Source organism: Mesoplodon mirus (genome assembly GCF_964341445.2).
Source record: "Mesoplodon mirus genome assembly, chromosome: 3".
Classification (NCBI taxonomy): Eukaryota; Metazoa; Chordata; class Mammalia; order Artiodactyla; family Ziphiidae; genus Mesoplodon; species Mesoplodon mirus.
Genome location: NC_138978.1, coordinates 35,519,515 through 35,662,003, shown reverse-complemented (window position 1 = coordinate 35,662,003; position 142,489 = coordinate 35,519,515). Strand labels below are relative to the sequence as shown.

The 142,489-nt window shown below is 46.1% G+C and overlaps 3 protein-coding genes and 1 pseudogene across 11 annotated transcripts in view; 3 read left to right on the top strand and 1 right to left on the bottom strand.

Moving 5' to 3' along the window:
* Positions 1-3,015, top strand: part of LOC309799115 (signal recognition particle receptor subunit alpha-like) — an 8,210-nt pseudogene extending 5,195 nt beyond the window's left edge. The window contains exon 2 of the transcript in view: positions 1,103-3,015. The product of the transcript in view is annotated as a signal recognition particle receptor subunit alpha-like (transcript). The remainder of the gene's footprint in view (positions 1-1,102) is intronic.
* A 16,639-nt stretch (positions 3,016-19,654) lies between these two features.
* On the bottom strand, positions 19,655-31,188 carry MFSD2A (MFSD2 lysolipid transporter A, lysophospholipid). Of its 7 annotated transcripts, none has more exons than XR_014293342.1 (14): positions 30,952-31,188; positions 29,386-29,517; positions 28,093-28,217; positions 24,430-24,553; positions 24,241-24,319; positions 23,719-23,876; positions 23,152-23,242; positions 22,912-23,033; positions 22,605-22,688; positions 21,978-22,061; positions 21,772-21,884; positions 21,175-21,318; positions 20,908-20,983; positions 19,655-20,123 (listed from the first exon to the last, which is right to left on the bottom strand). XR_014293342.1 is itself a non-coding variant. In XM_082613324.1 (14 exons), exons 1-14 carry the CDS (start codon positions 31,042-31,044, stop codon positions 20,060-20,062), a joined length of 1,590 nt encoding a protein of 529 aa, XP_082469450.1. In that variant the 5' UTR covers positions 31,045-31,188; the 3' UTR covers positions 19,655-20,059. The 7 variants fall into 7 exon arrangements, 5 of the variants coding, with proteins under 5 accessions (XP_082469450.1, XP_082469451.1, XP_082469452.1 ...); XM_082613324.1 differs by having other exon boundaries at positions 20,908-21,084; XM_082613325.1 differs by having other exon boundaries at positions 20,908-21,084; positions 29,386-29,514.
* A 30,637-nt stretch (positions 31,189-61,825) lies between these two features.
* Positions 61,826-68,315, top strand: MYCL (MYCL proto-oncogene, bHLH transcription factor). The gene is made up of 3 exons (XM_082616148.1): positions 61,826-61,953; positions 62,312-62,816; positions 65,773-68,315. The coding sequence occupies exons 1-3, from the start codon at positions 61,873-61,875 to the stop codon at positions 66,369-66,371; spliced, it is 1,185 nt and encodes a 394-aa protein (XP_082472274.1). The 5' UTR covers positions 61,826-61,872; the 3' UTR covers positions 66,372-68,315.
* Positions 68,316-78,801: 10,486 nt separating this feature from the next.
* On the top strand, positions 78,802-120,848 carry TRIT1 (tRNA isopentenyltransferase 1; the record flags this gene model as incomplete). 2 transcript variants are annotated; one of them, XM_082614033.1, is made up of 11 exons in its annotated part: positions 78,802-78,975; positions 103,403-103,545; positions 107,815-107,911; positions 108,587-108,732; positions 111,411-111,553; positions 113,385-113,496; positions 113,855-113,967; positions 114,221-114,298; positions 116,875-116,984; positions 117,299-117,416; positions 120,037-120,848. In XM_082614033.1, the coding sequence occupies 11 exons, from the start codon at positions 78,802-78,804 to the stop codon at positions 120,204-120,206; spliced, it is 1,404 nt and encodes a 467-aa protein (XP_082470159.1). In that variant the 3' UTR covers positions 120,207-120,848. The 2 variants fall into 2 exon arrangements, with proteins under 2 accessions (XP_082470159.1, XP_082470160.1); XM_082614034.1 differs by lacking the exons at positions 103,403-103,545; positions 107,815-107,911.
* Between the last annotated feature and the right edge of the window lie 21,641 nt (positions 120,849-142,489).

The following is a 142,489-nucleotide window of genomic DNA, read 5'->3' as shown; positions in this document are numbered from 1 at the left end:
GCTTCTCTTGTTGCGGAGCATGGGCTCTAGGCGCGTGGGTTTCAGTAGTTGAGGCTCGCAGGCTACTGAGCACAGGCTCAGTAGTTGTGGCACATGGACTTAGTCACTCCGCCGCATGTGAGATCTTCCTGGACCAGGGATCAAACCTATGTCCCCTGCATTGGCAGGCAGATTCTTATCCACTGCGCCACCAGGGAAGCCCTGATTTGGTTTTTAAGACAGGAGATAACATGGCCTGTTTGTAAGCTGCTGAGAATGAATCATTAGAGAGGGAGTAATGGAAGATGTGTGAGAGAGAGAGATAAAACTATTGTAGGAGGAATGTGCTCGAATAAAGGAGTGCAGATACTGGTGGGTAGGTTGATGTGGTGGTCGTAGAATGTAGATGTTCTCTTTTGATTGCTTTTCTAATGCAATAAGAGGCAAGATCACCATTTGAGAGTGAGGGTGGAGAGGAGGCTTTGGAGGTTTGAGAAGACAGAGGGTGTGAGATAGTCAGTTAAGAGTGGAAGAACAAATGGACTGGGGAAATGAGTAGCATCACAGGCCCATTTATAGTGAAACTAGCCAATATCGTTGTGTCTTTTTCTCAACCATGTTGAACCTGGGATTTGGATTTAAACAGGAATGTATCCAAGCAAGATCTATATAGAGGAAAAGGGGCAAGAAAGTAATGTTAATGATGAGACCATGGACCCCAAGAGGTAAGTAGGCAAGGTGAAGGGCAATAAAAAGGTGGTAGGGTCAATGGGCTGGAGGTCCTGAAGAGGTTAGAAAGTTAATGCATTCAGGATATTTAAGAGAGTGAGCCAGAAAGATAAGCAGTGATGGTCAATAAATGGGATGCTTTAAAATAATGAAAATACCAGCTGGAACTTTAAGATCAATGAAGATGTTTTTTAAATTAAATATGTGGAAGTTTCATAGAATTAATAAGTGAATTTAGAAAGGCTACTGGATACAAGGTCAATATACAAAACAAATGTATTTCTGTCGAGACGTACTAGCAAGAAACAATTGGAAAATGAAACTTACAAAACAATACCATTGGAGCCGGTGTCCGGGGCCACTGGTGGGACGTGTCCAGCGCTTGGCGCAGCAGGAAGCAGCAATGATCTCGGCCTGAGTTCCCGGCGCCAGCCTGGCTCCTTTCCCGCTGCGGTGAGCGACTCAAGCACCCGGCTCATTAACGCGTTGATTCTTCAGTACTGCATCAGGAAAGGGGAGGTAACAGCTCCTTCAGCCATGAGGCACTCCCGCTCAGGTATAAACTGGACAGCCAGTTTGAGCTGGTGTTTGTGGTAGGATTTCAGAAGATCCCCTGACGTGCGCAGGCAAGTTGATAGACGCTGTGCACCGGCTGTTTTGTGACAAGTACCGCACTGAGATCCAGCAGCAAAGTGCCTTAAGTCTATTGAATGGCACTTTCAATTGCCAGAATGACTTTCTGCGGCTCCTTCGTGAAGCAGAGGAGAGCAGTAAGATCCGTGCTCCCACAACCATGAAGAAATTTGAAGATTCTGAAAAGCCCAAGAAACCTGCGAGGTGCATGATTGAGACACAGGGTGAAAAGCCTAAGGAAAAAGCCAAGAACAGCAAAAAAAACAAAAACAAAAAACAAGGGGACCAAGAAGGAAGGTTCTGATGGCCCTCTGGCTACCAGCAAAGCAGTCCCTGCAGAAAAGTCAGGTCTCCCAGTGGGGCCTGAGAATGGGATAGAACTTTCCATAGAGGAATTGATCCGCAGGAAGTGAAAAAAGTTCATTCAGAAGCATGGGAGGGGTATGGAGAAGTCCGGCAAGTCCAGTAAGTCAGATGCTCCCAAGGAAAAGGGCAAAAAAGTGCCCGGGGTGTGGGCACTGGGTGGCTCTGCTAACAGAGAAGTCCTGGACTATTGCAATCCCACCACCAATGGAGCCCCCAAGGTGGCCCCGGCCGAGGGCATCAACTTGATTCAAGGGACTGGGTCTGGGAGGCAGCTTCAGGATCTGGACTGCAGCAGCTCAGATAACTTAGGGGCTGCTCAAAACTCCATCAAACCTAGTGCTACCAAGGGGAACCTGGGTGGCATGTTTGGGATGCTGAAGGGCCTTGAGGGTTCCAAGAGCTTGAGTTGTGAAGACATGGAATCTGTGCTGGACAAGATGCATGACCATCTCATCGCTAAGAACGTGGCAGCAGACATTGCAGTGCAACTCTGTGAACCTGTAGCCAACAAGCTGGAAGGGAAGGTGATGGGGATGTTCAGAACGGTGACTTCCACCGTAAAGCAAGCTCTCCAAGAGCCCCTGGTGCAGATTCTGCAGCCACTGCGCTGTGTAGACATGCTCCAGGATATCATGTGTCCCCAGCACCGTCAGCACCCTTACGTGGTCACTTTCTGTGGTGTGAACGACGTGGGGAAGTCTATTAATCTTGCCAAGATTTCCTTCTGGCTGTTAGAGAATGGCTTCAGTGTCCTCAATGCTGCCTGCCATACATTTCGTGCCGGGGCTGTGGAGCAGCTGCGGACACACACCCGGCGTTTGAGTGCCCTATACCCCCCCAAGAATCACGGCAGCCACACCACGGTGCAGTTGTTTGAGAAGGGCTATGGCAAGGATGCTGCTGGCATTATCATGCAAGCCGTTGCCTTTGCACATAACCAAGGTTTTGATGTGGTTCTGGTGGACACAGCTGGCCGCATGCAAGACAATGCCCCTCTGATGACTGCCCTGGCCAAGCTCATTACTGTCAACGCACACGACTTGGTGCTGTTTGTGGGGGAGGCCTTAGTAGGCAATGAGGCCGTGGACCAACTGGTCAAGTTCAACAGAGCCTTGGCCGACCATTCTATGGCCCAGACACCTCGGTGTCCTTACCAAATTTGATACCATCGATGACAAGGTGGGAGCTGCTATTTCTATGACCTACATCACAAGCAAACCCATTGTCTTTGTGGGCACTGGCCAGATCTACTGTGACCTATGCAGTCTCAATGCCAAGGCTGTGGTTGTTGCCCTCATAAAGGCTTAATGTGGCCAATACCAAATCACCACTTCCCCCCAAAGCCCCCATCCCTGTATCAAGAACGTGCTCTAGAGCATGTGAGCAACTTGTCTTCAGTGTCGTTCAAAGGCAGAGTGAGAGGAGCTCCGGGCGGGGGCTTGCAGCCCCTCCTAACACCACTCCCGGTTCAGCCCAGCCTCCATCTGCAAGGAGGACCTAATCATGTTGCAATCACTGCTCATTACCCGCCCCCATCCCCATGCTCCTCCCCCTTCCTACTCAGGCATCCCTTTACTCTGTCTACAGACTGGGTCTCATTACAGCTTTCACCAACGGTTAGAAGATCCAACACCAGAGCTTTGCTAGCTAAGTGTGGTCATGGGGACATCCAAGCATCATCCCCAGCTCCATTAGATAAAGGGACTTCCAGAGCCATCTCTGGGTCTTGAGTGGCACCTCTCCCTAGGATACACAGCTTTCAGGTCCCTGGGGCCAGGGACCCCCAGGGACTGTGAGACACTGTGGCAGTATATGGCCTGTTCTTTTTTTTTTTTTTTTTTTTTTTTGCTGTACGCGGGCCTCTCACTGCTGTGGCCTCTCCCGTTGCGGAGCACAGGCTCCGGACACACAGGCTCCGCGGCCATGGCTCGCGGGCCCAGCCGCTCCGCGGCACGTGGGATCTTCCGGGATCGGGGCACGAACCCGTGTCCCCTGCATCGGCAGGCGGACTCTCAACCACTGCGCCACCAGGGAAGCCCGGCCTGTTCTTAATTGCTGCTAATTTGAGGATGACCCCTGTCCCTGTTTCCCCAAAGCATCAACTAGGCCAGAGTGATGTGTTACAGATGAGTGAAAGAGGAGTCCCTGCTTCCCTCAGAGATAAAGGGAGCTGAGCTGCAGTGCTGCATTGGGCTTCTCAGCCTCCAAGATCTCCTCCCCCTTCCAGTATCTAGACATAACTTTGCATGTTCCCCTTCCCAGGAGAAAACCAACTGTCAGAGTGGAGACACATTGCCCCCTCCCCATTCTTCACCTGAGATGGATCCCGGCTTTTCCTCATCCTCCTCTACAGTGCCCGGTAGACAAGTGCTACGTTGAATACAGACCTCGTTAAGGCGTGTCCGGTAGCTCGGTATTACAGATGTGCTATTAATGCAATAAGGTGAAGGCTGTCTGCCCAGAGAAATACATAATTTAGATAAGAAAATAAATTTCATAAATAAAAAAACAATACTATTTGTAACTGCATGAGAAATGTTAAATACCTAGGAATAAATCTATTGAAAGGTGTGCAAGACCTTGACACTGAAAACTATAAAATATATCTGGAGAAAAGTTAAAGATTACCTCAGTAAATGGACAGATATTCCATGTTCATAAATTGGAAGACTCAATATTGTTATTGATTTTTTCTAAATTGGTCTATAGGTTCAATGCAATCCAATTAAAATTCCCACAAGCCACGTGTGTAGTATGTGTGTGTGTGATTGTGTGTAAATTGACAAGGTGATAGCAAAATTTATGTGATAATTAAAGGACCTAGAATATCCAAGAACTCTTTTTTGGGTTTTTTTTGGCTGCATTGGGTCTTCGTCACTGTGTGCAGGCTTTCTCTAGTTGTATCCTCTAGTTGTGGAGAGCCGGAGCTGCTCTTTGTTGCGACTCACGGGCTCCTCATTGCGGTGGCTTTTCTTGTTGCGGAGCACAGGCTCTAGGCGTGCAGTCTTCAGTAGTTGCAGCACGAAGCCTCGGTAGTTGTGGCTCGCGGGCTCTAGAGCGCAGGCTCAGTAGTTGTGGAGCACGGGCTTAGTTCATCCGCGGCATGTGGGATCTTCCCAGACAAGGGCTCGAACCCGTGTCTCCTGCATTGACAGGTGGATTCTTAACCACTGCACCACCAGGGAAGCCCAGAATATCCAAGAACTCTTGAAAAAAGTTGGAAGACTTACGTCACCAGATTTCAAGATTTACTATAAAGCTATAGTAATTAATAGCAGGGACATTTTGGAGCAAAAATAGACAAATACGATCACTGGAACAGAATAAAGAGTCTAGAATGGACCCACACGTGTATGCTCTCTTGATTTTCATCAAAGGTGTCATTGTAATTAAGTAGAGGAAGGATGGCCTTTTAATAAATTATATTGGAACAATTAGATGTATGTGGAGAAAAAAGAACCCTGACCCTTAAACTATACACAAAAAATAATTCTAAGGTGGATCATAGACCTAAATGTAAAAACTTCAACACTCAAACTTCTAAATAAATACATAAAGTTTTTTTTATATTGGGGTAGGTAAAGATTTCTTAATCAGATCACAAAATGCACTTAGCTATTAAAAAATTGAGAAGTTGGACTTAAAAACATCTAATCATCAACAGATACCATTAAGAAAACAAATCATCAAAGTACAGACTGATAAATCATATCCAGAATATAGAAAGAACCCTTATAAATTGTTAAGAAAAATACAAACATTAAATTCAAAATGAGTAAAAGACTTGGAACAAGCATTTCACAAAGGACAAATGGCCAGTAATGTATGAAACTGCTTAAAATAATATCTCATCAAAGAATGCAAGTCAAAGCAACAATGAGATACTTGATACATTCAGAAGAATGGCTTTAACAAAAAACCTGTCATCTAGGGTTGCTGAGGATGTGGACTAACTTGAATTCTCATATGTTATTATTTGGCAGTTTCTTAAAAAGCCAGACACACATCTACACTATGACGCAACAATTCCACACGCAGACATACACCCAAGAAAGATTAGTTCATATGTCTGTCAGAAGTCTGGTACAAGAACATTCATAGCAACTTTAGTCAACAGCCAAAATTGGACAAAATCCGAACATCCGTCAACAGGAGAATAAAACACTTTGTGATGTATTCACAAAATGAAATATTACCAGCAATAATCAAAATGAAAAAAAAATACTAGTACACGGAACAACACAGATAAATCTCAAAAACATTGTGCTAAGACAAAGAAACCAGACACAGAAGAATACATACTATATGGTTCCATTCATAAGAAGTTCAAGAATAAGCAAAACTAACCTATGGTGACAGAAATCAGAATAGTCGTTACCTCTAGTAGATTGGGTATTGATTGAAAAAGGCACAAGGAAACTTCCAGGGAGATAGAAATGTTCTATATCTTGAACTGGGTGGAGGTTATGTGGGTGTATACATAGGGAAAAATTGAGCTGTACAGTTAAGATTTGTGCATTTTCCTATATGAAATTTACCATAATAAAAAAATTTTAAACAAGGAGCTTCCTTTATAATTACAAAAGCAAATAAATGCATGCTCTTTACAGGAAATTAAAGCAACTAAAGGAGTAAAACCAAACCTTGAACCCATTTCTGGGGACATGGGTCTATCTTCAACTCTCTCCAGGTTTGAGGTGAGATTGAGGGAGGTTGTGTTTTGTGCAGACTCCAAAGGCAGATCCAGGGTATGTGGGGGGCAAACCACAAGCACCCAGTTTCCATTTAGGATGAGGAATATCTTTTTTACACCTTTCTTTAGAAACAAAAAGACTGACTTGAACAATAATGAACTGTCTGCCAAAGGCATGTGTGAGCAAAATGCAGCCAGCCAGCCACAGGCAGGAATGTCGTTGTGGCGTCCAAGCATCAGGTGGCAGTTGGATTAGACAACCTAGTCTCTTCCCTTGTGGCCTCTGTGCGTGGGTCCCTTTAAGAAATAGCAGGGAGTGGATCTGCGTCTCGCCTGGGTGTTAACAGAAAAGACCAAACTCATCTGCTATGAAACTAGCTCTGGAGTCTGGGCCCTGGTGGAAGTAAAGGGGAAGGGACTGACACAGGACAAGAGTCTTGGTCCTTCAGAAACTGACAATTCTGCTCAGAACTATAAACAATAAATTCTGGGGAACAAGACTTTAACAAGGAAAAACAAACAGGAAGCTATTGAAAAGATGAAAATCTGAACCAAGAAAACTGCAGTGGGGATGAAGGGGATGGAGATCAGTTCCTCGGCCCTGAGACACGACTGTTACTTATTCATCCCTATGCCCATCCATGCCCCTCCCTCAGCAAGCTCTCCTCTAAATTGTTCTTGTATTCTACGAATTTACCATTTACCCCCTTTAAAAATTATGATGTATTTCAGACATACAGAGGCTATAAGGACTAATGTAATAAACACCTGTGAAACCACTACCCTGTTTAGGAAATAAAGGATTAATACTGAAAAAAAAAAGAAAAAGAAAGAAAGAAACTGACAATTTGGAGGGAAAACAAAAATAACTCTGAGTGTGGGAGTGAGAACTAGATTCCATTCTGCTTCTGTCTCTGGTTGGCTGTGTGACCTTGTGTGACTCCATTGCCCTCTCTGAACCTGTGGGCTGCCCTGGGTGGTTCCCCTACCTTCCCCATTACAGATGTCCTTTGAGGCTGCATGGGGGTCCTAAGGGAAAGGTACTGGGCTGAGTGACTGTGGTGACTGCCATGGGAGACAGAGAGACTTCAGGCCTCATCTCTCATCTCTGATGAACCACTATAAGGGCAGACAGTCCTGCCCCCTCCTTGCTTCTCTGACCTAGGTCACCCCAAGATATCCCAGACTCCCTCCAAGCTATCCAGGCCATATTGGATCACCTTGCAGTGATGACCCAGTCCACCCAGCCCAGGTCATTTTCAACAGGATCTCTGCCAGACAGAAGGTAATTTCCTGGATGGGTGAGCAATCAGAACTTACTCAAGCCTGGGTCACTTTAGGGCTTAGGCCTCACCCCGGAAAATGGAAAGCACTTTAGGCCATAGCAATCGGGCACTTCCTTGATTGCCCTGGAGATGTGAGCCCCACCCTGCCTCTCACAGATGCCCTGGAGAAAAAGAGGGAGGCCCTAGGAAGCCACAGGAGCAGAAACAAGGGAAGCCAGAGGCCAGGGACGCTGGTATAAATTGTTGGACTGCTTGCCTACTGTCTAGAACTTGTCTAAGTGGATCTGGAACATCAGTGGCCATTCTGATCGCCTTGACCACCTTTGAGAGAACCCCCTTGCTCGTATCAAAACGGTCCCTTTTGGTCCTTTGCCCTGGACCTTTGACATTCTGGACTAGTTCCGTTCTCACTTGTGACTGAATGTAACATGTGTACAATAAATCATCTCCTTTGCTGTCTTAGCTGAAGAAAAAAAAAAAAGAAGGAGGAGGCTCTGGATCTCATCCAAAACACCCAGTCCTAAACCTTCCCTGGTTCTCTACCGCCTCTGTCATTGCTGCTGCTTTCTTCTCCCCTCTCCTGCCCCCCTTCTTGGGATTACAAATGAATTTTAGCAAGTAGGAAAATTTGCAAACACGGAATCTGCAAATAATGAGAATCAACTGTATGTTGCACTCGGGGGTACTGGAGTAACCTCTGAGTCAGCCTGGAAGAGTCAGGGAAGATTCCCAAAGAGATGAGACTTTGGCTGTGACCTGAAATACAGAGAGGTCTAGACAGGGGGTCTGTGACCAAATAAGTCATGTGGTTTAACAGAGAGCTATTTTTTTTCCTATTCCTAGGTAATTTGTTGCTCTCATAAGTGTGGTCTTCTCTTTCCCCTTATCTTCTAACTTAGCACTGGACAATAGAACTTTGTGCAATTATGGATATATTCTATCATTACATGAATACAATAGCCACTAAGCACATGTGGCTATTGAGAACTTAAAATGTAACCAGTAGGATTGAGAAACCGAATTTTGTTCATTTAATTTTAATTATTTTGCTTTTAAATTCAAATAGCCACACATGGTAGTGGTTATCATGTCAAAGGATGCAGTTGTGGGGTTTTTTTTTACATTTTTATTGGAGTATAATTGCTTTACAATGGTGTGTTAGTTCCTGCTTTATAACAAAGTGAATCAGTTATACATATATATATATCCCCATATCTCCTCCCCCTTTTGTCTCCCTCCCACCCACTCTATCCCATCCTTCTAGCTGGTCACAAAGCACCGAGCTGATCTCCCTGTGCTATGCGACTGCTTCCTACTAGCTATCTATTTTACATTTGTTAGTGTATATATGTCCATATATACACTACCACTCTCTCAGTTTGTCCCAGCTTACCCTTCCCCCTCCCCGTGTCCTCAAGTCCATTCTCTAGTAGGTCTGCGTCTTTATTCCCATCTTGCCTCTAGGTTCTTCATGACCTTCTTTTTTTTTTTTTTTTTTTTAGATTCCATATATATTTGTTAGCATACGGTATTTGTTTTTCTCTTTCTGACTTACTTCACTCTGTATGAGAGACTCTAGGTCCATCCACCTCACTACAAATAACTCAATTTTGTTTCTTTTTATGGCTAAGTAATATTCCGTTGTATATATGTGCCACATCTTCTTTACCCATTCATCTATCGATGGACACTTAAGGTTGCTTCCATGTCCTGGCTGTTGTAAATAGAGCTGCAATGAACATTCTGGTACATGACCCTTTTTTTTTTTTAATAAATTTATTTATTTATTTTTGGCTGTGTGGCTGTTCGTTGCTGCGTGCAGGCTTTCTCTAGTTGTGGAGAGCGGGGGCTACTCTTCATTGCAGTGCACGGGCTTCTCATTGCAGTGGCTTCTCTCGTTGTGGAGCACGGGCTGTAGGCGCATGGGCTTCCACAGTTGCGGCACATGGGCTCAGTAGTTGTGGCTCACAGGCTCTAGAGCACAGGATCAGTAGTCGTGGCACATGGGCTTCATTGCTCCGTGGCATGTGGGATCTTCCCAGACCAGGGATCGAACCCATGTCCCCTGCATTGACAGGTGGATTCTCAACCACTGCACCACCAGGGAAGCCCACATGACCCTTTTTGAATTGTGGTTTTCTCAGGGTATATGCCCAGTAGTTCGACTTCTGGGTCGTTTGGTAGTTCTATTTCTGGCTGTATCAATTTACATTCCCACCAACAGTGCAAGAGGGTTCCCTTTTCTCCACACCCTCTCCAGCATTTATTGTTTGTAGATTTTTTGATGATGGCCATTCTGACTGGTGTGAGATGATATCGCATCGTAGTTTTGATTTGCATTTCTCTAATGATTAATGATGTTGAGCATTATTTCACGTGTTTGTTGGCAATCTGTATATCTTCTTTGGAGAAATGTCTGTTTAGGTCTTCTGCCCATTTTTGGATTGGGTTGTTTGTTTTTTTGGTCTTGAGCTGCCTGTGCTGTTTATATATTTTGGAGATTAATCCTTTGTCTGTTGATTCCTTTGCAAATATTTTCTCCCATCCTGAGGGTTGCCTTTTCATCTTGTTTGCAGTTTCCTTTGCTTTGCAAAAGCTTTTAAGTTTCATTAGGTCCCATTTGTTTATTTTTGTTTTTATTTCCCTTACTCTAGGAGGTGGATCAAAAAAGCTCTTGCTGTGATTTATGTCAAAGAGTGTTCTTCTTATGTTTTCCTCTAAGAGCTTTATAGTGTTCGGTCTTACATTAAGTCTCTAATCCATTTTGAGTTTATTTTTGTGTATGGTGTTAGGGAGTGTTCTAATTTCATTCTTCTACATGTAGCTGCCCAGTTTTCTGAGCAACACTTATTGAAGAGACTGTCTTTTCTCCACTGTATATCCTTGCCTCCTTTGTCATAGATTAGTTGACCACAGGTGCATGGGTTTATCTCTGGGCTTTCTATCCTGTTCTACTGATCTATATTTCTGTTTTTGTGCCAGTACCATATTGTCTTGATTACTGTAGCTTTCTAGTATAGTCTGAAGTCAGGGAGTCTGATTCCTCCAGCTCCACTTTTTGCCCTCAAGGCTGCTTTGGCTATTTGGGGTCTTTTGTGTCTCCATACAAATTTTAAGATGTTTTGTTCTAGTTCTGTCAAAAAAGGCCACTGGTAATTTGATAGGGATTACATTGAACCTGTAGATTGCTTTGGGTAGTACAGTCATTTTCACAATATTGATTCTTCCAATCCAAGAACATGGTATATCTCTCCATCTGTTTCTGCCATCTTTGATTTCTTTCATCAGTGTCTTATAGTTTTCTGAGTACAGGTCTTTTACCTCCTTAGGTAGGTTTATTCCTAGGTATTTTATTCTTTTTGTTGCAATGGTGAATGGGATTGTTTCCTTAATTTCTCTTTCTGATCTTTTGTTGTTAGTGTATAGGAATGCAAGAGATTTCTGTGCATTAATTTTATATCCTGCAACTTTACCAAATTCATTGATTAGCTCTAGTAGTTTTCTGGTGGCATCCTTAGGATTCTCTATGTATAGTATCATGTCACCTGCAAACAGTGACAGTTTTACTTCTTTTCCAATTTGGATTCCTTTTATTTCTTTTTTTTCTCTGATTGCTGTGGCTAGGACTTCCAAAACTATGTTGAATAATAGTGCTAAGAGTGGACATCCTTGTCTTCTTCCTGATCTTAGAGGAAATGCTTTCAGTTTATCACCAATGAGAATGATGTTTGCTGTGGGTTTGTCATATATGGCCTTTATTATGTTGAGATAGGTTCCCTCTATGTCCACTTTCTGGAGAGTTTTTATCATAAATGGGTGTTGAATTTTATCAAAAGCTTTTTCTGCAACTACTGAGATGATCATATGGTTTTTATTCTTCAGTTTGTTAACATGGTATATCACACTGATTTGCATATATTGAAGAATCCTAGCATCCCTGGGATAAATCCCACTTGATCATGGTGTATGATCTTTTTAATGTGTTGTTGGATTCTGTTTGCTAGTATTTTGTTGAGGATTTTTGCTTCTTTATTCATCCGTGATACTGGTCTGTAATTTTCTTTTTTTGTAGTATCTTCGTCTGGTTTTGGTATCAGGGTGATGGTGGCCTCATAGAATGAGTTTGGGAGTGTTCCTTCCTCTGAGATTTTTTGGAAGAGTTTGAGAAGGATGGGTGTTAGCTCTTCTCTAAATGTTTGATAGAATTCACCTGTGAAGCCATCTGGTCCTGGACTTTTGTTTGTTGGAAGATTTTTAATCACAGTTTCAATTTCAGTGCTTGTCATTGGTCTATTCATATTTTCTATTGCTTCCTGGTTCAGTCTTGGTAGGTTATACATTTCTAAGAATTTGTCCATTTCTTCCAGGTTGTCCATTTTATTGGCATAGAGTTGCTTGTAGTAGTCTCTTATGATGCTTTGTATTTCTGTGGTGTCTGCTGTAACTTCTCCGTTTTCATTTCTAATTTTATTGATTTGAGTCCTCTCCCTCTTTTTCTTGATGAGTCTGGCTAAGTTTTATCAATTTTGTTTACCTTCTCAAAGAACCAGCTTTTAGTTTTATTGATCTTTGCTATTGTTTTCTTTGTTTCTATTTCATTTATTTCTGCTCTGATCGTTATGATTTCTTTCCTTCTACAAACTTTGGGTTTTGTTTTTTCTTCTTTCTCTAACCTTCCTTTAAGGTTAGATTGTTTATTTGAGATTTTTCTTGTTTCTTGAGGTAGGCTTGTATTGCTATAAACTTCCCTCTTAGAACTGCTTTTGCTGCATCCCGTAGGGTTTGGATCGTCGTGTTTTCGTTGTAATTTGTCTCTAGGCATTTCTGATTTCCTCTTTGATTTCTTCAGTGATCTCTTGATTATTTGGTCACTTATTGTTTAGCCTCCATGTGTTTATGTTTTTTACGTTTTTTTCCCTGTAATTGATTTCTAATCTTGTAGCATTGTGGTCAGAAAAGATGCTTGATATGATTTCAATTTTCTTAAATTTACCGAGGCTTGATTTGCTACCCAAGATGTGATCTATCTTGGAGGATGTTCTGTGTGCACTTGAGAAGAAAGTGTAATCTGCTGTTTTTGGATGGAATGTCCTATAAATATCAGTTAAATCTATCTGGTCTATTGTGTCATTTAAAGCTTGTGATTCCTTATTAATTTTCTGTCTGGGTGATCTGTCCATTGGTGTAAGTGAGGTGTTGAAGTCTGCCACTATTATTGTGTTACTGTCGATTTCCCCTTTTATAGCTGTTAGCTGTTGCCTTATGTATTGAGGTGTTCCTATGCTGGGTGCATATATATTTATAATTGTTATATCTTCTTCTTGGATTGATCCCTTAATCATTATCTAGTGTCCTTCCTTGTCTCTTATAACATTCTTTATTTATTTATTTATTTATTTTTGCGATACGCGGGCCTCTCACCGCTGTGGCCTCCCCGCATTGCGGAGCACAGGCTCTGGATGCACAGGCCCAGCAGCCATAGCTCACGGGCCCAGCTGCTCCGCAGCATGTGGGATCTTCCTGGACCGGGGCATGAACCCACGTCCCTGTATCGGCAGGCGGACTCTCAACCACTGCGCCACCAGGGAAGCCCATATTCTTTATTTTAAAGTCTATTTTATCTGATATGAGTATTGCTGCTCCAGCTTTTTTTTTTTTTTTTTTTTTGCCGTTCGCAGGCCTCTCACTGTTGTGGCCTCTCCCGTTGCGGAGCACAGGCTCTGGACACGCAGGCCCAGCAGCCGTGGCTCACGAGTCCAGCCGCCCCGCAGCATGTGGGATTTTCCCAGACCGGGGCACAAACGCATGTCCCCTGTATCGGTAGGCGGACTCTCAAACACTGCACCACCAGGGAAGCCCCTCCAGCTTTCTTTTGATTTCCATTTGCATGGAATATCTTTTTCCATCCCCCCACTTTCAGGCTGTATGTGTCCCCAGGTCTGAAGTGGGTCTCTTGTAGACAGCGTGTATATGGGTCCTGCTTTTGTATCCATTCAGCGAGCCTGTGTCTTTTGGTTGGAGCATTTAATCCATTCATGTTTAAGGTAATTATCGATATGTATGTTCCTATTACCATTTTCTTAATTTTTATGGGTTTGTTTGTGTACGTCCTTTTCTTCTCTTGTGTTTCCCACTTAGAGAAGTTCCTTTAGCATTTGCTGTAGAGCTGGTTTGGTGGTGCTGAATTCTCTTAACTTTTGTTTGTTTGTAAAGCTTTTGATTTCTCCGTTGAATCTGAATGAGATCCTTGCCAGGTAGAGTAATCTTGGTTGTAGGGTCTTCCCTTTCATCACTTTAAGTATATTGTGCCACTCCCTTCTGGCTTGTAGAGTTTCTGCTGAGAAATCAGCTGTTAACCTTATGGGAGCTCCTTTGTATGTTATTTGTCATTTTTCCCTTGTTGCTTTCAATAATTTTTCTTTGTCTTTAATTTTTGTTAGTTTGATTACTATGTGTCTCTGCGTGTTTCTCCTTGGTTTTATCCTGCCTGGGACTCTCTGCACTTCCTGCACTTGGGTGGCTATTTCCTTTCCCATGTTTCGGAAGTTTTGGATAATAATCCCTTCAAATGTTCCCTCGGGTCCTTTCTCTCTCTCTTCTCCTTCTGGGATCCCTATAATGCAAATGTTGTTGTGTTTAATGCTGTCCCAGAGGTCTCTTAGGCTGTCTTCATTTCTTTTCATTCTTTTTTCTTTATTCTGTTCCGTGGCAGTGAATTCCACCATTCCCCCAGTGTCTTCTGGGTCACTTATCCGTTCTTCTGCCTCAGTTATTCTGCTATTGCTTCCTTCTAGTGTATTTTTCATTTCAGTTATTGTATTGTTCATCTCTGGTTGTTTGTTCTCTAATTCTTCTAGGTGTTTGTTCTTTAATTCTTCCAGGTCTTTGTTAAACATTTCTTGCATCTTCTCGATCTTTGCCTCCATTCTTCTTCCAAGGTCCTGGATCATCTTCACTATCATTATTCTGAATTCTTTTTCTGGAAGGTTGCCTATCTCCACTTCATTTAGTTGTTTTTCTTGGGTTTTATCTTGTTCCTTCATCTGGTACAAAGTCCTCTGCCTTTTCATTTTGTCTCTCTTTCTGTGAATGTCATTTTCCTTCCACAGGCTGCAGAATTGGAATTCTTCTTGATTCTGCCGTCTTCCCTCTCTGTATTGATTTTTGTATGTTAATTTTATATCCCATATCCTTATGGACTTTTCTTGTTTAGAGCAGTTTTTCAGTTGATTCACTTAGGTTCTCTTGGAATACAATCATTGACAAATAAATATAATTTTACCTACTTTCCAATTTTATTTCTTTTTTTATCTAATTGCATTAGCTAATATCTCCAATGAAAGGTTACATAGTAATAGTGCTCATAGTGCATATTTTTGTTTCTGATTTAGTCGAATTTCTAAGTGTGATTTCTTCCTTTTTTTATATGAAAATGATACAAACAGGTGACAAATGAATTGTTTTGTCCCCCAAGCTTGGCCCTCCTCCAGTGCTCCCTCTATTACAGAGGGAGCTCCTCTATTGCTCCCTCTCTGTTCCCTAAGTTAGAAATCTATGCATTGAACTTCCCTGGTGGCGCAGTGGTTAAGAATCTGGCTGCCAGTGCAGGGGACATGGGTTCGAGCCCTGGTCCAGGAAGATCCCACATGCCATGGAGCAGCTAAGCCTGTGCACCACAACTACTGAATCTGCGTGCCACAACTAGTGAAGCCCACACGCCTAGAGTCCATGCTCTGCAACAAGAGAAGCCACCACAATGAGAAGCCCTCTCATCACAACGAAGAGTAGCACCCCTCGCCTCAGCTAGAGACATCCCACGCACAGCAACGAAGACCCAATGCAGCCAAAAATAAATAAATAAATTTATTAAGAAAAAAAGAAATCTAGACATCACCTTCATTTCTCTTTCCCTCTCCCTCTCTCACCCTTTCTCTGTCAATTATACAGGCCAAACAGCTGCCAAATCCATCTTCTTTCTATTTCCACTGCCACCACCTGTCTGGTACTCTTCATTACCCAGGAACATTTCAAGAGCAGCCTCTTCATTAGTCATCCTGCTTCCACTTTCACTTCCTTCAGTCCTTTCTCCACAAAGCAGATGATACAGTCTTTCTAAACTCTTAATCATCATATGGTTCCCCTACTTAAAACTTGTCAATGGCTTCTGTCTGCTCTTAGGATAAAGACAAAAATCCTTTTGGTTCACAAAGCCCTGTGCCATCTGCCTCTGCCTACACTTTTTTAGAAATGTAAATCAATTTTGTAGAAATGTAAATCAATTTTTAAACCTCTTCAATGGCTTTGGCTGCTCTCAAAATAGAACTGAAACTCTCACTGCGGGCTGCAAGGCCCTGGGCGAGCTGGTTCCCACATAGCTCTCAAAATCCACCTCACACCATCTACCCTCTCCTTCACGACTCTCTGGCTGCACAGTGTTCTTTCAGTACTTCAGATACACTAGGGTCTTTCCTACGTCTGGGTTTTTATGCTAGCTGTCGCTTCTACCTGCAATACTTTCCCCCAAGCTCTTCAAATGTCTGGCTAATTCTCCTTTGTGATTTGATTCAAACATCACTTTCTCAGAACATTCTTTCCTGAGCACCTGATTTAAAATTACCTCCAGATAAAATAAATAAAATAACCTCCATACCAGTTCCCTCTATTAGTGCACCCTGCATATTTCTTTCATGGTGCTTATTGCAATCCAAAATTATCTTATTTGCATGTCCATTTATTTGTCATTGGTCCCCAGTAAGAATGTAAGCTCTGTTTTATTCACCACTCTGTCCTCAGAGCCTAATCGATGCATGACACATAGTAGGCCCATTATAAATATTTGTTGCGTAAATGGATAACCAAGGTCCTAGAGCCAGTCAAGGACAGATCTGGAAATCCTCCTTTGCAGTGTTAAAAGGTGTTTCCCCTTTCTTCCAGCAGGTGGAGTCAAAGCCACATCTGGTCCTCAGCAGGGGTGGAGTGGGGGGTATGTGCTTTGCCTGGCTGAGGGCAGCAGGACAGTGAAGAGGGAGAGGCAGGGTTTGTTGTAGTGTTGCTGGATCCAAGCGTAGAGGAAGTCAAGGTGGCAGCGTCTCCCAAAGGACAGGAAGGTATGAGCTGTCCAGAAGGCACCTGGAGCAGCCAATGATCCAAGGAGTCCCTGGGATCCCAGATCGCTTTCCCACTCCCCCACCTATCCAGCCTCCTAAATCACACCCCCAAGAGTCAGCAAAGGGTCTTTGAGGAGAACCACTTTCTGTGAACATGAAACTGGAGAAGCAAGGGTTTTCAATTCCAAATCCCCATGGTACAGTGGAGGGAAACTGAGACTGGGGAAGCCTCCTAGTGGGTCAGTGGGAGTTGGGTCTGGCTGACTAAGCCCTCTCTAGTCTTAGCTCATTCATTCAGCTGCACACGCCCCACCCTTCCCCTCCATGCCTGGCCCTGGGCGCCGTGTGGGCGACCATGACGAGGGCATGGATTCCCAGAGCTGCCCCAAAGATGCAAGGGACAGGTGTAGCTTTCGAGAGGCATGCTGGAGCCAAGGCACACTGGACCAGTGTCTGCCAAGGGGACCAAGCGCCAGAGGTGTGTTCCAGGGCCAGGCAGGTGACCTGCAAAAAGGGCTGCATCTAAATCTAGAGCTGGGGAAGTCGGCAGGGGTCTTGGATTTCCTCCTGAAGACAATGGGGACTCAAAGGAGTTTCTAAACAGGAAATCTACTAGGTTATCTTGGATAGCTTGCGGAAGGAATCAAATCTGATTTGAGATCAAATCAGTCAGTCAGCCAGTGAGGACGCTGGTATAATCATCCAAGGTGAGAGAAGGTAAGACCTGAGAAGTAATTGCAGGGATGGGAAAGAAGTAAGCTTGGGTGGTTTAGGAAATTTCTGTTTTAAAGATGGGATTTGGTGGTTATTGATCAGAGTGGAGGGAGAAGGGAGGTGTGAGTGGACCTCTGCAAATGTCATCTTGGAGTCCTTGAACGCTGCAGCTATGGAGGTCAGACCAGAGCAGCCTCTGACCCTGAGGGCAGCTCCAAAGGCAGCAGCAGGACCTGGCTTGGTGGTGGCAAAACTATTGAATGGAAATGTACCTACCTCACTCAGAGGGAAGTTATGAGGACTAATTAAATTAATATTTATTAAGCATGTGTAACAGTGCCTGTTATTAACTCTTTATAAATTTTAAAAAGTGGTTGAGGGCTTCCCTGGTGGCGCAGTGGTTAAGAATCTGCCTGCCAATGCAGGGGACATGGGTTTGAGCCCTGGTCCGGGAAGATCCCACATGCCGCAGAGCAACAAAGCCCGTGCTCCGCAACTACTGAGCCTGCGCGCCACAGCTACTGAGCCCGCGTGCTGCAACTACTGAAGTCCATGCACCTTAGAGCCTACGCTCCATGACAAAAGCCACCGCAATGAGAAGGCCACACACTGCAAGGAAGAGTAGCCCCCGCTCGCCACAACTAGAGAAAGCCTGCACGCAGCAAGGAAGACCCAACGCAGCCAAAAATAAATAAATAAAATAAATAAATAAATAAAGTGGCTGAGTAGAACTTCATCCAAAAAATGGAGCTCCAACTCAAAAACAAAGCCCCAAACCCAAAGTAAAAACCAAGCCTAAATAGTCTAAGCATGCCTCTTCTCTGGGCCTCATTTATCCATCTATATAAAAGAAAGAGGTTGGATTGGTAGCCTCTTGATCTTGCCAGTGTTGCTTTCCTCATTTTTTGGAGTTTCATCTAAGTGTGTAAAACCCAATGACTTGGGGCTTCCCTGGTGTTGCAGTGGTTGAGAGTCCGCCTGCCGATGCAGGGGACACGGGTTCGTTTCCCAGTCTGGGAGGATCCTACATGCTGCGGAGAAGCTAGACCCAGGAGACAGGTAGTGCTGGGCCCACAGCTAGGGAGGATCCTCTGCAAATTTATAAAGTCCTCCCCCATAACCCATGGCTTCAAAATTCATAGGCAATGGGCTTCCCTGGTGGCTCAGTGGTTGAGAGTCTGCCTGCCGATGCAGGGGACACGGGTTCGTGCCCCAGTCTGGGAAGATCCCACGTGCTGTGGAGCGGCTGGGCCCGTGAGCCATGGCCACTGAGCCTGCGCGTCCGGAGCCTGTGCTCCGCAACGGGAGAGGCCACAACAGTGAGAGGCCCGCGTACCGCAAAAAAAAAAACAATGACTTGCTGAGGCAAGTTCCTACCAGCTTGTGAGGGCAAATTATTAAATTTTCAGGAATTTTGCAGGAGAGCACAACTGCCGGTAACTTGAAATTGGCTATAGTGAGAATATTTACAGCCTGGAAATAGGCAAATGCTACAAAGTAGGCCTTCCCCACCATCCTCCTCCCGGCCACCAGTGGTGAGACCCCCTCTCCTCAACCAACACATACACCCAGCTGGGTACATTCCCACCTTCCGACACTGTCATTATCAGTTGTGGGGGAAGAATCACAGGTCTCTGGGGACCCCACAGGGGCCCAGTCACAGAGTGTGCCCCAGCACAGCCGGCACCACATGCTCAGGCAAGCCTAGGGTGGGAAGCAGAGCCTGCGGGCCTGAGCGGAGCAAACTGGCTGTTCTCAGACACAGGGGAGCAGTGGGTAGTGGTTAAGGTACTAGCGTCTCGAAGACCTGGATGTTACTCCAGGTCGGTCTCTCTTGGCTGTGTGAGTTTAGCCAAGTCCTTCTCAACACTGGGGCTCAGTTTCATCATCTTTAAAATGGGGACAGTCCTGACCTAGCAGGATGGTTCCCAGGATTAAGTGAGAACATCAGCAAAGTGAGAGGAAAGCTTCCACACCTGGGCCTGGTACAGACGGACAGGTGTTTAGTAAATGTTAGCTGATGCTGTTATCACACCTCCACACACATTCTCGCCCCCCGGGGCACCTGCGGCTGAGCGCTCCCTCTCACTCTCTGCACCTTGGCACAGAATGGCTCAGTGTCAGGACAAAGACAGAAAACAGGCAGCTCCGTTTCCCAGCTTTTATGAAAATTAATAACATTAATAGCTCACAGACATATACATACAAACACACTGCTATGTACATGGTCATTAAGTTATTAATTAGTCTCTGTATAAAACGTTTCTACATTAGTGTCCCGGGCTAGGCCCGATCAGTCCTTGTGGCATATTCACAGTAGCAGCCCCTGGGCTTGGCCCCTGGGGTGGGCAGAGGGAGGCTGGTGGCTGTATGAACAGCCCGCCTCACGATGGGCACAGGAGGCGTCCTGAGTTGCTCACTCTTGAGTCTTTGGCTCCCTTCCTGGCATCTGGAGACCAGCTGTTCAGTGAGCAGCCTAGCAGGCCCAGATTCCTCATCTGGCCTGGTGACCCAGGCCCTGTGCATGGTGGCTTCGGGCCACCCAGCAGGCCCTAGAGGATTCTGGCTAGTTCTGTAGAGTCTGTGTCAGAGCAGCCCGAGCTGCTGGCCTCTTCCCTGCAAAAGCCAAAGGAGACGGGCTGGAGGAAGCATCCTTACCCACCTGCTTGTTCCCCGCAGGATCTTGGCTCTGAGGTCTTAGCTCACTGCCAGGCTGGTCTAAATCACAGGACATAGTTTGCTCACTCCCACTCTCAGCCCAGAAACTGCTGGTAGGTTTGTTCACTGTTCTTGCAGCCCACAAGGCACCCGAAGCCCCAGTACCATGCCCTGGCCTGGGCGAGCTGATGAGCTGGCATAACTCACTCCACCCTGCCCTCTGGTCTCCGCACCTGAGGTCCTGCACACCAGGAGAGCCGTGAAGAGTGTGGGCTCTGGAGTCAGAACACCAGGGCTCAAACCCAGCTCTGCCCCTTATCACTTGTCACTCTTCCTGGTTAAGCCTCAGTGTCTTCATCTGCAGAGTGGGAATCATAGGAATCTCTGACACCCAAGGTTGTTGGACGGACCATAGGAGATCATGAGTACATTCTCTAAAATGTAAACTCCTTGAGTGCAGGGATTTATCTGTTTCATTCACTAGAGCAATGCCTGGCACATAGGCGTCCCATAAGTACTTGTTGAATGAATAAATGTAAAACCACTCAGCACAGGCAGGCAGCCTGTGTTCAAGAAATGTTAACTGCTACGGTGATGAATCAGCTGGGGGAAAGGGCAGAGGAGGAGCTGTCCAGGGAAGATGTGCGGAAGGCAAATCTGGCTTCGGCCCCAGGAGGCACTAGCCAAGGGGTTAGACTGGATGATGTCCCCTCGTCCACCTCCCTGTCCCTTCCCCACTCACCTCAGAGCCTGCAGGGCCTTCTTGTTCTGCCGCCGCTTCTCCTCGTCAATGGGGTACAGCTTAAAGAGCAGCAGGCCTATGAGGATGAGGACTATGGGAGCCATGGTCACCAGCATCTTCAGTGTGAGCTTGACACGTGCTGGCTGGGAGCAGCCACGGGTCTGGTACCCAGTAAAGCTGTGGGACCCAGTGGTTAGGGGAGTGGTGAGGATGGGGCACCTGGGACCTACCCCTGCCCAGCACTGCCCACACCCCCACCCCACTCACTCCAGACTGAGGGTGGAGATGCCCAGGGAGACTCCGGAGGCAAACTTGGTGAAGAAGACGTAGAAGGAGAAGAAGATGGGCTCGGTCCCGTGGATATGGGGCTGCTTCAAGTGGAAGTCATCAATGACGTCAGGCAGCATGGACCTGTACACGGTGGTGGCAGCCGTGAGCACCCTGCCACCTAGCGACCCCACACCCCCACTAGCCCATGTGGTCCGTGTCAATAAGAGTGGTCCTCTGAGAGTTTGCAGTCCCACAGCTCACACACAGTTCAGTGAGGAGTGGGCAACTTCATGTGAATAAAAAAAGAAGGCCCCTTCCTCCAAGACGAAATAGCCCCAGATCTAGTTGCTCAGCTAGGCAAGTATAGAGTGCAGGCTAGAGCTGAGCCCCCATTTCCCACCCTGACTAGATGTGGTTGTGCAGTTCACAACCTGTACAACTGTACTGGGAAGACTTGCCCCACCCCCAACCTGGACCCACAGAATGGCCTGCAGGGAGAGAAGCCCCACAGGATTCTCCCTAAGGAGCTTCAGAACTGGGGGTGGGGGGGTGGGAGGGTGGGAAACATACCCAGCTGGGCCTATATATACTTACCAGGGTAGTAAGAAGGCAGCTGCTACACTGATGCCAGCTGCCACAGCTACCACATATGTGACAATCAGGTTACTCTCCATGAGGGCCACCAAGATGAGAAATGGCACTGCTGACTAGGGGAGCGGGCACAGGAATATGAGTCAGCTGGGAGGCTCCCATCAGTAGCCCCCAAGTCAGCCCAGGCCCTGTCCTTCAGCCCCACTCACTGAGATACCGATGTACACAGCCATCTTCTTGCCAAACCGGGTTAGGAACCACTGCCAGATGGGGATGGTGACTGTGGCCGAGAACTGTGGATGGGCAAAGGGGGAGGAGAGGGAAGTGGGTTAGAGCCATGGAATCCCCCCTGCTCTTCCCGGGACTCTAACGGTGCTCCCAGCCCTGCTCAAGAGACAGATGACACCATCTGGACAGTTGAGGACAGGCACCCGATGGCTCTTCAGGGGAGCTGAGAGCGAGTCCCAATCTCATCTCCTGCTTTCTCTGAGCACAGAGCTCCGGAAGTTCTGGCTTCCACACCTTTGCTTTTGCTATGCTCTCTACTTGAACATCTAACCCCAAACCCTTTCTTTTTTTTCCCCCAGTGTAATTGAGATATAATTGACATATAACATTGTACTAGTTCAAGATGTACAACATAAAGATTTGATGTATGTACCCAAACTCTTTCTTTCATTGTCCTACCTAAGCAGTGGTAGATCAGATCCAAATGTTCTGAGAAGCCTCCCTCATCCCTCATGACCTTGGGCCAGTCTGGGAAACGTCCTCTGGCTATCCAAAGAACCATCTCGCAGCCTAAGCCACTTCGGCCACCCTCGGGGCCCCACACGCACCATGATGGCCAGGAGCAGATTCTGGAATTCGTTGCGAAAACCCAAGGTGTAGGTGCAAAACAGAGCGAAGTTCCCCTCCACCAGCTGAGGGACAGGAGAGCGTGGTGGGAAGGAAAGGTAAGGAAACAGGTGATGTAGTCGGGGCTGAGCCTCCATGACATTCCCCATGCTCCAGGGACCCCTGCTCACTCCGCCTCCATTCCACCTGTCCCTCGGGCTTTGTCCCATCCTGAGTCCGAGGCCTACCCCGCCCCTTGTTCCACATACCCCCTCCTGCCCAGGCTGAGCATATCAGGGCCCGACTCACCATGAAAGCCAAGGAGGTGAAGAGGAAGCCGGCAATAAGCTTGATATACGGGCCATGGCTCATGACTAGCCGGAGGCCCCGAAAGAAGGGCATTGGCTTGGCCTGCTGAGTCTCATAGGGTTCTGGGGGCCAGAGGGGACAGTGAGGCAAGAGCACAGGCCCCTCCCCAAGCCTGAGGCCCAGGCAAAGGGACAAAACCACCCCACACTGGGGCCTGCACCCCTCCCCAGGACCCCTCACCTCTCTGCTCCCGCACGCCCAGGGTCAGGATGACAGCGCAGATGACATAGATGGAGGCAATGACCCCTGCCGCCAGCAGGTATGCGTTTTGCTGTAAAGAGGGTAAAGGTGACATAGAGAAACAGTCAGTCTGATTTCATCCCAGCTCCCAGCAGCTCTACTCAATGACCTTGGATCAGTCCCTTCTCTGGGGGCCTCACTGTCTCTATCCGTGAAATGGGAAAATCAGCCTGGGCCTGCTGCTGCTTCCCAAGGCCAAGTCCAGATGAACAAAAGGTTAAGAAGTCCAGGCTGTGGAGTCTGAGAGCCCACAGTTCAAACCTCCCCAAATCTAGCTTCTGCAACTCACTAGCTCGATTACCCTGGACAAATTATTTAGCCTCCCTGTGCTTCAGTTTCCTTATCTGCAAAGTGGGCATGTTAACACTTTGTATAACAGATGCCCAACATGTACAACATACAACATATACATATACAAACACTAGTCATTATTAATATTTTGACGATAACGGCAAAATCACCCCATCATTCCTCATCTCCCCCACCCCTGCCCTGCCAGGGCCTTACCGTTTCTCTGAGCGAGGTGGCGCTCTGCGTGCGATTGACACCTTCCAAGGCTACTGTAGAAGCATTGGCGTCCTGGACACAAGGCGTATGCGCTTGGCCCACAATCTGCCCCTGGATTGCTGTGCCCAGCACTGTACCCAATACCTCCACGGTCATCCCTGAGCAGGAAAAAGCAAGTCCTTTTGAGGGGCCGCACGGCTTGTGGGCCCCCAGGGAGGAAGGTCAGATGGATATAAGCCCAGCTCTAGCCACAGGTGATAGTAGCAGCTCCAGATAGGATGGTTACTGGATACTGGGGTAGATGGCACCTTGGCCTAAACTCATGGCCTCGCTATGTGACCTCTCCCTGGTCCTTCCACCTCCCTGGTCTCACCAGAGCAATAAGTTCTTTTTAAGATGGTTTCACACCCACTCCCAAGAGCAGGGAGCTGGGCCCACAAGGGAAGAAACATGGTAGGAGGGTCAGGGAGTGGGGGACCCTGGGTCCCTGGTGGGTGGGATCAGTGGGCTGGGGAGACTTACGATACGCAGTGGCAGAATCCCGCTCACTCTGCTCTGTGCTGATGAACATGGTGAGAGCTGAGTAGGGAACGTGGAAACACTGGCATGGAAGAGAGGCCCTCGGACAGTCAGACGATGGACAGACAGATGTGGCTTCGGGCACCAACCCCGGAGGCCCCAGGGACTTCCCGCACCCCTGCCCATACTCACCGTGACCAGCGTCTCGAAGAGGCAGTAGAAAAGCAAGTACCACAGGGTCTGGCCCTGTTGGAAGTCAGGCACAAACCAGATGAGGAAGTAGGCGATGATGGCCAGGGGCGTGGAGAAGATGATCCTGAGGAAGGGGAGGGTTTGAGTGGAGGCAGGATCAGGGCCCAGGCTGGACTGCTCTGCAGCCTCACAGGCTGCCCGGCAGGAAGGAAATTCCTCCCCCTGGATGCACCCGCCCCAGGGTCTCTGGGAAGGGACTGATGGGCCAGCCCAGAAGGGCACACTGAGGCAGGGCCCCCAGCCTACAATCCTGAGCACGGGGTATGAGGTCAGACCCTCCTGAGTCTTGCCTGCCTCTCCCCAGGTGTGAAGGCTCCAAAGACAGGGGCTTTCTATGGGCTGAGGGGCTGAGAATGCAGGCCAAGACCTCAGAGGGTGGGGCAGGGAGGCAGCAGGGGAGGAGAAGTCCCAGTGGGATCCCACCCATGTGTGCATACACAGGAGTCGGGGAGGCCAACTCCAGGTGAAGGTGTTCCTTCTGGAGCAGCCAGAGGGGAGGACTGGGCCCAGTGCCTCCCCCCATGTGAGTCCCACACCATCCTAGTTAGATCTCAGGATGGTCCAACTTCACGGCACCAGTATAGAAAGGCAGCAGAGAACCATGGTGAAAAGGCCTTTGGAGCCACACTTCTAGGATCCAGTTCTGGCTCTACCAGTAACTATAAATAACTTGGTCTTGGGCAAGTTATTTAACTTTTGAGGTTCATTTTCACATCTGTAAAATGATAATAGTAATAGCACCTACCTTACCTTCAACACTTCCTCAAGAAATATTCAAGTGCCAACTCTGTGCTGAGCACTATTCTAATGACTTGGGACGTATCAGTAAGCAAAACAGACAAGTCATTGCCCTTGTGGAATTTACATTCTAGTTGGCAAACAAAAAATAAACATAAGATATATACTATCCAGCCTTAAAAAGGAATGAAATTCTGATACTTGCTACAACATAAAACTTGAAGACCTTATGCTAAGCGAAATAAGCCTGACACAGAAAGACAAATCTGGCGTGATCCCACTTAGATGTGTCAAATTCACAGACAGAAAGTAGTTGGTTGCCAGGGGCTGGAGGGGAGCAAGGAATGGGATGTTTGTTAGTGTTTAACGGGTACAGAGTTTCAGCTTGGAACAAGTTCTGGAGGTGGTCGCACAACAATGTGACTATACTTAATGCCACTGAATTGTACACTTGAAAATGGCTAAAATGGTAAATTAAAAAATTTTTAAATAGTGTATTCTACCACACACCAGAAAAGCTACATAACATAGTAGACGGTGATTAAGTGCTGTAGAAAAAAGAAGGAAAGCAGGCTAAAGGGGATTAGGAGTATGTGGGTACAATTCACAACCAGGTGGCCAAGGTAGCCCTCACTGAGAAGGTGACCTCTGTGCCACGCCTCGAATGAGAGGAGGGAGTTGGCCTGGCAGAGCTCGCAGGGCAACAGTGCTCAGGTGGGAAATGTGCCCCAGCAGGCCTGGGGAGTAGGAAGGAGGCCACGGGGCCAGAGAGAGTGGCGTGAACATGGGAGATGGAATTAGGAAATGAGGTTGGACAGGAAATGGGATGCCAGGTCATGTAGGACCCAATAGGCCACTGTAAGGACTTCGGCTCTATTTCACAGGGTTGAAGTAGTTTTGAGACTTAAGTTGATATTAAAACGTAGAACAGTTCTTGGGACACAGCAAGTGTTGGCTGTGATTATCCCACCAGGAGAGCTCAGCGGGAAACTTCAGGGAGCTGCCGAGAGCACTGGGCTGGGAATCAGACCTCAGATCCATCCCTGCTGCATCTCCCATGTGACCCTGCTGACACTCTGCCTCTCAATGGGTGGCCAGGAACTCCAGGAAAGTGTTGTCAGAGTCTTCCTCGTCTGAAACGGAGGATTTAAATGCTGGCTGAGGGCAGGGGCTGCTCTGAGGCCTGGGAGGAGAGGGGGCCCCAGGGCTCAGGAGCCCTAGAAGGCCCAGCCTCTTTCTACACTGAAAGGAGAAGGGGTGCCAGGTCCCAGGTCCTGACGGGGGTGGATGAAGAGGAGGGTCATGTACATTACACAGCAGCGCTCAGCATGTGCTCAGACAGGGGTGGGGGTACCTCTCAGAGCTATCGCCAGGAGTTCCCACCCCGACAGCTGAGGCCACGTGCTGAATCACAAACCAGCCTGAAGGGCCCTCAGCTACTTCATCAAGCTGGTTGCCGCACGTGCCTGCGTGGGCGAGACGTCCTCAGATCTCACCTCCCAAGGGGAGGGTTTCCTCTGCTCTCCACCCCCTTGCTCTACCCCACCCCTCCCAAATCCTCAGGGAACCAGGGCTCCTCTGGCAGCCTTCACCAAACACTCCATCCAAGCAGCCGGGGCTGTGGAACCAAATGTGACTGGGAGTAAGCCGGGCTGCTGCTGCTGCTTCAGGCTGGCCGGGGCAGCTGCCTGCCATTGGCTGTGTCTCATGAGGAGATGTGGCAGCACAGCCCCGCCCCTGAGCGGCTGCCAGGGAGGCGGGTACAAGGCCCAGTCTCAGGGGCTGGCTCACCGGGAGCCCCAGCAGCCTGTGCAGGTAAGACAGACTCTCCTGCCCACTGGCCCTGAAGCTTGGATCAAAGGCCCCAAGCTGGGCCTTTGCCAGGGGCTGGCGGGATTTCAGTGGGAGGGGGACCTCGTGGGAAAGGAAGCTGTGCTGGGGGGCAGGGACTGTGGGAAGAGCTTTGAAGGCCTTGAAGGCCGGAGACCAGGTATGGGCGCCCCTGGGGCAGGAAGGCGTCCACTCGAGACTGGATGGGCTAGAGATGAAAGGGGCATGTCCCGCCCCTGCCCCCCAACCACCAAGCAGGATGTCCTGGAGAGAACCAGAGCTCTGGCCTGTCAGCCTGTCCCTTGCGCCTGCCTTTGCCATCTGATCTGTAGCACCACCACCCCCAGCCTTGCCTCAAAGCCTGAGGCTGAGGCGTGTAGGCTCTGTGTCAAAGGAAAAGGTAGTTCTCACGGTCCAAGGAGCCAGAGATTATGCTGTCCCTTCTGGGTTTTACCTTCCACGCTTACCCCTCCACCAGGAGCCACTCTGCAGGGGTGCCAAATTATACGTTACTTAATAAGTGCCAGAAATGGTTCTAAACACGTTACGTATTAAAAATTTTAATTCTCACCACAACCCTGTGAGACAGGCATAATCATTATCCCCACTTTGCAGATGAAGAAACTTGAGGCTGAGATGTTAAATGTCTTGCCCAAGGTCGTACAGCTCTAAGTGGTGAAGTTGGTATTCAAACTGAGGCAGGCTGGCTGCAGAGTGTAACCTTTCAATGATTATGGGAAGTGATGGAGCGGGAGAAGTTAGAATTCCAGCTTCATGGAAGGGAAAAGGACCTTGGGGAGGAATGGGGCCTGGGCCAGGGGAAGCTGCTCAGTCTAGCAATTCGACCAGCCTGGGTATGAACTGGCAGGAGTTCCAGTGCCCATGCCTGGGGCAGCTGAGGCCTTGCTGGGGTTTTTGCATCATTCCTTCTCCTCACCCCCCAGCCTGTGACAAACCATGTGGAAGGACCATGGGGTAGCAGACATGTCAGAAGCCCCGCTTTCTACCACCTCAGAAGGAGCATTTTCTACTCACCAGGGCATGAGGCGGCCCAGGCGGGTCCAGGGGGATTTGCTAATGCAGAAGCCCACCAGGGGGTCTGTGATGGCATCCCAAGCTCGGCCCACAAACAGGATGATGGAAGCAGAGAAAGGATCCACCTGGGATGGAGAACAGGCAAAAGATGACTTCCTCATCCTTCAACTGATGGGCAACATCCACCCTCACCGATGGGCAAAAGCAGGGCTCCCTCCCCACTTCAGCCTGGCCATTAGGACCCTGTACTGCTCCCACCCAGGCCTTAAGCATCATCACTTGCCTTGTTGATAATGACAACAAGTTTCCCAATAGAAGTAGCACTGTGTGTCTCCTTGGAAACTTTCCCAGATATTTCCCCCTATGTCCTCCCCTCCACTGCCCTTGAAAACACTCCCATCAATTAGAATGAATCCAGAATTCAGTTCCTTGCCTCCCTCTCACAAGCCCCAACCACCTGATATCAGAAATAGCATTTGCTGGGTCACCGCAGTGGCCCTCAATTTCCCCATCTGTATAATGGGGTTATGATCCCTGTCTTACAGGGTCAAGCTCTATCTTGGATGTGGAAAAAGGAAACAATAGAAAAAATAGACTGTTGCTATCACTACCCATTCAAGCTATCCCCCTCCCCACAAAGCTTCTAGGGCCTAAATAGACAGTTTCTCTGGACTCTTCCTCATCCATCAAGGTTCTACTATTACTATCACTCCAGGAAGCTGGAGAGGCCTCTCCCACACCGCAGTTTCCCCAGTCTGACTTTTCTAACTTTTTACATTTTGACAGCAGGTTCCCTGTATTTGCACCCCATTTAGGGCCTGGTCCGTGGGAGTTGCTCAAAAACTAGCTGCTGAAATGAAGTCATTTGTCCTTTCTGGGGCTTAGGGTTCCCCATCTATTAAGTGAATACAAGATGCCTTGCTTGCAAAGTCACCAACCCCTGAGCCAAGCCAGCTACTGCTGTCCAGCTGGGGGCATTGTGTGCCAGTCTCTTCTAAGAATGTCACAGCAGGCTCCATTCTATCACACCACCACCTACCCCTCCAGGCTCTGTTGCTCTTGCCAGGCAAGGAGGAAGGAGCTGACCTTGCCAGCTAAGACTCCTGGGGCAGAGACTCCCCTTCTGATACTCTCCACAGCCTTCTTATTTCTCATCCGCTGTGACTCTGAGAGGCAGGAGAGTAGGGATTCCCAGTCCCATTTCACAGATGGGGAAACTGACCCTACCCTGGAGTCCGTAGTCTCTCCCACCTTGGGGTGATGGAGGAGCCCTAGCGGGCTCAGCTCACTCACCTGAGCTACATCCAACAGGTAGATCTGCAGGAAGAACCCCAGGGCACAACCCGTCACCTGGTAGGGGGCCCCCCCAACTGCATAGCAAAGTTTGTTGCAAATGGACAACTGGTTTTTCTTCTTCGACTCCTTCTGGGAAGAAGAGGAAAGAATGAAAAGAGATCCACGATCCTGGCCTTCATCCTAGAAGTTTCCAGAGACAGGAAACTCTGGAACTCTGCCAGGAGGAACAAGTCTGCCTTGCCCTATTCCCACCCAGGGAGAGCTCACTTCCCACAAGAAATGAAAGGTATTCTCTGTTCTTAAAAATCTGGAAAAGGGGAATCCATACTGAGGAAGTAGCCCCTAAGCCACCCCACCCCAAACCCAGATCCTTATCAGCTCGTCTTCACTTAGTGACTCCCCCCAAGGCCTCAGTTCTGTTTCTTTCCAAGTTGGAGGGGGAGCACGTTCCAGCAATGGACCTGTCCCCACCTGGCACCAGCTGCCACAACCTGAAAATCCTCTTGCCGCCAAGAGCTGCCTAAGCCCAGCCCTGGCTTCTGCCCTGGTTCAGAGGCTAGTGAACCTGCCTACTGGGTAAGGGCTCTAGAGATCCCTAAGGGCCCAGCCCAGCTGGCTCTAGGCCCAGCTGTTCCTTCCATCTGTCCCAGAGCCTCCCTGGCCCCTGGAGGCAGCCAGACCTTCAGGCAAACCCAGGAACTGTCCTACCCTCCCTCTCTCCCTGTCCCCCTCCCCCAGTTCCCAGGGGATCTTGGAGAGGGGAGGAAAGGCCTCTAGGTGCAGGGCTGGACCCTCTCTGGGTGGGGCACTAGGGAGGTTAAGGTTGCCCAGGGAAAGTAGGTTACTCATACATGGGAGCAGCATAATTGCTTACCCAGGCTTCTTCCAAGGATCGGTTAATAAAATTAAAACGAAAAGGCAGTCACCTCCTAGGCGGATATCTTTTGCCTGGGATCCCTCCCTGGGGCCGCCTGATGTCATTGGGTCCTTCATTATGTCTAGAGAGCTGGGAATGGGGCCGAAGGTCAAGACGCGCAAAGCGCCGCGCGCGGGCCGACACCTACACTCACACAAACGCCTGCGGAATGCGGATCCTTTAAGAGCAGAGCCCTTGCTCTTATGAATGAACTTGAGCGGCCCTCACAGCGGAGTTGAGAAGCAGGCGTAGCATGTGGGGGTGGAGAGCAGGGGGATGAGAGATTTGGGACCAAGGTGGGTTTCCCAGATTTCTGGGGTCTCTCTGGCGTCTAGGGCAGCAAAATTAAGCGGCTGGTCACAGAGGAACGGAAACCGACTAGGCAGAGCGGAGCCGGGCACCAAGTGGAGCCGCCGGTGGGGCCGCTCCCCAAAGACACCCAGAGTGGGGAGTGGGCAAAAGGGGGCCGGCGCCTACAAACCTCCATCACTCCCTGCCTCCAGGGCACCCCAGGGCCCTCTCCTGCCTCTGGGTCCTCCTGTTCCCGGCTTAGCCCAAGGTGTCCCAGAACCAGGTTTATCCCGTGACGCCCCCACCTCAGCCTGCCGCCCACCCTTGACCCTCCACCCGGGGTGCCCGGCCCTCACCTTCACCTGGACCGGGCGTTCACCGGCTTGGAGGATGCCCGTGGGCAGCAGCCCCGCGGCGGAGCCGCTCTCGGCGCCCTCTCCTTTGGCCATGAGCCGCGGGCCACGCCGCCCCGGACCGGGAGGCCGGGTTGTTCCTCTGCTCCGCGATGTTCCTCTGCTCCGCGGGCCTCCGCTCCGCCCGAGCTCGCGTTGTAGTTGTAGCCGCCGCCGCCGCTACGAACGCCGCTGACTCGCTCACTGCACTCCCCACGCGCCTCTTAAAAGGTTGGGCCCTGCCCTCTCTAACTGGCCAATCCTGGAGCTCTGCTACACCGCCGCCAGCCAATCCTGGAGCCCGTCGGTCCTCCCGCCGGCCCAAACCCCTCTGCAGCTTGTGCCACCAAGCCACGTTCTCCAGCCTGGAACCCGCATCCGCATCCGGCTGCGCGTATCCGCGCAACCCCGGGGTTAAAGCCGGAGACCCACTTGACAAGCACGAGGAACTGAGGTCCAAGGCTAAAAGTGACCTGCCCGAGGTCCCCCAGAGTGAGTTCTACCTGAGTGAGATCTACACCCCAAGACTTCCGACCCCCAGGCCTAGGAAAGGCAGGGGCTTGGAAACCTACTGCCCCCTTTAACGTCTGGAGTCAGTTCGAGTCTCCCTCTGCTCCAAACCTGGAGCATATAGCGCTGACACTTTCCTAACCGACGCCCCTCTCCCCTCCCCCAAGACGGACCATTTCTTCTTCCCGACATTGGCATCTGTGGGGCCCTCGCGATGGGGGAGAAAGACGAGGCAACGCAGTCGCAGTCGCAGTCGCTGCCGGCAAGAAGCTCCTAAGTTGTGGAGAGGAGTGGGGACCACAGCCATTAGCACACAATGATGATAACAGCGGCATTTTACAGAGAGTAACCACCGTGGGAGGGTGGTGCTATTATTATCCCCATTTTACAGCTGAGGGAAGGAAAACAAAGAGAAATGAAACAGCTCTCATGTGGCAGAGCCAGGCCTATAAGGTTTTGCCCCATTTCACATCCTTCCCTTTCCACAGCCCTGCGCTATCCCTCTCAGCAAAAATTATGAGAAGGCTAAACCTGTCTCCCCAAGAAGAAGGCCTGGGATAGGAAATTCCCCGGCGGTCCAGTGATTGGGATTCCGTGCCTTCACTGCCGAGGACCAGAATTCAATCCCTGGATCCCTGGTCAGGGAACTGGGATCCCACAAGCTGCGTGGCACGGCCAAAAAGAAGCCCTGGGAGATACAAAGCTCCGGGTTGAAACAATCAAGGAAAGGTTTGAAAGAGTGCTGAATAATCTGGTCCTTGAAAGAAGATGGGGGACTTCCCTGGTGGCACAGTGGTTAAGAATCCGCCTGCCAATGCAGGGGACACAGGTTCGATCCCTGCTCGGGGAAGATGCCACATGCCGCGGAGCAACTAAGCCTGTGCACCACAACTGCTGAGTCTGCGCTCTAGAGCCCTCGAGCCACCACTACTGAGCCCGCGTGCCACAACTACTGAAGCCCGTGTGCCTAGAGCCCATGCACTGAAACTAAGAGTGGCCCCCACTCGCCACAACTAGAGAAAGCCCGCATACGGCAACAAAGACCCAACGCAGCCAAAAATAAATTTATAAAAAAGAAAGAAGATGGGAGACCAGACCCAGATGCCAGAAAACAGTCTTCTACCACCTCTGGGTCCCTTATGTCACCATCAGCCCTGGCTTCCCAGGCACTCAAGAGGCTGGGAGGGGCCTAGTTTGCACTGACTAGTGAAGTGGTTGCTGGGATGCTCAAAGGCTATTCACTCCTGTGCCTGTGGTTGCTCAGTGTCAGTTTCCTTTTTTCTTTCATAAAATCTGATTGCCAGCAGGAGAGATGAGGTCTGGCTGCCCCAGGATGGCCACACCAAGCTTCCTCATCTGCCCTAGCAGATCCCCATCTTGGCACACAGATCTTGGCCACTGCTGAGCCTAAGAGAGCCAAGATGAGGCAGCTGAATACTGTGAAAAGGGCCTGAACTGGCCCCCCCAGTCCTGCCATGAGCTGTGTGACACTGTTCTGTCTCTTCCCCTCTCTGGGCTTGAGTTGGCTGAGGTGACTGTACGATCCCTTCCAGCCCTAACATCCTCAGTCCGATGGGATCACACTACCACACAAGTGATTTAGACCCCTGCCAAACCGTGAGCTCTGGGAAGGTAGGAACCACATCTTTTTCACGGCCATATCCCCATTGACTAGCGGGGGCCTGACTCAGATAATGCCTGTTCAGTGATGCCTGCTCAGCCTCCCTCAGGTACAAGCACAAGGGTAGCCCATTCAGAAAAGCCCCAGGCTCCTCCATTTACTAGCTGTGTGGTTGATCCTGGGCAACTCAGTTAACTTCCCTGTGTATAAGGTGGAGATATTAAGTGACTACCTAATAGAGCTGTTTTGGATATGAAACAAGAAAATGCAGGGGAAGTACTTAGCACAAGTGCCTGGGAGCCGAGGCTGGGCTGGTCCCCCCTCCTGGCCCGATTCCAGTCTGCCAGCATAGCAGTATAAGATTCCAGATATGGCCTGACCAAGCCAGCACAATAGGCCTATTATTTTCCGCAGTCTGGACACCACACATTGTTAATGCAGCCTAAGACTGCTGGGCTTTGGAGCCTTTCTCTCCCATGATTAGTTCCCATCAGGTTGTGGTCAACTAAATCATTCAGATCCTTTTCACTGGAGCTGGGGTCAAGTCAGGTCTCTCCCTCATCCTCTGCTTTGTGTAGTGTCTCCCCCTTCTTGAAGCTCACAGAACAACAGTGTCATCTTGCTTATTCCAGCCTGTCGAAATTGTTTTGAATGCTGGTTCTATTGCCCCCTGTTTTCTCTCCCTCTCTAAGTTTAGATCCAGGCTGCTCCTTGCGACTTCAACTATACCATCCAGCCTGCTGGTCAAGACAGAGCCCCATAACACATCACTAGAGACGCTCATTCACCACTGACCGAATCAGGGCCCTGCTAATACAACAGCTCCCAATTATTGCTGGGCAAGCACTGTGCTAAGTGCTTTAGGTATATACCATCTCATTTACGCACAGCATAACTGGGGAGGGTGGTTTTTATTACCCCCACTTTATCGATGATGAACCTGAGGCTAAGAGAGGGAAAGCAGCGACCAGTTTTATATACCCAGAGTCAGGCCTCTTTTTCAGACCATGAGCTTGGCTGTAAACTCGTCACTTAGAGGTGTTGTCCTCTGGCTACACACAGTCTTGACCACGTGTCTCCATGGCCCTCTTGGCTACTCTCGTTCCTACCCCCTTTCCCCCACACCACCAGGCCTGGGGCCCAAGAGGCTTTGCTGAGGCTCCGATCCAAGATGGGCAGAGGGCAACCTTATCAGCTCCATTAGCCTCAGGAGCCTGGAGCAGAGACCTGGGCCCATTCTTCAGAGCAACGTTCTTTTCATCTAGGATAGCAGTGAGGACAAGGGCTTCTCCCTTAGGAGCAGAAAGGCAGCCCCCCACTCTGAGGGGTACTATCCTTGCGGCCAACCTTGACCTTTTCTGGATCTAGCCCAGCCTCACAGTCGAGGACAAATACATTTCAGAGATCCCCTTGTTGCTCTCCACCTATCTGTGCCCTCACAGGGCACCATGCCCAGCCTGGTGGGCTTCATCATACCCTAGCGTACTCCCCTGAAGGCCTTTGGGGAAGGCCACCGGGTCCCCTGATCTTCTTGGGAGACAGAGCAGCAGAATTAAGTGCAAAGATTCCAAGGACAGGTCACCTGGCTTCATAGCCTATCTCTACCATACAGTTTACTCTTGGGCAAATTACAAAAATCTCCTGAGCCTCACTTTCCTCATCTGTCAAATGGGGATAATAATTCTGTGTATCTCACAGTGTTATCATGAGGATTAAGTAGGGTCCTTAGAACAGTGCTTGGCCTATAGTAAGCATTTAAAAAGTTATATCGTCATCATTAACATCATCACCACCATCATCATCATTAGTAGTATCCTGGGTGAAGCCACACAAAGTAAGGCCACTTAAGTCAGAGGGGAGAAAATTTGATGTAAATGACTAGGGGCTAGATTTATATCTGGTGATTCAAGGTGGTATTTCTAGCCCTGTGGGATCCTTCCAGGGCAGGATTACCAGGTAGAGCTGTTGGGGTGTTGGTGCTAGGAGATTGTTGCTAAGTGAAGGTGTTGTCAGATGCCAGTGTTGCCAAGTGGGATAGTTTGCTTACAGCCTGTTATCCAATGGTAAGACCTCTTTAGTCCCTAACTGGCAGATCTACCACCCTGACTTCTGGAGAAAAGGAGCCCAGCCCATGCCTGAAAACATACTTATCTCAAGAGCCACTAGTAAGTTTAGACCCTAGGTGGTGGTGGTCTGAGGCCTGAGGCCAGGGAATGGCCAGCTTGAAGAGCTTACAAGAGCTGGACAAGCTCTTGCCTGAGGCTATTCCCCCACCTAGCCCTTTCGTTTGCCCTGGGGGGAGATGGAAGGGCAGAAAGTAAGAAGGAGGGACTCTTGAGGGTCCCAAGAGAGGCTCTTTGGGAAGGAAGTGGCTGAGGGCCCTTGAAGTCACCTGAGGCTACCAGTTCCTGCCTGGATGTTGGTTGGGCAATTGAGAGATCACTCCACAGGGAAGCCTCCTATCCGGGCTTCAGGACTGAGCTGGGTGATGGGTCTAACTTCTGAGCCTCAGTTGGGGCTGAGGGACATGGAGAGTGCCCAGAGACTCCTTGGGATACTTGGTGCCCCCTTCCCTACCTAGTGCCTCTGCATCTTCTCATCCTCGACTCCCCCAGGTTCAAGGTCCTCTCCAGAAGAGAGAGACAGCCCTACTTCCCAGGAAGACTCTGACTGCTGAGGTGACATGAGAATGATAGAGTGGAAGAAGCTGGGTAGGTCAGCCTTGGCTCAGAAAGCCATGCCGTGGCACAGCTCTGAGGGAGCCCCAGTGGCTGGACCAACCTACCTGGTAGGCTCCAGGGTACAAGATCAGGTGAGGTGCTCTCTGGGCAGAAGCCCAAACAAAGCCTGGCCTCAGAAGAAGGGGTGGGGACTGAAGCCTGAGTGATACTGCTCGCTTACAGGCTGGCCAGGCCTCTGCCCTCCTTCTCTTTATGCTCATTCCATATTCCTGTGTAGCAGCTGTGCCTTGGTCTGCTGGCCTTGACCCTCTGAGAGCCGGAAGACTCTTTCAGAGTAGGTGACTTGTTGGACTCAGACCAACGTGGCAGAAGCAGAACCTGCCTGAGGTCCCGCCTCCCATCTGGGCCTCCTTTTACCTATCTATACAAAAAGCACTCTGGACAGCCCAACACCGTGCAGTGGCTGCTTCCACTTCCACTGGCATGCAGAGACCTCCAGCTTTTGGTGGCTACCTTCAGACACATAACCCTGTGATCTCATGGTGATTAGGTGCAAGAGATAAGCATAGCTGGGGCCCTTAGAGAGTGTGGCCTGGAGTCAGGCTCATCAGGATTTGAATCTAGTTCTGTCTCTAGCCAGCTCTGTGACTTTGGGCAGGTCAGTTAAGTTTTCTAAGTCTCATTTATCTGATCTGTAATTTATCAGATCATCGGTGTTATAAGATCAGGTGAGACAATGTATGTGTACAAAACAAACCTTACAGTTGGCGCTCAACAAATGTTAATTTTGGGACTTCCCTGGTGGCGCAGTGGTTAAGAATCCCCCTGCCGTTAAGACAGGAATAAAGACACAGACCTACTAGAGAATGGACTTGAGGATATGGGGAGGGGGAAGGGTAAGCTGTGACAAAGTGAAAGAGCGGCATGGACATATATACACTACCAAACGTAAGGTAGATAGATAGTGGGAAGCAGCCGCATAGCACAGGGAGATCAGCTCGGTGCTTTGTGACCGCCTGGAGGGGTGGGATAGGGAGGGCGGGAGGGAGACGCAAAAGGGAGGGGATATGGGAACATATGTATATGTATAACTGATTAAATTTGTTATAAAGCAAAAAAATAAATAAAAATAAAAATAAAAATTTAAAAACTAAAAAAAAAGAATCCCCCTGCCAATGCAGGGGAAACAGGTTCGAGCCCTGGTCCAGGAAGATCCCACATGCCGCAGAGCAACTAAGCCCATGCGCCACAACTACTGAGCCTACGCTCTAGAGCCCGCAAGCCACAACTACTGAAGCCCGCATGCCTAGAGCCCGTGCTCCGTAACAAGAGAAGCCACCTCAACAAAAAGCCCGCGTGCCACAATGCAGCCAAAAATAAATAAATAAAATAAATAAATAAATTTTTTTATGTTAATTTCTTTCCTCTGATCCCTCTGATTGGCAGGATGTCTTTGATTAATAGACAGTGGAAAAGCACTTTCTGATCTGGGTTTAAAACTTAAAGGTTGAGGGTCTTACATTTAAAAAAAAAGGATACTTGGGGGAGCTGTAAAGGTGGCCTTGTCAGTACATTCACTGAGACTATTCGGTGTCCACCCAGCAGCACAGAGGTGAATAAAGCATGGATAATCTTATCCTCTGAGAAAGTAACATCTAATCATAGAGACAAGTGTAAACAGAATAAGTTATGGAATGATGTGACAAAGGCCTTATAGAGATCTGTCTGAGTACACATTTGAAAACATCAGCTTCTGTCTGGGGGGTAGAAGTCTTCAAAAGCTTCACAGGAGGTGGTGATGCAACCAAACCCTGAAGAATGATTAAGAGTTCCTGAGACAGGGAAGGGCATGCCACCCACAGGGAACACCACAGACATGGAAGTGTGTTGGAGGATGGTGGGTGCAGGAACACTGAGCAGCTTGGACTGGCTGGGCATTTGCTGGCTGGGGATCTGGTAATCCCTGAGGCTGAGAATATGGAGAGAGGCCTTGTATCCTCATCCTGAAGACACTGGGGAGTCATTAAAAGGATTAAATACAGAGGAGTAAAATGACCACATCTGTACTTTATAAAGATGACACTGTCACTAGCCATCCTCAGACCCTCATCTCATCTCTCCTGGACTGTTGCAGCAATGCCCTAACTGGTCCGCTCTGAGCCAATCTCCAACAACAGATGAATCTTTTTTTTTTTTTAATTTGGCCTCACCACGTGGCTTGCAGGGTCCTAGTTCCCCGACCAGGGATCAAACCCGGGCCCTCAGCCCCTCAGCAGTAGAAGCACGGAGCCCTAACTACTGGACTGCCAGGGAATCCCCCAACAGATGAATTTTCAAAAAACAAATATGACCTTTTCATCCCCCTATTTATTGATTGATTGATTTTACATTTATTTATTTATTTTTGGCTTCATTGGGTCTTCATTGCTGCACGCGGGCTTTCTCTAGTTACGGCGCATGAAGACTACTCTTCCTTGTGGTGTGCAGGCTTCTCATTGCGGTGGCTTCTCTTGTTGTGGAGCACGGGCTCTAGGTGCGCGGGCTTCAGTGGTTGTGGCACGTGGTCTCAGTAGTTGTGGCTCGTGGGCTCTTGAGCGTAGGCTCAGTAGCTGTGGCGCATGGGCTTAGCTGCTCCGCGGCATGTGGGATTTTCCCGGACCAGGGCTCGAACCTGTGTCCCCTGCATTGGCAGGCGGATTCTTTTATTTTTTTGCTGTACATGGACCTCTCACTGTTGTGGCCTCTCCCGTTGCAGAGCACAGGCTCCGGACGCACAGGCTCAGCGGCCATGGCTCACGGGCCCAGCCGCTCCGCAGCACGTGGGATCCTCCCGAACCGGGGCACGAACCCGTGTCCCCTGCATCGGCAGGCAGGCTTTCAACCACTGCGCTACCAGGGAAGCCCAGCAGGTGGATTCTTAACCACTGTGCCACCAGGGAAGTCCTCAATAAATGTTTGATGAGTGAAAGACTAAATGAGTGAAGGGGCTGTAATAGCCACTTCCTCCATGTTTCTGGGCCTATGGGTCTACATAAAGCGCTTCCTAATTTCCTTTCTGGTAGAAGTGAGACCAGAGAAAGGAAGGAACTTGCTCAAGGTCACAAAGCAAGTCAGCAGCGGTGGGACTCTGTTTCCCATCCATTGGGATTCTGAGGGCCAGCCCTTGCAGAGAAATCCCCAGGCCATGTTTTGCCTGGTATCTGAGTCCCCAAGATGGACCCTCCAGACCAGGACTGGGAGGACCACAGAACACTCCCCCTGCCACACACACAAACATCAGCTCCTTGTTCCCTCCTGCCAGGAGTAGGGTTGAGATCTGGAATTCTTCCACCTCAGCTTGCAGTCTTGATCTCTGCCTTTGGGGCTGCCTCTAGGCGGAGCGTCAAAGATCTGCTAGGCTCTGGGCTGAGTGTTGGGGTCTAGGCCACCCTAACTAGTAGGTTAGACTCTGAGTTCTGGAACTAAGATGAGTCTGTGTTGGGTTCTAGACTTTGGGGCAGGTTCTGAGCTGGACTCTAGGCTGCTCTGGGCTCTAGATTTTGGGCTTTGTTTTGACCTGAATTCTGGACTCTGACCTTTGGGTCCTCTGGCTCTGGGTTCTAGGCTGTGACCTGGGTTACAGGCTGAGGGTCCAGCTCTAAGTTCTGAGCTCTGATCTTGGGCTCTGGCTGGCCTTTGGGCCAGGTTATGCTCTGGGCTCTGTGGTCTGGGTTCTGGGCTGGACTTTGGACCAGGGCTGGGCTTGTTTGGGCTCTGGGTTCAAGGCTCTGAGCTGTACTTTGGGGCTGGGGTGGGCTGAGTACTAAACCTTAGGTGGTAAGCTGTGATCTCTGTCCTCTGAACTCCAGGCTCTGGGCTTACACTGGGTGGGAGGAGGGGGTTACAGAAGGGAGAGTAGCACATTCTTGAGCTTCTCCCTTTGCCCCACTTCTCTTCCTGGAGATTTTTAGCTTTAATTCCTCCTCCCAGAGGAGAAGACCGAAGTGAAGGTGGTGGTAGCCTTCCTTGAGATGCCGAAGACTTCCCTGGTCACGGGGAAGAATGAGAAGTGAAGGGTAGGGCAGGTGGCATGTGGAGGTGTCCTCAGGTGGGCAGGATCTATTCTGGTTGTTATCAAGGACCTTCCCACAGAGCAGAGTGTAGTGAGGAAGCACAGGTGAAGCTCATAGCAACCATGGGGTGAGAGCAAAGGGTTCCTACCCCCACCTTTCCTTTCCTTTCCCCGAGATGTCACCCCACCCTCTGTTCCAGCCAGGAGTTGGGTTTGAAGCTCTTGGACCCCAGAAGAGGTAATTTCCAGGGCTCACCGAAGCCTTTGCTCAAGTCCATCCCCTTACCCTGACTGCTTTCTCCCTTACAATGGACCTCTCCACATTTTATTCCCCTTCCTCCCCCATCTGCTCTGGAGCCTTTTGCCCAGCAGGACTCCTCCCCAGCCCCACTGCTGGACATGCTCACTCCACGACACTGCCATGAATGCAAGGCCCATGTGCTGGTGACAGAATTCACTGAAGGAGCAGGAATTCCTGTAGGGAAATACAACTGGGAAAAATCATTTAAAATTGTACATGACACATGACTGCCCGAGGGGAAAAACAACCAAAACCTGTTAACAGGATGTCCCCTCATGAGTACACTCAGTTCCTAACTTTATTCTCCTGTCCCAGATCTTCCTTCCCTCACACCCACAGAAAGAGACCACCTTTTCAGTTCTCCATTGGGCAAAGTCTCCATTAGGCTCTGTGCAGGAAACCTCACCCCCTAAGCCACATGGGATCAAATCAACAGGATAAGAAACACTCAGCAGAATACTCGCCAAAGTCTGAATTATTCAGTCTAGACGAATTTCACAGCAAGAGCATGCAAAAGTATAGGAAATAGACCACCAAACAGCCTAGGGTGGGCTTGGCAATTTTGATTCTCAGTGTCCTGTCCCTTTAAAGTCTTTCCACCAATGAGAAGTAACAAGCTGTGCCTCCTCCTCATTGTTCAGATTTGGCCTTTTGGGTGAGTGGGGATGGCGGGGTGGGGATAGAGTGGTTAAATGCAGATCAACTACACACATACGCCTATAAAATACAAGTGTTTATTCTCAGCAACAGCATAGTCTAAATCCATATTGAGGAAGAAAAACACTTTCCTAAGAGCCCTATAACTGGGTTCCTGCCCATAGTGGGGATAACTTGAATTATCTTTTACAGCAATGGCAGATCCTCTGAGCACATCCTTTTGTTTCAGGCTATGCCCCAGCCTACCATGTATAAAAACAAGCCTGCAAAGAGCATTAACCTATGATAGTTCCTCTTGGGTATCTAATGTCTTTGTAAGAGCTTTTTTTAAAATAAATTTATTTATTTATTTATTTTTGGCTGCGTTGGGTCTTTGTTGCTGTGCTTGGGCTTTCTCTAGTTGTGGCGAGTGGGGGTTACTCTTGGTTGCAGTGTGTGGGCTTCTCATTGCGGTGGTTTCTCTTGTTGCGGAGCACAGGCTCTAGGCACACAGGCTTCAGTAGTTGCAGCGTGTAGGCTCAGTAGTTGTGGCTCGTGGGCTCTAGAGCGTAGGCTCTGTAGTTGTGGCGCACAGGCTTAGTTGCTCTGCGGCATGTGGGATCTTCCTGGACCAGGGCTCAAACCCATGCCCCTGCATTGGCAGGCGGATTCTTAACCACTGCACCACCAGGGAAGTCCCATTAAGAGCTTTGAAATGATTACTTCCTTCACTTTGGACCAGATGAAAATCATAGGGAATGGAGGGCTTGAATTCTTCCTGTCCCAGAGCGAAACATTCCAGAAATGTGGGGCATTGGGTTTTCCAAGTACACACTCATTCTGTACATCTCAGCTCCAGTCCCCCACTGTGACCACTGCATCCTCCCTTACAGCTCTGTTTGTCTTTAAAAAGCCTTGACCTAAAACACACAGGGCTGTGAACCTCCTGGGCATGCTCAGTTCTTAACATGTTTCATGTTTGTTCATTTTGTCTTCCCAGTCTTCAGGAGCCCCAGGATGCAAGGATGAGACCAAGATCCCTTCATTCAGATGAGCATTCACTGAGCCCTGACTCTGTGTCAGGCAGAGTCCTCAAGGAGTTCAGAGTCTAGAGGGAGAAACCAACAGGTAAATAAATCATTACAGTAAGGATGTGATAAAAAAAAAATTATGATAGGGGCTTCCCTGGTGGCGCAGTGGTTGAGAGTCCGCCTGCCGATGCAGCAGATGCGGGTTCGTGCCCCGGTCCGGGAAGATCCCACATGCCGCGGAGCGGCTGGGCCCGTGAGCCATGGCCGCTAAGCCTGCGCGTCCAGAGCCTGTGCTCTGCAACGGGAGAGGCCACAACAGTGAGAGGCCCGTGTACTGCCAAAAAAAAAAAAAAAAAAAATTTATGATAGAAAGAAACAGAGGAGAGATATGGGCAGGGCTGCCATGTTGCACACGTCTGGGGGTCTGTATGATGGGTCCCTCCAGAGTTGTGCAACGAGACTGCCCTGGTCATGTGCGAGCCCAGAGGAGGCATCTGATCCAGTCTGTAAAGTCCCTTGAGGATATCAGGCATTAGCTGGGGCTCGAAGGGCAAGCTTGCCAGGCAGACGAGGAGTGAAGGACCATCCAGACAAAGCAAACAGCATGTATGAAGCCACAGAGGGGTGAGGCAAGATACTAAGTGCTAAGAACTGTCAGGAAATCCATTTTGGCTGAAGCACAGAGCACATGTGGGGGCATGCCAAGAGCTTTTTGTTAAATGAGTTAATGAATGCAAGAAGGACTATAATAACAAAAATCATAATAACCAGCATTTGTTAACCACTCACTCTACGCCAGGCACTGTACTAAGTGGTTTCAGTGAATTTCTCATTTTCACCACATCCCCGTGAAGTAAGTTCTTTAATATCCTCTCCTCTGCAGATAAGCACAGAGAAGTTAGTTTACTTGCTCAAGGTCACAGAGCTAGTGGCAGAGCCAGGATGGAAACTCAGATGTCCTGGACTCTGGAACCCTGAGCCATTGACCACTGCTTCTCTTAACACTAGGGTCCTTAGCTTTGGGCAAGGGTGGCCTCAGTGCAGAGCCAGGTGGGCACCAGCAGTCACATCAGCCCCCCTTTGGGCTTCGCCAGCAGCAGTGCTTTCACTGGCCATCGGCATTGACAAGAGTCAATGGTTCCACTGAGATCCTAAGCAGAAGGGGAAAAAGAGGAGGGAGCCTCATGAGTGAATTCTCCGGGCATTTGTGAGAAGCCCCTGGGTTGCCCAGAGCTCCCAGGAGGACTTTGAGGGAGGCTGGGTCCTGCAGAACCAGAAAAAAACACACACACACAATTTGGTGACCGTGTTTTTACCCTAGGCATGGTTACACCCTGAAAAAATGTCAAATTCTCTTCAGGTCTCTCATGTTTGCATGTCCATGCCACCTATTTTTCAACCCCATCAGGACCTCCCATCCCTTGACACACCCTCATCCTCTCCCAACCTAGCATCCCTTCCTAGTTTTACTTTGTCTTTCCTCCACAGGGCTGGCATTTCTTTTGCAGACATATTCCCCTGTCCTCATCCTGGGTCAAACCCAACTGGTTGCTTTCTCTGCTTCTATGCCAGCCTTCTGCAAGCTGCTGGAGGAAACTCTGGAGTCACATGTGGTCTCCGAGCTCACCTGCTCCAGAGCCCTTTGCTTGATCCCTGCCAGCTCTCAGGCTTTTTTCTCAGCCTCATTCTAGGGCATTTCCCTCTCAGCATGACCTTAAAGGACCTCTTCCTTTAACCCTCTTTTCTATTTACCCCATCCTCTCCCACCACTTCAGTGACCATATTTATACTAATAGACTTTATTATATTCTATACTAATATACTAATAACTCCTCAATCACAGCTCCACACAAATCTGGATGCCTCAATGTGTATTTCACACGGTTGTTAATAAAAACTAACTTTTTTTGATTTGTTAGACACTGTGCTTGGTAGATGACATGGACCCTGCCCTCGTGAGCTCACAATCCGCTGAGCAAATAGAACTAGGCAATTAGAATGGAGGGTGTTGGCAGACAGAGCTGAGGGGACAAGCGAGATAGCCGATCCAAGGAAAGTGTATCAGTTAGGCTTGGATTTGGCTGTAGGTGACAGAAAACCCCAAATCACAGTCATTACAACCAGTTAGAAGTCTGGAAATAACTAGTCCAGAGCTAGTATGGTGGATCCATGGCCATCAGAAACCCAGTGCTTTCTGTTTTATTGCGCTACCATCTTCTGCCATCCTTAACACAATGCTTCTATCTCGTTGTCCAGGATGACTGCTCAAGCTCTGGTCATCACGGTTGCATTCCAGTCAGTCCCAAGGAGGAAGGTGTGGAAGCAGCATGCTCTCCCTTTAGAAACAGTTCCTGGAGATTGCACAAAATCCTTCTGCTCACAAGCTGACTAGCACTTAGTCACAGAGCCACACCTAGCTGCAAGGAATTCTGGGAAATAGAGCTTTTACTCCAGGCAAACTTTGTGCCCAGCTAAAGAGCAGTGTTCTATGACTAAGGACAAGCAGGGTAATGGATATTAGGGGACAACTAGTAGCTTCAACTTCAGAAAGCATCCTGATGAGCTGATGCTTAACCTGAATTGTGAGGGATGAGTCAGAGTCAGCCAGGCAGAGTAGGGTGTTTTGGGCAGTGGGCTGCAGAGTGCATTGTTGGAAATGCAAGTGATTCAGGGTGTCTCCAGCGTGGAGTGAGGGAAGACACAAGATCACATTATCTAAGGAATGATTCTGAGAGGGGAGGCATGGCCCGTTCTGAGGAAAGAGGCACACCTAGAGCAAGGGCAGGGAGGAACCAGCCCGAGTTAAAATTAGGTTCCTCCAGAGATCAGCTGCCTGAATATGCCTTGGACTTACAAGTCCCTAAACTTTCCTTCTCCGGCCTGGAGTTCCAAGAGATGCCGATTTGCACTTGGGCTAACTCGGCTTAGCAGGGAGGCTCTGGAAGCTCTGGAGCTGGGCTGCAGTTCGAGATAATCATCTAGGGCCTGTTAGTGGCAGCAAGGCCACTGGCCTCAGCAGCCTCGACCGCTGGTCAAAGGCAGGGCAGTGTTCACATGAGCTACCAGCTGTAGCATCCTCCCCAGACACATCATCAGGCCTTCCAAAGGTTATATTTATTTCCCCAGGCTGTTTGGAGACATCAGGGCAGGGCAGTCAGCTGGGCATGGAGCGTCTGGCTCTCTAGAGAATAGACTCAACCCCCTTGACTCGGCACATACTGCCCTCCTCTGCTCTTTCAGCAAGTGGACAATGACCTTGGCCCGGGTCACCTCAGAGAATTCAGCGGGGTATTCCAGATATGCCAACACCTCCCCACTGCCCACTGCCTAACAGAGCTCTCCAGCTTACACTCTCACCCTGTCCCACATCACATACAGACATGCCACATACACACATTGCTTGGACCACATACTCAGGTCCACATACCTATCTCCACATATACAGTTATCCATACACAAAAGTCGCATACACATCACACACATGCTACATATAGGCACAACCCTCCAACTACCCCCTATCATTTATAGACACACATATTACCTACAGACATATACACACTACACATGATATTCTAACATGCCTATACCCACCACACACCATGCCACGTATACATCAATACCTACACATGCACACACCTGCACATCACACCAAGACCCCCACTGATGGTGGTTCCTGGGTCTGGGGAACAGGATCCCCAAGTTCCCTCATCCATAGGAACCCTTGCCTTTTGAGCTTTGATGGGACAGAGACTCAGTGAGGCAATCAGAGGGGAGAAGGAGGCAGCCTACCTCCCCAACTGAAATATATATACTCAGCCCCCAACAAAGAAGGAAGACTGGCCTTTCCCCTATTACTCTATGGACTCATGTTTGCACCTGACGTCAGGGACATGTAGTTCTGGGCAGGGACTCCAGTATTCCAGTAGGGTGACTTGGCTCTGTCCCCTAGAAACAAGGCTGTGCCAGGCCTACCAATGTCATAGTGGCAAGAAAACCCTTATGCAATGGGCACTGGAATGTGAAGGACACCTGCAGGAACTGACCCAATGGACCTGGGGAAAGGTGAAGAGGAAAGGCCTTCATGGTTATTGACATCTACTCTCCTCTAGGTGCCATGCCTGTGGGGACTCCACAGCCTTGTCTCCTGCCATTCTCACATCCACTGTTGTCCCATTTTATAGGCAAGAGAATTGGGGCCCCAGGGATCACAGCCAGTAAATGACAGGCTCGTGCTTTGAACCTGGGACTGTTTGCCCCCATAGCACTTGTCAGGGCCCTGACGTTGAGCTGGGATACAGCAGCAATGTGGCTTGAGGGCAGGGGTAACCCCAGAAGTGAGCAGGCTGTATGGGGCTCTGTTTAGTCTCTTCCCATGCTCTTTCCCTCCTTCTAACTGGGGAGTACTGAGGCAGGAAACCTCAGTCCAGGAAAGTGGAGCTGGAGATTGGGAGGGTAGGAAACAGTTGGCTGGATTGTGAGTCTGGACCCAATGCTATAGGCTAAGCCTATACTTGTCCTGGATATAGAGCCAAAGCTGGTGCTAGGCCAGGAGGTTGAGCTACAGCTTGAAGCAGGTCAGAGCTAGAATCAGTGTTGGGACTGAGCCAGGAGCTGGACCTGGAGCTGCTGTTGCTGAAGTGAATCCAGGCCAGATCAAGGACTGAACCTGCAGCCAGAGCCAGGATAGTGGGATTGGGGGATGGAGGCTAAGGGAGTCCCAGCTCATGCTTACAGAACCTCCCCTGTACGTCAGGTACTGTGCTAGGTGCAAAGGGAGAGACACGCTGGAAGGAGCTCATGCTACCCAGTAGTGGAGAGAGAGTCAGGAACACCAAGAACTTTAATTCAAGGTAACTTGGTTCTTGCAAAGGGGCCCTCCATGAAGCTGGGCCTTTGACGATGGCCAGAACTTCAGTCGGCAGAGATGGAAGAAGGAGATTGTGGTAGGCCAAGTAGGCAGTGGGTGCAAAGGTCCAGAGTCAAGAAAGCCCAGCCCAGGGTCTGTTCAGAGGAGGGTGAAGTAGATCCTGTTTGGCTGGAGCAGGCCGGGGGAGCAGTGAGCATGAGAGCCCAGAGGGCCTGGTTACCTGCTATGGAATTTGCACTTTATCCAGAGGGCAACGGGATATCGTTGGCAGGTGTCAAGGACAATGACGTGGCCAGACTTGGGTTTTAGGAGAGACTGCCGGCTGCTCATGTGGAGGAGGGGCTGGGGTGGAGGTGGGAGAACTGGAAGTCAAGGAGACCAAGGAAGAGGCTGATGGAAAGGCCAATGCAAGAGATCACAAGGCCCAAACTGGAGCAGTGACTCAAGGACTGGAGGGAAGCGGACAGATACAAGGTCTGTAGAGGGGTAGGATTGACAGGATTTAGTAATTATTTTTTGATTGAGTGTGAGGGCGAGGATGAAGCCTAGGAGGATACCCAAGGTAGAGCCCAAGTGTCAGGGAGACTGAGAAGCCATCACAGAAGTGGGGCCACCCCAGGAGAAACCGTAGGGATGGAGCCTGAGCTCCATCCAGCCTTGTCCTCCCAACTCTGCCTCTCACCAGCTGAATGTCCTTGGCATGTTATTTATGTTCTCTGCACTTCAATTTCTTCTTCTGTAGAATGAAGAAGATTGCATTTCCTCCATAGAGTTTTTATGACGATCAGATAAAATATGCATGATGGTGCCTGACACATAGTAAGAGTCAACGCATGTTTCAAAGCTCAGCCCTGACCCAGCCCGGGTCTCTGGCTTCCAAGTAAGATCACTGGCCTCTACCAATAACAGTCGCAATACCTTTTGGTCACAAGGGTTGGGGTTCCCTCACCTGACCTGTTATCCTACCATGTGGCAGCTCCAGGTACCTCTGGACTCCCAACTTCCTCACAGCTGAGAATGTTCTGGGTGCCCTGTTTGCTCACTCTGCAGCCAGAGGGGCCCAGCTGGGCTCTTCCTCTGAGCTCCCCTTCCCAATAGTGTTCCAGAGGCCCACCAAGTGACCCTGGGGGGCAAGAAGGAGCTTCTGAAGGGCACTTAGGTGTTCTGAACTTGACTGGGGTCTTGCCCCCATCTTACCATTCAGGCTACATCAGGCTCTGGTCAGAATCCCTCCTCCTTAACTATTCTTTTATTTATTTGTTTGTTTGCTTGTTTGTTTGTTTGTTTATGGCTGTGTTGGGTCTTCGTTTCTGTGCGAGGGCTTTCTCTAGTCGCGGCGAGCGGGGGCCACTCTTCATCACAGTGCACGGGCCTCTCACTATTGTGGCCTCTCTTGTTGGGGAGCATAGGCTCCAGATGTGCAGGCTCAGTAGTTGTGGCACACGGGCCTAGCTGCTCCACGGCTTGTGGGATCTTCCCAGACCAGGGCTCGAACCCGTGTCCCCTGCATTGGCAGGCAGATTCTCAACCACTGCGCCACCAGGGAAGCCCCTTAACTATTCTTTAGTCCACCTCTGCGGTGAGATACTGGGGAGAGGTCCAGTGCTGCAGATGGAGGATAAGTCCCCCTGGCAAGGCAGGGGATGTAAAAGGAAGAGATTCTGGACCCTGCAAAGTCTTGCAGGCTCCTCTCCTCCTCCTTTTACATCTTCCAGTTCCTTCAGTGCCTTCATCTCTTAATGTAAACAGGTCCTCAGGATCCTTCCTGGGCCTTCTGTTCTTCCCACACATCCCTGGGGTGCTTTTTTTTTTTTTTTTTGGCTGCGTTGGGTCTGTTTGGCTGCTGCGTGCAGGCTTTCTCTAGTTGTGGTGAGTGGGGGCTACTCTTCGTTGCGGTGCACGGGCTTCTCATTGCAGTGGCTTCTCTTGTTGCAGAGCACAGGCTCTAGGCTCGTAGGCTTTAGTAGTTGCAGCACGCAGGCTCAGTAGTTGTGGTGCATGGGCTTAGTTGCTCTACGGCAAATGGGATCTTCCCAGACCAGGGATCGAACCCGTGTCCCCTGCATTGGCAGGTGGATTCTTAACCACTGCGCTATCAGGGAAGTCCCCCCTAGGGTGATTTAACCAGGCCTCCTGTCTCACCAACGGTGTGTCTTAGTGCTGGCTCTCTCTTTTGAGCACCAGATCTGAGATACCTCACTGATCTCATGACTGACGCAGACTCTCAGACCCCACATGGCTAAAAACAAACTCATTCCCCTCCTCTGGACCCTCACGTCAGTGAATGGGTCTACCTTCCACCCATTCCCTCAGGCCAGAAACCCAAGAGTCAACCTGTCTCCTCTTTCTCTCCCATTCCCCACATGCTGTCAATTCTACTTTCGAAGTTCCTGACACCTGTCTGCTCTTTCGCTCCATCTCCACTTCACTTCCTGGTAAGGTCTCGACACCTTCCACCTAATCACTAACTTCTGGCCTCTAGCCCAGCTGTGAAAACGCAAAGGACTTCAGATCTTTTTTTGGTTCAGGGGACGCAAATGACATGAACTGCCCCATTCTGACACGTTTAAGAAATCTTTTTTTTTAAGGAGATGTCCCAGAAGGCAACATTTTAAAACCAAGGCAATCAATAACCACAACTTAAATATAATATCTGGCTTTCAAAATAAATTTGCCTTGCAGACGCTTGCAACAGGGGAATTGCCCAAGCGTTTTTTTTTCTAGTAAAACGATTAACAGCATTTTGCAAAAGATATAGGAAAACACACTATAAATAAAGAGACTGCCTCTAGCACAATAGCCAATAGCAGGTTATGAAACACAAGCTTCCCAGACCATCAATCTTTTAAAAAGAAGCCCAAATCTGAGTTTTAGATGAAGTTTCACAATTTTCAAAGGTTGGCAATCAGTTTTCAAAATCTTTAAAACCACTGTTCAGGCCTCCAGTGTGCAACTTTTGGCCCCTCTAGTGCATCCTCCACGCCACTCTTGAAATGGTCTTTTGCAATAATAAAAACTATTTTTTTGAAAAGATCCTACACTTAATGCTGACTGATTGCAGCCATGATTCCAAGTGCTTCACACGGAATTCATTTAATCCAACACTCCATGAAGTAGTGGAGCCACGTCCGCTCATTTAATCCAACATTCCACCCGCTGAGGTCCAGAGAGGTTAAGTCATTTGCCCAAGTTACACAGCTACTGGGTGGCGGAGCCAAGATTCCAACCCAGCCATCTGACCACAGAGCCACCAACTGCGAAGGTCCTTGGCATCATGGACCGGTGCCTGCCGCACCTTGATAACTGATGGGTATATGAATGAGTGAAGGCATGAAGGCATGAGGGCAGATCGAGTCTTCCCTGCCCAGTAACCACCTGCCTGAACGCCGCGGGCCCCGCCCCACCAGCGAACGCCAAGAACGCGCGCCAGGGGGTCCGCGGCGACTCAGCGGGAGCGAGCCTTGCACAATGCAGGTGCCGGCTGCTCCCTCCCTTCCGCCGCTTTGAGGCTCCGGGACAGCCCCGGCCACCGCTTCCTGCGCACAGCCGCCGGGCCTGAGACGTCCGGCTGCCGCCCTCCGCCCCCCAAGCCCCAGCCCTGGAGTCGGGGTGGGTTCACTTCCTGGCTGTGTGCTTGGGGCAGGTCAGCCAGCGGTGCCACGACGGATTTGTTGCCTCCTGGTCCTTCCCGTCTCACGCCCCTTCCTTGACACACCGAGTGTCAGGGTGGCCCAGGACTCAGAGCCAATTTAAATTCAGCACCCACCCCACCCCTCCACAAATATGTTAATGATAATAGCTTCTACGTCATGAGAACACCTTCCTAGGTGATGGGAAGGCCCAGCCGAGAGCTCTGTACGGATGATCTCGTTTAATTTTCACAATGGTCATGCATGATGAGTATTCCTACCCCTATTTGACAAGTTAGGAGACTGAAGACCAGATGGGTTAAGTGCCTTTCTCAGATCAGGCAGTGAGGGGATGGTGGAGCCCTGATCTGTCTGACACCAGTGTCTTGCTTGTTCTTGCACAGTGTTCTGTGTAGCTGATCCAACATTTGGGGCCAGGGACTGGAGCCAGGCCTGGGAAGACAGGCCCAGGTGGGTGCTTCCTGAGGGAATCACCCTTCTTTTTTTTTTTTTTTTTTTTTTTTGCGATATGCGGGCCTCTCACTGCTGTGGCCTCTCCCGTTGCGGAGCATAGGCTCCGGACGCGCAGGCTCAGCGGCCATGGCTCACGGGACCAGCCGCTCTGAGGCATGTGGGATCTTCCCGGAGCGGGGCACGAACCCGTGTCCCCTGCATCGGCAGGCGGACTCTCAACCACTGCGCCACCAGGGAAGCCCGGAAGCACCCTTCTGATGGGGGAAAACTTTCTAGTTGGGAGTTGGACAGTAGCACACCATGCTATAATACTTCCACCATAACAGATATAGTAGATAATAGTAAAATACAGTAAAACAACTGGGGAGTGATGAGTTTGGAGTCTCTACTATCTTTGTTTTTCATATTTATTTAAATGTACATTTATATAATTTAATTTTTAATGACCACATGTAACAACCAGTTCCCACGATTCCTGAAGAGGCAACAACTCCAGCATAGCACTGGGCCTAGGTCCCTCAGGCCCCAAGGGTGGCAGCTCCTTCTCCTGCCTCAGGGCTCCTACACACAGGAGTCACCGGCTCTCTAGCCTGGGTTTCCCTCTAGTGGACAGAAGGGTGATTCCAGGTGATTCCCTGGCTCCACCTGTGCCCAGAGGTCAGAACCCAGAGCAGCGTGTGGATGAGGTTTTGTCATCCCTCACGGACAAAGTTTCTTAAGGAGAGTTCATATGGTTTCACAATTATCCTCAGGCACGAGGCACGTGATATTCCATCTCTATGAGGGGCAGTCGTGGAGGGCCCCTGGACAACAGCCATGATCATGATCTCCAGAGCTTCTCAAAAATTCCATCTCCGGGGCTTCCCTGGTGGCTCAGTGGTTGAGAGTCTGCCTGCCGATGCAGGGGACACGGGTTCGTGCCCCAGTCTGGGAAGATCCCACGTGCTGTGGAGCGGCTGGGCCCGTGAGCCATGGCCACTGAGCCTGCGCGTCCGGAGCCTGTGCTCCGCAATGGGAGAGGCCACAACAGTGAGAGGCCCGCGTACCAAAAAAAAAAAAAAAAAAATTCCATCTCATCCCCCATGTGATAGCTCAGGCTGGCTACATCAGCTCCCCCGACTCCCATCAGGCCTACCTCTAAAAAAGGCAAACTTGTGAGTGCCTTGTTTGTATTAGGGCTTAAGTTTTCACATAATTCATAGTCCACTTGTAAAACACTGATGAGGACCATTCATATGTGTCGGGCACACATGAGAAAAAGGAGTCAATTAGATGCAGAGCTGGGGCTCCCTCTCCTGCATTATGCTTAGACTCTCTTCTTCCAGAAGTGATCTTTCCAAAGCACAGATATACCTGTGTCATTCCTCCACTCACAAACCTCCAATAATTCTCCATTGCTTTCAGCTTCAGTTCAAGCCCCTTCACCATACAGTCAAGGCCTTGATTGAGACCCCACATATATTGTTTACCTTGAATCTCCAAAGAAAGAAAGAAAAGAAGACTGACATTTTTGAAATTCTCTTCTGGGCCAGGCACTGTGCTAAGTGCTTTGCCAACAGTATTATTTAATTCTCCAATAATGCTACTAGATAAGGATAACCACTTTACAGATGAGAAAACTGAGAGGCAGTACAAGCTGACTCGGTGTGACACAGCTTGCAAACAGAGAAGTTTTATATTTAGCCTACCCATCTCCGTTCTTGAAAGCTGTCCCTGTCCCTCTAGACCTGGCCCCTTCCCCAGGTTGGCTGCAGAGTGAGGTGCAAAGACCCCAGAACTCCTTTCTCACTGCACTCAAGGCAAGGCCACATTTCTTAGGGTTCTAAGGAAAGGATTGCTTTTCAGTGAAACTCAAGCAGAGCCACAGACTTGGGATAAGAAACCAGATTTTAATCTGATTAAATTTTTCTGGTGTTGACGCCAGAGTCCTTTGTCTCCCCTCCTTCTCCCTTTCTCTTCCCTAACTCTCCCTTCTCATCTTCTCCCACCTTCATCTCCTTAACTTCCACTGGAATCCTAAACATTTTTAAGGCTCAGATGAAATTTCCCTCTTCCAGTAAGCCCTCTCAGACCACCTGGCTCAGGAATCTGCCTAATGAAAGTGAGAATTGTTGAAGTTTGAAAGGGAGAACAGATTTCTGGCTGAACATGAGCATTGATCACATGGGTTTATCTCCACTGATTCCTGAAATTCCACTAAAATGACAGTAAATGGATTAGGAAAAAAGTATAAACTCACAAGGGAAGGGAATGACTGCTTAATGGGTGTGGCGTTTCTTTTGGGGGTGATGAAAATGTTCTGGAAATTGTGGTGATGGTTGCATGAAGGAAAGAAGGAAAGAAAGAAAGAAAGAAGAGAAAGAAAGAAAGAGAGAGAGAAAGAGAGAGAAGGAAGGAAGGAAGAAAGAAAGAAAGAAAGAAAGAAGGAAGGAAGGAAGGAAGGAAAGAAAAAAAGGAAAGAAAGGAATGGGAGAAGTTGGACCCATACCTCCCACCATATACAAAATCTAACTCCAGTGAATCAAAGACCTAAATATAAAAGCTAAAACTACAAAACTCTAGGAAGAAAATATAGGGGTAAATCTGCATGATTTGGTAATGAATTCTTAGATATGATGCTCCAAACCACAAGCAACAAAAGAGAAAGTAGATTCATTGGATTTCATTGGGATTAAAAACTTTTGTGAATTAAAGGACACTATGAAAAAAGTGAAGAGGTAATCCACAGAATGGAAATAAATATTTGCAAATCATGTATCTGATAAGGGTCTAGTATCCAGACAATGACAAAAAGACAAACAATTCAATTAAAATATGGGCAAAGGATTTGAAGAGACAGTCTCCAAAGAAGATATACTAATGGCCAATAAACATGAAAAGATGCTCAATATTATTAGTTGTTAGAGAAATGTGAATCAAAACCACGAGGGGAATTCCCTGGCAGTCCAACGGTTAGGACTTGGCACTTTCCCTGCCATGGCCTGGGTTTGATCCCTGGTCGGGGAGCTAAGATCCTGCAAGCCTCGAGGTGCGCCCCCGCCAAAAGAACCACAGTGAGATACCACCTTACATCCACTAAGATGGCAATAAAAATAACAGTAATAAAAACTGAAAATAAGTGTTGGCAAGAATGTGGAAAAATCAGAACCCTTATACATTACTGGTGGGAATATAAAATAGTGCAGCCACAGTGGAAAACAGTTTGGCAGTTCCTCAAAAAGTTTGGCAGTTCCTCAAAAAGTTCAACATAAGGGACTTCCCTGGTGGTCTAGTTGTTAAGACTCCGTGTTTCCATTGCAGGGGGCGTGGGTTTGATTCTTGGTCGGGGAACTAAGATCCCATGTGTGCAGCCAAATAAGTAAATAAATAAATATAAATAAATAAATAAATATCAGGTTATTTTTTTTAAAAAGTTAAACATAGAGTTGCCACCTGACACAGCAATTCTACTACTAAGTATATACCCAAAAGAATCAAAGTCATATATTCAAACGAAAACATGTACATGAATGTTGATAGCAACATTATTCATAATGGCCAAAAAGTGGAAACAACCCAAATGTCCATCAACAGATGAATGAACAAAATGTGACATATCTATACAATGAAATATTATTCAGCCATGAAAAATAGTGAAATCCTGATATACGCTGCAACATGGATGAACCTTGAAAACACAGTGCTTAGCAAAAGAAGCCAGATGCAAACAGTCACATATTGTATAATTCCATTTATATGAAATGTTCAGAAAAGGCAAATCCACAGAGACAGAAAGTAGATTAAAGGTTGCCAGGGTGTAGGAGGGCAGGGAATGACTGTTTAATGGATACGGGTTTTGGGGGAGGAGAGATGAAAATGTTCTGGAATTAGATGTGACAGTTGTACCACCTTGTGAAACCACTGAATTGTACACTTTAAATGGTTAAAATGGTGAATTTGATGTTATGTAAATTTTACTTTAATTTTTTATTTACTTCTTTATTCATTTGTTTTGGCCACGCTGCACAACATGTGGGATCTTAGTTCCCTGACCAGGGATCGAACCCATGCCCCCTGCAGTGGAAGCGCAGAGTCCTAACCACACGACCACCAGGGAATTCCCTACTTTAATTTTAAAAAAGAAAGAAAGAGTAGGGAAGACAACAGCAATTGAGAGATGTGAAGCTGGAAACCAGATGGATAAGGGCTGGCTGCCTTAGCAAAAGGCCAGAGGAAGCTGAAATACAACTCCTTATCCAGGGAGTGAGGAAGAGAGAGAAGTGCCAACAAGAAACAAGTCTATAACTGCATCAGAACACAAGAACAGCTCAGGAACAGGAGGCGCTGGCTACATTTGAAGGCAGGTTGTAGGATGGGGCTGAAAAGGGGAGGCTTGCATGGAAGCATAAGGAGTTAGACTCCTAAATCTCCTCCTTCAACCTCTGCAGCAGCCAAGTGACTGCCCTCTTCCAGCTTGTCAGGAGATTGAATTGAGAGGCTCTAGATTTGGGAACACCAGGCACAGCTGAGAATAGGAGTAACAGACTGTACTGTAATGAGGGGGGATTTGCTGAACTATAAGACCCTCTCACCCCTTTTCCCCTCTTGGTTCCCAGAACACTGTCAAGCAGGCTTATTACCTTGCCCCTGGTAGAAGATTAGAGGACTTCTCTACATGGAAATTTCAAAACCCACAGATACAGACAGTTGGAGAGTTCCTGTTAAAACAGCCAGATACCTGCTTACTCACCCTTTAGTGAAGCTCCATAACTAAAAAACCACCGCCCACCCAGTCCCCACCTCACACACATAGAGCTTTCAATCAGCTTTTAATACTTCACTCTTTAATATAAGTAAAAGCTGACAGCAAGGATCACCAGACATTTGATGAAAGCCTCTAACAAAAAGAAAGAGCAAAGCAAGTGCGGGGTGGGGGAGACAGATTCCAAGGAAATAGGGAAAACAGGGAGCAGAAGAAAACTTCAAAATTTATAATTAATATAAAAACCATTATTAATAGCCTCAGAGGGAAAAGAGGGAGAAAAATTGTGTCCATGGGGGAAAAAAAGAAGCCACAAAAAGGGAACATTGGAGAAACAAACAAAAAAAAAGAGCTCTAAAAAATTTTTTTTTAAATACAGTAGTCCAAAAATTAAATCTATAGGTTGGAAGTTGAGGAAATCTCCTGGAAAGTCAAAAACAAACAAACAAAAACCAAAACAAAACCACACACACACAGAGGTAGAAATTGAAGAAAAGATAAGAAAAGGATAGTAGGAGTTTCAGAAAGAGAGAAGAAAAGAAAATGAATGGAGTGGGGAAATTTTTCAAAAAAATAATTGCAGAGTGCAATTATTTTTTCAGATTTGAAGGTTCATAATGCAAAAAGATCCTGCAATGCAATTCTGACACTAGCTATCCAGAGTAGGCCAACTTTCACAGGTTAAGGGCATAATCCTCCAAAGGACTTCCCTCACTTCAGACACCAGCTGCAAGCTTAGGGGTTCCCAAACCACCCACATTTCTGACCAACTGACTACAAATTCAGGGAGTTTCCACTACCCCCTGAGGTTTGATAATACACTAGGACAACTCACAGATCTCAGGAAAATGCTATACTTATGGTTACAGATTTATTAGGGCAAAAAAAGATACAAATCAGGACCAGCCAAAAGAAGACACATAGGACAAGGTTTGAGGGTCCCAAATGTGAAGCTTCCAGTGTCCCCTTCCTGTGGAGTCAGAACACATCACCCTCCCAGCACATGGATGCAGAGTACTGTTAACCAGGAAAGCTTACCTGAGCTTCAGTGTCCAGTTTTTATTGGGGTTTCATTACATAGGCATAATGGATTGAATCACTGACTGCATGATTGAACTCAATCTCCAGCCCCCTTCCCTCTTCTAGAGGTCAGACAGTATCGTATGGCTTAAAGCTCTAACCCCCTAGTCACAAGGTTGGCCTTTCTTGTTTGACCAACCCCTATCCTGAGTCATCTTAAACTATCCAGGGGACCACCATGAGTAACCTCATGAGCATAAACTATCAGGGCCCTAATAACAAAGACAGTCCTATCACTCTGGAAATTCCAAGAATTTAGAGGCTACCTCCTAAAGACAGGTGACAAGGGCCAGTCAAATTATTTATTACACAACAGACCCACACCAAAGCACAGCAGTGAAAAAAAAATCAGAATTCCAGAGACAAAGAGCACATCCTAAAATCTTCCAGAGAGAGAAACTGGTCACATACAAAGGTTTGTAGATCAAATGATATCAGTCTTCTCAATAGCAATACTGGTTGCTAAGAAACAGGAAAGCAATACTTTTAAATTTCTTAGGGAAAGTTATTTCTCATCTAGTATTCTATACCCAGCCAAACTATCAACCAAAGGTGAGGGTATAATAAAGACAATTTCAGAAATGCAAGGCCTCAAAAATTTCACTTCCCAAGTACCCTTTCTCAGGCAGCTGCTAAAGGATGTGCGCCACCAATGTGAGGAAGTAAATCAAGAAAGAAGAAGCAATGAGCTTCAGAAAACAGGAGAGCCAAGACAGGAGAGAAGCAAAGGGAATTTCCAGGATGATGGTGAAGGGAAGTTGCAAAATGACAGTTGTGAAGCAGGCCTAAAGATCATTAAGTTCAAATTGTAACAGAAAAACAAAGGGCTCCAAAAGGGATGTTTCCAAGAAAGAAATGGAGCTGATAGATTGATTAACTGTCCCATTTGACCATATGAAGTGGTCTTTGTAGCTCTGGTGGGAATGTGTAGGGTTAACTTCATATACATAGAATAAATATATCCATAGAAAGAAATATCTACATTGAAATCTAAGCCAAAAAGAAAAAAAAATACAATTTAACTCTGAAAAAAAATTTTTTAAGAGAGGAATTGTAGTCAGAGTACTCCATATTACTCTGATACTCTAATATTTGACTTATATAGTCAAAATATTATAGATATTGAATATTTATTTCATAATTGAACTATAAATCTATTGGGAGAATAAGGGAAGACCAAGTATGTATGGTGGGGGCTTCCCTAGTGGTGCAGTGGTTAAGAATCCTCCTGCCAATGCAGGGGACACGGGTGCAAGCCCTGGTCCGGGAAGATCCCACATGCCGCGGAGCAACTAAGCCCATGCGCCACAACTACTGAGCCTGTGTGCCACAACTACTGAAGCTCGCATGCCTAGAGCCCATGCTCAACAACAAGAAAAGCCACCGCAATGAGAAGCCCGCGTGCCACAACGAAGAGTAGCCCCTGCTCGCTGCAACTAGAGAAAGCCCGTGCGCAGCAACAAAGACCCAATGCAGCCAAAAATAAATAAATTAAATAAATAAAAAATTTTTAAAAAGTATGTATGGTGGGAAGGGAAATATAAGAGCTACTTCTCCTTCTATTTTAAATGTCAGTAGGGGGACTTTCCTGGTGGTCCAGTGGTAAAGAATCCACCTTCCAATGCAGGGAACAGGGGCTCGATCCCTGGTCGGGGAACTAAGATCCCGCATGCCACAGGGTAACTAGGCCCTTGCGCCATAACTACTGAGCTCGCACGCCTCAACTAGAGAGCCCACATGCCGCAAACTAGAGAGCCCATGTGCTCTGGAGCCTGTGCACCACAGCTAGAGAAGAGAAAACCTGCATGCCACAACTAGAGAGAAGCCCGGCGCTGCAACAAAAAAGATCCCACGTGCTGCGACTAAGACTTGACACCGCCAAATAAATAAACAAATAAATAAATAAATAAAAATTAATTAATTTTAAAAAGGTCAATAGGAATTTTAAAATTCCTATTGGACTTCCCATCCAATAGCTGTGAGAAATAAATTTCTGTTGTTTTTATGTCACCCCACCCCCCAATTTTTAAAATAGATTATCTGTATTGGTCAAAATGTGGAAAGAAATATCAGGGACAAAAAACAGCTAAACCAGTAGTTGCCTTTGGGGAGTGGGAATCAGGAGTGGTGAGGGTAGGGGAGAAGGCTGCCTTTTTTTTTAACCTTGTCATACATTTAGTTGATTTTGAAAAATTATGTACATGTATTATTTTGATTCAAAATATGTTTTAAGAAAAATAAAGGAAATTAAAAATTGCAGAAAAACTGAGTGACCCTAGAGTAGCATTTGTTACCTTCGTGAATTCATCACCATCCTGGGTCCAGACATCACTCAGAAAGCAGAGCTATTAGCCCTAAAAGCAGCAGCGTCTCTGCAGAAGAGACACACATTAACCAGGCCCATGAGACTGATACTTCAAATCAGATGCCAATTCATTAAGTTTTAAGGGGAAGCAGGGCTTTGAAGCAGACTGGATCATCTTGTTCACTGATGAGTGCATTCTCTCCCTGTGGGCGGATCTACATGGGGAACAGAGTGGTTTTTCAGCAGGTCGCTTGGTGATCCAGAGCACAAGTGAAGTGGGGGATGAATTGGGTGGTTTCAAAGAATGATGCTTCCATCTCCTGGACCAGCATCTTTGTCCCCAGACAGTGCTAGGATGGACACTCTGGTGAATGCCTTGACAACCCTTCTTGATCTCTGCTTTGTTGACTGTCCAGACCCCTCCTGACTGGCACCTTCTTCTCTTTAGCTGCATTAATACCGTTTTTCAGGTTACAGTCTAGACTGGGCCTGACAGTGATTCTGTCTCCAGCAGGTAGACTGGCACATCTCTACTTTATTTTTTTCCCTCTTTTTTAAAAATTTTTATTGGAGTATAGTTGCTTTACAATGTTGTGTTAGTTTCTACTGTACAGCAAAGTGAAACATCTATACATATACATATATCCCCTCTTTTTTGGATTTCCTTCCCATTTAGGTCACCACAGAGCATTGAGTAGAGTTCCTATACAGTAGGTTCTCATTAGTTATCTATTTTATACTTAATATCAATAGTGTATATATGTCAATCCCAATCTCCCAATTCATCCACACATCTCTACTTTAAAGCATTAGAGGCTTGTGTCCAAACAGGCAACGCATTTACAAAGCACCCACGCTGTGCCAGGCTCTGTTCTAAGCCTTGGAGTTACAGTGGTCAACAAGACTGACATTTGTCCTTGCCCTCATTGAGCTTACAGTCTGGTGAGGAAGACAAAGTATCAAAGTATGCAAAGTGAAGGAGGAGTTTAACTCTCAGAAGACAACTTAATTCACTTTATTCTAGTTCTTGAGGTGAGGCTGCCTCCTGGCTGTCCCCAGATATCACCTACTACAATGAACCATGGGGAGGGGCTGTTGAGTAAGGAATCTCATCTAGGTAGAGAAAGAAGACCCACTTCTCAAGCATATATTCCCAGCCTCCCATGGATTCTACGCCCCAAATCTTTCCAGTAAAATGATTTTCTGCTTAAATGTATCTGTCATTTGTAACCAAGAACTCGGACATCTGTGGACCAGAGAACAAGTCCCCAAAAGGCAGTTCCCAACCCCTCTGCCTCGGGGCTGCAACCAAACCTGGAACCTCTCTGATCTGTACCTTCCATTCAGCACAAAGCAGGGCACACAGGCTGTCTCACTAAAATCTGGTTGGCTGAGTCACTCAGTAAGTTCAGCCAGAAGCTGTTCTATGTACTGAGGTTGCAAAGCTAGTAAGAGCTAGTTGCTGCCTTCAAAGGTGTCCTGCATGCATCTTGGAGCTAACATATGCAAAACTAAGGGTGTCATCTTCCTTCCCTTTTCTCTCAACCCATACCTCAACTCACACCTGGTGTCCCACACTCCAAACATATTGAATTGCTTGCACATCTCACATCCCTCTGCTGGGATTTCAACAGTGAGTAGTTTGGTGTTCTTAGACCACAGGGGTGGGAGAGAAAGATAGCAGGTAATCAGGCTGCTGCTTGTAGACCAGACCTTGAATGCCAGTTAGAGCATTCTCGATGATGTATTGGCTGCTACCCCAAGTTACTTTCCTTGGTCTAAATAGAATGCCCCTATAGTTTAGCTTTTCCTCTTCTACTGAAGGAAGTCTGCATAGAAGAGGACACAAGGCTTATATGTCCATCATCTTGGCTAGAGATGCAGCTGCAAGCAAAGTTCCCATTTTACAGATAAGTAAACAGAGGTCTCAAAGGACTTGGCTCTACAGCTAGCGAGTAGCAAAGCAAGGGCTTGAAGGAAGTTTCCAGACTCCAAAATCTCCATTCTTTCCTCTACTAGTACAGCTGCTACAGAGTGTTTTGTGTGTGGTATTAGGGAGGGGAATCTCAGCCCTGGTCCTGGGGGAAAATTCTCCTTACCACCCATACCAGGGGCTAAGTTTGTTCTACTTGCCTCTCCTGGTCTAATCCCTTCCCTAGATAGTCTATCTTCTTAAACCCTCACAACAATCCTGTGAGGTATTACCATCCCTTCATTTTACAGATGAGACCAAGGTTTAGAAAGGTTAAGTTTCGGGCTCCAAAATCCGGAATCTTCACCACCTTGCTTCGCTGAGGTTTAGGAACACGGAGCTGATGAAACGGGCCAAAAGGTGATGAAGCGGGTGCCGGGGACCAGCCCCAGTTCAGGGCTGAGGGCCACCAGGTGGCGCGGTGGAGGTGCGGCTGCCCCCAACTACCTTGTTCCCCGCGGGCCAGACGCACCAGAAGCAAGAGGGGCGAGCCCGGGGAAGCAGGCTCGTGGGGCGGGGAGTAGTTCTCTTCCCCAGCACAGAATCTGCAAGGAGCGCGGTTCTCGTTCGGTCTCTAGGGCACCACCCGGGCCTCGCTAAAGAGTCACGCCCCCACCAGGCGACCGCCGGGCTACATCAGCTCGCCGCCTACTCTGCGCTCCCCAGTGTGCAATTCATTCCGAAGGGTACAGGGAATAGAATAGAGTGAGAGAGGGTAGCTTGGAGGGGTGGGGCTGGGACTCCACCACCCCCACCTGTCGACCGGGAGGGGCGGGGGGAGGGGCGGGGCTTGTCCCGTAGGGCCCGCCCCCGGTCTCTGAGCCCCGGGCGCGCGACTAGATATAAGGCAGCCGGGAAACAATGCGCCTGCATCTCGCGCTCCCGCGCCGCTCCCGAGAGCGTCCGGGCCGCCGTGCGCGAGCGAGGGCGGGAGCGCGCGCGGGGGGGCGAACTCCTGAGTGCGGTCCGCGCGCTTGGTGGCGCGCATGTGCATGTGTGCGGGCTGCCGGGCTGCCCCGAGCCGGCGGGGAGCCGGTCCGCTCCAGGCGGTCGGCGGCGGGAGCGAGGTGAGGCTGCGGGCGGCCGGGAAACGGGCGCGGGTCTCGGGGAACCGGCTGCAGGCTGCCTTCTGGGCACAGCGCGCCCCCGCCCGGCCCGGCCGGGCCCTGGGAGCTGCGCTCCGGGCGGCGCTGGCAAAGTTTGCTTTGAACTCGCTCCCTGCACCCTAGTCCACGCGCTGTGACCGGCTTCCCTGGGCACGCTGACCCGCGGCCGGGCTGCCGGGTTGCGAGGAAAGGGCGCGGGCTCCAAGCCGAGAGATTGGAGAGGGACGAGAGCCTGGCAGCCAGCTGTGCTGGGGGGCGGGGGGACGCCTCCCTCCCCGGGCCCGCACCCGGGTCAGCACGTCCCCCTTCCCTCCCGCAGGGAGCGGACATGGACTTCGACTCGTACCAGCACTATTTCTACGACTATGACTGCGGGGAGGATTTCTACCGCTCCACGGCGCCCAGCGAGGACATCTGGAAGAAATTCGAGCTGGTGCCGTCGCCCCCCATGTCGCCGCCCTGGGGCTCCGGTCCCGGCGCCGGGGACCCGGCCCCTGGAACTGGTCCTCCAGAGCCGTGGCCCGGAGGGGGCGCCGGGGACGAGGCAGAATCCCGGGGTCACTCGAAAGCTTGGGGCAGGAACTACGCCTCCATCATCCGCCGTGACTGCATGTGGAGCGGCTTCTCGGCCCGGGAACGGCTGGAGAGAGCGGTGAGCGACCGGCTCGCTGCTGGCGCGCCCCGGGGGAACCCGCCCAAGGCGCCCGCCGCCCTGGACTGCGCTCCCAGCCTCGAAGCCGGCAACCCGGCGCCCGCTGCCCCCTGTCCGCTGGGCGAGCCCAAGACCCAGGCCTGCTCGGGGTCCGAGAGCCCAAGCGACTCGGGTAAGGACCGCCCTGGGCCATCAAAGAGGGGGGCACCTCATGGGTGGCCAAACCTCTGTCGCTGAGGTCAGGCACTGGGTCTGCGCAAGCCCTTCCGCCACCTCCCCCTTCCTGTGGGTGAAGCTGCCGGTGTAGCCCCCAGCGGTGTCTGTCTGGCACGTGGGTGTGTTAGTAAACAGTTTGAAGAAGTGGCGTGGGAGCCAGCGTCCCTTTGATGATGATTGGAGCCCCAGGGGACAAGCGAGACAGGGAGACAGGCTGGGGCTTGGCGCTTAGGAGGACAATACGGGGATTGGACCGTAGGGGATTTCTGTCCTCCTAAGGCTGGAAAGGGTCCCTTAAGTGTCACTCCAAGCTTGAATTTTTTTTTTTCCTGTCTCTTTCTCTGGGAAACTCACTCCCCTGAGGAGAGAAGAAGCTGAGGAGTCTTTGTGCAAATCCAAAGCCTTCATCCTTTCAGAAACCTGGTCTCCTGCCTGGTTTACTTTCGAAAGACAATAATGGCTTCTCTTGCACCCCTACCCCTTACCATGTGTGCATCCACACCATCACCCATGAGACAGGTAGCGGAGGAATGACCACTCCCCGTTAACAGATGGAAACAGGCTTAGAAATAGGAAATCACCAGAAGTGAACACCAGCTTCCTGCCATCCAGCCAGCCTCTTGCTCAGTCCTCCATCCCAACCAGGCACTTCTCTGAGGTTTAGAGGAACTTCGTGGTAGCTTATCTGAGAAGTGGTACATCTTGCCTTTTTGCTCTGGCCTGATGTGGGAAGGTGTTCCTCTAGGTCCCGCCCAATTCATCTGAGGGCTTTCAGATGCTTCATTTGAATTCAACAAATGTTAGCTGGCCCCTACTTCGTGCTAAGCTCTGGGCTTGGTGCTGGGGTCACAGATACAGAGCTCCAGGTTCCCCTTCCCTATCCTTGAAGGCAAGTGTAAACCTCACTGAGGACAGCCTGCTGCATCCTGTGCCACCAGACTATGTTGTTCTTAGCCTAACCTCTTCTCAGAAGTGCCCATGAGAAATATTGGGGAGGGTGTTTTATGGGGTGCAAACTGAGGCTCACATCGGGAAAATCAGGACTGAAACCTCACTGTAGCTTTTAAGAATAACTTACCTCCCATTAGAGGGAACTGGGGAATGGGTATGGAGGTTGTCATACACTTGAAGGTAAAAATAAGGATAACAAGAACAATTAAAAGTCAATTTTTTCGGTCCACTGTGTTAAGGTCATTTTTAACCTGCTTGCTTTCTACACCAAGACCTTCTGTTTGTTTAGTGGCTGGAATGGGAATTTGAGATCAAGAAACCAATAAAGATGTATCTCTACAAAGGCTGATGGAGTGGTAGAATGGAAGGAGCATTGTTTTGGGAGTCTGGAGATCTTAGTTTGAGATCCAGAACATTACAAAGGTGATGTGTGGACTTGGCTGAACTGGGTCTCAGTTTCTCCCTTTGCACATGGAGTATGACCTGATTGTCCAGCCGAGGACACTTCCTTGTCTGGGTAGAGTTAGACACTACTCTCTGGAAAGGAGAATCGTGTTGTACCTTATTTCTTCCTTAGGCAGAGCCTTCCACAGCTATGAGGTTTAACCCTGAAATATTAAAGGTTTGGGATGTGGGGAAGCCTCCTCATTCATTTTCTAACCTGCCCTTTAAACCTGAACCTGTTTGCAAGCTCCTGGTTCACTCATAGGCCACATGGCCCAGAACAAAATGCAACAGATTGCAAACAATGAGGGGGGTGGGAAGAGTGACTGACGGCAAAGCTCAGCCAATAGGGACCAGGGGCTGGGTAAGACAGCCTTCAAAACACCGCTTGGCCAGCCAATCACAGTCTTTGGGGCCAGGAGGGCTGAACGGTCAGGTTTTATTAATGGAGAAATAATGCGATTGTCCACACAATGGAAGCCTTCCTGACAAAGGGGCTCAAGCATCCTGATATGCAAAAGAGGCCGAGAACTGAGCTTTTCTGTTGTCAGGCTGAAATGCATTAAGGTGGCCTACTATGCAGGGGCTGGAAAACGTGTGGAGCAGGAAGGTTCTCCCCAAATTATCCCTCTCCTGGTTGTGGTAACCTAAAAGACCTTGGAGCAAGGGAATGATGGGGGCATGTCCAGGTGTTGCTAGTGTTTTGGCCCTTGTGTCAGAACATTCCCATGCTGCTCAGTTCCTGCCCTGGCATAGGTAGCTTGGAAATGGTCGCTTGTACCTTTGTGAAGTTCCTGCAGGTTTTGCCGACCTGTGATTACAAATCCAACCCTCTTCTGGTCAGGGAAGGGGGTGGGGCAGGCAACCTATAAATGATGGATGACTCTAGAAACCCATTGAACCCAGGAGCAAAATGCTGCTAAGGCAAACCCTTTCCCTCCCCTCTGGGTGAGGAGGGATGGGTTGTAGCCCTCCCTTCTCCGACTCTTCAGCTGAAAGGGGCGGCAGAATAGAGAGGTGGGGGAATAATAGGATTTATAACTTGTGAAAAGTAACAATTCCCAAGTGCAGGCTGTGCTGGGCTGGAACAAAGGGCAGCTCTGCCCACAGACCCCTCATTTACAATTCTGATGGGCCATGAAAGAGCCCGACTGGGGAAGATCTTTAGAGCTAAACTTTGTCCCAGGCTGATAGCTCTTTTTCTCCATCCCCTCAGTGGGGGAGGGGAGAGCCTGTGCAGACTGGGGGCTGTTGGCTTGGGTCTGCCTTTTGTTCTTATCTAAGCCTTGCTGTGCAAAGAGAAATTGGAGAATATTTTCCTTCTTGCTTATTTCACTTCCTTTCCTTCACACTGCCCTTAGCCTCATTACAGATGAATCAGCTGTCTTTCTCCTCCCTTGAATTTGTTTATATCTAAATTGGGAAAATGTCACCTCCTTTCCCAAACTCCAATATAGGGTCTGAGTACGTGTTTCTCATGGGGTGTGTTTCTTCTGTTGATCTCTCTTCTTGGACAGAGGGTGAAGAAATCGACGTTGTGACCGTGGAGAAGAGACAGTCCCTGGGTGTCCGGAAGCCGGTCACCATCACAGTGCGAGCAGACCCTTTGGACCCCTGCATGAAACACTTCCACATCTCCATCCATCAACAACAGCACAACTATGCCGCCCGTTTTCCTCCAGAAAGCTGCTCCCAAGGAGAGGCTCCAGGGCAAGGGCCCCAAGAAGAGGGTCTGGAGAGAGATGTACCAGAGGAAAAGGAAGATGAGGCAGATGAAGAAATTGTGAGCCCCCCGCCTGTAGAAAGAGAGCCTCCCCAGTCCTGCCACCCCAAACCTGTCAGTTCTGACACTGAGGACGTGACCAAGAGGAAGAACCACAACTTCCTGGAGCGCAAAAGACGGAATGACCTCCGTTCCAGGTTCTTGGCCCTGAGAGACCAGGTGCCCACCCTGGCCAGCTGCTCCAAGGCCCCCAAAGTAGTGATCCTGAGCAAGGCCTTGGAATACTTGCAAGCCCTAGTGGGGGCTGAGAAGAGGATGGCTACAGAGAAAAGGCAGCTCCGGTGTCGGCAGCAGCAACTGCAGAAAAGAATTGCGTACCTCAGTGGCTACTAACTGACCAAAAAGCCTGACTGCTCTGTCTTAACAAAGACCCGAATTTATTTTTTAACCTCCCCTATCCCCCATAGGAATTTGCACATTTTGGTTCCAGTGGGACAGCCTGGACAGTAGATCCCAGAATGCATTGCAGCCGGAGCACACACAAGAAGGGCTTGCATTCTTGGAAACCTTGCAACCCAGCTCTCCCTCTGCCCTGACTCATGGGAGCGCTGTGGCTTCTCTGACGCCTTTGGCTTCTCAGGCAGACAGCTGACTGAGGAGCCTTGGGGTCTGCCTAGCTCACTAGCTCCGAAGAAAAGCCCGACAGATGCTATGCAACAGGTGGTGGACGTCGTCGGGGGGCTCCAGCCTGCATGAAATCTCACACTCCGGATGAGCTTTAAGCTGGGAAAGGATGCTCCCACTGGTGTCTCTGGGGTGACGCTGGGACAGCTGGGCCTGGACACTCTCCCTGAGGCTCCTTTTTCCAGGAGACAAGCTGTCTTGGGTGAAGATGAGCTCGCAGACTTGATCAGCAGGGACCATTACCTCACTGTCAGACACTTTACAGTAGCTGAGGAGTTGGACACCTTTAATATATATATTCTGATGTTAAATGACACCCCTCCTCCCACCACTCTCCAGGCTGCGACCTTGAGAACATTTAAAGAGCTTGGCCTCTAGATTCTTTGTCTAAAAGCCCCCTGGGACCTTTCCTCTGAGGGCAGAGACCATTCAGTCCTCACCAGGGACTTTTTTGTTTCCTTCTGCCGTTGTTATGCAATGGGCTCTAAGGCACCCCCTTTCCCACAGGTCAGAAATATTTCCCTGGTACACAGGGCAAAGTGTCCCAGACTGTGGCCTGGGGAAGGCTTGGAGTCCTGGCTGTAAACCTGTTCCCTGCCCAGGTGTTTTCCATGTTAGAATTTTCTCAAAGCAGATGTCAGGCACCTGGGGAGGGAGAACTGTACCACTTACTCTTTCCCACCTCCCTCTCGTCTCAATCCCTGACTGATAAGTTTGAAGTTCTACTAGGACCGTGCAAACCTGTCCTTCTCATGCAACTCCAAGGAGCTTGCTGGCTCTGTAGCCACCCTTGGCCTTCTGCCAGCTTGACATGAGTCAGATCCTTTTCCCAGAATCTGGGCCTTACTGCAGTTCTTACTGGGAGAGCTGCTGGGACGCATCCAGTGCTCTGGAAGGCAGAGTAGCTTCCTGGTGGGTTTTTAAGGAGCTTCTAGGAGCTCGGCTTAGTGGACCATGGATTTTACCCCAGCTGGACTGAGCCTCTCCAAGTGGATTCCAGGCGCAGCCTCCGTTCTGAGAAAGGCACCCAACCCAACAGGTGTCATGTGGGCAACCTCAGCAGCCCCTAAGCCTAGCCTGGAAGAAAGACCAGTCCCTCCAGAACTCTGCCCAGGGCAGCAGGTGCCTGCTGGATGGGGGTTTGAAAGTAGGGGAAGGAAGAATGGTATAGTGCTGTACGTGGCTCTGGGAAGCCAGCTGCTACTTCCAAACCTATTATGCATGAGGGTCTGTTCCTGAGGTTGCTTCCTGGCCTCAGAGAACCCCAGTGGAAGTTTGGAAAAAGCCTCCCTACCTTCTGGAGCATGGTTTTTGGGAGCCAACTGACTTCTGGAACTATCTTTGGAGAACAGTTGAGATGTAGGTTACTGATGTCTCACCTGAATAGCTTGTGTTTTATGAGCTGCTGTTGGGTGTTATGCCGGCAGCAGTCTTCTTTTTTTTTTAATACTGTATTTTTGTATGCCTTTTGCAAAGTGGTGTTAATTGTTTTTGTACAAGAAAAAAGCTCTGGGGCAATTCTCCTGTTGCAAGAGTCTGATTTATTTTAAAAGGCAGGTTTACCTGAAATTTTGTATTTAGCTGTGATTACTGATTGCCTGATTTTAAAATGTTGCCTTCTGGAACATCTTCTAATAAAAGATTTCTCAAACATGTCAGAGTGGGGGCAGAGCTTATGCCCACCGCATCCCCCGGAACCAAGGAAAATTGTTTCAGGGTAGCCACGAGTGATCTCTAACCATGTCGCTAACCTGGTCACTCCACTTTGGGTTCCTGAAATGCCATTTCAGACATGTCTAAACAATGTAGGTTCAGTACTCGGTAAGCACTCTTGTGAATTGCAGAGGGCTGAATTTGTATTTTAGAAGGCTTGAAATCCCAGGGTTCCACCATTTACTCGTCCTGTGCTTTTAGCTTTACCTAAAAGCTAAAAGCCCTAGTTTGTTACTTGTAAAGCGGGGATAAATGCTACTTCACAAGGGGTTGGCAGGCATTAAATGAGGGCTAAACTTTTTTTTTTTTCTTGTTTTCGGCCACATGGCTTGTGGGATCTTAGTTCCTCGACCAGGGATAGAACCCAGGCCCTTAGCAGTGAGTGTGCAGAATCTTAACCACTGGACCATCAGGAAATTCCCAAAGTATAGACTTTAAACCACTTTCTAAACTATAAACCTTTAAATCCTTTAGGGTGGTACTGTTCTTACCTTAGTGGTATTTCTAATGCCTTTTTTTTTTTTTTTTTTTTTTTTGGCCATGCCCCATGGCTTGCAGGATCTTAGTTCCCTGACCAGGGATCGAACCTGTGGTCCCTGCAATGGAAGCGCAAAGTCCTAACCACTGGACCACCAGGGAAGTCGCTTGCAGGATGTCTTTTTAAAAATTCTATGAGGGGGCTTCCCTGGTGGCGCAGTGGTTGAGAGTCTGCCTGCCGAAGCAGGGGACGCAGGTTTGTGCCCCCGTCCGGGAAGATCCCGCATGCCGCAGAGCGGCTGGGCCGGTGAGCCATGGCCACTGAGCCTGCGCATCTGGAGCCTGTGCTCCGCAACGGGAGAGGCCACAACAGTGAGAGGCCCGTGTACCAAAAATATTATTAAAAATTCTATGAGAATTGGTGGTGTGATGTGATTTTTTTTTCTTTCTCCCTTGATTAATAAAGGAAAATGAAGGCTCCCTTTCCCTCCCATAGTTCTCAGAAACTTGCCGTAAATGCAAGAGGGGAGAATTTATTAATAGCCATTCCTCATGGAGCACTGCCTATGTCTAAGCACCCTGCTCCTTCCTACACATTATACCACACCAACCACATGCCAAGGCCTACAGAAGAGGGCACTGAGGTTCTAAGAGTGAAACATAACTGCCCAGCATTACACAGCTAGTAAGTAAATGAGCTCAAGGGATTTGAAACCAGCTCTCCCTATCTGCAGAGCCAGAGTTGTGAACCACTGCATAATAATGATCAGCTTGTTTTGTTAGCATAGGGTGTGTGAAGGAAGTAGACAGGGAATTTCATCACTTAACTGCTTGCTGGAATTGTCTCTCCTTGGGGCCACTGTGCCTGCCACTTACTGGGATGAAGTGGAGCAAATGTTCCATGACCAGCCACTCTGCTGCATTTGTGGGCTGGGTAGATTCGTCTTGCCCCAGAGAGGTGCCTTCTGGGACTGTGAAAGGAAAACAGTTGCTGTTCATAGAGGCATGAGCATCATGGTGGGAGAAGGCCACTTTGTCTCATGTAATCCTGCTTTACAGCTGAGACCTGAGTCGGTATTGCCCACCTGCACTCCTGCGAAGCCTGAGTTGAGTCCAAAAGCTACTATTGATGTAAATTCCTCACATTTACAAAGTGACCCTCATCACAACCTGGTAAATAAGCAATATCTGCCACTTGGTACTGGAGCCCAGACAGGTTTTTTTTTTTTTTGGCTGCACTGTGCGGGCTTTCGGGATCTTAGTTGCCCGACCGAGGATTGAACCCACACCCCCTGCAGTGGAAGAGCAGAGTCCTAACCACTGGACCACCAGGGAATTCCCTCAGACAGTTTTCTTGCTCAAGGTCACAGAACAGAATCCTAATCCCAAACCCAGTCTCCTGTCAGGTAAACTTCCCACTCCACCCCCACTGCCCCTATGTCCCCAAACCCAGGACATAAATAGCTGTTTGATAAAAACAGTCTTGGATTACTGGGATTCTTTTCTTAAAACTCCATTTCCAGGACTTCCCTGGTGGCGCAGTGGTTAAGAATCTGCCTGCCAATGCAGGAGACATGGGTTCGAGCCTTAGTCTGGGAAGATCCCACATGCCGCGAAGCAACTAAGCCCGTGCGCCACAACTATTGAACCTGCACTCTAGAGCCCACAAGCCACAACTACTGAGCCCATGCGCCACAACTACTGAAGCCCACGCACCTAGAGCCCATGCTCCGCAACAACAGAAGCCACCACAATGAGAAGCCCGTGCACTGCAACGAAGAATAGCCCCCGCTCGCCGCAACTAGAGAAAGCCCACGTGCAGCAATGAAGACCCAGCGCAGCCAAAAATAAATAATAAATAAATAAATAAATAAAAACTCCATTTCCCTCTTTTAGTTATAGTCACTCTGCTCCCAGTGCATTCATCCTTCCACTTGTCAAGAAACTAGTTTGTAGAGCTTCTCTCGCTTTACTAGACCTTAAAAGAATTCATGAGCCCTCAATAAAATCTTAGGGACTCCTAGGTACAGGCCTTAACGCTGATGCTGATGTGGTTTTACATACCTTAACTCTCACAATAACCTGGAGATCAGGGTGGTGTCAGCCCCATTTCACAGGTGAGCAAACTGAAGCTCAGAGACAGTTAAGTCATTTGTCTGAGCCCAGGCAGCTAGTACCAACTGTCTGCCTCTAAGCTTCAGCTCCTTTGAGTCTGACTGTTGAGAAAGGATTGGGAATAAAGCCATCTCCTGGGGGGAAAGGAGGGTGTTTCTGGTATGTGAAGTATTTTAAGCTCCTTCCTAGCTCACTTCTGCAGGCTCCTACCTCTATCTTTGTCTGAAAATAGCCATGAGATTATTCCTGGATTTCGGAGAACAATTTCTACAAATTAGGTTTTCCTCTGAATAGTACACCTAAGGGACTAAGTACACAACTCGGGGTTGTGGACGTAGACAATAAAGGACAGCTGAGAAGCCACACGTGGAGTGGAAAAGAAAGGCCATCCTCTCTGTTAGACAATCAAAGGCTAAACCAAGTGCTTAACTCCTGCCCCTATTGACAGCTATTTTGGGGAACTGAGACAGGTTGAACTATCTCAAAAGTGCTGAATTTGTCTTAAGTGCCCCCTGGGGTCAGGATATTTCAGAATATGCACATTAGAAGGAGAAGGGGATGATGGGGATGGCTTTGTTGATCTGGAAGTTGATAGGGAGTGTGAAAGAGGATTTTAAGGATAAGATAACCAGTTGGGAGGTGACTGATGACTGGTGACTGGGGAAGGTAAAGGGGAGGTCTGTAAATGTGTCAGTTAAGGTTCCCTTGGGGTGTGGGCATTTCTACTTTAAGCCCAGTGGACAACTCTTCTTAATGTCTTTATTTAGAACTGCTGCCAAAGGGATCAACTGTATTAAGATTACCATTCTTTTGGTGAGCAAATCTAAATATGTTCTTAAAGTCTCTAATCAGGTGAGTTATTAAACAATTAGACTCAGTGCCAGGGGTCCAGTCGGTGCCCAGGAAGTAAGTGTTGGATTGCCTCTAAACTTGTGGGAAGCAGTATGGTTAAGTAGCCTCCCACACCCAACAGAGCTCCATTCCAAATCAGGCTCTGTATTTTCCAGCTTTGTGAGCTCGGACAAATTATTAACATCTCCCAGTCCCAGTTTCCACATCTGTAAAACAGGTATAAATCATAGTACCTGCTTCTTTGGGTTGCTGTGAACAATATTAAGTGCTCAGTAAATGATTAGTATTATTTAAACCATCTAACAAGCCACACAGATCAGTCATATTTGGAAGGTGATAGGTAAAATAAGAAATCTTCCCAGAAGGGGTACTTAAAGTAATCTGAAATGGACATATTAATGTCTCAAGAGGCAATAAATCATCAGGGAAGGAGGAGACAGGATTTTGGGAGACTGAGATGAACAGAGGAGTAAAGGAGGGCAAAGACCTGAGCCTCTGACTGGTCCACAGCATCTCATGACCCATGGCAGGCAGGAGCTGTGAGTCTGTGATGCTGTTGCACATAAGGGCCCTCCATTGTCCTCACTGGGCACTGCAGTGTCTTCAAACTGAGCTGGAGTCAATGACTCCATTCAGTCATTAAATCCTCTAATGCCTATTTTTGTTCAGGCAATGATCCTCGAACCTGAGTGGACCTTAAGAATCTATGCATCCCCAAGACCCTGATGTAGTAGGTCAGGACCAGGAATCTACATTGCTGACAAGCAAGCAGGGAGGTCTTGAGCTCACACTTAGAAAAACATTGGAACAAGGGGTTGGAGCCATGTCCTGTGGAGATACAAAAATATTCACAGAAGGTGGTATAGATGGCATAGTAAAATGGTTAAGAACAGGGACTTGGGGTTACTACCTATGTGATGTTTGGGAATATCACTCAACCCCCTTGAGTCCTAGAAGTTTCCTTCTTCTCTAAAATGGATATAATATTAACATCTACCTCATAGGACTGTTGCAAAGATTAAATAAGTTACTATATTTAAAGTGCTTAGGACTTCCCTGGTGGCGCAGTGGTTAAGAATCCACCTGCCAATGAAGGGGACAAAGGTTTGATCCCTGGTCTGGAAAGATCCCACATGCTGTGGAGCAACAAAGCCCATGCGCCACAACTACTGAGCCTGTGCTCTAGAGCTCTCAAGCCACAGTTACTGAAGCCTGTGCGCCTAGAGCCCGTGCTCCGCAACAAGAGAAGCCACCACAATGAGAAGCCTGCGCACTGTAACGAAGAGTAGCCCCCGCTTGCCGCAACTAGAGAAAGCCCGTGCACAGCAACAAAGACCCAACGCAGCCAAATATAGATAAATAAATTAATTAATTAAAATAAAATAAAGTGCTTAGAATAGTGCCCACATAGTAAGAGCAATGATATATGAAGTGATGGTTCCTTATGGAAGTTTATGAGTGTGCAAACATGATCACAAAGAAAAGCAATATGTGTCTCAGACAAGGGCTGCAAGCCTCAGAAGGGGAAGAGAGCACTTTGGAGTCGTCAAGAAAGTTCTTGTTGGAGCTACTGTGACTTTAACTGGAAATACGAGTTCCAGGAGTATTTGGCTAGGTGAGGAGGAAGAAGGTGTTCTAAGCTAAGGGAATAGCTATGCGGAAGAGAGGATTGGGAAGGTTGTGTGGAATCTGGAGAAGGGGGAGGAATCTGGTCTGATTTGCAGGCCAGGTGGTCTCATTTTTACAAAACATGAGGGGTTGCCCTGGATTTCTAAGAGGATCTTTTTGCCACAAACATCCTCTGTGATTCTTTGAAATAGGGAAGTCAGGAAAAGAAACCGATTGTGGTTTGGGACACAATGAGATTGAGGTAATGGGGTCATTCAAAATAGAGCACCCAACAGGAAATTGGAAATGTGACATTAAAGTTTTAGAAAGGGGGTTGAAATGAAGATACAGATTTGAGACTCATCAATATATGAAGATGATGAAGGCCCACAGTGCCAAGCCACAAGAAAGAGACAGGGCCAGAGAAGTAGAGGAGAGGGATTGAGGGAGCCATGAGATTAGAACCGGAAAAGACCTCTGATGGCTCTGCATCTTTTGCCCTTTTGCACTTCCCCACTCTGATTTTGCAGCCTTCGGGGATCCCTGTGTGTGTGTAGGCTCTCATGGAGATCTGAGAAGGCAGGAAGTGAGCTCTCTTTGAGAAAATTCTGGTGTGCTCTGGAGCAAACTCTATAACTCAACTTTAGGAGTTACAGAAACCGTGGTAACTCCATGGTTTATGGTGAGCTCTACTCTCTTCTTCCCCTCACTTGTTTTGAGCCATTCCGATGCTCCTAGATTTGAATTGGCCAATCACCAATGGCAACAGTAATGGAAGCAGCCATTCCCCAAACTAATAGAAGGTGTTGTGATGACTCACAGGCACTGTACTGGGTTGTATATTGTCCCCCACTAAAGTCATGACTATCCAGAACCTGTGAATGTGCCCTTATTTGGAAATACAGTCTTTGCAGATATAATCAAGTTAAGATGAGGTCATACTGGATTAGGGTGGGCTCTAATCCAGTGACTAGTGTCCTTAAGAGAGGGAAATTCTCGGGCTTCCCTGGTGGTGCAGTGGTTAAGAATCTGCCTGCCAATGCAAGGAACACGGGTTTGAGCCCTGGCCTGGGAGGATCCCACATGCCGCAGAGCAACTAAGCCCATGCACCACAACTACTGAGCCCATGCACCACAACTACTGAGCCCACGTGCCACAACTACTGAAGCCTGCGTGCCTACAGCCCATGCTCCGCAACAAGAGAAGCCACCGCAATGAGAAGCCCGCGCACTGCAACGAAGAGTAGCCCCCGCTCCCTGCAACTAGAGAAAGCCCGCATGCAGCAACGAAGACCCAACACAGCCAAACATTAAAGAAACAAACAAATAAATAAATAAATTTATTTTTAAAAAAAGAGAGAGAGGGAAATTCTCGGACAGAGACACACGTACAACAGAGAAGATGGCCATGTGAGATAGGCAGGATTGGAGTTATCCTGCCACAAACCAAGGAATGTCAAGGATTCCCAGCAACCACCAGAAGCTAGAAGAGGCAGGGAAGGATTCTTCCCTAGAGGGGAAGCATGGGAGTGTGGCCCTACCAATGCACTGATTTTGGGTTTCTAGACTCCAAAACTGTGAGAGAATACATTTCTGTTTTTTTAAGCCACCCAGTTTGTGGTAATTTGTTATGGTAGTCCTAGGAAACAAATACAGTCACCATGTTCATCATGAAATATTCCTGCATGAAACATTTTTTATTTGGGGTGCCTAATTAGGATGGGGGTCAGGCTGCAAAGGCACTTTGCTTTTTTGTTTTAATTTGTGATTAAAAAAAATTTTTTTTTTGGCTGTGCGGCTTGTAGTATCTTAGTTCCCTGATGAGGGATTGAACCCGGGACCCCAGCAGTGGAAGCATAGAGTCCCAACCACTGGACTGCCTGGGAATTCCCTGCACTTTGGATTGTACCAAAAAGCTAGTGTTTATCTTTGACCCAACTTTCTTCTCTTACCTTGGGAACAGATGCTTCGGGCCTTCCATGACATATACCTCCTCCTTTCCATGTCACAGCATCCTGTAGAATTCCAAAAAGTTCAAACTTCCTGGATGCTCCATTTTGAATGACCCTTCCACTCTTAATGGCTTCACCTTTACCTTCTCCTTATGTTTCTTTCTTTTTGTAAAAAAAATTTTAATTGGGTCATCACCTAGATTTCCCCTCTAACTTTCTGCACTTCTCCCTTTCTCCTTTTCTGCCATGTTCCCATGCCCATTCCACCCCACGTACTGCTCTCAATTTCCTAAAGAATGTGAGGCAACCTAGAGGTTGCGCATCCTGACTACCCAGCTGCCCTAGGGTACAGCACACCCACACCAGCGGTAACAATTAGGTGGCTGACTGTGGACTTTCAGAAGGGCAGGCAAGAATTATTACCCTCCAAGTAATTTGAGAATCCCTAGTACCTCATTCCTGCATTTTAGACATGCTCTTCCAGACTGAACGTATTCCAGCATTTTTGCCTTGTAAACTAGATTTTTTTTTAACCCCAAATAATCTGTAAGCAGTGGAGTGTGTTGAGACGGGCTTCTGCATCCTCACCTCTAGATATACACATACACTTTGAGTGAGAGACTCCCTTTCCTGTTGAGCTATCTTTCAGAATAAGCTATTTCCCATCTGGCCTCATACAAGGCAGAGAGGGGTCAGGGCTAATACCTGGGCATGACCACAGATAGCTTTTCTGACTCCCTTTTGCCGCCTTTTGTCTCCTTATTGCCCTGCAAAGCTGCCCATTAGAGGGTTTTATGTTGTTTTTTATAAATACTTATTAACTCTTGATCATAGACTTCAATTTCCCAATTTTCCCTTGAACTTAATCTCTCTAATTAGGATTTCAAGTTACAGATTATCTTTCAGGAACTATTCTTAGTATAATTTAGAGTTCAGAAGATCATTAGGGAGACAGAGGTACAAATAAAATAGCCCAAAGGTATTAAAAAAATATGTTCCCATTCTCCTTTGGTGGGGCTGGCAGAATTACAATGAATGGAAATGGTATGATGTTTTTTTCTCACTTCTCCTCATTTGTTTTGGACCACAGGCTCCATTCTGATTTAGGAGTCTTTCCTGCTCAGTATTTCAGTGATAATTCTCCCCATGGTCTACAGGATCCCTGTTCTCTTTGTTTCTATAGCAACAGTCCTGTGTTGCTTGGCTAGAAGCAATTTTCTGCTGCTGTGGTGAAGCCCCATTTTTTCATTCCTTGCTCCCCAGTTGCCTTGGTAACCAGCCTCTCCCTCTTCTGGTTTCTCAGTGGTAAATTCCACCACCACCACCCCCCTTCTCTCTCTCTTTCTCTCTCTCATAACAGTCACCTGGTCATGACTTGGACAGTACTTTCCCATCTGTGAGTGAGCCTCGTCTGTCATGGTCAGATTGTCATCATGAAATTAGCCTCCCTTTTGCTTTATTTGCATCATTTCTCCGGCCTGCCTTCTTTCTGCTTGTTGTCAAGGTAACCGTACCCTCGGAAAATCTGCAGGCAAAGGCTCTACAGTTAACAACCATCATGTGAGAGTGTCTGCCAATATGTGGCCACACATCTTGATTTTAAAACCAGCCCCAGGCGGGTACCACAAATTGGAGAGAACAAGCCTTTTGATCAAAGCAGGCTGGATTGAGAAAAGGAGGTACAAGGACCCTGGGATACATGTGACTACAAGGTTTAGGCTGGGTCTGCAAGAATGGCCATTATGCCAGGGGTGATCCAAGTGATTGAGAAATGTATTTATTGGCAGTCATTCAGGGCAGGCCTATCATATTCTCTAACCATCCAGGGGTGATTCCTCTGACCCAAGGGTGATATGACCTGTGAACTAGGCAGAGCCAGGTAGTAATCTCAGGCAGAAAGCAATTAAGACTCTTAAACTGGCTAACAAAGGGTTAGTAGAATAGGTATTTAGGCACTTTCACACATTACTGAAAATTCCTCTGCCCTTAGGCTGCTGCTCTAACCTCTTTAGTAAGGCAGATGGGGTGTTACTATTATAATACAAAATGTTTAACAAATGGTGGTGATTATGTGCCAGGGCGTTGTAGCAGGCACTTTTCAGGCATTACTTCATTTTCTCCTTATGGCAGTCCTGAGAGGTACTTAAGGATGAGAAAACTGAGGCTAAGCGAATTGTGTGAAGTCACTCAGTCACTTACTCTGGTAAGTGGCAGAGTGGGGATTTGAACCCATGTTCATCTGGTTCCAAAGTTCTTTTTTTCTTTCCTTTTTTTTTTTTTTTGGCCACACGCCACATGCAGGATCTTAGTTCCCCAACCAGGGATCCAACCCGTGCCCCCTGCAGTAGAAGCGCGGAGTCTTAACCACTGGACCGCCAGTGAAGCACCCCCATAGCCCTTTTTTTTTTTTTTTCTTGCTGTACGCGGGCCTCTCACTGCTGTGGCCTCTCCCGTTGTGGAGCACAGGCTCCGGACGCGCAGGCTCAGTGGCCATGGCTCACGGGCCCAGCCGCTCTGCGGCATGTGGGATCTTCCCGGACCGGGGCACGAACCCGTGTCCCCTGCATCCGCAGGCGGACTCTCAACCACTGCGCCACCAGGGAAGCCCCATAGCCCTTTCTTAAAAGTTGTGTAGTCCACAGAATTTTGGTCCTCTCTGGACCTAGTTTTCCCCACCCTCACTTTAATCTGAGGGTTTGCTACTATTTTATCCTTTCTGCCTTCCTTATTTTTTCTCTTTGTATGTTGTGGGTTGTTTACTTGCTTGTTTTTTATCTGTTCTCACCCCATCTCTTGCATCTTTTCGCCAAATAGATGAAAAATCTTGTTCCGCCTTATGATTGTGTCTCAGTTTGAGTTGTTGGGTGAAAACATTAGAGCAGCGGCCCTTGCCTGAGAACTGGGTAGATCTGATCCTGGAGAACGCCACACCTCTGAGCTCACTGGCTGTAGCACTAGATAAGCAAGCCATTCTCCCCTCTACTAACAATTATTGGGTGTCTGTTCGGTATCAGGTACTGTACTGGAGATACAGTAGTGACCTAGGCAGAATCTGTTCCTTGCCTTTATAGAACTAACAGTCTGGAGAGAAGGTCAGACAATGGACAAGGGGTCAATATATAATTTCATACTGTAATTAGCGCTATGAAGAAAAAGAACTGGGTGCCGTGAAAGAGAGAATAATATGGATAGATCTATTTTAGATACGACTGCCATGCCCCACTTAAGAGAGGAGGTAGTTGAGGTTCTCACATCAGCAGCTAGTTGATGGCAGTCACAGCGGGAGCTTCTGAGCGTGGGGACCTGGGTCCCTCACCTCCTTCCTCCCTCCGCACCCTCCCTTCAGAGCCCGAGGTCCGCGCAGGCGCACTGACGGTTGCCATGGGGACAGCTGCTCCTGCGCAAGCGTAGACTTCTTTAAGATGGCGGCAGTGGCGGCTGCACGAGCTGTGACTGCGGGCCCTGGGCTCCGGGGCCTAAAACGGACACTGCCTCTTGTAGTAATTCTCGGGGCCACGGGCACCGGCAAATCCACGCTGGCGTTACAGCTAGGCCAGCGACTCGGTGGCGAGATCGTCAGCGCTGACTCCATGCAGGTATGACAGTGCGGCTGTCCCCAGCCTGATAAACCGGAGGCCGTGCGTGGGCCTCTGGCTGAGTGGATACCCTGTCGCTTGATGGTAGTGGGTGAACCCCGAGGTTTGTGGGGCGGAGGGGGCCGGAGAAGGGCACTCATAATTCCTAGGCGCCCACCATATGCCGGACATCGTGCCAGGTGTTTCACTGCCATCATCTCATTTACTTCTCAGGATATCACTGTTTGGTGTAGGTACTGTTATTATCTCCATTTACCGATGAGGGAATTCACCTAGGGAGGTGAAACGACTATCTCTGTGTCACTAAGCGAATACGTGGAGATGGTATTTGAACCTATAAGGTTGACCTATGGGTGTCCATTATATACCTTTTGAAGGAAAATTATTCCAGAGCTTTTGCTATTTAGAGTTCCCAGCGACACCAGGATAAATCATTTACCATCTACCAGTGTCTGCTGAGGGAATGAAGCAGGGTGGATAATCAGGAGACCTGGATTCTCCTCCCTCATCAGCCATCGGCCACGTGACCTAAACAGCGTCGGTTTGGGGGGACGTTATTTATCTGTGAAGTGGAGAAAATGCCGCCTACTTCACAGGGTTCTGGTGCTTAATAAGTGAGAACATGAGTGTTAGAAAGAAGAGCAGGGTGGCCCGTCCTGAAAAAGTCCAGGCACTTGGCAAATGCTTTATGATGCTGAGATTTTTAACTTACCGACTGATGGGAATCAGGGGGCTTTGCCCTCTTCCTTGAGCCACAGGGAGGCCCAGAAGGAGCGTGTACACATCACACCTGGGAGCATTTGTGCTCCGATTGAGGATGGGTGACATTTGGGGTAAATCTCCGATGGAGGAATTACAAGTTAAGAGTTTTCACAGTGTAAATGAGATGCTCGATGAAATGCCCGGTGCTGAACTTAGCACCTGATGGGTATTCAGCAAGGAGGGGCAGTCCTTCTCCCCACTGTACCCCATAAACTCTGGGCATGGTTTCCACCCTCATTAATTCATGTGGAATGACACGGCCATCAACACACATCAGATGATTAGAATAATTCGAGAAACCTTTGTTCACAACCTCTACTTTGTGCTGGCTTTGAGAGGCAGACTTTAGCTCAAATCCCAGCCTTGCCTTTTCTAAGATATGCAACCTCAGCCTGACCTCTTCATGTCTTTGTTTCTTCTGTAAAATAGGAAGAATAATATCAATAACACGATATTACTGTGATGGTTAAATGAAATTAAATATGTAAAGCACTTAATACAATATCAGGCACACAGTAAGTGCTAAAAATATGATTAGGTGCTATTTTCTGCAAGGTCCTTTTGGAGAGACAAAACTGCAATCCCTGTCTTCAAGGAGTTTTAGTCCAGATAAACGTGAAACAAAGCAAGTTAATACGTGTTTGAAGTGAGTTATTAATGATGCTTTGCAAGGGGTGAGGATGGGAGGTGGGGAGGAGAGAGACTGCCGTGTTAGATCTTATGATAAACCATAGAATTTCTGAGAAGAGAGAAACCAGTGAAAGCTGATATAGTCATGGAAAGCTCTGTGAAAAGGGACTTGAAGGATAGGTGAGTTTTAGATAGATAAAGAAGAAAAGGCATTGTATCAAAGGAAGAAAAGTGAGTGAAGATTTAGAAGGTGAAATGAGCTTAGTGTGCATGTAGGACAGTGAAAGGAGACTATTTAACAGGTATTGTAGATATTGTGGAATAGGGGATGAGTAACATGATGAAGACAGTGTGTAAGAAGCATTCATTTGCGAGCAGTATGCCGATGAATTGAATTTGGGGGTAGGTGGGAGGGGCATACCAAAAAAAAAAAATCCAAGAATGTAGTAATAATAGATCTTTGGCTTGATACTTCCGAGACTTGGGTAATATGGGCTTCAGTAAGATGGCGTTTCACGGATAATATCTAAGGTCCATTGCAGTCTTAATGTTCTGTAATTTTGGGCTGGTATGTTAGTGGGAATGAATGGAAGAGAAAGATGTAACATTTTGAAGGTAGTATCATGTTACAGTATGAGTTGGTCACTGATTGTGGAAAGAAGAGAGCAATGCACACAGTGTGTTTCAGGTTTGTGTGCCTGGGAGAGTATGGTGAGCCTGCAAGTCAGGAAGATCTGGTGGGGCACAGTGGAGGCGACAGCAGGACATCCATGGGGAGAGTCTAGTGGGTGTGTGAAGAATGCAGCAGGTATGATCCCATGTTAGGACTCTTACACTCAGAGGTTCCCTCTGCCTGGTGGAATGTCTTCCCCTATATAAGCATGTGGCTTGCTTCCTCTCTTTGTTCAGGTCTTTACTTAGATGTCATCTTATTGAGGCCTCTGACAATCCTATTTAAAACAACACAACACACTGTTGCTCTGTTTCTGCCTCTTCCTCATGTACCACACATAGTCCTTGTCAGGAAAGTGTTCTCAATAAAATATCTTAATTTTACAAATGTTTTTAAGTAAATTAGCGGGTTCTGGCAATAAGGATTGGTTATAGCTCTGTAATTGCTGTTATCCATTATTCAGAAATGTTTCTTTACTCATAGCTGTGTACCATAAGGTTGAGCTTGCTAGAGGTCTTGCTCGATGTGAAATAGGCCACATCAGTTAGACACTTTGTGCCTTATATAGTACTGATGATATGATAGATCCTTAACATTTGATGAAACATTTGTTGACCTGTCTTATCAAAATGGCACATCACGATCCATTTAGATTCTTCCTGTTGTTATAAATAACTAGAACATGAAAATTAAATTTCTTTCATCCTTGGGATGCCATGAGGATTAATTAATGTGTGAAAAACACTTTGAAGATAATTGAGCTTTCTGAACTGGCAATAGGTTGTGTTTAATATTCATAACATGGATATATTCCTCTCAGACCCGCTGGAAAACTTTGACCTTTGATTTTTACTTTTCAGTTCAAATAATGAAATAAAGTATCTCTGCCCCATTCACTGTGGGTATACGTAGTTCTTCATTTCTCCCTTTGCTTACCATGCCCCTGGTAGGGTAGTGCTACTCTGCTTGTTTTTTAGCCAATGGAAGGAGATAATGCTTTTCAGTGACTTGAGGTTGACTCAGAAAATTTTTGTAAGCATGTGAACAAATGACATTCTTAATGTTGGAGTTAACCAGCTTCTTTTTTTTTTTTTTTTAATAAATTTATTTATTTATTTATTTATGGCTGTGTTGGGTCTTTGTTGCTGCACACAGGCTTTCTCTAGTTGCAGAGAGCGGGGGCTACTCTTTGTTGCATAGCACCGGCTCTAGGCGTACGGGCTTCAGTAGTTGCGGTGCTCGGGCTTAGTTGCTCCGCGGCATGTGGGCTCTTCCCGGACCAGGGCTCGAACCCATGTCCCCTGTACTGGCAGGCAGATTCTTAACCACTGTGCCACCAGGGAAGTCCCTAACCAGCTTCTTAAAAGAACTTTTTCAGCTTTAGTTAAATCCACGGGCAGAATAATAACTTAAATTTGAATAGCACTGTTTATAAAATGCTTACATATGCTTTTTTATCCTCACAATAACCTTGTAAGGTAGACATTATTATCACTTCACAGTTAAGAAAACAGGTACGAGGTCTTACAGTAAGTAGCAGACCTGGAGTTGGACATAGGTCTCTACTTTCCATGCTCAGTGCCTGCCTTATCTATACACAAAGTTATCCCTTTAGATGAGGCAGGAGCTGTGGGATTCAATTATTAGAGAGTATTTCTTAACTTGTATGACACTCATCCTTCACAGGAGTGTGCTACATTTTGATCAGGGTATAAAATGTATTTGAGGATTCATATTGTGGATCTTAGTGTGAATTCATAATGATATCTCTCAAGTTGAGTGTTGAGCTGAGTGTTGGCCATGTGATGCATTGCTAGGGGGCTGAAACTTACTGCAGCTGAGATATAATTTAATGTCAATAATTCGAAGACACCAAAGCAGTGTTTAGTGGAACAGAGGGAAACTAGGCCTTGTGGAGAGCCTAGACTGAGCAGTAAACTTCCTTGTTGTGACAGCCACGCAGACTGAAGGGGGACCTAATGGAAAGTGGATAATTAGAAAGGTTTTTCAAGTTTCCAAATTGATCTTTCTAAAAACCAGTATTTGAATTTTAATAATCTCTTTTGGAATGCTGCCCAGAGTTTTGTATTTCAGAATTGTACCAGTAACTCAGAAAGGATTGTAAAACACTGCCTTAAATCTTAAATTATCTTGCACCTCATACTTCTTTTGTCATCCCTTTGTCTTACCTTAACTGTAGGGTCATCCCAAGGCAATCCCAGCAGGGCACTTCCCATCCAGGGAAAGTGCTTGTTTTTTGTAAACATTGAAGAAGTAAGTGCTCTAAGTATTGAGGTAGCTTCTTTGAGATAAAACCACAGTGGAGTGTTAAGGGTAGTGTGTCTAGGGTGACAATATTGTCAGGGAACATAATAGACAATGACTTGCTTTTTTAGCCATGTAGCACCTGAGGTCCTGCCTGGCCTCTCACTTCTCATTCTTGTGTCAGTGGTCTGTTGAGTGGGAAGTCAGAACTAACTTTCTGAGGGATTACTTGCTTAGGGACTTCTGTTGGGCTCAACTGTGGATTTTTTTTTTTTTTTTTGCGGTACGCGGGCCTCTCACTGCTGTGGCCTCTCCCGTTGCGGAGCACAGGCTCCGGACGCACAGGCTCAGCGGCCATGGCTCACGGGCCCAGCCACTCCGCGGCATGTGGGATCTTCCCGGACTGGGGCACGAACCCGTGTCCCCTGCATCGGCAGGCGGACCCTCAACCACTGCGCCACCAGGGAAGCCCTCAACTGTGGATTTTTCATGGTAGGTCTGACGAAAGTGAGAAACATTTGTGCTTAATTTTCTGAGTTTTCCAAACCCCAGTTTCACAAGTTATAGAAGCATAAATATTCTCAGCTAGCAGTAAGAGTCTAAATTCAAGGAGGGACAGGTAATACAATCCCTGTTTTCCAGGATGGAAAAACTGAGGTGCAGAAAGATTAAAGAGCAGACTAGAGATCACACTGCAAGACACTTGCACACCTGGGAATTGGATCTGGGTCTTCTAACTCATGTGTAGCGTCTGATATATTGCAGGAAGATGATACTGAAGGTCTTCTTTTCAGTCTGAGTCTTTTTCTTGGCATGTAAATTTAAGGTACAATGCTTCGCCTTCAGTGACTGGATGAAACATTGTACTGAGAAATTTGAAGGCACTTGCCAAAAGATGTACAATGGCTGCCTGGAAATACAGACTACCAACTATATGCCAAGAGAAAATAAATAAAGTGTTCTATTTGGGTTTATAGAGAGGAAGTATCTCTAATGCCTTAGTTCTTCAAGTCCTGTGGAGAAGCAATAGTCATACATAGGAGCACAGTTCCCTTGTGTTTGCCTAAACCCACAAGAGGGGAAGCAAATTATTTTTGGCAGTCTGACTACTAAGCAGGCTATGTGTCACCTAATAAATGTGGAGTTCTGCATTCTTTGTCTGCTTTGGAACATAATTTAGGAGCAGTGTTTTTTTGTTTGTTTTTTAAAATTTTATTTATTTATTTTTGGCTGTGTTGGGTCTTCGTTTCTGTGTGAGGGCTTTCTCCAGTTGCGGCAAGTAGGGGCCACTCCTCATCGTGGTGCGCGGGCCTCTCACTATCGCAGCCTCTCTTTTGCGGAGCACAGGCTCCAGACGCGCAGGCTCAGTAATTGTGGCTCACGGGCCCAGTTCCTCCGCAGCATGTGGGATCCTCCCAAACCAGGGCCCGAACCCATGTCACCTGCATTGGCAGGCAGATTCTCAACCACTGCGCCACCAGGGAAGTCCAGGAGCAGTGTTTTTTTTTTAACCAAAGGACTGTTTGATAGTGCTCAAGGGAGATCCGGGTTGCATGGGGGAGAGATATGAAAGGAGAGGTGGGATAGTGGATCACAGTGGCTTACTAGGACATAAAAATGAAAGCTAGAGAAATCTGTTAACTAGGAGAAATGAGGGCTATCCAGAGGCTACTTGCCACCACTTACAGAGGCAGTGTTTTAAAGGACTGAGCTTGAGAGTAGGCCAGAGGAAATCTCAAAATTTTTGACTCATCTAAAAAAATATTTATTAATTTCTAAGTCCCTGTGTTCAGATCCGTCGTGAGTGAATTTGGTTTTCCTTTGGCTACAGTATTAAGCTTGGGTGGGTTGTACATATATATTCAGTTTTTTTGCAGCTGTGTGAAGAACTTTAGAGTCAAACCTCCCATGTTACATAAGGAAAGAGAAGTGACTACTGGCTAAATGGGAAACCATAGGAGAGCACAAATGGGACTTGCAGTTTCAGATTTGTGAGGATGAGGTGCTGCCCTGATGTTTCAGTGCCTGGGGCAGGGTGTTGAAACAGCTCCACTTCAAGAAGGAATATATGTTTGAGGGGTGTAAGTTATTTGGGTATATAGGAATTCACCTATGTGCTCTGCATATACTCTAGTATGGCTTAACTGAACTGGTTGTGGTTTCCTGTGTAGTTTGTTGGATTCTTTAGATAAGTTTGAATCAGACCAGGGTCCTGTTTGTCTCTTTGCTTACCTTTGGGGCCCTACTTCTGAGCTGGAACTTCACTGCTGCTCCTTCCTCATTGTGGCAGCCAGAGTTCAAGCTCTTACCACTGTGCCATGAATACTAATAATACTGAAAATAATAACAATAATAAAATATATGTCAGGCAGTGTTCTAGAAGTTTGCCATATATTATCTCATTTAATATCCTCACCACAACCTTATTAGGTAGGCCCTATTATTATCTCACCCCTCCCAAAAATTACTTTCTTGAACCCTCATCTCGGTCTCTATCTGGGGTAATTTTGCCCCCCTGGGGGACACTTGGCAATCCCTGGAGACGTTTTTGGTTGTAACAAATGGAAAGGTGGGTTCCTGGCGTCTGGTGGGTAGAGGCCAGGAATGCTGCAGAACATCCTACTATGCATAAAACAGCTCCTCCCAACAGAGAATTATCTGGCCCAAAATATCAATATATTGTACCGAGGTTGAGAAACCCTGTTCTACATTACTGTTAGTTTTTAAATTTTGAAGTAATTATAAGATTTACACAAGAGTTTCAAAGATAGTACAGAGAGTTCTTGTATATTCTTCACCCAGCTTCTTCTAAAATTAACATATCATCATGGCACATTTATCAAAACTAAGAGATTGACATAGGCACAATACTGTTAAGCAAACTGTAGACTTTATTTGGATTTTACCAGTTTTTCTACTAATGTCCCTTTTCTGTTTCAGGATCCAATGTAGGATACCATATTACATTTAGTCCTCATGTCTGCTTGTCTCCAATCTGTGACAGATTTCTTGGTCTTTCCTTGTCTTTCATGACTTTGCTACTTTTTGAAGTGTACTGGTCAGCTGTTTTGTGGATTGTCTCTCAATTTGGGTTTGTCTGATGGTTTCACATGATTATGAATTTTGAGAAGGCATACCACAGAGGTGAAGTACCTTTCTCATTGCATCATATCAGGGTATAATGTCAGCATGATTTAACATCAACTGGTGATGTTAACCTTGATCATTTGGTTTAGGTTGTGTCTGCCAGCTTCCTCTACTGTAAAGTTAAATCTTTTTCTTTTCATTTTTTAAAATTTATTTATTTATTTTTGGCTGTATCGTGTGACATGTGGGATCTTAGTTCCCTGACCAGGGGTTGAACCTGCGCCCCCTGAAGTGGAAGCTCGGAGTCTTAACCACCGGACCGCTGGGGAAATCTCTGTCTTTCCTTTCTATACTCTCTTTGTTGGAAATGAGTTGCTAAGTCCATCCCACATTGAAGGGGAAGGAATTTAAGCTCCACATCCTGAAGGGAGGGGTATCAAAGAATTTGTGGGCATATGTTAAAAGCACCACAGTAATTAATATTTTAGGGGAGTTGCTTGAGGCAATGCAGATATCTTGTTTTTCCTTAAAGTTTCACCTCCTAATTTTAACATTTATCAATGAATCTTTCCTGCTATAATTATTGTGGTAATTTCCTTCATTCCTCCTACTTTTATTTTATTTTAAATTATGTGTATGTTTGGGGTCTTTATTTATTTGGCTGTGTTGGGTCTTTTTTTTTTTTTTTTTTTTTGCGGTATGCGGGCCTCTCTCTGCTGTGGCCTCTCCCGTTGCGGAGCACAGGCTCCGGACGCGCAGGCTCAGCGGCCATGGCTCACGGGCCCAGCCGCACCGCGGCATGTGGGATCTTCCTGGACTAGGGCACGAACCCGTGTCCTCTGCATCGGCAGGCGGACTCTCAACCACTGCGCCACCAGGGAAGCCCAGGTCTTTTTTAAAAAATAAATTTATTTATTATCTTTTTATTTTTGGCTGTGTTCATTGCTGTGCACGGGCTTTCTCTAGTTGTGGCGAGCGGGGGGCTACTCTTCGTTGCAGTGCGTGGCTTCTTATTGAGGTGGCTTCTCTTGTTGCGGAGCATGGGCTCTAGGCGTGAGGGCTTCAGTAGTTGTAGCATGCGGGCTCAGTAGTTGTGGCTTGCGGGCTCTAGAATGCAGGCTCAGTAGTTGTAGCACACAGGCTTAGTTGCTTCGCAGCATGTGGGATCTTCCCGGACCAGGGCTCAAACCTGTGTCCCCTGAATTGGCAGGCAGATTCTTAACCACTGCACCACCAGGGAAGTCCCTGCATTGGGTCTTCATTGGTGCACACGGGCTTTTCTCTAGTTGCGGTGAGTGGGGGCTACTCTTTTTGCAGTGTGCAGGTTTCTCATTACGGTGGCTTCTCTTGTTGCAGAGCACAGACACTAGGCGCACGGGCTTCAGTAGTTGCGGCACGAGGGCTCAGTAGTTGTGGTTCACGTCCTCTAGAGCACAGGCTCAGTAGTTGTGGCGCATGGGCTTAGTTGCTCCATGGCATGTGGGATCTTCCCGGACCAGGGATCAAACCCATATCCCTTACATTGGCAGGCGGATTCTTAAGCACTGTGCCACCAGGAAAGTCCTCCTACTTTTATTAATTGAAATTCTTTTGCAGAGATTTGTTCTCTCTCCCCTATTTACTTACATCAGTAGGGATATTTATTTTATTTCTTGGGTTATAATCCAGTACTAAGTTATTTATTTTATTGCTCAAATTATTTCAACTTGGTTATTGGGTGCTCTTTCATGTTGACTCTTGTGTCCTTCGGCATGCCCCATATTTGTTTGTTTAGCACTTCCTTTCTGGCACTACAGGATGCTTTCAACTTACATTTGTCCTGCTCCAGTCCTAGAATCATCCATTTCTCCAAGGAGCCCTGGTTCCTTTTTATTTTTATTTTTTAAATTTACTTATTTATTTTTGGCTATGTTTGATCTTTGTTGCTGCGTGCGGGCTTTCTCTAGTTGCGGCGAGTGGGCGCTACTCTTCATTGCGGTGTACGGGCTTCTCATTGCGGTGGCTTCTCTTGTTACGGAGCACAGGCCCTAAGTGCACAGGCTTCAGTAGTTGTGGCACACGGGCTTCAGTAGTTGTGGATCGTGGGCTCCAGAGCGCAGGCTCAGTAGTTGTGGCGCACGGGCTTAGTTGCTCCGCGGCATGTGGGATCTTCCAGGACCAGGGCTTGAACCTGTGTCCCCTGCATTGGCAGGCGGATTCTTAACCACTGCACCACCAAGGAAGCCCTGGAAGGCAGATTCTTAACCACTGTGCCACCAGGGAAGTCCCCCTGGTTCCTTTTTTTGGTGAATGGTATTTAGATACCAAGAGCTGGGTGCTAAGTGTGCTTGTTGCTAGGAAACATATGTATATACACTAATTCATGTATACACAAATATCTATATTTATTTCTGTATCTGTCTGTCTGTATATTAAAATAAACATGAATTTATACTGATATCTCTGACTCTGCTCCACCACAGGGTTTATATTAATCTTCCCTTCTTGCTTATTTGTGACTTCTTTCTCAGAGTAAGGAACCTGGCTCTCCTTGTCTACAAATATTTTCTTATTTGTACAACCTGTAAAGTAGTTTAGGTAGTTAATACTATGAAAACAAATTTACCAACTACAGTATGATGTTTGTGTTCAGTTCTTTTTGTTCATTTTAGCCATATAGTGTCTAGTCATAACATTGTTTTACAAAGTTACTTAGGTCAGCTCCTCCCCACCCCCTCTCCAGTAAGGTTATGTCATACATTTGTAATATAATTAGATTCATTTATTGCAGTCTGCTTTCTGTCCTGGTTCTTCAGACATTCTGGTTATTTTTTTTTTAATTTGCATACAGTAGAGTGCATTCACTGTTGTGCACAGTTCTGTGAGTTTTTACAAATGGAGAGAGTCAGGTATCCACCATCACAGTACCATACCACACTTCCATCACTCTAAAAATTGCCTTATGTGCCCTCTTTGTAGTCAACTCCTCTACCTACACCAGTTTTTGGCAACCACTGATCTGTTTTCTGTCCCTATAGTTTTGTCTTTTCCAGAAGGTCACATACATGGAGTCATTCAACATGCAGCTTTTGGGGTCTGACTTTTTTCACTTAGCAAAATACATTTAAATTCTTCAGTGTTGTTGCATGAGTCCATTTCTCTTTGTTGTCGAGTATTATTCCATTGTATGTCATAATGTTCATTGACCTATGAAAGGCCATCTGAGTGTCAAGTTTTTAGTAGTTGTAAAGAAAGCTATTATAAACATAGCTAGTGGTTTAACTTTACAGGACTGGTTTAACTTTATAGGAAACTACCAAACTATTTTCCAAAATGACTGTATCATTTTGCATTCCTACCAGCAGTGAGTGAATGAGAATTTCTGTTTCTTTGTATTCTTTCCAGCATTTGGTATTGTTGTTTTTAATTTTAGCAGTTCTAATAGGTGTGTACTGGTATCTATGGTGGTTAATTTGCATTCCCCTAAAGGTTAATGATGTTGAGCATCTTTTCACATGCTTATTTACTATCTGTATATCTTTGGTGAAGTGTCTGTCAGATCTTTTTTTGGGGGGGCTGTCTTATTGTTGAATTTTAAGAGTTTTTTCATATATTCTGTATACAAATCCTTTATATAGACATGTTATTTGCAAATATTTTCTTCTAATCTGTATCTTATTTTTTCATTCTCTTCACAGTGTCTTTCACAGAAGAAAATTTACATTTTCATTAAGTCCAATTTATCTATTTTTTTCTTTTAATTGTGGCTTTGGTGTCATATCTTAAAAACTCATTGCCAGGGAATTCCCTGGCAGACCAGTGGTTAGGACTCAGTGCTTTCACTGCCGTGGCCCTGTGTTCAATCCCTGGTCTGGGGACTAAGATCCTGCAAGCAGTGTGCCGTGGCCAAAAAAAAGCAAAAAAACCCAACTCATTGCCAAACCCAAGGTCATGCTGATTTTTCTCCTATTTTTTAAAAAAGAAGTTTTATATATTTATACATATTATATATATTTAAATATATATATATATATATATATATATATATATATGAGGTGTTTTTGTTTTTGTTTTTGTTTTTGTTTTCAGTATGCGGACCTCTCACCGTTGTGGCCTCTCCCGTTGTGGAGCACAGGCTCCGGATGCGCAGGCTCAGTGGCCATGGCTCACGGGCCCAGCCGCTCCACGGCATGTGGGATCTTCCTGGGCCGGGGCACGAACCCATGTCCCCTGCATCGGCAGGCAGACTCTCAACCACTGCGCCACCAGGGAAGCCCTATATATGAGTTTTATAGCTTTTCATTTTACATTTAGGCCTGTGATCTGTTTTGAGTGAATTTTTATAAAAGGTTTAAGATACGTATGAATGTCCTGTTGTACCAGCTCTGATTTTGAAAGACTGTCCTTTCTCCATTGAATTGCCTTTGCACCTTTGTCAAAGACCAGTTGACTATATTTGTGTGGGTCTACTTCTGGGGCCTCTAATCTGTTGTATTGATCTGTGTGTCTGTTCTTTTGCCAGTATTGCATTGTCTTTAGTTACTGTAGCTTTATAATAAGTCTTGAAATTTGATAGTGTAAGCTGTCCGACTTTCTACATTGTTTTTAATCTCTGTGTAGTATTCCATTTTATAGGTGTATCATAATTTACTTAACCAGGTTTCTGCTGAAGAACATTTAGTAGGTTTAGTTTTTTGGGTTTTTTTTTTGCTTTAATAAATGATGCTGAGATGAACATCTTTGCACAAACATTTCTGCATTTGTGTGATTCTCTCTTCAGGGTAAATTTCTGGAATGGGATTGCTGGATGAGAGGATGTACATGTTACTTTCTTCTTCCAGTTTTCTAAGAGCTTTATTAGAGTATATACTTTTTTTTTTAAGATTTTTTTGTTTGTTTGATGTGGACCATTTTTAAAGTCTTTATTGAATTTGTTACAATATAGCTTCTGTTTCATGTTTTGGTTTTCTGGCCTTGAGGCATGTGGGATCTTAGCTCCCTGACCAGGGATCGAACCCACACCCCCTGCACTGGAAGGCAAAGTCTTAACTACTGGACTGCCAGGGAAGTCCCAAGAGTATATGCTTACTTATATTATTTTCCTTATTGAGGTTAAATTCACATAACATTAACCATTTTAAAATGAAGAATTCAGGGACTTCCCTGGACAGGGGGCACAGGTTCAGTCCCTGGTGGGGGAACTAAGATCCCAAATGCTGTGTGGCATAGCCAAAAAAAAAAAAAAAAGAACGATTCATTGGCACTTAGTACATTCACAGTGTTGTACAACAACTACTACCTCTATCTAGTTCCAAAACATTTCCATCACCACAAAAGAAAACCCTGTACTCATTAAGCCACTATTTTGATAAATAACCTGACAGATGAAGGCTAACTGGGCTGTAGAGCCAGATTTGAACCTGGATTTTCTGGTTCTATTATGCTATACTCCTCTCCCTAACTTAGACATACACCTCCAAATAATGGAGCATCTCAGCTGTTATACTCTATCATAGCTATCCTAAGAGAAAATATCACTCAAACCATCAAAAGTGGGCCAATCTTGAGGCTGTGAAGATGGCCACAAAATAGAAACTTTATCATTAATTTTGTTTTTTTCTCAAAGTAGCCCTTTTGTTTCTGTCTCAGCCTTATAGTCACATGGCATTGTCTGTGTGCATATTTCTAGCTTTCTGTCACACTTACACTGAACCCCTTCAAGGTTCTCAAGAGTATGGTAGCTGTATTCTCCTCAGCTTCTTGAATTTAATTCCACCTCAGTAGGAATTCATTACTTCAAGCAAGCAAACAGACCAGAGTCAAATGACGATAAAACTTCTACTGATAAGAGGCAGCAGAAACAGCTTGGGTTATAGGCAGAGCATCTCGGCTTTAGTCCTGCCTCCACTACCATCAGCTATATGGCCAGGGGAGCTCTCTGAGCCTCAGTATTCTCAACATAAAATTTAGGTGAAGGGCTTCCCTGGTGACGCAGTGGTTGAGAGTCCGCCTGCCGATGCAGGGGACGAGAGTTCGTGCCCCGGTCCGGGAAGATCCCACATGCCACGGAGCGGCTGGGCCCGTGAGCCATGGCCGCTGAGCCTCCGCGTCCGGAGCCTGTGCTCCGCAACGGGAGAGGTCACAACAGTGAGAGGCCCGCGTATCGCAAAAAAAAAAAAAAAAAAAAAAAAAAATTTAGGTGATAAGACTGGTTACATTATCTCTGAATTTCCTTATATCCATGCTTCATCAGTGTTTACAGGTGGACTTTTTTTTTTTAACATTTTGCTTTTTTTTTAAATTTTATATTTATTTTATTTATTTCTTTTTGGCTGCGTTGGGTCTTAGTTGCGTCACGCGGGATCTTTTCGTTGCAGCATGCAGTCTCTTCGTTGGCAGTGCTTGGGCTTCTCTCTAGTAGTGGCTTGTGGGTTTTCTCTCTCTAGTTGTGGCGCACAGGCTCCAGGGCGCATGGGCCCTGTAGTTGTGGTGCGTGGGCTTAGTTTGCCTGCAGTATGTGGGATGTTAGTTCCCTAACCAAGGAGTGAACCTGTGTCCCCTGCATTGGAAGGTGGATTTTTTTTTTTTTTTTTTTGGAAGGTGGATTCTTTACCTCTGGACCACCAGAGAAGTCCCCTGCAGGTGGACTTCTAAGCAGCCACAGCATAGACTCTGCACTGCAAAGTTTCTCATTTTAACTTACAAGTATGTGCTAATTTTGCATTCTCTGTTCTTATCTGTCTATATTTATTCAGATGTACAAATGTTTCAAATTCTTGTTGCCACCAAGTAATTGATGCTCTGGAAGAATACATCACATACATATTATGTATGCACTTTTTTTTTTTGGCTGTGCTGTGAGGCTTGTGGGATCTCAGTTCCTTGAGCAGGAATTGAACCCAGGTCACAGCAGTGAAAGCCCAGAATCCTAACCACTAGGCCACCAGTGAACTCGCTGTGTGCACTTCTTTTTCCTTATTTGTTTATTTTATTTTATTTTATTTTTGGCTGCGTTGGCTCTTTGTTGCCATGCGTGGGCTTTCTCTAGTTGTGGCGAGCAGGGGCTACTCTTCGTTGCAGTGTGCAGGCTTCTCATTGCGGTGGCTTCTCTTTGTTGCAGAGCACGGGCTCTAGGTGCGTGGGCTTCAGTAGTTGTGGCTCAAGGGCTCTAGAACGCAGGCTTAGTAGTTGTGGCACATAGGCTTAGTTGCTCCGTGGCATGTGGGATCTTCCTGGACCAGGGATCGAACCTGTGTCCCCTGCATTGGCAGGCGGACCACTGCGCCACCAGGGAAGCCCTGTGTGCACTTCTTAATTTGATAAGCATAGCTTTATGTGATTCTAATCCCTTTTCCTTTGAAGAGAGATAGCCATAAGAAAGTAAAAGTCATGATTGGCATTATAAATTCCAAACCACTCCTTTTACCAGACTGACTGAACAGGTCAAGGTACTGGTTCTCCTGCTTCCTGGGCATCTTACTCTGGCTGTTTATTCAACGTGTCTGCAGTTGGATCTCTGCTAAACAAAGCTAAAAGGAGTAGTCGCCTGCCATGATGTTCCTGCAGCTAATTCATTGTTTCCAATGTAGTGAAGTGTAAATTTTTTTAAAAGGTATCCTTTTATTAAAGAAAAGTTAGCCAAGAGACTGACTTTTTCTCTACTCTTCAACATCTCTTCAGTTGAATAACCAAATTCAAATTCCTTTAATCAAAAAGGAAAATCAACTTTCTGGCAAGTGTCAACATCTTTAAAAAAATTTTTTTTTCCTTTTATCTTCCTATGCCAAAACTTTTCCTGAAGCTTGGGCTATTAGAACTAGAAAGGATGTTAGATATGAGGAACTTGAGGTTCCAGACATGAAAACTGACTTTCCAAAGTCACAAAGCTGATTTGTACAGAGCAGAGATTAGCAATATAGTGGGAAAAGAACACTGATTGTGAAGTCAGAAGACATGGATTCAAAGTTTATCTCTGCCACTAACTAGCTGTGTGACTTCAGGCAGGTTACCTAATGTGTCTACGTTTCTATTTCCTCACTGGTGAAATGAGGCAACATAATATCATAGGGTGTGAAACTCTTAGCATAAGATCTAGCACTCTGTACCTCTGGCACAGAGTACTAATTGAGTATATTCCATGTATTAGACACTGTACCAGGTGCTGAGACTAGAGATAAAATACAGTCTTCCCTCAGAACTTGTAGTCTAGTGGGGGAGATCAAAATACTTCACATGTACAAGAAGTTCTGTGATAGAGGTAAATACAGGGTAATGTGGAAGCATGGAGGACAAGCATGGATGGGGGAGGACTGGGGAGAGTTCTCAAGGCAGGCTTTCATTAGAGGTGGTGCTAAAGAGTTCGGGGCTGCATGAAGCCATATTTTGATTTTAGAAACATCACCGGCTGCAGTGTGGACTAAATTGGAACAGTTATACGCTAAAGGAAGGAAGATCAATGAGGAAGCTGATGGAACAGTTCAGCTGTGAAATCAGGAAGCCTTCTATTGATATAATGGCAGTGGGAAATGTAATGGTGATAAGCTTTGAGATAATTTTAGGAACTTGTGTGAATAGAAGTTGAGACAGATTGGAAATGTGAGGGGAGAGAGACAGAGATACTAGGATCACTTAAAGATTTTTGGTTTGATTATCGAGGTGGTTCACTCAAGTATGGGTTAGAAGATAAGGAGGTCAGTTTGGACATAGCAGGTTTCAGGTGCCTGTTTGGGGTGATGATGATGATGATGATAGCTACCTAACATTTATTGCTGCTTCCTATAGGGCAGGCCTATTCCATATGCTTTGCTGTATCATTTATTTAATTTTTACAATAATCCTTTGAGGTAGATTTAAGATTATCCTTACTTTATAAATAAGGATTATGAGGCACAGAGAGGTTACTGCCTTGCCCAAGGTTACATAGCTAGTAAGTTGTGAAGCCAGGATTTAAATCGTGGCAAGCAGACTCTAGGGTCCTTACTGTTAACTGCTTCATCACTATATTATATACCTCCCATAGATGATGGAAGTGTCCACTAGGCAGTTAAATGTACAGTTCTAGCATCATGAGAGAGAACTAGATTGCAGATAGGGTTTCGGGAGTTATCAGCACAAAAAATGGTTGTAGAAGCCATGGGGGTCACCCAGAGAAAGTTTATAGTACAGAAATGGCAGGTAGATGACATAAAGACTGCCATTTCTCCATATTGTTCCCATGACAGACATTGCTAATAGATCAGTGGCTGGCCTCAGTAAAGTAAACTGAGGAAGGTCCAGTGAGATAGGAAGAAAACCTGGAGAAGATGGTGCCATTTGAAGTCCCAAAGGAGAATGATTTATTTATTTATTTTAAATTTTATTTTATTTATTTATTTGGCTGCATTGGGTCTTAGTTGTGGCACGCGGGATCTTTATTGCGGCATGCAGGATCTTTCGTTGCGACATGGGCTTCTCTCTAGTTGTGGCTCTGGCTCAGTAGTTGCAGCGCGTGGGCTCACTTGCCTCATGGCATGTGGGATCTTAGTTCCCTGACCAGGAATCGAACCCGCATCCCCTGCATTGGAATGTGGTTTCTTAACCACTGGACTACCAGAGAAGTCCCCAAAGGAGAATGATTTATGAAGGAGAGCTCAGGAGTATCAGATTGTTGTATTTCCATTACATGTTTTGAGAGCTTAGCAGAAGGATGTTATATTTGGCAGTCAGGGTTTGTTAGTGATCTCAGTGAGGGAGATAGCCATGGAGCAGTGGTGGGCAGCCAGCAGAGAAGGTGGATGGATAGGTGGTTTTCAAGGCAGGTGTAATCCCTAGAGGCAAGAAAGGGATTGAAGGGCTTCAGCATCTAATTTGGATTAGGAAGTAAATGAAGTCAAAAGGGGGAAGGTAACTTGAGAGGATGGAACCAAATTAGTGGTGGGTAGCTTTTCCTTTTGCTTGTAGACAGCTGTGTTGGTGCATCATAGCCAGCCAGCACTTGGACAGAGCTCCAGGATCTTCCCAGTGTCTCTGCTGGTTAGCACACTCATTAGGGCCATCCTACAGCATGCCAACCCCAAAGGGTTGGAGCTTCAAGGAGTGGGACCTGTGGCTGTACAGCTTTTTGGGGAGTTTCTCCGAGGTGAAATTTCTTTGGATCAGGGTTTCTCAACTTTGAGACTCTCGACATTTGGGGCTGGATAATTCTTTGTTGTGGGGGCAGGGGGTTGTCTTGTGTATCGTAGGATGTTTAGCAGCATCCCTGGCCTCTACCCACTAGATGCCAGTAGCATCCCCACCCCCAAATTGTGACAACAAAAATGTTTCTAGACGTTGCCAAGCATCCCCTGATGGACTAATTCACTTCTGGCTTACAAACAACCACAGCTCTAGATTCTGCTGGTTTTCTTCTAGGTCTCTGTTGTAGATTTCCCTCACCTTCATTAGCTCCTCTGGGCACTTGAGCTCTGTTGGTTTGGAGAGTTTGGGTTATTTCGGCCTTGTAGCCTTTTTTCAGAATTTTTTCAGTCTGAAAATAACCTCTCAATAGAGGTGAGACAAAGAGGCGTTATTTCCCTATAGTACCCAGTTAAATACCTAGAACATTAAATGTTTAATGATCATGATATTTAGAGAAGATTGTAAGTCAATCTTTAATCTCTCTCTTATAAACTTTATATCACTTATATCCTTATAGTATATTTGTGTCTCTAGCTAGCTGGACTCCTTGAGGACAAGGACCCTTTTAAGTCTTTGCACTCCTAACGTCTTGCTGAGTACCTGGCACACAGTAGACTCTCAGTAAATGTTTGCTGAGATAAGCCAGTTTTGTTGATAATTGGCTAAATAGGTTAAACCTGCAATTTCTCAGATTATTTCAGTTATCAAGTCTTACAAAGAGGCCAGAGTTCCCTTAGTATTGTCGAAATCTAATTTGTGCAGAGAAGCATTTTATCTAGTCATTTCTATGTACGCAGATCACAGGTGTCCTCTGGGAGAATGGGAAATGGAACAGAGTGACGTGCTGCCTTTAAAAGATAACACAGATCCTTTTAGTTCTTCTAGCACCTAGAGCTGACTATGCTATAGGTAGAGTCACACTGAAACTATAATTAAAGGTGGAAAATAGGCAAAATGTCAGGCAGTCAGCTACAAACCTGTTCTTGTGGAATGATGTTTTCTAGACAGGTAATAAAATTATAAGCCCAATTGTGACATTTATAATAAGAATATGGACCAAATGTGACATTTATAAAGCTGATTGGTTTCTAGGTTTGTTTAGATATTTATCCTTAATGCAAATGTATAAAATATTGCTCTGTTTTTGCTTTTTGGCCTAGCAGTATGATTTTTTTAGCAGTATGATTTTAATTGATAAATAATGTGCACCATAAAACACATAATTCATAACTGCACAGTTCAATAAATTATCAAAAAGTGAAAATACCTGTGTAATCACAACTCAGTTCAAGAAATAGAGCACTACCAGCCCTCTCAATAATTTTGAAAAATACCATGTGATTCAGCATTTCTACTTCTGGGTATATATTCAAAAGAATTGAAAAATTCAACAAATCTTTGACATTTTTATTTTATTTTGCTAATTTTCACTAGTTTCTCATTGTACCTAAAATCTATCATCAAGTCTTTTTAAAGTTGTGGAAAAATATACATAATATATAAAACTTACCATTTTACCAACCATTTCAGTGGCATTAAGCACATTCAGGTTGTTCTGCAACCATTATCATTCTCCATCTCCAGAACTTTTTTCCTCTTCCCAGACTGAAATTCTGTACCCATTATACACTAAGTTACCATTCCTCTCTGCCCCAGCCCCTGGCAACCACCACTCTACTTTGTTTCAAAATTTGACTATTCTATATATGTCATATAAATGGAATCATAATATTTGTCCTTTTGGGACTGGCTTACTTCACTTAGCATAATGTCTTTGGGGTTCATCCATGTCACAGCAAGTTCATCCATGTCAGAATTTCCTTTCTTTTTAAGGCTGAATAATCTTCCATTGTAAGTATAGAACACATTTGTTTATCCATTTATTTCTGATGGACACTTGGGTTGCTTCTGCCTTTTGGCTGTTGTGAAAAATGCTGCTATAAACATGGGTGTATATATATATCTGTTCAACTCCCTGCTTTCAGTTCTCTTGAGTACATACCGAGAAGCGGAATTTCTGAATCATATGGTAATTCTACTTTTCATTTTTTGAGGAACCGCTGTACTGTTTTCAACAGCTGCATCATTTTACATTCCCACCAGCAGTGCACAGGAATTCCAATTTCTCTACATCCTCACCAACATTTGTTATTTTCTGTTTTGTTTTGTTTTTTTAATAATAGCCATCCTAATGGGTGTGAAGTGCTTCCAAAAATTTTTAAAGACTCCTTTTGTTATGGAAATTTCCCAATATATAAAAAAATAGAGCAAATAGCAGTTGAACTCCCATATATCTGTCACCTAGCCTCAATAATTATGAACACTTGGCCAATCTTGTTCCAATTATAATCTGTCCTTCCTCCCCCACTATTGGAACGCAGACCCCAGTCATCATAAACTTAAAACGAATTAATTTTTAAATTGAAGTATAGTTGATTTATAATATATAAACTTCCTTTTTTTCTGTTAAAGCAAAATAAAGCATAAAACAATGTTATAATATAAGTAGTGTATTGTGAATTTTACTTGCATCATAGCTGTGTGTTTGATTCAGTGATCCATACCTCTTGTGTCGTTATTAACAAATATTTTCTCAGCATCATTCTTGCTCTTGTACAGTGCAGGTACATATGCCTTTCATCTACCTTTGCCTTCTTGCTTGTTAACAATTTATGAGTAAAATTTTAAAATACACAGTGACTGTGATCGCAAGCTGCCTCGTCATTTGTAAACACAACTATAACAGCATATCAGTACCTGTCAAAAGAAGTCATATTATATCGGAAAAGAGTGAAGCAACATCATTATAGACATAGCCTTGAATTACCTCTAATATTTTTTTAATTGAGGTATAAATGTTGACATACAACATTATATAAGTTTCAGGTGTACAACAAAATGATTTGACATCTGTATATATTGTGAAATGATCACCATGATAAGTATAGTTAACATCCATCATCATTCATAGTTACAGAATTATTTTTTCCTTGGGATGAGATTTTCAAATTTACTCTTAGCAACTTTCAAATATGCAATAGCGGTATTATTAACCATGCTGTACATTATAGCCTTGTGATTTATTTATTTTATAACTGGAAGTTTGTGCTTTCTGACTGCCTTCATCTGTTTTGTCCACCCCATGCCCCCACCTCTGGCAACCACTAATCCTTTACCTATGCAGCTCCTATTTCTTTTTTCTTTTTAAAATTTTATTTTTTTAAAGATTTTTTTGATGTGGACCATTTTTAAAGCCTCTATTGAATTTGTTACAATATAGCTTCTCTTTTACGTTTTGGTTTTCTGGCCTTGAGGCATGTGGGATCTTAGCTCCCTGACCAGGGATCAAACCCGCTCCCCCTGCATTGGAAGGCGAAGTCTTAACCACTGGACTGCCAGGGAAGTCCCCTGATTTCTTTTTTTAAAAAAAGACATCATATACTTTCATTTGTATGTACTTCAAAATACTGTATACGTCAAAGTTAAGTACTCTTTTTTTAACATAACCATAAAAGCATATTATACCTAAAAGTTAACAATAATTCTTTTATCTTCAGATACCTAGTTTGTATCACCTATATCTTTATGATCAGTTTCTTTTAATCTGATGGTACAGGAAACAAAGGGTTAACAAGTCACTCAGAGATGACAGTTTACACTGTTAACCAAGATTCAGTTACAGTTTTTAGTTTGTTAACTCTACCAGCAAGAACTCTGTTTTTTTTCAACCATTAATGCTCTTCTTCCTGATATTCATTGACATTTGTAAATATACCATAAACAGTACATTAGGCTACTTCCTTCAGCAAATAAGGTGAGCTTAGTTCTAGGGTTACCTTCTGTTTGATTTATTATTATTCTTTTAATAGATTTATTTATTTACTTATTTTTCGCTGTGTTGGGTCTTCGTTGCTGCTCGAGTTGCTGCGAGCAGGGGGCTACTCTTTGTTGCGGTGCTCAGGCTTCTCATTGTGGTGGCTTCTCTTCGTTGCAAGCATGGGCTCTAGGTGCACAGGCTTCAGTAGTTGTGGCATGTGGGCTCAGTAGTTGTTGCTCACGGGCTCTAGAGCACAGGCTCCATAGTTGTGACACACGGGCTTAGTTGCTCCGCAGCATGTGGGATCTTCCCGGACCAGGGCTCGAAGCCATGTCCCCTGCATTGGCAGGCAGATTCTTAACCACTGCACCACCAGGGAAGTCCCCTCTGTTTGATTTATGTTTATGTGTTTATCTATTAAAACTGGCCATTTTAAGGGGCTCTAGAAAATACACCTAAAGGCAGAACACAGGATGAAAATATATCTTCAAATTTATCTACATATCTGATAGAATGTGCTGGTAGAGATGTTTACATTTTGGCTTTTCTGGAGGTGGGGGCTGATAATTATGCATTTGCAACTATACATTTTCTTAACGTTAATCTCAGTGTTAAAAATGAGAATCTATTTACAGAGGTCAGAAGTCCTCTTTTGGCAAAATCAAGTTGTTGCTTGATTTTTTTTTTTTTTTTTTTTTTTGGCGGTACGCGGGCCTCTTGCTGTTGTGGCCTCTCCCGTTGCAGAGCACAGGCTCCAGACGTGCAGGCTCAGCGGCCATGGCTCATGGGCCCAGCCACTCGGCGGCATGTGGGATCTTCCCGGACCGGGGCACGAACCCGTGTCCTCTGCATCGGCAGGCGGACTCTCAACCACTGCGCCACCAGGGAAGCCCTGTTGCTTGATTTTTAACATTGGGTCATTTGGAATCTAAGCTTCAATAGAGCCAACTGAAGGCTGTGGGAAAAGAAGGAGAGGCACACAATTATTAATTCTTTTTCCCTCCTTTAGTTTTCTTAATTTGCACAGAAGACCACAGTGTACAGTATACCCTACTGTATACTGTGGTCTAATGTTTGAAAGAAGTCTTGTTCAAGATACAGGGAAAAGAACACCCTATGATTTAAGATTCCATCAATATTCAGGTGTAAGAATGCAGTTCTCTTGTCAGGCACAGATAAATGAGTTAGTTAAAGGCAAAGCTAGGGCTTCCCTGGTGGCGCAGTGGTTGAGAGGCTGCCTGCTAATGCAGGGGACACGGGTTCGAGCCCTGGTCTGGGAGGATCCCACATGCCGTGGAGCAACTGGGCCCATGAGCCACAACTACTGAGCCTGCGCGTCTGGAGCCTATGCTCCGCAACAAGAGAGGCAACGATAGTGAGAGGCCTGCGCACCGCGCTGAAGAGTGGCCCCCACTTGCCACAACTAGATGAAGCCCTTGCACAGAAATGAAGACCCAACACAGCAAAAATAAATAAATATCCTTCTAAAAAAAAAAAAAAGGCAAAACTAGTTCTTTCTCTATGGCTCTATTTATATATTTTCTGTGTGTTGTTTTGTTTTTTGGTTTTTTTTTTAAAGAGGGCTGTTGGTTTATTTATTTCAGAGAAAGTTGTACTATAAGGTTTCTTTTTTTAAAATTTTTATTGCAGTATAGATTTACAGTGTGTTTCAGGTGTACAGCAAACTGAATCAGTTATACATATACATATATCCACTCTTTTTTTAGATTCTTGTGTGCTGTCTTACTAATTAACAGTTTTCTTTTTGCTTGAAGATAGCTTATATCCTTGTTGAGTAAGTAACCTCAGTAGCTAGGAGCACAGAGGCTTCAGAGTGATAGTGACACTAAAATTATTTCCCATTCTTCTTGTGTTGTGATAGTATTGATGGTAGTAATATGGGTAGTAATGTAGTGACCTTTATATAGTATTTACCATCTGCCAGGCAAAAACTAAGTTCTTTACATGTATTAACTCATTTAATTACACAACAACCATATGAGATAGATATTATTATCCTCATTTTACTGATGAGGTATTAAGGCACGCAGAGGTTAGTAACTGACTACTCCAAGTACAAATAACTAGTAAGTGGCAGAGCTAGGAATTGATCTGAGGCAGCCTGGCACCAGGGTCCTTCCTCCTAACCATTATACTGTACTGTACTTATTTGACACCCATATAAGTAAAGGGAAATGTGAGATGAAAAAATGTTCTTAACATCTTTGTGGTCTCTGTGGAACTTATTATTTGTTCATTCAGTGCTCCCTGTAGAATCAGTGATTACAGAGAGAACATTTAATCCCAAAGCATTCATCCCTATTTTCAAACTAGTATTTTCAGATCTGTTCTCCATCTGAGACCTTGCATTTAGAAAAAGTACACTTGAACTTTTTAGTTTAATTGGCAGATCAAGAGCTTACAGACAGGATATTGCCTTTGAGTATTTAGACTGCATTTGCTGACCTCCTGAAGCAGTAATTTGGCACACTGTTTCTACTACAGTTCAGCAGTATTAGGGGTTCTGACTTCAAAGCGTGTATGTGTGTGTTTTATATATATCTTTGTAAATAGGCCACTTCTCCACAAATGGAGCCAATCTTTTACAAATTCTAAAAACCTTTCAGAGCATTTAAATCCAAAAAATATCTAAGCATTTGAAGTAGAACTATGAGCAATGCAAAATGTTACCTTTCTGGAGACTTGTGGTAAGTAGTAACAACCTGCCCACTTCTAAATGCTTGAAGTTCAGGCCAAAGAACCTCCAGTTAATCTTGCAGAGTTAGTTCTTATTTGGGCACCGATTTACATATACTTTTTATCTTTAAGTCTGAGTTAATAGCCACTATTTGATAAGAAAGCCAATGTTCTGTTTTCTTCTGTTTCCTTTGTCTTGGATAATGTGGATCTGGCTGCACTCTGGTTAGAACACATTTCCTCTGGTGCTTTGGGTCAGTCAAGTGTTTGGCTGCAGAGAGGAATAGATCACCATTTCTGCCCATCAAGTGTGCATCTTATGGAGATAGATGACTTTCTCATGCTAATTTTCTTTCCCCTAGGTTTATGAAGGCCTAGACATCATCACCAACAAGGTTTCTGCCCAAGAGCAGAGAATGTGCCAGCACCACATGATCAGCTTTGTGGATCCTCTTGTGACAAATTACACAGTGGTGGACTTCAGGAACAAAGCAACTGCTCTGATATCCTTAGGAAAGACAGCAACTAGGCTTGGTGGCTGCAAGGCAGCCCAAGCCAAGAAAGTTTTCTTTCTAGTGACAATTTCTCCTAAGCAGAGGTACCCAAGATCAATAGTAGCATTCCCATGAGAACTACTTGGATTGAAAAGATATAGTGTTCTTGCTACTCTGAGTCTTGTCCTCAGACTGCAGCATCAGCATCACTTGGGAGCTTGTAGAAGTGCTGGATTTGGGCCTCATTCTAGACCTACCGAATCAGAATCTGCATTTAACTAGAGTCGCAGGTGATTCACATGCATGTTAAAATTTGAGAGGTGCCATTTTAGTGGAGAGAACACTGATTTAGGAGCCAGAAAATCCATGTCCTAGTTTTAGAACTGCCTCGTCTGACTACAAAAATTTAATTGGGTAAAGCATTTACCCCTCTGAGCTTCACTTTCCCACCCTTTAAATGGGGATAAGAAATTAATTTATAAATATAATGGAATTATAGTTAGAATTCCAAAGGGATTAGGAAAAAATTGTTGTGGGTAACACCAGGAAATTTTGGAAAAAAGAATAACATAAGGCGGGGGCTGCCCTTATATTTTAATGTCCAGACAGACTGCCTTTAATATCTGGACTGCTACATATTAAAACGTATTGAAAATTCATAATAATTATAATAGCATGGAACTTACATAATACTAGACAAATTTATGGCACAGATTAGAAAAGTCAGATACAAATTCAAAAGGATGTATATATTTAGCTTATGATCAAGGTGGCATTTCAAAACAGTGGAGAAAGAATGTAGTAGTTAATAATTATTCCTGGGACAGTTAATTATTTTTGGGAAAAAAAATCAGTTCCTTATTATATGGACATAAATTCCAGATGGATTTCAGAGTTAAGTAAATATGTATTTTTTTAACAAAACTTTGAAACAAATGGGATAATATATAATTGAGTAGTTACGTGATTTTAGAGTAGGGAAGGACTTTGTAGATACAGTCTTTTTTTTTTAAGGATTTTTTAATTCAATTTTTCCTTTTTATTGTGTAAAATATACATAAAACTTACCATCTTAACCATTTATAAGTGTACAGTTCAGTAGTCTTAAATATATTCACATTGTTGTGCAGCCATCACTACCATCTGTGCCCATAATAGTTTTTTTTTGTTTTTTGGGGGGTTTTTTGAGGAAAATAGCTAGATTTGGATATGTTAGAATTAAGAATTCGTACTGGCAAGAAAGTATTTCAACCATTTCAATTCCTAGGTATCTACCCTAGAGAAGCCTTGCCACAAGTATACCAGGAGATAGGTGGTAGATCTAATTTTAACATTATTGCTCTTAACAGCAAAAACATATAAATACCCAAAGTCCTACTTACAGAAGAATGTATAAAATGTGCTTTGTTCATATAAGTACTTTTTCAGCAGTGAAAATGAATAAGTTGCAGTTACATGCATCAGTCAATGTGGAAGAATCTCAGAAACAACATAAAATGTGGGAGATTATAGAAGGATACATAGATGGTCATACCATTTTATTATAAAAGTTAAAAAGCAAGCAAAGTTAACCAATATGTTGTTTAGGGTTTTATATACATCAGTAATAATGTAAAGAAAAGCAAGGGAATGATGAAAAACAAACAATACACAAAACAATTCAAGACAATGGTTCCCTCAGAGAGGGGCAATAAGGGGTTGTGATGGGAATTACTACATAGGAAGCTTCAAAAGAATTGATAATATTCACTTTCTTACATTGGGTTCATGAGTATTTGTTTTATTTTTAGGCTTTATTATTTACATATGCTGCAAATGTTCTTTTGTATGTACTGAATATTTTATAATTAAAAATAAAAACCCAGCTCACTAGAAACAAAATTAAAAAGACTAGATGCGGCCAAAAAATTAAAAATTTGAAAACAACAACAAAAACAGACTATAAACCAGGGGGAAAATATCTGTAACATTAGTATACTTAATATATGAAGAACTCAAAAAATACTTAAAGAGCATGAGTAGTAATTCACAAAGGAAGAAATATAAATGGTGATAAACATGAAAAAGAGTTTACCATTGCCGTTAATCGAGGCCATGCAAATCAAAATAATGAGATAATATTTTTTTGCCTATCAAGTGGGCAGAGATTAAAATACGGATAACAATTCTTGCCCTACCTGCTTTATAAGGCACTTGTATCAGATGAAGTAATGTATATGAAAGCCCTTTGCACATTAAAACATATCACCAGGCTTCCCTGGTGGCGCAGTGGTTGAAAGTCCACCTGCCGATGCAGGGGACACGGGTTCGTGCCCCGCTCTGGGAAGATCCCACATGCCGCGGAGCGGCTGGGCCCGTGAGCCATGGCCGCTGAGCCTGCGCGTCCGGAGCCTGTGCTCCGCAACGCGAGAGGCCACAACAGAGAGAGGCCCGCGTACCGCAAAAAAACCCCAAAAAACAAAAAACATATCACCAAATGAACATTGTTGCTGTAAGACAGTTCAGTTGTTCAGAAAGAACTGATGGAAAGTGGAGAGCTAATTAAAAGAGTTAAAGGGCAGCAACAACAGGGGATGACTTAATCAGATCACTTAGAGGATTGGAGATTTGTGAATTTAAGTAAGAACCTAGAATCAGAGTGTCAGAACTGAAAGTACCTTAAGAAATATTCAATCAACCTTCTTGATTTGACAGGTGAGGGTAGTAGATACTGAGGCCCAGAGAGAAAGGTTTTTGCTTAGCATCACAGTTGCTTCATGGCTTGGGCAAACATATTAAACCTTTTCCCACCAAATAACTCCTATCCCATCTCCCTCCCTCTTTTCCATCTCTCCCTTCTGGTATCTCACCATTTCCCCTTCCCCTTTTATTTTCCTTGCTTCCTTTCCCTTTGTTAGTCAGATTATATATTTGAAGTTTTATTACAATTACTGTGTAATTGTATGTTTCTTATACTTAATTTATAGGGGGGGATATAGAATTTGTTTCTCTTTTTAAAAAACGAATAGACACGTTTCTTCCTTATGCTCCTTGATCAGTAACATCTTTCTCCCCACCCTACCCCAACCTCTTATAGAGGGTTTCTGACAGAAGAGAGGTCATCTATCTCTATGCCCACAGACTGGCTGGCAAGGGGAAGAAGTGTATAAATGAGTCTTTATCTGGGTTGAAAGTCTCTTTATCAGTTATTCTCAGAAGGAAAGCTCTTCTTAAAGCAGATAATTATCTGTTCAACAGAGATTCTAAAGAGAAAAATTCCAAGTAGCAGTGGTGTAAAAATAATGACTAAAGTAAATTGAGTGCTTACTCAGTTGTAAAAAGTATTTCAGGCATTGTCTTAGGGATTTTATTTGCACTGTCACGTGTAATGCTCATAAGAACTCATGAGGGGCTTCTGTGGTGGTGCAGTGGTTAAGAATCCACCTGCCAATGCAGGCGACATGGGTTCAAGCCCTGGTCCGGGAAGATCCCACATGCCGTGGAGCACCTAAGCCCGTGCACCACAGCTACTGAGCCTGCGCTCTAGAGCCCGCGAGCCACAACTACTGAAGCCCATGAGCCTACAGCCCGTGCTCCACAACAAGAGAAGCCACCGCAATGAGAAGCCCGTGCACCACAACGAAGAGTAGCCCCCGATCACCACAACTAGCGAAAGCCCACGCACAACAATGGAGACCCAACACAGCCAGAATTAAAAAAAAAACATGAGGATTTTACAGGTGAGGAAACTGAAGCTCAGACAGGTTGAATGACTTGCTGAGTGTTGGAGCTGGTAATTGAAATCTGTTTGTCTTCACAGCCTGTGCTTCCCAGTTCATCTGGTAGAGTCTCAAGTGGCTAAAATGTGCACTACTACCACAAAATGGTGAAGATGAGTCTAAGAACTACGGCTTAGAGAAACCAGCTTGTAATTTGCCTTAGAAGGCAAAGTCACACAGTGGATATCATCTTAGTGGCTTCCTGAGCAGTTGACACTTAATTCTGTGAGAGTCCTTAGGCTTGTGCTTGTTAAGCTGATTTTGAATACTAAGCAAGCTTTGAGTTTTAGCAGCAAGGCCTAGAAAGTTCTCGAATTGGAAGGAATTACCATCATGCATCTGTCCATGGTTTATGCAAGTCCCTCCAGAACTGATAGGAAATGATTCTGAGAACTCATGAGAAACGGTGAAGTCTAGTATCAAAAATATGATGAATGTGGTTTCTTACTAATACCCTACTTCCAAGTGAGTCAGATTTTCTTCTTGATATTAATATTGTGATGTCTTTCTTAACATTCACATTGAAGATATATTTGCCCGAGATAAAATTCCTATTGTCGTGGGAGGAACCAATTATTACATTGAGTCTCTGCTCTGGAAAGTTCTTGTCAATGCTAAGGTATGTTTAGTTCACTTGTAATTCAATGAGGAAATGGGTTCTTCTTTCTTGCTGGCTAATTTTAATGGGTATTCAGCAACTGTACTAACTTTCCTACTTAATATTCTGAAGCAAATGCCACCTCCATATGTGAAGTGTGCTTCTCCAGGCTGGCTTAAGGACAGGGGCTGTGTGGGGGAAAAATGCTCCTCTGTGGATTAATTAGCATCTCCATGTAAGTTAACAGTACATTAGTCTGATTCAGCATTTCCTGGCTGAAACAATCTATATGTCAGGGAGATATCTGACACTAACCATTCTTACAGAGATGCTATTGCGTAGGGTGGGACTTTGCAAACTATAATGTGCTGGAAATTCTGGTCCACTCTGGTTACACTTGTTGAGAAGACTAGCCTCCTGGATGTGTTAATATAGATGTGTTAGCCTGGGTAGCTTGTGCTCCCTGAATACTTTCCTAGACAGCTAGTCCTCTTTCCTCTTTGTTTGCTGTGGCCTCACAGCAGTACCATGGTGTATTGGAATTTTCTGTTTATGATCTGTCTCTCACTATATGGCAAGATCTGATTCATCTCTGTTCTGTGTTCCTGAACACTTAGTAAAGTGCCTGGCACATACAGTGTTTCAGTGTTTGTTGAATTTTTGAATTAAATTTACTACTAAACCTTCATTTAACAGCCCTGGGAGATGGGCACTGAGAAAGTGATTGACCAGAAAGTTGAGCTTGAAAAGGAGGATGGCCATGCACTCCACAAACGCCTAAGCCAGGTGGACCCAGAAATGGCTGCCAAGCTGCACCCACATGACAAGCGCAAAGTGGCCAGGTAAGAAAGCTGGGAGCCAACTGACGCCAAGCCCCTTTAGAGTTAGAGGGCAGTCAGTTCTTAAGTGTGCCTGGGTGAGACAGGTTTGGTAATAGCAGTTAGTGGAGATTGATGTGTTTTAGCTCAGCGGGTTAGGAGGTTAGGAGGCCCAGAGTTACTGCCTCAGTCCAACTCCCTCAATAAATAGTTGCACCCTACTTTGTTGTTGTTACATTTAAAATGCATAATGCAATACAGTTTTTCCCTAGGGCCTATGTAATCTTGCTTCATTTTCTATTTGATCTTTGCTTTTATAACAGTTTCCATATACATTTTTTCTGGCATGCAGTCAGCTGACATTTTGATTTAGGTTTCATAACTGATTGTGCAATGCTGAGTTCTGCCCCAGCAGCTTGCCCAGTGGGAGGCAGGTTTTATAAACTGTCTTACAGATTAGTTCACCTTTACACATGGAGACTTTCTTGAAGGGAAGAGAGAGATGACCTTATGAGTTCATTAACCATGTTTTGTTAGGTCACTTTGAAATTGTAGTCTCGTGTGTTAGGTATACTTTTCTTCCTTCCTTCCTTCCTCCCTCCTTCCCTCCCTCCGTCCCTCCTTCCTTCCTTCCGTCCCTCCCTCCCTCCCTTCCTTCCTAAGATTAGATGGTTTATTTTTTCCTCCATAAATAATGCATCTTCATTGGCTCCATATTCTGTTCACTTCTGACTGCATCTTCATTTTATCAGTCATTTTATCTACTTTTTTCCTTCCAGTTTTATTGAGATATAATTGACATACAGCACTGTGTAAGTTTAAGGTGTACAGCATAATGATTTTCCTTACATATATCATTAAATTATTACCACAGTAAGTTTAGTGTACTTACATAGACACGAAATAAAAGAAAAAGATTTTTTCTTGTTATGAGAACTCTCAGGCCTCACTCTTAACTTTCAGGTATAGTATACAGCAGTGTTAGTTATATTTATCATGTTGTACATTACATACCTAGTACTTATTTATCTTGTAACTGGAAGTTTGTACCTTTTGACTGCCTTCATCCAGTTCCCACTTCCCCCACCCCCAGCCTCTGGTAACCACACATCTGATTTCTTTTTCTATGACTTTGTTTGTTTTGAAGTATAATTGATCTAGAACACGATGTTGATTCCTAGTGCACAACATACTGATTTGATATTTCTATACATTACAAAGTGATCACCACTTAGGTGTACTTTTCTGTAGTACCGGAAGCGATACCTTATCTGGCAGAGTAGAGGACCTACTATATGGATGGTTATACACATTAGATATTTATAGCAACATTTGGTATTGACAGGGGTTATGAAGTATTCCACTCAAATGAGTATTCTGCATCAGTGTTTCTTAATCCTTTTCTATTATCCCCCCTGCCCCTGAAGCCTTTTTAGAAATTTTTTTCCTAATTGTGTTTCCCTCCCTCCCCTCCATGAAATTTTATACTGAAGAATAAGATTTTGGGAGAGCGCCACACATCACTGTAATATCTAAGGTGTTTTTGCTCCCTTGAGGGCAGTATCACCCTGTCGATAATGCATATTCTAGATAAATGAAGTTTATACTTTCCAGTATCCAAACATTTTATTTTTAAACATTTAAATAGAAATCTCCCAAAAACTTTTGGAGAACTCAGGGACACTCTGATGAACATTCATTTTTGTATCGTTTTATGGTATGAGTCTAGAGCTTGGTTGTTACTATCTGCCCCTTTTATTAATCAGTTCTTATCATTTCTCCTTATTTTGCGACTTCTAAATTAGTAAGGAGTTGAGAATGTGTTTTCGTAAGAACAGTAGGTTCTAAGCAAGAGCTCTAGAGTCTCTAAAAGAAGATTGGAGGACTTCTTTCATCTTTCTTTTAGTTTGAGGCTGTATTCTAGCCTCCAGATAAGTAAGATATCTATTACATTTTTCCCTCTAAGGTCCTCTCTGAGTGACCAGTGATAGGGAAAGACGAGGGGTCTCTCCTCTTGTGTTAGGGTTTCAGGAAGTAGAATTGGATCAGGAAGGGAAAGATCACTTTCAAGCTGATAAGTTGCAATCACCCAGAGTGGTAGAGTATAGATTTGAGAGTTAAATTACCTAGTGCTGCATAACATAATAGATGCTGACAGAGTGGATAGTGGCTTAAGAATAAGTGTGCAGTTCTTTCTTCAGTGATCTTTGTGCTAGTAGAGTACTGAATTAGTCAGAAGCATTTTTCATTAATTTTAGACATATTTAAAAAGAAAGTTGATGAGCTGGATATACAGCATACTTTTGTACTGTGGGAAAGGCATTCCAGCGAGACTAGACTTGTTGGCTTATAGCAAAGTGTCCCAGACAAGCTTTTACTGCTTACCTGAAAGTGAATATGGCCTGTTCTCTTTGTGTAGTAGAAACCTGTTGTTTCTGAACCTGTTTAACTGATTTCAGAAAATTTTATATATGTTTAGAATAGTTTTATTTCTTTCTTTACCTAAAGTTTTCTTCAGAACCCTTTTCTGAGTAGCTATAGGTTTGCAGTAACCCCAGACCTTCATGTGTTCAGGGGCTTATGCAGTGAAAATGACAGTGAGGTATTCTATAATAAATAGCCTCTCCCCTGTTTCACTTGAGAATTAATATTTCCTAATGGTTGTTATGGGTGTGCCCACCCTCCCTTTTCAAATGACTTAGGAGCTTGCAAGTGTTTGAAGAAACAGGAATCTCTCATAGTGAATTTCTTCATCGTCAACATGCAGAGGAAGGTGGTGGTCCCCTTGGAGGCCCTCTGAAGTTCTCTAACCCATGCATCCTCTGGCTTCATGCTGAACAGACAGGTAAAAGCCCTTGGGTGTCCCAGAGTTCATCTGAGACAGAGCTTATAGTAATACATTACTGTGTATAAAATCTTTAGAGTAAATCAACTATACTTCAATAAAAAGTTGTTTTGAAAAAAAATGCTTTAGAACTATGAGTGGCTCATAATAAGCACTAAACAAGTGTTAGCTATTCATTTTATTATCATGATCATTATTCATTGACTTAGTAAGACACAGTGCCATTTCCCTAGGTATCTTTCTGGAAAGCAGGTAAAGGTAGCCCTGGCATTAGTATAACATGAGATGAGTGTAAGATTAGTATAAGATGAGGATGAGATAAGATGAGATGGGAAAGAGACTGCCATCCAGAGAAAATCCAAAGGAGAAAGAGAAGGAAGGCTCCTGTGGAAGGAGGTCTGACTCTCTGGATTGGCTAAAGCCTGGATCACTGATTATTTTGGAATCAGTAGGCCTGAGAAGTGGGAATGATGGTTAGCTAGCTAACTGATAGTATTTCTTTTTGGTTTTTTGCTAACGCCCTGTGATAATAGTAACTTCTTTATCCAACAAACATAACAGCAAGCATTCAATGAAGTGCCAAGTGTTCTGCGTAGTACTTGGATTTCAGAGATGAATGTAGACAGTACCTGTCCTTAAGGGGCTTCCGGTCTAGTGGGGCAACAAATAACGAGGTAGATACTATGTTGTGATAAACGCTGGGCTAGAAGATGCTGTGGGGCCACAGAGAAGGGATGATGAGCATTTTCTGGGGGGAGTCAGGGACCAATTTGTAAAGGTAACTTATGAGCTAGGTCTAGAAAAATGAGATCGTTATGGGAACAGGCGGTATAATTTAGTGATTAAGAACATGTCTCTGAGCCAGACTGTCTGGATTCAAATTCCTGCTCCATTGTCTCTGGCTATGTGAGTTTTAAGGCAAGTTGGTTTACCTTTCTGTGTCCCAATTTTCTCTTCTATAAAATGGGGATGATAATAATAATACATATCTCATAGCTTCGTTGAGGATTAGATGAATTAATAATACATGCCAAGTGCTCAGAATGTGCCTGGCACATGGTGAGTCCTCAATAAATGCAAACTTTTTAGGAAGATAGAAAAAAAGGTTATTATCATTGTAAGCCAAGAAATAGCAATGGCAGAGATGTAGAAGAGCATAATTGAAATGGTGGAAATTTGTTAAATTAATCTCAAATTATATTATCTCAAACTTAAATGATAAGGTTATAAAAAAAGGTACTGTTTTAATAATGAACATTTTGTAAATAAAAACATGTGTTAGAGTGCAGCATCAAACAGTGGTATCTGATTCATAATAAAGCTGTGTTTGACCACCACATTGGAATGATTATCACCTCTCACTCTTTGCTCCTTTGTCTGGCTCAGTAGTTCAAGATATACTTAGGATGGCTTTGGTTTAAAGTTTTTCATTCCTATTTAAGGTGTCATCTGAGAGTTCTTAAATATGAAATAGCATAAAGTTAGAGTAACAAATACAATGGAAAAAAGTAAGAGTAAAACGGGGCTCTCAGCTGCCTCTAAAATAAACAATGGATATACATTCCATACAAGAATAAAATATTTGTTCTTCCTAGTAGCTGTAATTGTGTGCTCTTTACATAAGAAGACATGCCTCATTCTGGCTGTTTTTATTGAAATTGCAGAGTTTTAAGTGTGACTAAATATAATTATGAATTATTGTATAATCTTTGGACTCTGAACCTTTTCTTCCATTTGAACAAATTCTCTTCTTTGTGGCAGCCTGTGCATTCATCATGTATAGTACACACCTTCGGCAGGCTTGCTGGTTGATGGGTTAATTTGATTCAAGTTCTAGATGAGCGCTTGGATAAGAGGGTGGATAACATGCTCGCCGCTGGGCTCTTGGATGAACTAAGAGGTTTTCACAAACGCTATAATGAGAAGAAAGTTGTGGAAAACAGGTGAGAATTCGGCTATTACTTTCACCTACTCTCCACCCCTTGCTTACGGTCAAAAGACCGTAAACATATAATACTGGCTTTGGATCTACTTGTTTGCTGCCCTTCATCATTGGAAGGAGGCTTGGTGTAGTTGTTACAGTTGCAATTTTCTAATCTCAGACATTCCCAGAAGTTAATTTTCAAGGGAAGTAACCTGGGAGCTGGTGGGGAAGGTGGAGGAAGGATTCCAGAGAGGTAGTAACTGCTAAGGATCTCAGTTTCCTCATCTATGAGATGAAATGGCTCAGCTAGATCATCTCCAATGCCCTGCTAGCTTTCAGATTCAATGGCTCATCTGCTGATGCTCTCCTGTTCCCAGCCAGGACTATCAACATGGTATCTTCCAATCGATTGGCTTCAAGGAATTTCACGAGTACCTGATCACTGAGGGAAAATGCACACCAGAGACTAGAAACCAGCTCCTAAAGAAAGGTGTGAATTCTCCATCTAACCTAGCCTTGGACATCCTTGGGTGACAGAGTGTCCTGCTGCTATGGCCTGAGAAGGAGCTGAGGCTAAAAGAGACCCAAATGGCCTTCAGCTCAGAATTGAGATTTTCACCTACCAAGTATCCACCAGTGTGCTGACGTGGCTAGTTTTCTCTAATGCTGGGCTGGATGAGCCTTCCTTTCAGCAGAGTGAGAAGTGGTTAGATAGAGGTTCTTATATCTACCTTGTCTTTCAGGTATTGAGGCTCTGAAACAAGTGACTAAGAGATATGCCCGGAAGCAAAACCGATGGATTAAAAACCGTTTTTTGAGCAGTAAGTGTCCTTGTTTTTCCTTATGCCTTGGGTCTGCTTTCAGTGGAACATAGATGTTCTCAGCTCACCCAGAAAATGAACTTTAGTTTCTGGACCTGGGGGGTTTTGCATAAGTGATTGTCCAGGGGTGTTTTCCTGTGATGCCTCAGAAAACAGTTCTTCCCAAGGAAGAATCTGCCTTATGCCTTGAACACATGAGTGCTGGCTGCAGACAGGGAAGAACAAAATAACAATACCTTCTTAGCGGAGTTGGTGCTCAGGGTTGTTTTTAGCTTCAGATTTTGTACCTGAAGAACAGTCAGATTTCCATAGGGAGGCTTTCCTAATTAAAATGGTTTGGGGGCCAGATAAGTAGTATAAAAAGACAAAACTTTCACCAATTCTCCCAGCATCGCTTCTGTGTTCAGATACGTAGTGCTTCAGGCTGCTGCAACTCTAACTTCAGTTGAACAGCACTTTTAAGGAAAAGGGAACGAAATTCTCATTCATTGGACCCTGTACTGCATCCTTAGCACTAAATTTGGTGTCATACATATGTTACTGAGCCTTCAAGGTGGGTGGTATTCTTTTCTTTTTGCAGATAAGTAAATAGAGGCTTAGAGAAGGTAAATAACTTGCCAAAAATTCCCTAGCTAATAAGCAGTAAAGTACTGAATGCAGGCCAGACTCTGAAGTCCACGCTCAGCTTTACACCATGCTTCTTATTTCCTTTAGTTATAACTTTAGCTGGACAGCATTAGTATTGGGCCTCGGGTAAGAAATTGTGTGGTTACGAGCTAAAAGGAGATTAATTTAAAGGAGATTAAGCATAAGTGAAACCCTAGTTTTGTCTTTTGGGCCCTTTTTTAATATGCTTTTGAATCATCCCTGTTTACCTTTTGCCATTGGATTTCTGCTTTCAGTTACAGATACGTACAGCTGAGGTCTCCCCCTCCTCCTCGGTGCCTCTGAACAGAAACACCTTGGGCCATGTTGTTGACCCTAGGATCTCTCTCTCGGTTCTCACTCTCTGCTAGAGCTCTCCAGTGTAGTTCTCACGCCAAGGGGCTTTTTACACTTTCTTCTACTTACCTTGCTTTCTCTGCATGTCCTTTTAGATAGAAGTCTTTGTGTCAGCTGAAACAAAGTTCCCTACTACAAATTTCTAATGCAGCTTCTCTTCTCTGCAGGGCTAACAATTAGTCTGTAACAAAAGATGGGTTTTTTTGGATAATGATTTAGAACTTCTTCCTGTGGTAAAGCCACAATAACTCCCCCATCTCTGAGTCATGAGGGCTTGATGCACAGTGCATCATATGCCCATTCCTCATTCATGTGTATGCCGGCGCAGTCCTGGTGCTAAGAGTGAAAGGCACAGCTGCCCTGTAAATCAGGAGCCGTGTGTGATTGGCCAAGGGCTGGTCTGCTGGGGTAAGGTTCTGGCAAGAAGCCAGAGGGACTTCCCCACCCCAGCTTGGCCTTGGACCCAAGCCAGAAATAGCAGCTGGGAGCCGAGAACTTGTTGAAAGGTACTTAGACAGGGCACAGAAGCCCAACAAAGGACTTAGAGGGGAAAGGAAAATATAGAGTGGCCTGGAAACAGGTGCAGAGCTTAGCCAAGGCCAGGTGTGCTGTGGATGCTGCCTGCACCCTCCCAGTCTCACCTTTCCATGTGGTGGCAGGTGCAGCCCAGTCCAGTTTATGAAGAATCTTATTTGTGGTTGGCACTATCAAAAGGCCAGCACCTGCCAGCCGTTGGCATTCTGAGGACTTTGATGTTTTTGTCCATGGGGCAGTGCTCTTTGCCTTTAGGCAACTGACTTAACCTAGATGTGGAAGGCAATTTAGTGTATCCACAGACTGGGGAAACTACCAGCAGAGACTAAACATAGTTGGCTCAGATGGATGAAATGCTTATAGCTATACTTTCGGCTACCTCCAGTCTTATCTCCCTTCAGAAGTATTTACCAGAGGGTATTTCTTGAATACTCCTCTAGATCTGTTTCTTAGAAACAGGGCTCAACTAGTTCAATTCCAAGGCTTTTTTCTAATTTTCAGATTCAGCAGTTGACTGGTTGATACTCTGCTGTTGCCAGCCCATTGATTATCAGTATGGTATTAATGAGTTTCGTGAATGCTAGACTGCTGAAGGGATGTATACAAACCTGAGATTAAAGAAAGCTGTGAACTCTTTTGCCACAGAGTGACATCACTGTAAGATGATATGGACCTTAGAACAGGCACTCACTTCAAGCTGCTAATTGCCTCCTGTCACGTGCTACCTTTATATTGTAGCCCATACAGTGGTCACTAGAGCTGTTACTCTATATTGTTTTCCTGACTGATCTGGAAGATCCTACACCTGAGACTCTGGATTATACAGCTAGACTTATTGGCTGCAGACCAGTCAACCTTCTGGGTCTTTCTTGGATTGTGTGTAGCTGTTTGGTTCATGTTTCTGGTTAGATTGAATGGCATGGTCAGAATGTTTATTTCTTTGACCCCGTATGTTTCCCTTGAGGATTTTGGAGTCCTAGGAGCAGAATAGATTGGGTCTTGGAGGCTGGCCTCTCACAACTTTTCTTTGTCATCATTAGGACCTGGTCCCAGTGTTCCCCCAGTATATGGCTTAGAAGTATCTGATGTCTCGAAGTGGGAAGAGTCTGTTCTTGAACCTGCTCTTGAAATTGTGCGAAGTTTCATCCAGGTGATTATTAATCATGGTACTGTCTATTGTCTGGTTTTCACAAAGCTTTCCTTTGCTGACACCTTTGTTGCTATTCTGGGAACCAAGCATTCTTTTCCATGGAATAGAGCAGAAGGCTGCTTTTAGATCCCTGGAGGCTGCATTTCTACTTTCACTTTCAGAAAGGTTGTTGTTAAAATCTCTTCACAGCCCACCTGCTCTCTGGGATGAGAAAAAGGAATTTGGGAAAATCTCACTCCTCTTAATATCAGAGTATGATATCCAAATCTCTTTGAACCAAATGCTTCTCCCCCATCCCTGCCTTTTTTTTTCAGGGCCACAAGCCTGCAGCCACTCCAGTGAAGATGCCAAGCAGTGAAACTGAGAACAAGAGAAGTTATCACGTGTGTGACCTCTGTGATCGAATCATCATTGGGGACCGTGAATGGGCAGGTAGAGTCTAGGATAGAGAAATCTGTAAGGGTGGGTCACACTGACTTCATGAAAAATTTAAGGTCTTTGGTAGGTTGAATGCTGGAGTCTGCTTGTTTGTAAAAAAAAAAAAAATGGCCAGATTCCTCTAACAGCCTTTGTTCAAATTTCATGGAGAGGCCTTCTCAAACGGGAGAGTTATCTCTGTATTCTCAATTTCAAAGGAAGATCATATGCCCTCTAGCTTCAGCTAGAGTAGATATTTTACTGAGAGGTTTGCAGTTAACTTGCCAGAGCTCCTTTGACTTTCATGATCCTGCCTGAGTAGTTTCTTGGTCTCATGTTTAGACCTCAGTGGGGGTGAGGTAGGATTGTAAGGGAAGCCAGGCAACTCACCCAAGAGGCCAAAGGAGCAGAAACAGCTGGGAGGGAACAGGAAGTGCAGTTACTCCTCCTGAGTACATTCTTCAAAAGTGGTGTCTCTCCAGTAACTTTTAAGGTAATACCTTAAAATAAAAATTTGAAATAAATAAATAAAATTAAAATTTATTTATTTATTTATTTATGTATGTATGTATTTATGGCTGCGTTGGGTCTTCGTTGCTGCGTGCAGGCTTTTCTCTAGTTGCGGCGAGCGGGGGCTACTCTTCGTTGCGATGTGCAGGCTTCTCATTGCTTCTCTTGTTGTGGAATGGTGTTGGTGTTGAAATGGTGTTGGTTGCAAAAACTGTGATGAAAAGTGTTAAGGGAAACTGTGTGAAAGCAAGATGGTTAGACACGCAGAAGGACGGTGGTCAAAGGTACTGTCTTCTTCATAAGGTGCTCCTGACCAACCCAGGAACAGTCCTGCACCGAGGTTCTAGTTCCCTGTTTCAGAGCCTGGATCTGTCTTTGCCATAGAGCCACATTGCACCCCCCTGTCGGATTTCTGCAGTAATCCAGCAAAGCTCAAAAGGGCCTTAGCCTCTAAGCCTTGAATTTACATTGTGTTTAGAAACTTGTTTAAGGCTCACTCCTTTTAGGCACAAGTAGGGCTTGTATTTTACCCAGCGGCTGGAATCCTGTTCAGAGTACTGCTTTGCATGGCGTTCTCATAGAAGTGGATTTTTTCCCCCATACCAACCAATAGAACGATTAGTTCTATTAACTGTTAACGCTGGCAAAATGAACTGCATTGTCAGAGACTGGGGATGGCTGTGATTGCCCAAGCAGCAGAAGAAGCCTCAATTATCGTTGGTTCATAATGATGAAAGGGGAAGAGAAAGAGAGTGTCTGATTGTTTTTTCTAAAGGAAAGTTAGTGGTTTGATTTGTCGAATGTCCTTCAGGGATTGCCACAGAGAAGCAACATTTGTGAGCCTTTGTGAGCGTAGCTTGTGTAAGCCCTTCTATAGTGCCATCTGTCAAGTCCTTGCTCTCCCATCTCCTGCTGCCATGGAGAGTCAGTCCAGAAGGCCACTTTTTGCCATAGGCTCTAGCTGGAGACAAAGCTGACTTTTTCCCTCAAGTAAACTTTTCCTTGACTTCTAACCTCTTCCTTACCTACTTTTGCTTCTAAATCCCTAAAAATGATGTTTTAAGTAAGTATAAAATAATTTAATCTCATTGTCTATCTTTATAGGTGTTTCCAGATAAGATTTCCTTGAAAAGAACAGGACAGTAAAAAGGAGCTTGTGTGAGTTAGTCAGAAGCTGAGAACTGTCTTTGGGGTGAGAGGTCAGAAATTGATATCAGCCAATAGTAGCTTTTCACTTTACTGCTTTTGTGGATCCTTGAAAGGGATCATCAGAAAAGAATACTTGCTGTGATCTCTCTGGTGCATTGTGGGCTGGAGAATGTGAGTATCTGGATTAGTCATTCAGATGGCTTATCTGACCCAGGCGTAGGGATGTCACATCAGGAGGGGCAACCTGAGCGAGCTGGTTAAGAAGAGGGAAGGGCGGCTCTGGGTACTGTAGGCCTGAGCCATCTGTCCTGCAGTACAGATAAGAATTTGGATTTGTAACTTATTTATTTATTTATTTATTTATGTATTTATGGCTGCGTTGGGTCTTCGTTGCTGCGTGCAGGCTTTTCTCTAGTTGCGGCGAGCGGGGGCTACTCTTCATCGCGGTGTGCAGGCTTCTCATTGCTTCTCTTGTTGTGGAGTACGGGCTTTAGGCGCACGGGCTTCAGTAGTTGTGGCTCGCGCAGGCTCAGCAGTTGTGGCGCACGGGCTTAGTTGCTCTGCAGCATGTGGGATCTTCCCGGACCAGGGCTCGAACCAGTGTCCCCTGCACTGGCAGGCAGATTCTTAACCACCGGGCCACCAGGGAAGCCCTGGATTTGTAACTTTTGAGCTGTGTGAGTTGAAATGTATTTATAACAGGCAGCCCTATAAAATGAGCTGAATAATACTGTCCCGCAAGATTGTTGTGTGGATTTAGTGATATAAAGCCCCCAGCAGATATACGTGATATGTGGTAGCTAGTTTGCTAGCTAGCTGGCCATATGACTTATTCTTCTCTTAAAAATGCTAAGCAGCTATACCAGTACATGTGTTGATCCTGTTACTGTTAAAGAAAAGGATTGTATAATTAATTTTGTATGCTTCCAGGATTAGTTGTAGAAAATCCTAATTTTTTTTGTTTGTTTTGCCTTAGCACACATGAAATCCAAGTCCCACTTGCACCAACTGAAGAAAAGAAGAAGGTTGGACTCAGATGCCATCACTACCATAGAAAGTCAGAGTATTTCCCCAGACCATGATAAAGAGCTTAAAGAAAAGGAATCCCTAGGGCAGAATGATGAAGAGCTGAAATCCAGCGTTTAAGGCACTTGTCCAGTGGCCTTTGCAAAGGTGTCGGGGGTCCAGTTCTTTCATTCAGTGGTGTGGTTTTATTTTTTTTATTTTTTTTTCAGTGGTGTGGTTTTAACCTCTCATGTTCTCTGTCATGGAAACAGCAGGCCTTGTTAGCTCCTTGTGTGGCTGATATGTCTGGTCTGGTAATGAGTTTGGGAAAGGCTTTTTTTTTTCTTTTAACCTTAAAGTTTCTATTTTTGAAAGAGGCACAGATTGCACTTTTTTTACATTTGATCTTTTTGGTGATGAATACTGGGATTTACTGTATCCCTTAAAAAAAAAGTTTTATGTCCTTGACTCTGGCTGGAAATATCTAATTTCCAGACACTTGTATAGATGATTGAGTTATTGTGAGCCACAATTCAAGGGTTCTGGATTTGGGTGAATGGCAGTAAAGGATCAGCCCCAGTGAGATAATTAAGTGAACCAAACCAGTTTTTGGAATTCCATCGAGACGGAGAGAATCAGACTGAGGTGGTTGTGACATGGAACTCGAAAACTGAAGACTGACATTTGTTGAGCTCCTCCTGTGTGATAATCACTGCTATCTTTCTATTGAGTTAGGAGACTATATTTTTATTGAAAGTTAAATAAAGAAAAAGTTTGCAAGAACCTCTCTAGTCCTTAAAAAGATGTTTATGTTCATGTCTAACATATACGGTACGCTTTGTTTTCAACATGAGAGCTTTTTCTCAAAGTCGATGTTCTTAATATGCTATCTATTTGTTTATTTAACACATGTTTATTGAGCACTTACTATATTCCTGGAAAACATCTGGAGAGGATCTTTTTTTTTATTGGAGATTTGTTATCTCCAGTTGAAGCTCTCTTATTGGAGTGACCTGAGCTACCAGTAACGTGAGTATGCATATATATGAATATAACATAAAATTAAACATTTTTAAGTTTGCAGTTCAGCAGCGTTTATGTTGTGCAACCAAAACTTTTTCATCACCCCAAACAGAAACTCTGCACCCATTAAGCAGTAACTCCCCACTCAAGCAGTATTTTATTTGTTCTGAATCTACTATATGAGAGGCCCTAGAGTAGGCTAGAGGGATACAGAGATACAATGAAATGTGGTTCTTGCTTTCAGGGAGCTTGTAAATATCTTATATATACACAGACAACAAATTTAGGTAAGAGACTATCAAAGACCGTAAGAACTGTATAGAATTTCACTTTGGAGGGAAGAGGGGAGGGATTGTGGAAGAAGGCGCATTTCTGTGGGACCTGAAAAAGCAGTTCTTTGTGAATGTATGTGAGCTAGCTATGCAAAAGTTTTATTTTTTCACTAGATTTTTTTACATAGTTCAATTTTCAAAAATCAAAATGATATAAAAAGACAAAGACATTCATTGAGAAATCTCGCTCCTACCTCCATCCCCTTCTCCTCCCATAGATAACCACTTATTAGTTTTTTTACATACCTCTCGTGTTTTTTTAAGTATCAATAAATATGAACAAATACAAATATATATTCTTATTTCTTCCCCTTACCCAAAAGATAACAAAGAGCACATACTGTCTTTATCCGTTACCTTACCTGTTGGCAGTACCTGGGTGTGCATGGGTTTCCCCTGCCTCCTCTGGTAGGTCTCCCGTTTCTGTTCTTTACCACCCTCCCGAGGGTCCCCCAGTTGAGAACAGCCCATAAGTGTACTGAACTTCATTCAGATGCCAGGGTTAGGCCAAAACCAGCCTCTGAGGAAATCTTAAGCTATGGCCAGCCCTTTCATTCAGCCAGCAGATATTTTAGAACTTACTATGTGCCAGGTGCTGTGCTGGACTCTGGGAATTCAATGATCAAAGAAGTCCACATTGATCAAATAATTACAGCTGTAGTAAGGGCTATAAAGAAAGGACACTCACGGTGAATGCAGGTAATCCACAGTCCTGCCCCTGCTTGGGGGGGGGTGGGGTGGTGGTGGTGGTGGTGGCGGTGGCGGTGGCGGTGGCGGTGGCGGCGGCGGCGGCGGCGGTGGCGTGTGTGTGTGTGTGTGTGTGTGTCAAGGTGCATGGTGTGACACAGCAGGATGCTGGGGCAGGAGTCTGAAGCCAAGACTGCACGTGGTATCCCGTGATCTGGAAAGCTGGGCTTCTCAACTTGACTTCAGTGGCTTCTCCCCCAGTCTGTGGGATATCCTGGCCCCCTTGAGTTTTATTGAGACTTACCCACGTTAACTGATTTGAATCTCAAGAGTAAATGTATTCCTTGGTCAGAGAAGAAATTGTCATTGAATCCACGTCATCTTATTCTTTAGATTAAATGTGTAATTTTCCCAATCAGTTTATTAACCACTTCAGGAGCTAATGGGGTGGGAAGCGGCATCTTCCCACTGGAAGTGGAGGTGAATACTTATTGTGAGCCAAGGGGGACCAAGCAGTTTATATACATTAGCTTCTCATACAGCCCTGGGAAAGAGATGCTGTTTCTATACATGTTTACTAATGGGGAAACGGGCTCAGCAAAGGCACCCACCTAGTAAGTGGCAAAGCCGGAATTGAGACGAGGCCACAGAATTAAGAGTTCAAGCTGTTGAGCCCTGTGTTAAGGTGGCTGGTTTTAAGGAGGAACATTAGTCTCTGAAATGCTCTTCACAAAGTTGCTAAATATGTTTTAAGGCTTAAAAAAAAGTTTCAGTGGAGAAGCAGGAAAAACTAGTTTTAATAATCCTTCCTTAAAAACCTTTAATCCGTCCATCTGACATACCTGGAGCAGTAACTTCTCGTTGAACTAACTCACTGCTATCTCTCTGGCAGTTGGAAATCAGGGATTTCTTGAAAAAGAAGAATCAAAGTGCCCAATATTTAACTAAGTTTAAGGCACTGTGGTTGTGCCTGCTACCCCTGTTCTTAGACTCAGCAGGATGGAATTCCTTTACCAGCAGCAGAGGGCCTGAGGAAGGCAGAACCCTCACTAGGAATCTACTTGGTGCCCTGGTCTGAGGCACTGCCTTGAGGTAGATGTCCCCTCTCTGCCTGCTGCCCTCTGAATGACTTTGCTGTTGCGCGTAGGGAAGGGAGTAGCTCTAATGATTTTCCTATATGTAGAGATGAAAGGCTCCTTAGCACCTTCTTGTACGGATGGGGAAACTGAGGCCCAAAACGTGGATGTTCCACAGCCACAGAGCAAGTTTTGACAAAGCCAGAACAAGCCTGAGGTCTCCTCTCTCAACTGCCCAGTCTCATACCAAATCTCATTTGAGAGCAGGAAGGGGCCAGCTTTGGGCATTTTGTTCAGCCTGGAGTGAGGATAAGGAATGCCATTTTGTACCATCTTGCCTCAGATAATCCCTAGACAAGCAGAGCCTTTCAGTGCAGGTACCCAGAGTCTCCAGTCCATAGCAGTGCTATCTAAATAGCTTTGGCAGTTAATTCCAGCGCTCAGCAAGCTATTAGGTCCATCTACCTCTGTCAGTAAAAACCTTTTCCCCTCAGTTTTATTGAGAGATAATTGACAGGTAAAACAGAAATCTTGACTAGACTTTAGACACTTCTTGTAGTTCAGACAATGCTGTTTTAAGTAGGTAGGAAATACTTTGACTCCGGAAAGAGAGGTGGATTCTTAGTCTTTAAAATACTTTGCTTGTTTTTCAGCAAAAGAACATTTCATCTATAGTCTAGGTACATGGTTTGAGCCTTTGTAATTCTCAGTAATTATTTATGTTCTTAGCCTCAATCCCACATTCTACAAAGAAGATTTTTCTGCTTAAAACACTCAGCACAACATTAAAACAACAACAATAAAAACAAACAAAAAAACACTAGAAAGTAAGCTTTTATGAATGCAGTAACCTGTCTCTGTATCCCCAGCATCTAGAAAGTCAAATATTTGTTGAATTAGTTGCGTGAAAGCCTCACAGTTAAGTGGATTTCTACATAAATAATCTGCTTTAATTGTTAAATAGCTTTTAACTAAGATGAAGAAACCTTGGGATAGTAGCCACAGGAAGGAATTTCATTATTTGATTATCACCTACTTGGGTGGTTAGGGCTGTTTTCTGAAAAGATGGCCAAAGGGTCATTGGTAAAGCTATTTTGAATACGTACAAAGGACGCTGCCTGGTTGTATTAGTTAGGGTAAAAGGCTAAGCTGCTGTAACAAAGAGACTCAACAATACAGTGGCTTAAAGAACAAAGAAGTTTGTTTCCTCCTCACATAACAACTCTGAGGGGAGTTAAAATTTCCGAAGTGAGCGGTCCAGGTCAGTGGGGCAGCTCCACTCTAAGCCGTCATTCAGGGACACAGATTCCCTGTATCATGTTGCCTCTCCACCCTCTGGGGGGCATTGTCGACACCTGCCTGGTTAAAGTTGGCTCATCTCTGGTTCCAGCCAGTGGGAAAGAGACAAAGCGTGGAGCAGGCACGCCAGATGCCTTAAGGCCTGGACCCTGCAGTGGCACACATACTTTTGCTCACTTTCTTTTGGCAAGAACTTAATTACGTGGCCACACCTAACCTGCAAAGGAGGCTGAGAAATGTAGTCAAGCCAAGAAAGAATGGGAGAACAGATTTTGGTGGGCAACTTGGAGTCTCCACTAAATTAGTCTCATGGAAAGAACACTGGTTTAACTAATTAGCTCTGCTAGCTCGCTAGGGGCAAGTCTCTCTATTTCCCCATCTGTGAAATTAGTGAGTTGTATGAGCTGACCTGAAATATTTCAAAAAGTAAAGTTTGACAAAATCTTGGCTGCTGAGATTTTAAGATGAGAATTAAACATCGTTACAGTGAACATGAGACTGAGTGAGCCTTGGGGCCAATGGCTAATGCTCTAAAGATGGTGGAAAGGAAAGATGGAAGGTATTTTGGTGGTATTGCAGAATACCTGAACTAAGGGCCGTAACCATCTACCTCCAGACTTCTTTTGATGTGGGGGAAAAAAAAAAAGAAACTGCTATTTGTACCTGCAGCTGAAGGCTTTCCTGTCTAATATGCTGTCTGTGCGGCCCTGGGAAAGTTGTTCAAGCAGCCTGAATTTCCTTGTATGTAAAATGGAGTTATTACCTCCATTCCAAGGGACATTGTAAGGATTAAATGAGGTCCTTCTGAAAGCAGCATGGTGTTTGGCACTGCAGTGCCTAGTAAGTGGTAGGTATAAATTGGATTTATTTGCTTCCTTGGGGAAAAAATGGTTAGTGCTACTAAAGTGTTGGTTTATAGTATGGTGTCAGTTCCCAGAAGTTATCAGGGCAAGCTCTGACTCAAAACTGACTGGTTTGGTGGTCCACTGGGCTACTGGCTAAAAATGGGGCTACTGGCTAAAAATTGTGCCTCAAGCATTATCTGTCATCGAACCAGGCTTCAGCTGTTAGTCATTACTGCTGTTGTTTTTTAATGCATATGATTTCTTCATGAGTTAGCTCATTTGCTCCAACAGTCTCATTCACCTGAAATGCCCTTTCCCCTACTCTTCACTTAGTGAACTCCTGCATATCCTTCAAGGCCCAGATCTGATGTCCTCTCCTTAGACAAAGCTTCCTTGGCTCCTTAGGGAGGTTTAGTTTTTCCTTCCTACGTGTTCCCATAGCAGTTTATTACATTATAGTAGCATATGGTACTACGTGCCAGGCACGTTCTAAGTAGTTTACATATAATTCATTTAGTCCTTACATCATCATTGTTGTTATTAGCTCTGTTTTTCGGTTGAAGAAACCGAGTAGAAGAGTTAAGTGATTTTCTGGAGGGCAAGCTGGGATTTGAAACCAGATGGGTGGCTCCAAAGTCTGTGTTCTTAGCCACCATATTCTCTTCCCTCCTCATTACTCTGCTACAGCACATATCACCTGTAACTATCTCATGCTCTCGTTGGAGAGTAAGTCCTGCCATGACGTGAGTCCTACCTTAAGGCAAATGTGAGGCGCACAGTGGGTACCCAATAGATATTAAGGCTGGTTTAGACAGGACATGACTCCATGTCTAAATGTAAACATGGCTACTCTTCATTGGGTGTTTTGCTGTGTGTCAGGCATTTTGTGTTAAGTACACGCATACCTTATAATGATTTCTTTAAACAAATGGACAAGGAAATTTATTATTCCCATTTTATAAACAGGCATATATATACAGAGAGCCTAATGATGGTTGGCACAGAGTAGACATGCAAACATTTGCTGAGGACTAGAGAGAAAGTCCTGTGAGGACAGGAATTTTTGTCCACTGTTAACTGCTTTATCCCTGGCACCTACAAGGGGCCTGCTGCTTGAAAGGCACTCGGTAAACATTTCTTTCTTTTTTTTTCCCCCAATATTTGTTTATTTATTTATTTATGTGTTTATCTGTTTAGGCTATGCTGGGTCTTACGGGATCTTAGTTGCAGCATTCATGCAGGATATAGTTCCCTGACCAGGGATCGAACCCGGGCCCCCTGCATTGGGAGCATGGAGTCTTACCCACTGGACCACCAGGGAAGTCCCTAAACATTTCTTGAGGGGGGATATGAAGCCAGTTTGGGCTGCCTTAAAACCTATGCTGTAACCATTAAGCTGTACTTCTCCAAAGGCATTCCTTTAGGGGTTTTCAAATGTACAAATTATTTATATCCCATCTATGTATAAGAAGGAATCAAGACAAGAAAAAGCAAAAAAAGATTCCTGAAGAAGTAACCCTTCTACTAAGATGTTTCTGTTAGGTAAGACTTATGGTTACAAATGAAACAAGCCAGATTCAAATGACCTTAAGCAAAAAGGTGATCTTATGATAGGGTTATTGAGGTATCTCATCAAATTCAAGCACAGGAAAGGATCAAGGCCCCAGGTACAACCAGTACCACCTACCCTGGTGCTGTGGAGTCTCCCTCTCTTTTTTCTGTCACTGCAAACAGGCTTTCTCTTTGGTGGGAGACAGGACTGCCCATAGCACCTAAGCTTTACCTCTTCCAGCTTTTACATCTGAGAGAGATCGTGCTGATTCTTTCTCTGGTTCTAAGTTCAAAAGTGCCAGGATATCTCACACCCATTAGGATGGATTCTATTTAAAAACAAAAAACAAAAAAACCCAAGTGTTGATGAGGATATGGAGAGATTGGAACCCTTGTGTTGGTGGGAATGTAAAATGGTACAGCTGCTATGGATAACAGTTTGGTGGTTCCTAAAAAACTTAAAAATAGAATTGCCATAGGATCCAGTAATTCCATTTCTGGATATATACCCAAAAGAACTGAAAGCAGGGTCTTGAAGAGATTTTTGTACACCCACGTTCACAGCATTATTCACAGTAGCAGAAGGTTGAAATAACCCCCAAGTGTCCGTCGACAGGTGAATGGATAAACAAAATGTGGTAGATACATACAATGGAACATTATTCAGCCTTAAGAAGGAAATTGTGACACATGCTGCAACATGGATAGACCTTGAGGATATTAATGTTAGATGAAATAAACCAGTCAAAAAAAAGAGCAAATACTGGGGCTTCCCTGGTGGCGCAGTGGTTAAGAATCCGCCCGCCAATGCAGGGGACACGGGTTTGAGCCCTGGTCCGGGAAGATCCCACATGCCATGGAGCAACTAAGCCCGTGTGCCACAACTACTGAACCTGCATTCTAGAGCCCGTGAGCCACAACAAGAGAAGCCACCGCGATGAGAAGCCAGTACACCGCAACAAAGAGTTGCCCCCGCTCACTGCACCTAGAGAAAGCCCACGCGCAGCAACAAAGACCCAGTGCAGCCAAAAATAAATAAATGTTTTAAAAAATAAAAAACCCAACAACAACAAATACTGTATGTTTCCACTTATATGAAGTATCTAAAGTAGTCAAATTCATAGAGACAGAATGTGGAATGAAGGTTGCCAGGGCCTGGAGCAAGGAAATGGGGAGTTGTTTAATGGGTAGAGTTTCAGTTTTGCAAGATGGAAAAGCTCTGGAGATTGGTTGCACAACAATATGAAATGCTTAACACTACTGAACTGTTCACTTAAAAATGGTTAAGATCGTATATTTTATGTTACATGTATTTTACCACAATTTAAAAAAAAAAGAGTCCCAGGAAAGGGATTCATTAGCTTAGCTTGGGTTTGGCGCTTACCCTGAGGCCCATCAACCAGACTAGGATGGAGTCTTGAAAGGATAGGGCAGTTCCCATGGAAACCAAGTGGATGGAATGGAAGTGGAGTGATTTCCAGAGGTAGGGTGTGTGGGTTGCTGGGAGGGAGGGTAACTGGACAGACAAGCAGTGGGTATCCACTGTGGAGTAACTGCCTTCTGGTCAGCAAGACACTTGTTTTTGTAGCATCGGGGGTGGTCTTACGCTACGTCCAAACCACTGGGGTAGCACTTGCATTTATCTTCACCATCAGACATCTGTCGTAGTCACTCCTTACATAGTTATAGCTCAGTATGGTTTTAACAGAGTTACATATCTCATTAGTCTTTGCCAGAAATCTTCGAAGTAGTTTCTACAAATGAAGAAACAGACTCATACTACTTAAGTGACTTAATGTAGGGTTGGTGTCAGTTGTAAGGGACTAAAATCCAATTTGAACTAATTTAGGTATAAAGAAGGATTTATTGGCTCATGGAACCTATGGACAAGTTGAACAACCAAGTCCCTCCTGAAGGGCAGGTCAGGTGCCTCTGGGCATCAGGAACAACTGCCACCAGGGACTCAGGCACCACCGGCTCTATCTGCCCCTCCTTTCTCTTCTCTGTATGCTGACTTCACTTTTTCCTCCACACCAAACAGTTGATGGCTGGAAGCTTCCACGCCTCACATCAGAAGTGGACCCGAGTCCCAAATTTAGAAATCCCAAGGAAGGACTCTGAGTAGAGCTGAATTCTGTTGTCCACCCCCCACCCCAGATTAATCAAGAGAACCAGTCACCCGAGAACTTGGCAACTCACTATAGAACCATAGGACTAGAATGGGGCTGGGGGAAGAAAACAGTTTTCAGAAAGAAGGAGGGGATGGGATTGATGCTGAGTAGAGCAAACCCTACGTGTCCACAGCAGTGACACAGAGCAAGTAAGTGGCAGATGAGAGAAGCCCAAGTCTTCTGACTGCAGTCCTCAGTGGCACACACACACTAACTGCTGAGTACTTTTCATGCAAAAGGAAGGCCCTCTCTGTGCAAGGCCCCCAGGACAGTGCATCTCACCTGTGAGGCTGGGGTCAGCCTTTGAGTCACCAGATTTGGAGCGATGAGCCATCTGAAAGCAAGACTTGGACAAGAACCATTTAGGCCTGTATCTTTTCGGTCTGAGCTTCCTGGTTATTATCAAGGGGATTGAGGGATAAAGATGATTTTGTAGATGTTATTTGTGGATTCAGAAATGTCTCTGCATCCTACTAGATCTGCATAATGAGGTAAAGTTGCATGACAACCAGTGAGTTCTTAATGGCAGACGGAGGTGCCAGCCCACCAGATGTTCAGAGTCCTCACGTGCTTTTTAGACACTACCTTCTTGATAACGACACCCCTGCCTTTCATTTGTTTTAAATGTCAGCATGTAAAGAGAGCAGGGAATTCAGTGATCATATGGTTCCGTTTTCAAACTTGCTTTAGCTGTGGATCCTTTTTTTTCTTTCTCTAAGGAAAACCTCACCTGAATTCCAATATATAATATAGATAGGAGCAAAGTGGCTTGGGGTCTTGGTTGGTCACGGGCCTCTGGACCCTCTGATTCAGCCTCCTCCCCTGTGGAACACACTTTGAAAATCACTGATCTAGAGTAGAGTAGCCATTTTATTTCGCAGATGGAGAAATTGAAGCTCAGAGAGGCTAAGTGGTCACCCACAACAGCACAAAGAGCAGCAGAGCTGAGATTGGAACCCTGGTCTCCTGGCTTAGGAGTTGTGGTCCTTCTACTGTGTGACGCTGCTTCTAGCTATTTTGAATGAGCACTCCAAAAGAGTAGTTGTTTTTTTCTTCAGGCTCACAGTAACTTGAACTGGACTAACACAAAGGCAAGTCGAGAACTCTGGGAGCCTAATCCAATAAACATAAGAGCTTTATGATTAGGAATGTCTGTTTAAATTGTTCGACAGACTTAATGCTTACTCTTCACCATTTTAGGTGCTAGAGATATATAAGTGAACAAGACAGTTCCTGTCTTCAAAGAAGTTCTAGTCTCTCAGGCTATTTCAGTGGGTGTGATAAATGCTATAATAGAGATGTCCAGAGAATACTCATGATTGTACCTGACCCAGTTCAGAGGAGTCTGGGAAGACTTTCTGAGGAAATGACATCTAAGAAAACACCAGAAAAAGTGACAGGAGTGAGTCAGGTAGGGAAGTGTTAGGAGAAAGTCTGGAGAGGTCTGTAGGAACCGGGTCATAGAGGGCCCTGAAAACCATTAACCCCAAGAGAGCAACCTCAGACATGTTTACTAGAGAAATCACTCTAACAGGCTGGAGACAGCCTGGAGACAGTAGATGCGGGGGGGATGGTTCTAGTATTTACCAGGTAGAATTGACAGGACTTGATGATTGTGAGGAAGTTGAAAGGGTCAAGAATTGAGCAGTTGATTGATGGTGGGTCCTTTGGCCAAGATGGAGAGCACTGGAGGAAGAGAATGCCTGAGGATTGGCCTGAGGCATCAGATGAGTTCAGTTGAGGACTTGTTGAGATTGAAGTGTCTGCAGAGAAACCTAATGGGAGGTACAGTAAGGAACTGGATATTCAGGTTGAGCCCGGAGAGAATTCTGGGAGATAGGGATCTCTAAGTCATCAGCACTCATGGTATTTGAAGCTGCACGAGATGAGGTCACTGGAGCAGGGGGTGTAGTGAGAAGAGAAAAGGTCCAGAACAGAACTTGAGGAACATCGACAACTGCATAAGAGGAGCTTGCATCGGAAACTGAGGAGTAGTGAGAGGGGAGAAACCAGGAGGCTGAGACCACTGAAAGAGTCTGAGAAGGGAGTGGGCAGCAGGGGAGAATGTGTAGAGAGGCCACATATGATAAGGAATGAGAAACATTTCAGTGGATTTTAGTGACAACATCACTGATAACCTTGGCAAGGGAAGTTTCAGTGGATGGTTAGAAAGTGGAAGCCATATCTCAGAAGTTTGAGGAATAAACAGGAGGAGAGAGAGTGGCCATAGTGAATGTGGTCTGATCTTTAAGTTACCAAAGGACGGAGAGAGCCAGTGGGAGGCTTGGGGTTGCTGGTGATTTCCTTTATTTCCGAGACACTGTCACATGTTTAAATGCTGCTTGGAAGGGCTAGTAGTTCTAAGTACTAGAAAATGGTTTCCTCCTTTTGTGAAAGATTTGGAGGAGCGTCGGTACCAGTGTGACAGGGCACCTCCTTGACGCCATCTACAGCTGGAGGTAGAGTGGCCAACTCGTCCTGTTTAGTCTGGGACTTTCCTGGTGTTGGCACGAAAAAGTGACATGTCCTGGGAAACCCCTCGGTCCGGGCAGACCAGGATGGTTGGTTACCCTGGATACAGACTTCCCTCCGTAAGGCTAAGTAAGAAATATTCTGCAGCTGCAAAGAGGGTGGTTTATCACTTCTCTGAAGATTCAGAGGAGCTGCCTACCTCAGAAAAAGACCTGTCGCAAGGAACAGAAGAAAATGTAGGCAATGCCTGATGGATGTTTCAGTAGGCTTCAAAAAGATGTACATAAGTAATGCAGAGCTAGCAATCCAACAAATGAATCATTTGTTGGAAGAATAAGGAAGGATTAGGGGGGAGATTAAAAATGTGGCTGTTGAATTAAAAACTGCATAGAAGCAGTGACGGCCAGGTTGAACACCATCGTTGATTTAGTAACGGAAAACCAACTTCAGATGGTCTCCCAGAGCCCAGAGGACTCCGATAAAGCTATGAAAAGAAGATAAAATTGGAGATATGGAGGGCGGAACAATGAAAGGTGAATTTTAAGAATTCAAAAATGAATGGACTAGTGATTAATAATGAATAGTAAGTGAAAACACGTTGAGGCCTTACTCTGTGGCAAGCACTTTGTAAACCCTTTTTTACATGTGTGAACTCATTCAGTCCTCAAACAATACCATGGGAGCAGTACTGTTATCCTCCCCATTTTGCATATGGTAAGTCCAGCAACTTGTGCAAGTTTACACAGGAAGCGCGGGGGGTGGGGGTGGGGGCGGGGACTGGCGAGCCAGGCAGCCAGCTCCAAAGCCTTGGTTGGCTGCGAAGTGCCGTGCCTGGTGGTCCCACACTGAAACCAAGTTACTCAGGCCTGCCTTCCGTGTTATGTGGTGTCTCCTATGTACCAGACTCAGTTCTGCTGCTGGGAAAATATCTAGGTCCCTGCTCAAATAGAGCTTACATTCTAATACGGAGAGAAAGAAAATATACTAGTAAACAAGGGAAGTTCAACAGGTATTATTAAGTCCTATGAAGAAAAAACTAAAAAACAGGTTAGAGGGTAACTGGAGTTATGTGTGTTGAGGTAGGTGTTACTAGTTTAGATGGGACAGTCGGGGAAGAGCCTCTGAGGCGGTGGTGTCTGTCACCTGAGTCTGGAATGATACGGAGTCAGCTGTGCGAAAATGGGGGGGAGGGAAGAGCAAATGCACAGGCCCTAAGAGGGGAACGAATTTGGCTTATTCGAGGACAAGCAAGGTCAGAGTGGCTACAGCAGAGTGAAGGAGGGGGAGATTTATAAGAGATAAAGTCAGGGAGGTAACGGGGTGGAGGGGGGCTGCTAAATTAAAATTCGAGTGATGGTAAGTAAGGATGTCATCCTAATTGCCACTGGAAGGAGTTGGAGAGAGGTTTTTTTTGGTTTGTTTTTTGTTGTTTTGTCTGTTTGATTTTAGCAGTGGAAGAATATAGTCTGATCTGCATGTTAAAAGATAAATCTAGGGCTTCCCTGGTGGCGCAGTGGTTGAAAGTCCGCCTGCCGATGCAGGGGACACAGGTTCGTTCCCCGCTCCCGGAAGATCCCACATGCCGCGGAGCTTCTGGGCCCGTGAGCCACGGCCGCTGAGCCTGCGCTCCGAAACGGGAGAGGCCACAACAGTGAGAGGCCCGCGTACCGGGAAAAAAATAAAATAAAAGGAATCTAGCTGCTATGTGGAGAATGGACTGTAAGGATTTGGAATGCGGAAGCAGGAAAAAGATGTTCTGGCTGGAAGCAGGGCCTGGAGTTCAGAAGTTCTGGGTGGGTTAATGGTTAATGTTAGTTGGCTCTCTGCTCTGGGACATCCCCTCCCCAGTTTATCTAATCACATCTACTAATTTACATGGAGATCTTCCTGTGGAAAAAGGAATCAGAGATTTCCAACCCACTTGGAGGTAAGAAATACCCCGCCCCGCTGAGTTCTAGCTGCTTTGAGCAGTGCAGGACCCGAGGCTGAGTCAATCAGACTCCTCCTCCCGAGAATTTCAAATTGCGACTCAGTCTTTGCTGGGTACACTTGAACGCAGAAATGTAATGTTTGGGCATATACGTAAAATAAATATTCATTGTATGAATGGGTGCATGGCAGAAAGATCTGCAGAGAAGGAGAAAAGAAGCAGATGTGCAAAGGAGGCCCAGACGAGGAGGAGAGAGAGGTTCCTGCTGGCTTCCCAGTTCCTGGTTTCTGACCCCGCCCAGGCCTCAGGTGCTTCCTTGGGTTTCTGGACACCTCCGCTTCCTTATTAAAACACCAGTTTTGCTTAAATGGATTTCTTTTATGTGCAACTTAAGGACCCCTGTTCCAGGGTATGCACGCTATTATAGCTGCTGTCCAGATGGCCACGCTGCTCTCACCTGTGGCTGGCGGTGCCCTTGTTTCCCACAGCCTCACCAACTTGGGGCTTCGTTACCTATCTTTGTTTTTTCTAGTTTTATGGGCCTATAATGTTGTCCTAAGGCAACTGAATTTGCAGTTATTTTATTCACCGGTAAGACCGTCATTTTCCTGAGATCACTTTATATTCATCTTGTTTATAGTTTAAGCCCTTTCGGAGTAGAATCCAGTTTCACACTTACATGCTTAATTCAATTATTTGGAAAATAAATGCATTTGGTTTTTGGGTTGTTGTTTTTATTGGTACACATATTTCCCCACATACTCTTTCTTTCCTTTTTATATTCTACAGACGATAAAATACAAATGAATCCAGTCATGGAGCATCTGTTGACTTCCCACTGGATGTCAGTCCTGGGGATATAAGATGAGGATGTCAGGGTTTCCCCCCCACACCGTCTTCTTTTGCCCACCCTCTGGAAGTTGGGTTCCCTGGCCCTCTTCTCCTCTTGGGCCACAAGCCCTCCCTGAATGATCTCAATGATCTCATCTGCTCTCAGGCCTCAGCTCCCACTTGTTTTGCAGGATGAGCAGGCTTTGGTTTTTTGTTTGTTTTGTTTTTTTAACGATATGTGACTTTCACCCTACGCAGTTTGTCTTCAGAGTCTGAATGTTCAGTTTGACCCATGGGAAACTCCACTGAGACGTTTTTGTCCCTGTCAGAAACACCTTGGTGCTGTCCCCAGGTACACCTGAGGTAAATTGGCTCATGCACTACACTGCGTCTTCCAATGAACCAGTGGGATCCCATAGAGCTCACCCAGAAGTGGCTCAACAGAGCTCACCTACTTGGACCTTTGCCCTGTGGGTAAAGGTTGCACCCCCTGCAAGGCCCTGGCAGGTGTGAGGCTTCCTGTGCCACCAAACGTGATACTGGGTACCTCTTTGGAAGAGTCAAGTTTGTTTGCCATCTGGACTAAGTCTGCCATCCAGTCCAAAGAGGGGTATGAGGAGGATGCTAGGACAGGGGCTTAGGTGCTCAACAGCTGCATTTAGGAGAGCCTTTTGACCCCATATCACAGGGTATGAGCTAGAAAAGGAAACCCATGTCTCTGGCCACAGGGGTCTCCCAACAGTTTCAGACCAGAACCTGTGCACACAGGTGGTGTCCAAGCTCTGTCATAGGCTCCAGACCTTCTTCCTGGACACTTCACCTGGGCACTTCAATCTTGATATGTGCAAGACTGAACATCCCAGCCTCTCACCGGTCCCCAAACTGCCCCTTTCTCACTATTCTCAATCCTGATCATAATGATCCCACTACCAGCCTCATCACCCAAGCCAAAATCCTGGCCATCATCCTCAACCCTTTCTGTGTCCCCTCCCTTTTCTTCTTGCATAACTATATGGTCATCGGGTCTTAACCATGTGTATTTGTTTCCTATTGCTTATATAACAGATAACTACAAATTCAATGGCTCAAAACAACACACCTTTACTATCTGACGGTAGTGGAGGTCAGAAATGAGTATTACGGGGGTAGAATCAAGGTGTAGCAGGGCTGGTTCCCCCTGGAGGCTCCACAGGAAAATCTGTTCTTGTCTCAGCTTCTAGAGGCTGCCCACATTCCTTGGCTTATAGCTGCTTCACTTCAGTCTCTGCCTTCCTTTCCCATTGCCTTCCTCCTACTACTCTGGTCTCCTGTCTTCCTCTTTTAAGGACCATTGTGATTTACATAGGGCCCACCCACATGACCCAAGATAATCTACCCATCTGGGGGTCCTTAAGTTGATCACATTTGTAAAGTCCTTTTTGTCACATAAGGTGACATCCACAGGTTCCAATCATTAGGCTGTGGCTCTTTCACACCATTCTACCCACTTAACATTCCTGTTCCAACTGTTCTGTCTCTGCTCTTCAGGTCATGTCGTCTCTCATGTAGACTCATAAAACCACTTCCTAATTGGTCTCTGCCTCTGGTCCTGCCCCCTCCGATCCATTATCGTTGAAATTGCATCCTGTATGCCCTCCTCTCTTGGTTAAGTTTTTATGGACCCCTCTTTACTCTCAGGGTAAAGTCTGAGCTCCTAAGATGCTGTACAAGGTCTTCTGTGGTCTCTCCCCTCAGTCCTTCAGCCGAATCTCCCTCCCGCCTTCACAAAGCCACTTTCGATGCCTCCATATACAGAATAACGTGTGTTATACAGTTTCTGTGGCCAAGTGTCTCAGGCTTGAATCCCAGCTCTATCACTTGCCATATATGAATTTTGGGGCCAATAACTTAACCTCTCTGTGCCTTAGTTTCATCTTTTAAAAAACCTGGTTGTTGTGATGATTAAATTAATAATTTAAGTGTACTTATTAAAACAGTGCTTGGCACACAGTAGTCTTTCCTTCCATCATCCCACGTTCTTTCAGACCCATTGATGCTGTCTGGAATGCTCTCCCGACACTCCTATGTCCCTGGAAATTCTTACTCGTCCTTTCAAGGCTCAGCTCAGTACCACCTCCTCTGCATAGGCCTCCCTGCTGTCTCCTCCCACCACAGGCCCGCACTCTGGAAACTCTGCAGACCTGAACTAGAGACCCTATCATATTGTTTTTACAATTATTTGATGATGTGTGTAGGAGGAAAACATCTTGAAATATAAATCTTTGTGCTTTTCTTTTCCACATGTCCTTGTTTGTGACCTTCCGCCTAGTCCCTGAGTCATTCACATTGCCTTCAAGAAGTAGTATTTTTAGGGCTTCCCTGGTGGCGCAGTGGTTGAGAGTCCGCGTGCCAATGCAGGGGATGCGGGTTCGTGCCCTGGTCCGGGAGGATCCCACATGCCGCAGAGCAGCTGGGCCCGTGAGCCATGGCCGCTGAGCCTGTGCGTCCGGAGCCTGTGCTCCACAACGGGAGAGGCCCGTGTACCACAAAAAAAAAAAAAAAAAAAAAAAAAAGTATTTTTATAGCAAGAGTACAATACAAAGAGAAAGGGGGGAAAAAACCTATGCTTAGGTTTTCAACTTCCAAACTAGGCTTCAATGTGGACAATGTGAATAATACTGAAAGCCAAGTGGTGGGCTTTATGGAAACCCAAATAGGGGGTCCTAAAGGAAGCACGGTGTAAAGTTTATACCTTTATAACCCACCCGCTTTTCAGTCCCCAGTGGTGGACCGGTAAGAGCGTAGAAGGATGCCGAGCCCATCCTGCTAGTGGGAAGGCTGGTTAGGGGTCACTCAGGTGGAGAATGGGGACAGGAGTTGATCTTGGAGATCAGGGTGGTCTGAGATGGAAGCAAAGATGTGGAGAGGAGCAGAGTCAGTGTCAAGAGACTGCCCGGCAGCTGGGCGAGGTTGTGCCATGACAGCCAAGCCAACATCAGTAACCATTCATGGCCCCCTGCATCACCACTGCCACCACCTGTGCTGAGGAGCCACGATCACTTGCCGGTGAAGTCCTTCTCTCGTCAGCTACCTGCTGTTGCCCTTGAATCACCCAGCAGGAGTGATGCCCACCCATGCCATGCCCCAAGTGAGCCATTTCCTGTGGACACCCACTTTCCACAGCAGCTCAGGGACATTATAAGCCTCATAAAACGAAGGGTGGGACCCTGACGCTGAGTATCAGTGGTGTGGGAAAGTCTGCAGCACCTGAACTTGGGCAGAACTGGCCATTGAAGCTGACCTGTTTCACATGATGACACCCCACGCCACACTGAGGAAGGAGCCCCTGGGAAGGAGCAAGCACTGAGTTGGATTCATCTCTGTATCCCTAACGTATGGGTGGTGCTTGGTAGACATTTATTATGTTGAAAGAATGAATGAAAATCACAGCCTAGTGAGGAAGACAGATACACAAACACATAATTATAATATAACCCAAGTGCCAAGATAAAGGACTATGGAAGAGGAAGAGCGTCCAGAGACGTAGAGATTTCCCGAGGCAAAACCAGGATTAGTGCACAAGTTTTTTGAACTCTACTCCGGAGCACCCCTGGGGCAGGTAGATGCTCTGGGGAACATCTGTCCAGCCCATGCCGCTGTCTCCGGGCACTAGGACTGGGTGCCTGGCTGTGCCCTCAGCCACAGCTGACGGGCTCTTCGTGCAGAACCCAGGGAGGGTTCTCCCTCCCCTGATTTTGCTGTTGGGATTCAGAGATGCCAGTCCATTTCTGCTGTTCACCTGCCCTGAGAACCAAGAGCGGGTCACATTTGGCCGTGTGTTTAGGAAGTGGACAGTGAGGCCCAGAGAGGAAGAGAAGCTTGCTGTCTGCTCCATGGTTTTAATCAGGATCCTCATTCCCTTGAGGTCTGATTGCCCCCTACCCTTGGGTTCCGTGTGACACCACTGAAGACTTGTATTAAATTCCTCTTTTACTCAACTTGCTGGAGCGGTTTTTGTTTTGTGCAATCGAGAGTCTTGGCTAACATTAACCTCACTGATGTCACCATCACACTCTCAGCAAACACTTCTACAACTCCTACCCTGCCCCAGACTTTGTTCTGAGAGCTTTACATGTAATAACTTGTTAAATCCTCAACATTCCCCCGAGGTAGGTACAACTATCATCCCTCATTTTCAGAGGAGGAAACTGAGGTACAGAGAGGGTAAGTAACTTGCCATGGCCACACAGCTACGAGGTGATGGAGCTGGGATTCACATCTAGACAGAGCCCATGCCCAACGCTGCAGCTTTATCATATTTTCTTGAGCCAGTTTGTATTTTTATATATCTTTAACCCATTCTCCTGGAAGAATGTAGTTCTCAAGACTGAACACCACGAGGAGCCCTGAGTGAGTCCTGACAGGAGGCTGGGGGGCCTGCTCTGTCCGCCCTCCCCCCAACCCCGGGTCCTGCCTCTTGCTTTGCCGGGACTGGCAGAGGAAGCGCGGGAAGGAGCTGCTGGGCCGGGCGCAGAGCTTGGCGGCAAAGCTGCTTGTGCGCGGGGGGCCAGAGCCGCGCCCTGGCACCTGGCAGGCAGCCCGGCCCCGCCGTTGAGAAAATACCTGGAACAAAGGAGTCCTCCCACCTCCACTGGCCGCCTCTCCTGTGCCTGCAGTGCCTCGGCTGAGGAATCTGACCTCCGGGCCAGGCCAGGTCTGGTCCTTACACGGCCTCAGGAGGCCACGGGGAGGCCTTGATGCACAGCGTGGAACGCCTGCCTGGCTGTCTGGGGTGGGCGTCCCAGAGGGATGCCTTCACCTCACCCCATTCCCACCCAGGGGCTCTGCTGGGCTGCCTGGACCTCCTGTTACTGCCACCCCCCCACCCCCCCAAGGTGTCTTCACAGGGCAGGTGGCTTCAGGGCTCTAGGGCCTGGCATTCCTCCCAGCCAGGAGGTCCGTCTCAACAGCCATGGCTGCTCAGAGGAGCAGACCGGACAGACGTGAGTCTGTGGTAAAGAACCAATGGCCCTGCAGAGGAATTTGGACATGCCACCAGGAATTTGGGGGAGTAAGTCTGGACTAGGGGCCCGGGAGAGTGAAAAGTGGAAAAGACTCTGGACCCCCGAGGGCAGTGGTGTGGTTCGTGTTAGCCATATCTTGAGCAAAGCACTAGAATCTCCTCAAAGGGGAGGTGCAGCCTCCTGAGGGGGTGGCCAGCCTATGACCTGTTCCTTCTCCTTCCTTCCTTCCTTCTTGTGAGCAAGACTTCGGGAGCACGAATCTGGGCAAGAGACCACCACACTGCAGCTCCTTCATTCAAACAGGTCCCGGCCCAGAGCCCCAGGCCCAACTCCCAGCCCCGGCCGCCATCAAGGCTTACCCCACCACAGTGCTCTAGTGACCCCTGCCATCAGGGCCACTGCCAGCCCGTGTGGTGGTTAATGATGATTCAGAAAAGGAAGCTCTTTACTCCAGGTGGACACAGCCTTCCTCCAGGGCCCCCAGCTGTGCTAAGCGGAGCAGGGCATGGAGCTGGCCTTCAACCCCCTCTTGCTTCTCATTTATGTGAGCATGCACAGATCCAAGCTGTGTTGTCTTATGCAGGGGCAACAATGCCTGGGAGGATAATCCCTGAACTATGACCCTGGGCCCCTGATTCCCAGGCCAAACCCTGTTCCCCTGACCTGGATATTCCCCGGGCTGGACAAAAGGAGGCCATTCCAGAGGTGGTCCCTCTTCACTGGCCCAAATCAACTCCAGACAGCAGGGCAAGGACTCAGGAGGGGTCTCTTAGAAAAAGCTCCCAACACCGTTGAAAGGAGACTTCTTCCCAGGCAGCACTCCCTAGCCCCGGAGTAGCCCCTGGATGAGAAGCTCCCAGCTCTGTTGGTAGCCTCGAGGCTCTTCTGGGGGCAGAATGCTACCCAGGAGATGCTCTGACCTGCAATGTGTCAGTCTATGTGGAAGATCAGGCACAGGTGGCATGGAGCTGGCACACTCAGGCCTGGCTTTCTGGCCCGAGCTCACTGCTCAGTGCCCAGACCAGGGAGCCCGTAGGCTCGGGGCCTGCAAGCGTGTTTCTGCTCATTTCAGTCCCCATCATTCACCACAGGGCCCAGGGCATGGCACCCTGTACCCACGACAGGGCCAGCTTGGGGTGAGTCCTGCACAAATGAATGAGTGAAAGAATCATCCAGAGGAAGAGGCCCTCTCCTGGGGCAGGAGGGGCTGCCCGGGCCCGGGGCGGCTGCCCAGGCCCGGGGCGCCAGGACCCCGCCCCTTGCTGCCGTAGGACTCCCTGAGCCTCACCTCCTTTTCTCCAGAACGGGCCTAAATGATGCCCGTCTCCCTTGGCTGCTGGACAACTTCCTATTAATAATAAAAACAGCAGCAGCAACAATAATATAGCCACCACTTCTCGAGAACTTCCTCTGTGTTAGTGCTTTGCATGAATCCTCACAACAGCGCTGTGAGCGGGGCGCTCTCCCCATTTTACAAAGAACTTGGTAATGACTTAGTGAGGATGAGCCTTGTTCAGGAGATGCAGCTGGATCCCTTCTGTGTGTAGGGCAGTGTGGGTTGTGCATGGGGCCACGGGTGTCTGTGGAGTTCACAGCTAGGGGAGGAGCCCCAATCACAGTCCAGAATCCATGCCCACCCGGTCTCCCCCCAGGTGCTGAGTGTCACCTGAGTCTAGGGCCAAGGTCGTAGCTGCTGGGAGGCTGGAGTCCTGGGCTCTGGTTGCACTTCTGCTTCTGATCGGCTGTGCCACCTGGGTCGGTCACTATACCTCCCTGGCCTTGGTTTACCCTATTGTAAAGTGAGAAACAGAGGTCAGATCCCTGATCACCAAGATCTCTCACCACAAAGAAAGGCCAAGAGGAAGTTCAGGCAAACTTGGAGCCTGAGTCTGAATGCCTGGCTTCTCTCTGCTCCCTGGTGGACATCAGCAGCCTAGCACCCGGGGGAAGTGGTAGCCAGAAAACAGTAACTCCCAAGGACTTGGGCACTAGCTATGTGTCCTTCACCAAGGATCCTATCCCTTGGAGCCCCAGTCCCCATCTGTTAAATGGGGATAATAATAGTACCACCATCATCAGGATGTTGTGAGGATTAAGTATAACAGTGAATATAAAACACTTGCTACTGGGTCACACACAGGATGTGCCCAATACCTGCCCATCATTATCATTACCCCTTCTTCTCCTCCACCTCCACGTCCTACAGTCACCAAGCCCTGCTGGTTCTGGTTCCTCTTGTATCCCCTGTACCTCTTAGACCAGGCCTCATGATCTGGATTTCTCCAAAAGCCTCAACCCTGCTCCATCTGCCAATGCCCCATCTTGGATGGCTGGCTGAGTCCCTCAGCCAAGCCCTCTGGGACCCCGCCTGCCTCTGCAGCCTCAGTCACCCTGTACCTTTCTGCTCCCTGTATTCTGACCACACCCAGCTCCCAGCATCCCTTCACTTAGGTGAGTTCATTGAAAGGTTACTTCAACTCTCTTTGCTTCCCCCTTCCCCACCTCTGCTGTAGCCCCAAACCCTCTCTAGGTCTCAGTTTCCTTATCTGCCAAACTGAACTGTTGTGAGGATGCAAAGGGGTAGTATACAGGAGTACGTAGCCCACAGTAGCCACCAGACAGAAGCCAGGTGCCTACAGTTGGGAAGGAGGGTTCCAACATCAGTGCAGTGGGGAGTCACATTTGTGGGCGGGGAGGGGACGGAGGCATGCAATGTGGTGAGAGCTCCAAGACCCCACCACGGCCCTCAGCCCCAGCAGGGGCACCATCTGAGCAAGTGAGCACAGACTCGGCTTCTAGGTAAAGCACAGAGCTTGGTTGGCCCCTCAGTGTGATCCTGCTGGCCCCATCCCACTGGAGGACCAAATGCCCTCAACCCCAGCCGGGGCACCATCTGAGCAAGTGAGCAGAGACTCGGCTTCTAGGTAAAGCACAGAGCTTGGTTGGCCCCTCAGTGTGATCCTGCTGGCCCCATCCCACTGGAGGACCAAATGGAGAACTGTCCCTCTGGCTCAGTGGCCCCAGGGAGCAGCACTGGGACTGAAGCACTGACAACCCTGAGCCTGACTTAAGAGGAGGGAGGCACCTGACATGAGGCAGACCCCTTCCGACCCTCTATCAGGTCTGGGGCCAGAGCAGTAGACCAGAGTCCTAGAGCCTGTACACAAAGTAGAGGAACCAGTGATGGGAAGGCCCTCAGTGGTC

Bases quoted from the DNA above. Each gene is read 5' to 3' on its own strand.
- MFSD2A (XM_082613324.1), bottom strand. From the start codon at position 31,044: ATGGCCAAAGGAGAGGGCGCCGAGAGCGGCTCCGCCGCGGGGCTGCTG. The intron at 23,877-24,240 runs GTAAGTCTCCCC...TTTCCTGCTCAG, and splicing joins GGATTCTGCCACTGCGTATC to GGATGACCGTGGAGGTATTG. The intron at 23,243-23,718 runs GTAAGGCCCTGG...CCCTCTTTACAG, and splicing joins CCACCTCGCTCAGAGAAACG to CAAAACGCATACCTGCTGGC.
- MYCL (XM_082616148.1), top strand. From the start codon at position 61,873: ATGTGCATGTGTGCGGGCTGCCGGGCTGCCCCGAGCCGGCGGGGAGCC. The intron at 61,954-62,311 runs GTGAGGCTGCGG...TCCCTCCCGCAG, and splicing joins CGGTCGGCGGCGGGAGCGAG to GGAGCGGACATGGACTTCGA. The intron at 62,817-65,772 runs GTAAGGACCGCC...CTTCTTGGACAG, and splicing joins CGAGAGCCCAAGCGACTCGG to AGGGTGAAGAAATCGACGTT.